The following is a 138,852-nucleotide window of genomic DNA, read 5'->3' on the forward strand; positions in this document are numbered from 1 at the left end:
TTGAGAGGAAGGAAGGAAGGAAAGAAAGGAAAGGAAATACATTAAGTGCTTACAAAGCGTGGGGCATAGTATTAAACATTGTTGATACAAACATAAGCAAGCAAAACAGTCCTGGCCCTCAGGGAGCTTACATTCTAATTAGGGAAGGCAATACACATAGTGAAGTAGTGACTAAAGAGGAGTGTTTGGGGCTGGGAGGGAATAGTGATTAGAGTCCTAGGGTAATGAATTCACATGTCCTCCTAGCTTTTCTTTCTTGGAGCTGACTTTAGACAAAAAATATGAATTAGGTTATATTTTAAAATCCCACTGTACCTCAGAGTTAAACCTTATGAAGTGCTTTCCTAATTACTTCTCAAAAGAAGGGCTAGTGGGCCTTCCAAAGAGCCCTGGGATTAAAGCTCCCAAACCTGAGCTCTAGCCCTGGCCCCCTCACTTATCCGTTGTATGACTGAGCAAGTTCTTCAGTCTCTCTGGGTCGACTGTAAGATGGGGCTGATAGCATTTGCATCTTATTCTCTCTCCTCTAAGGACAGAGCTAGAGGAAGCAGGGGGTTGCACAGGGTGATGATATAGTAATATATTTAGGAAGCTTTGTACCCATACTTCTCCAAGAGGACTATGGTCTCATCAGTGGAGGTCGTACTCCACCAATACAGATGTCATCCCCTCTTCACTTTTTGGTAGACGGTCTTCAGGAATTCTTACAGCTCCCAAAATTCAGCCACTGGTGGCTAACCTGTAGAATCACCTGGTGATGAGTCTTCCTAACCATAAGACACTATATAAATATAATTTTCCTCAACCTTACTTGGTTTTCATAACAACCCTGGGTAGTTGGGTAGTGTGAGGAAAGCTTTGTCACTCTTCAAAAGCTGTCAAACCATTGATTGGGGGAATAACTGAATGAACCATGGGAATTTAGTGGAACACAATTATGTTACTCTAAGGATTGATGAATATGAAAAATTCAAAGAAATATAGGAATATCTGTATAGGATTATAGATTTTGAAGTAGAAGAGGCTTTAGAGGTCATCTGGTCCACCAACCTCCTTTCCCAGATAAGTAAGATAAGGCCTAGAAAGGTTTATTTACTTGTCCAACATGACACAGATAGTAAGTGGCAGAGATGGGATTTTAAGCCAGATCCAGCATTTTTTCCACTAGACCACAGTCCAAAGACATCTCTAGTGAAGGATGCTGGGGCTCTGTCCTTGCCCATCCCTGCTGCCTCCTTCTCTTCTCTCCCTCCTCTCACATTTCTGTCAGGTCACCCTCTGCTCAAAAAACTTCAATGGTTCCCTGCTGCCCTTGAGATACTACAAACTCCTTAATCTGGAATTTGGCTCCCACCACGATCTGGTTCCAACCTACTTTCCCAACTTTATTCTATATCATTTTCTTTCATGCATTCTGCATTCCAGACCCACTAACCAGACTACTAGCTGTTCCCCATCTCCTTCCTGCCTCTGTGCTTTCGGACAAGCCCTCCCCCATGCCTGGAATGCCATGAAAAACAAAGCGGAGCTAAGAGAACAATATGCACGATTACTACAACTATGTACATGAAGACAACTTTAAAGGGCAACCAAACTCAGGCTGAAAACATCAGACGACGTTGGTGCTGACTTAAATAGCACGAATTTGTCATTGCTTTTAACAAAGGGACAGCTACTGGAGTATAATTTGTGTGTAGATGTTTCATTTAACTATTTTGAAAGACTGCATATTTTGGGGAATTCAGTTTGAAGTACTAAGGAGAGAGGAGGGTCATAGGATATGCTGAGATAAAATTGATCGTAACCAAGAAAAATCCTTAAAATTCTATATGCATATAAACTATTATTACCCTTGTTCCACAGAGGAGAAAACTGAGCCACAGAGAGGTTAAGTGACTTGCACATGGGTCACATAGGTAGGCAAAGGCAGAATTTGATTCTCGCTCCAACCCTCTCACCACTGTCCCACATCACTCCAGATCCCATTTCTTCCAGGCAAACTTCCTCGGCTCATCTTAAGAGTCAATGGGAACTCCCAATGCCTCTCACCCAACTCTGAAGGTACTTTGCACTCCCTGTAAACATTACCCTTATTTGGCAGCAAACGGTGCTCTCAAGCCAGGCTCCTTGAGGGCAGGAACTGTTTTTCCTTCTTTCTTTTTTTTCTTTCTCTCCTGGGTACCCAGTATACTACCATGCACAGGAGAAGATGCTTAAGAAATGTTTGCTGCATAGTTAAATGAAACATCTTGAATGAAGGTGCTTCTGTATACTCCATCCTTAGTGCTGGAGAAACAACGCAGAATCTACATTTTAGATGGGGAGAAGTGGCCACCAGATTCTTTATACATAAGGGAAAACCTATGGTTGTGTTATTTAACTGATAAGCGATTGTCTGTCTTAGATTGGAAATCCCTTGAGCAGGGATTCTTAATCTTTTTTGTGCCATGGACCCCTTTGGTCCATTTGATGAAGCCTATGGACCTCCTCTGAGAAGAATGTTTTCAAATACACAAAATAGACAGGATTACAAAGGGAACCAATCATATTAAAAAGCAGTTATCCTAATATTAAAAAAAATGTTTATGGACACCAAGTTGAGAACCCTTGCCCTAGAAGATAGGGTCCATGGTTTGGTTCTCTCTGTTCATTTGTCACTTGGCATACTCAGACTTGTTTTCTTAATGTGACTTTTCTTTGTGTTTGTCTTATCTCTTCAACTAGACAGTGAGACCTTTAGGACAAGGTCTCTGTCTTAGACACAGAATCCAAGATTTCTTGGGGGTAAGTACCTGAGACATCATCTAACCTTTTTCCCTCTCTATTCTACGTGCTGAAGGATGACTGTCATCAAGCTTATGACCTTTTGATGATAGGGAACCCAAGGCAGCCCATTCCTTTGTTGGACAGCTGGAAAGCTCATATTGAACCTTCCTCATATTGAACCAAAAGCTGCCCCCTCATACCTTTCACTCATTGGTCCCAGTTCTTCTCTTCTCTGGGGCCAACTAGAACTTTTCTGGGTAACAATCCATAAGCTATTTGAAGACAAGAATCTTGTCATCTCCCCCCCCCCAAATCTTCCTTCTCCAGGCTCAGCATCCCTAGTTAAGATCTCTCAGTTAAGATCTTCCTATAGTATGGGTTCCAGTCCATTCACAGTCTTGCTCACTCTCCTCTAAACATGGTCTAGTGGGTCAATTCCTTCCATAATTGACCACAATACTGGGTCTTTTGGGCTGCTCCAGCATATCAGACTTGCTGTCTATTAAAACCCCCAGGCATTCTTCATGGGAACTTACAGTCAAGCCAGATTGCCTTTACCATTTACTTGTGTAATTGATTTTGGTTTTCAGACCTAAATAGAGGACTTAGCATTGATCTCTGTTAAATTTTAGTGCGTTGGTGTCAGCCTCTTGTCCCAGTCTGCCTGTATCTGGACTCTGCTACCCAACATATTTAGAGAGCCCTCCCAGCTTCTTGCTATCTGAAAATTGAATAATCATGTCATTTATGTCTCACCCTAGATTTTCAGGGATCTGTGTTTTTTTGTGTGTATGTGGGGTGCGGGGGAGATAGAGACTTTTCCTCCACTGACACAGACTCCAACCTTTGCAGATGGTTTTTGAGATTCACTGTGGCTGACTTGGCGACTCATCTGCTGGTGATGGGCTGGCTGCATTTGACTGGGCTGGCCCCTAGCCTGCAATCACAGATCATCACTGGGCCCACACTTGAAGTCTTTCTGGCTTGGGAGAACCTGCCAGGGCTGTGTGCTTCATTAGCACAATCTCTGAGAACTCAAGGCCATGTCCATCATTTGATGAAGAAAAGGGCTTTAATGGAAGTGAAAATATTCCTTGTGAAAATATTAAATAGCAAGGGGTCAAGGACAGACCTCCCTCTAGGTTGATACTTATCCATTCATTAATCAATACCTTCGAGGTATAGTTATTCAATCACCTACACATCCACTTAATTGTACTATACTTAGAGGTAGCTGGATGCCACAATGGATAGACCCCTAGGCCAGAAGTCAGGGAAGACCTGAGTTCAAATTCAAGGTCAGATACTTGTTAGTTGTGTAACTCTGGGCAAATCTCTTAATCTGTCTGCCTCAGTTTCCTCAACTGTGAAAGAGGAATAAAAATGACACCTACCTCCCAGGGTTGTTGTGAGGATCAAATGAGATAATATTTGTAAAACATACATAACATAGTATGCACTTAATAAATGCTTGTTCCCTTATTTATCCATCTCTTCAAAAAAATCACTTTTAACTGCTCTGTGCCTCGGTTTCCTCATCTGTAAAATTAGGCTGTTGGACCAAATGACCTCTAAGCTCTTCTCTGGCTCTGATTCTATGAGTCTATGATTTTATGACCTCTTTCCATCAAATACCTTGCTGAAATCAAGAAATGCTGTATCTGCCTTATTTTCCTAATATGGTCTGTAATTCTCTCCAAAGAAAGTAAGTAAGGTTGGCTTGGCATGATTCATTCTGGATTCAGGAAGATCTGAGTTCAAATCTGGCTTCAAATGCTTACTAGCTGTGTGAACCTGGACTAATCACTTAACCTCTGTCTGCCTCAGTTTCCTCAGCTGTAAAATGGGGATAATAAGAGTACCTCCCTCCCAGGATTGTTGTGAGGATCAAAGGTTGTTGCAAGAATCACTATATTTAGCATAGTGCCTGGCACATAGTAGGGGCTATATATATATATGTGTTAGCTATTATTATTATGAATGAACCCATGCTAGTTCCTAGTGATTGCTCAATGATCACCAACCACATGGTGACTAACATGTTATGGACTTCGGCAGGTATCAATACGATTTCTGCCAGTTTGTTGTTTCCTGAATCCACTTTTTTTTTCTCTCAGAATTTTGAAGGTTTGGAACATGTGCCTGTTTATAGTTTTTTGGCACACCTAAAATGAAGTTGGTTGACACACAGTCTAACAAGACAGACGTCAGCCAATTCCATTATAATCTTTTGCTGACATGGAAATTTACTGGTCATATAACAGATATGTAAAGTACTTGCCATTGGGCTTCAGGCAGGTTTCATTATAACAAATGACTCTCAGTACAGCAACCCCCTTGTACTAGAGTGTGTTGGCGATGTACCTGCCCCCATGTTATTGGAAGAGAAGCCGGGGCATGGATATTCCAAAATATTAGGTGATCAAAAATTCCATCACAATGTAGTTACTTTTTGAAGGCAGTTTGTGATTATTATTTTGATTGGACATAGATTGAACTCCCTAAGTGTATTTGCCTCTGTTTCCTATTCAAAATGCTCCACATTCTCTGAGCTGGAAAGGAAATTCAGACGGGGAGAGGAGGAGTGGCTTGCAGAGGCAGGGTCAAGTTGGCCTGAGAGTTCATTTTTTGGCCATAGACAATGGTTAATTGACTGTTTCAAAACCCCCTCATTCTCCCATGATGATGCTGATGATTACCCAGCCCAATTTATCTCTCTCGTATTTTAAAGAAACATTTCCTTCCTGCCCCCAGCCTCTCATGTTTTTTGGTTCATTCTCTCCCTGCCACCTTGAAGCCAGGTGAATAGTGTTACAGAAGGGCAAACTGAGGCCCTAAATGGGACTTGCCTGAAAGAGGCATAGCCAAAATTGGTGCTTCCTAGAGTAGACATATAGACCATCTGCCAAAGATAGTTTTGGTTATTGTCTGCATAAAGGGATTGCAAGCTCTCCATTAGATTGTCAGCTCCTTGAGGACAAGAACTATTTTTTGCCTCTTTTTGTATCCCCAGTACTTAGCACAGTGCCTAACACATAGCAGGTGCTTAATAAATGTTTATTGACTGATTAGAGGAACAATTCACTCATTTTTCTCTTTCTATTCGTGAGGCTTTTTTTTTTTAAAGGAATAAGACCTTCTGTCCTGATCAGCACAGTTCCTAGAGGAAAATACGTTTTTATTTCCACCAAAATTTGGATTTTCACAGCAGAGAGTGAGTTCAGTCAATACTCTGGCATGGCTCTCCACAGCAGAGGTGGAGCTGGACAAGTTTGGAATAATCCATAGTCACATAACACTCACTAGCCGTGTGACCCTGGGCAAGTCACTTAACCCCATTGCCTAGCCCCCCCCAAAAAAAGAATAATCCATAGTCTTGGTAGAAGACAAGGAACGCTGAAATGGCAGTGGCCCCTGGGGGTGCCACTGAGCACAGTGGAGAGAGCCTTTGCTGGACTCTGCTCCTCAGCTTTCTAAGTATAGCTCAGAATAAGAGCCTGAGCCTAGGGATTATAGCACTGGGGATGCTGACTTCTCCCCAGCTCTGGCCATCTCAGGGTGTACCTCTTAGGAGTAAGTTACATCCCCTCCTCTGGACCTGTGGTTTGTTTTTTGTTTTGTTTTTTCCCCTATCCAAAAAAAAAAAAAAAGGAAGTCATGGTTTCTTTTCCTTACCCGGTCTTGTGTGGGCAATAAATGGGTCAAGAGACCATCACACTTTGGTTAGCTGGAAGGATGCCCTATTCATTCAATCTATTAAACCCTACCTCAAGTATTTACTGTGTGACTGCAGACACAGTTGTTCCACCACTCTCAGCCTCAGTTTTCTCATCTGTAAAATGAGGATAATAACATTTTCCTCACATGGTTATCGTGAAGATTAAATGAGATGCTATCAGTAAAGCTCTTTGAGAACCTTAAGGAGCTCTATAAATGCTAGCTGTTATTATTATATTTTTCTAGGAAGAGAATGGGGTCCAGAGATCTGTGTTCAAGCCTACTTATTAGCTGTATTACTGAAGGCAAGTCACTTTACCCCGATCCTCATTTTCCCCATTTGTAAAAGAGAGATGACAATACTTGCACAGGGCTGGGCTGAAGAAAGTACTTTGTAAACTCTAAAACACTGTAGAAATTATTATTATTATTATTATTATTATTATTATTATTATTATTATTATTATTATATTATAAACAGAGTCAGGAGCTGGATTTGTGATTTCTTTCACATAGGGAACTCCTGGTCGAGAAAACTCTGGCTCCCAATGCAGGTCTGCAATTTCTTTGTCTATTGTTTCTAATCCTAAGAGAATTGCCTACATAGATCCCTGAGAGCTGAGGTGACTGGCCCAGAGTCACCCAGCAACCATGTGTCAGAAGTGACCCAAGTCTTCTTGGCCCCAAGGATGGCTATCTTTCTATTACTTCATGTTGCTTTGCATGTTAGACTCAAATTTAAGGCTGAACAGTGCTTTACAGAGAGCATTTAGTCCAATCTCTTCATTTTACAGATGAGGAAACTGAGGCCCAGCCAGGGGAAGGGACTCGGTAGTACTAGCAAAGATCTTCCCTTTTCTTAGCTTCTCATTCTTACCCTATTACCTTATGTCTTCTTCAAGGGTGCTCATTTCTCATGCCCTTATTTCTAAGAATCTAAAAGTACCTATTGCCTTTCCCCTAAGATCCTTTACACCTGAGAAATTCTATTAATCTTAAGGTTCCCTGTGCTTTCTGGCAGAAAGTAGTTTACAGTGAGGGTTTTTTTTTTTTAAGAGGCAGGATGTCGAGGGGGAAGGAAATCTCAATTGTGAGGTGAGAGCCTCTGCCTCTACTTCAACCTCCCTGACCACTGAAGGAAGCAGGTGAAATCACCTGTAATAAAGGTACCAGATGTCACTGACAGCCAGGGTCATACTATTTGGAGCCGGGAGGTGCCTTACAGATCATCTCCTCCACCCCCTTCATTACACAGTTAAGACAATTTGGGACCAGAGCTGGAGAAGTGACTTGCCCAAGGTCACATATGTAGCCGAAACAAAGCTTGAATTCAATTCTTAGGCTCTTTAAGGAAGTTTGCTGACCATCTATCTATTCTAGGACTTCTTACAACAAATCCAGTGCCTGTCCACCACATCACATATGAGGTCTGGTTTCGAGTCCTGTCTCTGCCTTTGACTCACTGTGACCTTCAATAAGTGAACGTCCTCCCTTTGCTCCTCAGTTTCCCGATCTGTAAAGTTAGGGGTCGGATAGGATAGTCCCTAACTAAGGGCTCTTCCAACTCTGACATATTGTAGAGTCGATAAACTGCTGAGTCTTTGGGTGAGCAGAAACACTGAGGTTCTTGGTTTCTGTCCCAGGGCACCAGGGGCCTCGAAAGGTCCTCCCCTTCTCCCCCACCCCACCCACCAGTGGTTCAGTTGGATGGGGGAAACTTTGAAAAGGGAAAGCCACGAGGCCCGCTCGCCGCATCCCCCTCCCCTGCCCTCTCCACTCCAGACTAAGCAAAGGTGGGAAATAATTTATATAATCGCTGGAGACCAGTTTGGGGGGTAGGGTGGCGGGTGAAGGTCTCTGCTGCACCCCCCTCTCCTTAGATGTCAAGGTTGAGATGGGGACTGGAAGGGGCCCCGAGCCGAGACGCGCTAACTCCGTGTCTTTTCTGCACAGCCTGTTTTATCGGCAGGGCCCGGAGCGCCCCCACCTCCTCCTTCCCCTCCCCTGAAGCCAGATCTGTCCCCCCTCCCCTCCCCCCCGCGCGCTCTGGGGGCAGATAAGATGGCAACATGGAACCGAGCCATGGAGGGAAGCCGGAGGTCAGGGAGGAGGAGGCGGCCGGGGAGGGGAGGAGGAGGGGTGCAAGAGGGAGTGGGGAGAGGGGAGAGCCCAGACTCCCCCCCCCCGCTTTTTTTCCCCTTCCCTTCCCGGTTCTCGCTGCACCAGGAGCCCCACCGGGCGCCAAGCGGGAGGGCTAAGACGTGGCAGGAGGGGGGTGTCCTGCCCTTGGCGAGGGACCTGCAGAGCCAGTTCCAGCCTCCCCGCCGGGGGGGGGGCACGGAGAAGGGGGGGAGGCGCGGGGGCCGGGAGCGGAGCTGCGGCACCTTTAAGAGAAGGGAGGACCCCTCTGCCCTCGGAGAAACCAGGAAGGGAGCGGAGAGCATCATACGGGGCTCCGCACACCCCGTACAGTTACAGTAGGGGCCGCGGCGCCGCCGGAGCGCGAGAGGGAAAGCGGGAGGGCGCGGGCGCAGCGAGGGACGGCACGGCCCGGCCCGGCACCCACTGACCGGGGGGAGGCAGCCAGGGCCGCCCCCTCCCCCTCTCCGGCCCCCTCCCCCGCCGGACCCCCGCTCTCATCCTGCTTCTCCTGTCCTCCTCCTTTTCCCAGGACCGGCGAGGTAAGAGCAGGGGGGTGCGCCGCGGCCGGGGGGGGTGCATCGCCCCTACTTCTCCAAGCCCTCCCCCTCCTCCCCTCCCTCCGTGAGCTGGGGGAAGGGGAGCAGCAAAGTCTTTGCCCGGAGATGGGGGGGAGGGAGACTCGTAAGTTTGATCCCAAGGTTTTATTGGAGGGAAGGAAGCGGGGTGGGGGGGTGGGGGATAAGCAGCTGCGCGGCTGGGGGGGGTGCTGCTCTAAAGTCTAGGCGCAAGGAGAGTTGAAGGCTTGGGGGGGAGGGTGTCGCCAGGACCCCGGCTCCTTCCTCGGCTCCTTCCTCTGCCCCTTTCTCGGGAGAGGGGCGCTCGCTGCATTTTGGAGGCTGCTGTCTGCGAGAGACAGGGGTGTTTGCATCGAGGTGGTAGTGTTAGTAGGGGGACGCAGGTTAAGTTTGCGACTGGTATGTTTTTTAGGGGGGAGTGGGGGGGGCCTGCAGTAGCCCCTCAAATGCTTATTCTGTGCTGCGTGCATACGTTGTAGTTGGCTGGACTGAAGCTTCATGGGGGCCGAGGGGGGAAGAGGGGGGGTAGAAAAACAGGGAGGGGGGCTTTGCAAAGAAGGGAGGGAGGAGGTGGAGTGTTGGGGGTGGGTGATTGGAGCCGGGGGGGTCTCTGGGTGTTGTAGTTCTTCCGCCGCCTCCCACCAGCAGGTGGAAGGGGTTATTCAGACTACCAGTCCCAGGGTACCCCGCAGGGGCGGCCGAAGGCCTGGCCAACCGGGGCTCGGGGAAAGGGGCGGTGCGGAGGAGGGGCGGTGAGCGGCGGGCAAACAGGCCAATGGGCGTATAGGGCTGGACTCGCCAGGCGGCCAATGACAAGCCGAAGAGGGCGGGGAAAGCGGCGGGTCACAAGTCCCAGGGAGAGAGGAAGGAGGAGAAGGGGAAGGGGAAGGGAAAGGGAGGGGGCGGAGCTCACAGGCCGAGTTCCTCTCACCAGAGGCCGGTGGCGGTCCCTGACTTCCGGCTGTGCGGCCGCGGGCCGGCCCCCTCCCCCTTGCCCCCTCCCCCGGGGCCCCTCCCAGCCCCCCCTCCTGCCTGGTTGTGTAACCGTCCTCAGCCGCCCCCCCCACCTCCTCCCCAGCCTCGGGGGGAGGGGGCCAGTCCCCCGGCACTCCCCGGGGAGGGCCTCGGGCCCCCCGGGTCACGCTTGTCACGCGAGGCCGGGGCTTCGCGGCCTGGCGCGGGGCGCGGGGTGGGGGTGGGGGGGCGGACCCAGATCCGGGCTCATTTGCATCGCCCTCCCCTCAGCTTGGGCGGGGATTGGCCGCCGGCGGCGGCGGCAGCGGGGGGCGGGGGGTCGGGGCCAGCCCCAGCCCGGCCCCGGCCCCGGCCCCGTCCTCAGCCGCTGCCACCCCGAGCGGGCCCGAGCAGAGCTGCCGCCGCCGCCGCCACCACCACCGCCAGGGAAGGAGGTAGGAGCCCCTCGCGCCTCCCCTCTTCGGGCGCCCCCCCCTGCGCGGGGAAGGGGCGGGAGGGGACGCCAGGGGTGGGGTCCCCAGGGCGGAGGCCCCGGCCTCCCAGGCCAGCTGACGAGGAGGCCACTCCCTGCTAGGCAGCCCCTGGGCCCGGGCACCCGATGGAAGGGGGACCATCCGCGCAGCCCCAGAGGCTTGGGCCCAGGCCTGCCGCGTGGGGGTGGGGCCGGGGCCGGGGCCTGGGGCCAGACTGCTCTGGGCCGGGACGCCCGGGCCTTGCCCCCAGCCTTGTCGGGGCACGTAGGCCCTTTGGGATTGCCAGGCTCCCACTTGTTTGGGGCTTGTAACCTTCACATCAGTCCTGGTAGCCCATCCGTTGCCTCCTGGACACCGTTTCTTGAACCTCAGTTTTCTTCTCTGTCATATGAGGGAGTTGGACTAGGTGAACTCCAAGTTCTCTTCCAGCTCCTGCAGTCAGTGTTTATAGCTTGTTCTGTGTTCCGAGGGCCCTTCCTCTCTCCTGGGTTCTGTGTTCTGTGGGCCCTTCCAGCTCCAGCCCTTGCTTCTGTGTTCTGTGTTGTTTGGTTCCTTACATCTCTGACATCTGGCATTCTATACTCTGACCGTATTGGAGGTACTTAATACCACCTTTCCTAACCTCTCTTCCTCCCTCCTTTCCCTTCCGGGGGCCCCCCCCTTCCCCCGTCATTATGCCTTGTTTTTTAACTCCTCTCAAGTCAAGGCTCCGACCCTGGTGGTGGTGACCCCTTCCTTTTCTATTCTTGACCTCTTAGATCCTGACCCTGGTGGGGGGACTTAGCCCTCCCCAGTTTCCCTTGGCCTCCTAAACTGTGGCCCTGATTCTGTCCTGTTGACTCTATGCTTTGACATTACCGTGTGGGAGGAACCTTGAGCCCCTAGTGACTCAAGAGTGAGGGGACTGGAGCCTGGCAGTCTCCCTTTGCCTCAATCATGGGCAGCTACTGCAGAACCCATTAGATGTTTTTGAAGGATGTCAGACAGACCCTTGGCTTCTTCTCATAGAGCCAGCATTCATTCTTCCATCCCTCCCTCTGACCCAGTGCTAGCAGGTTATAAAGTCAGTAGAGAAAGGACAGGAGCAGCTTAGCTCAATTTTCAGAGACTTGGGAATATCCTCTTCCTCAGCCGAAGTGGGTTTGAGGTACTCCAGTTAGGATTTCTGGATCTTCTGCTTCATTAGTGCCCAAACATTTTATTCCACCAATCAGGTTACTGGAATTCACCAGGTAGGATAATGAAGTATGAATGTTGTGCTTTTTTATGACCTTTCCCATGAAGATCTAGGTTGTCAGACTTGAAGCTGTAAGTCTTAGAGATCATTTTGGCTTAGTCCCCTACCCCCATTTTTCAGATGAAGAAACTGAGGCCCAAAGAAGTTACTTAGTCGATGTCAGTTACATAGGTTGTAAGTGGCAGAAAGCCACTCCTCACTTCACCATGATGTCTTTGTGGTTGTGAAATTTTGATGTTAAACCAGAGGTTTGCAACTTCTTAGGCCTAAGCATGGAGCTGAGGCTCCAGGTAGGACTAAGGAGAGGGGAGTGGCAGGAAGAGAGCTGGGGGTGAAAGGGTGGGGAGTGGTAGAGAGGTTGCCCCTTGCTGACATCCATAATGGAGTTTGACCTCCCCCTCTACTGAACAGGGAGTTGTTTTGTTTATTTGTCTATTTTTTTCAACTGTTTCTCTGTTGACAGCTTGCAGGGTGCACGGTATCCACAGCAGTAGAAAACAGGAAAGTCTTAAAGTGCTTGTCAGGCCTCCTCTGATCTCTCTCCCCTCCCTGTACCCCCTCCCCCAGCAGGGCCTGGGTGGAGCCCACCTAAGGAACCACACCCACTCCAGGGGGCCCTCCCTCTGGGACCCGTCCATTCACTTCCTCTTGGCAAGCAGGTTGATTGGAAGAGGTTGGCCTGGAACAGTTTACCCCCAGTTACTGCTCTGGGCCTAGATTAGGGACTAGAGGGAAGTCCTGCTCCCTGCTCTTGTCACTGTTAAGATTTCTTCAGAGGAGAGAGACCTCAAGGGACCCCAACCCAAAATTGGAAAAGATAATAGAATTTACCACCCATAGGGCAGAGCTAGGACCAGTGATTAGAAGTTGTGGAGAGGTAAATTTCACCTTTATATGGGGAAAGGCTTCCCTACAAAGTTGTGAATTTCTGGTTTAACATTAAAAGTGGAATAGACTAATATAAATGGTAATGAGTTCCCCACAGAGGGGAGCTAGATGACTGCTTCTTTGGGATGTTGTCATTTTAGAGATGGGTGGATTCTTGTTCAGGTTGGTGATAGACAGCATAACCCCCGAGGTTCCTTCCAACTTTGAAATTTTGTGATTCTGTGAGTACAGTGGAGTAGAACTGGGGTCAAGGATAGGATGAAACTGGAGGTCTGACGCTTCTGAAACCAGCTTAGGGTATTGCTTAATTGGAACTGGGGGCTTGGTTTTGTGTTTACTAAAAGCTATCTCTGTGGTAACAGGAGCCTAGGGGAAGAAATACCTGTGAATTAGATGATGGATAAATGAGGCCTGTAGCTCCGAATGCTTAATGAAAGGAAGAAGAGCCAACAGGGACAGTGGAAATTTAATTCGTGGGTTGTTTTGGGGGGTATTCATTATTCAGTTCTGATTGGCCAGCATGTTGGTGACTTAGCACTAAGGTAGGCTATTCATTGCCTGTGCCTGAAGCATTGAGTTAAAGCTGGATAGAGTCCAGTAGCCATGCTTCTGTGGAAGCAGATGCTGGTTGTTTGCAGCAAACTTTTTGTGGCAGTACTTCAGATGGGGGAAACTGAGACCTTGGGGAAAGTCATTGGCTTCCCTTGGAATATTAAGAAGATGAAGAATAAAAGCTCTTGTTTCTGTAGTGTTTTATTTTATACTTTAGTTTATTCTTTAGGCACTGTTTTTCTGTGTTGATCTTCATGTTGGACCCTGAGGTGGTCAGGGCAGGGAGATTATTGTCCCCATTTTTCAGATGAGGTAATGGAGGCTCCTCTAGTGATCTAGAGAGTGAGAGTAACTTGCTCAAGGTCACAAAACTAGTAAGTAGCATAATTGGGACTCGAACCCAAGTCCTTGTCCATTCAATTCAATGAGCATGTTAGTGCTTTCCTGTTAAGTTCAAGTTGGTCTCTGATTCCACTGTGGGATGCCCACAGGGCCCTGGGCCTTGACAGAAAGTCTGTAGGTAATAATAATGCCATGTACTTAGAGGATGCTGCTTGTGTTTCAGAGTACTTTCCCCTTTTATTTAATCCTTACAAATATCCCTGAGAAAGACAGAAGAGACTTTCCCCCCATTTCTTATATGAAGAAACTGAGGCTTAGAGGAAATCCAACTGGCAAAAGAGGAGCCAATCCCATACTCACAGTGCTCCTTGCTACCTTTCAAGCTGCTTTCATGCTGAGGAGATGAGGATAGTGGTGGGAGTCTGGGTGAACATTAGCCCTTAGTTAGATCACCTCGTTACCCAAGGAAAGACAAGTCAGGCTGTTTTCTTGGCCCAGAATCTTTGCTCGGCTAAAGATCCCAAAGTCAAGCATGATGGCTGAAATAAAGATGATGATAATCCTGAACTTTGTATTTGATACTCACAACTCAATGAGTTTGGCATCGAAGGAGTTGCTGACCCCATCTTACAGATGAGGAAATAGAGCCTTACAAAGCTAGAATGGTGACACAGTGCTCTTTTCCACTAGGTTTTGTTGTTTTGTTTTTTTTAAATGAGAACTTCTGTGTTGCTTCCTCTCCCCCCCCCAAGTTGAAATAACAAAAAGCTTTGGCTCAGTGGAAGGCCCAACTACAGACAGGCTAAAGGCATTCCCACCCCTTGCCTCCCCTCACTCAGCCAACAAGCATCAGCAGCTTCCTTGGCTGTGTAGCCAGGTTGGTTCCAGGCATGATCAAGGGTATTTTATTTGAGTGTCAGGTGCAGGTCATAGCCAGAGAGAGACAGGACAGTGAATTTAGTAGTTAGAGAGCTTGAGGTGGTGTATGATTTAATACTCCCCAAGTATGTGTTAAGTAATGAACAGCACCAAAGGCGGAACATTCCCCAAACTCAAATATCACCAGTGATAGTCTGTACCTTTCTGCCTCCCTGTCTCTCTTTTTGATTGGCTACTGTCACTCCCATGACATCTCTGGGGCAACAGTCATACACCGGTTATGCTGGTTATGTGTCTTCTCCCTGTTCCCTGATAGTATGTTTAATTCTCCAGCCTTGCCATCTGAGGTCCCTGAAAAATACCAGTCAGTGAAAGCTATGATGGGGGGTGAGTCTGGGTTAGTTCTTCCCAAGTGGCCTGATGTGGCTTTACTATTCCACTGAAGCAAGGAGAGATAACAGTCTGCAATTTAGAATGATGCTGATCTGAGCCCAGTGATGGGTCATGCTTCTTCATCAGAGAATAGAAATGTCAGCGCTGTTAAAGCCCCTTAGAATATAGAATATTGGAGGAACATGGAGACAGAATCTTAGAACTGACAGTACTCCATGTAGAGAATATTCATTAGAACTAAGGTGGATCATCTAGAAGTTCCTGATGTCAGCCAGTATTTATAACTATCTTAGGTGCACTATGTTTGGCACTTCAGGAGTTTCGAAGAAGTATGATTTAACAAAACATTTATCTAACCCTTATTGTGTATGAGGCCACTTGCATTGCTCTTATAACTCATCCTTTCGTAGGAGTAGTGAAATAAGCATACAAATAAGTATTATAAAAGGTAGGTCATGATAAGGGCCACAAGACAGGTGCAGAGTTTTGTGGGGTTTCAGAGAAGGTCAAGTAACTTCTTGGGCTCTTTAGGTTGGAGTGAGGGGAAAGATCAAAGAAGGCTAAGAAAAAGCCCCTGCCTTCAGTGTGATCAAACTCCTAGGTCCCAGGACTCATAAGACTCAAGGTGAGCTTGGTGCCAAGTAAGTGATCTGAGTGGTAAATACTGGAGGAGGGAGAGGCCTCTGTGGGCTGACCTAGGAAGGTAAGGAAGATTCAGGATTGTAGACTTCGAAGTCTAAACAATCCTAGTTGCCATCTAGTCCAATGCCCTCGTTTTACAGATGAGGTGGCAGAGAGAAGTGACTCGCCTAGAGTTACACAGCTGGTAGGTCCAGACTCAAACCCAGTCCCTCTAACTCCAGACCCACAGAGCTTTCCACTCTGTTAAGCTCTTGGAAACAGTGTAGTCGAATAGGAGGAAGGGGGTCCACAGTCATCTCCGGACAAATGTGAGGCTTCTTGAAGGCAAGGGCTGTGTCTTTCAGTTTCTCTTCTGAATGGTCCCTAGCACAGCACTAGGCCCACTGGGGGCTCAGGCAAAAGTGGGCCTGACATTGGAGGGGGAGGGAAAGGGAGTTTGGTTAGGGAGTTGGGGGTGGGAGGTGGTAGTGAGCCAGAATCAACCTATGCCAGAAAAGGGAGGGGCAGGGGTCCTTGAGCTCTGAGCAGAGTCCTTGGTGGGGGAGGTACTTCAAGGGTATTTTGGTAAGGACTCTCCCATTGGTTGGTTGGAGTTCTCTTGTGCAGATAGATGCCAGTTGAAACAGTCTCCTCCCTCCTCATAGCTCTCTTCTCTCCCTTCCCCCCTGTCTTTTCTCCCCATTCCCATCCCCCAGCTGTCTGTCTAATTCTGCTCTCCTGGTTCAGCTTGGAAACCCGTTGATCATTTCCACCTTTGACTTTCTCTGCCTTGGGAGCTTTGAAATGGGCTGTAATGCAGGCTTGTAGCTACAGGTACCATCTGCCTCCCTTCTAAAGCCTCTTGCCCCAACAGGCCAAGAGAGCTGGGGAGCTGATCTGCCCTCCCCTCCTCATCTGAGCTTCTGGGCTTGGAGACTCCTGGGGGGCAGGAGGAGGGGCAGGTGCAGGCTTGTGAACCTGTTTCTCTCCAATTTGCTTCTCTCTAGACATGTTAACATTTAAGGAAAGGAAAGTAAGAAGTAATTTCTTGTTATCTCCTTGTCCTTGAGTGAGGTTCTCAGTTCACCCAGGTGCTAGGCATGCAGGGCTTTATCCAGAAACCCTAATCTTTCTGTCTTCCCCTTCACCTCCCCCTCGATTTCCCAAAGTGGAAAAGATCTCTGCCCTGAGAGGTGCTATTCACAGCAAATAGAGTAAAATCTAACTCGAAATATTGTCAGTTTCACTGCCAGGATGAAAGAAAAGGGAGTTGTGGGGGGGACTGTGAGTAGAGGAAGAGAAGGTCCCTCAAATTGGCGATTAGTTTGGGTCACCCCAGGGAGGACTAGTGGTTATCTCTGAGGAAAACAGACCTGTTCCAGCCTGCTGTGTTCATTTGTGCACCTGTGTTCAAAGCATTGTGTGTGTGTGTGTGTGTGTGTGTGTGTGTGTGTGTTGTGATATTTTTCCCAGGATCAGTATTTCCCCTAGTCCTAAGGGATGGGGCTGGTATGGCAAGGTACACCTGGACCCTGAAGGAGTAAAAGAATTGAAAGGGGAGGGGATAATAGTAGAGGCTCTTAGAGGGTGGGGCCCCAGACTCACTGAGGTGAGTGGAGGGTGGGCCCCAATCTATTACTTTGGTGCCCTTACATGCACTAGCAGAGTGGCAGCATTCACCATTGCCCACTTAGAGAGGGCTTAGAGTCCCAGAACCATAGAGCTGGAAGAGACCTTTAAGGGTCTCTCCTGTGGAGAACAGGAATCCCCCCTGCAGCTGATCAGGCAGGTCATTGTCCAAGCACACCCTGAGAAGACTTGGGTGGGGGGACATGAGTGGTTGGCAAGTGTCTGAAGGCCTGTCATGCAGAAGAGGAATTCGCTTGGTTCTGCTTGGCCCCGGCAAGGCAGGGAAGTCACAGGGAGGCAGGTTTCAGGTTGATGTAAGTAAAAACTTCCTAACAATTAGAGCTGTCCAACAGTGGAATGAACTGCCCTAGGAAATAGTGAGCTCCCTGTCCCCGGAGGCCTTTGAACAGAGTCTGGGTAATCATTGGTTTGGATGCTGTTGCAGGGGTTGTAGATCAGTTATGGGTTACATTGGATGATCTCCAGGAGTCTTTCCAATTCTTGATTTTGTGATTAACTCTAAGGATGAGGAGGTCATGACCTCTGGAGATGCCCGTTTATTGTTGGATAGCTCTTGTTATAAAGTTCTTTTTAATCAACTGAAATCTGCCTTCTTCTGATTTCCCTCTATTAGCCCTTGGTTTCAACTTCTGGGGCCACAAAGAACAAGTGTGCCAGCCCTTCAGATATTTGCTGTGCTCTTCCTAAAGCTTCTCTAGGGCAAACATGCCTAGACCCTCCTGGTTATTTAGTTTCTAGACCCTTTCTGACCCTGGCTGTTCTGGGTTTGACACTGAGGGAACCCACCCGCATTTGGCCAACTTCAAGGATCATCAGTGGAAACCTGCTCTCATTGCCTTGGGGACTTTTGGCTTTTTTACATTGTGACCTTAAGCCTTATTGAATTGGAGGCTCTGAGGACTCAGGGCTTTCTTGCTGTGGGGCCATTCTGGAAACCATAGTAAGCAGGGCTAATAAGGGCCCTTTGCCAGTTCTTCCTGGATTCGTTCAGAGATTCCCTCCCATCCCTGAGGTTGAGACCAACCTAGGTGAGCTGAACAGGTGGAATTAAACCCAAGGGCCTCACCCCACCCCTCTGTCCCCACCCATCTCCTGCCTTCCATTCCAGGTGGGTTCTACTAGTTCCCAGATACTCCTTCCTTTTTCTTCCACTCCTCCCCTCCCTTCACCAGTACAGGATCTGCCTCTTTAAGGCCTGGGGCAGGAAGCCCCTCCCCATTTGGTTGCAATAAATCTGCAGATAAAATGTCTCCCTGGTCTGTTTGTTCTGGGCCTTGCCCGAGGCCTTCTTAGAAGGCCAGGCCAGGCTGGCAGGGGCAGGGTAAGGAATTGCTGCCCTCGACCTCCCACCTTCCACGACCCCCCCCACCCCCCACTTATCAAGAGGCATTCCTTCATGATTAAATGTAGTCCTGATGACACAGTTGGGAATTGGCTCGGAGGTCAGGGTGGAGTAACCAGTTAGGAGGAACCTTGCAACATAGGAGAGCTTAATTATGAAGGGGGGGGGTGTGGAGAGGGGAACAGGATGGAAGGGCTGAACCTGGAACTGTGGGGGTGGAGTGGATCCTTCAGCCTTCTCTCCCTCCCCACCAAGCTCTCTATATCCCAGGATTGGTGAGGTGATGCAGCCTGCTGATTAGAGATCTGGACCAAGAAGCCCCATGCTAGGAGAGTAATAACTGCTGTTTCTATTGTGTGTTAAGGTTTATGAAGCATTCCATGAAAAGTATAGGCATTGTGATCCCTGTTTTGTAGAACTCAGTGCCTAGCACATAGTAGGTGCTTAATAAGTGTTTATTAGGGGCAGCTAGGTGGCAAAGTGGATAAAGCACCGGCCCTGAGGTCAGGAGGACCTCAGTTCAAATCTGACCTCAGACCAAACACTTGACACTTACTAGCTGTGTGGCCCTGGGCAAGTCTCTTAACCCCAATTGCCTAATTAAAAAAGAAAAAGAAGAAGAAGAAGTGTTCATTGACTGATTAACAGTATTTGTGTAATAAATGCTTGTTGACTAGCTGTAAATCCATTTTCCCAAGCTCTAGGTCCTCTAAGTCCAAATCCAGGGCTCTTCCCCTTGCCTGGTGCTCTGCCCCTCACTTATTGGCTTACCTTGATCCTGGTCCCTAAGTTCTGGGTCTTGATTTGCCCCACTCCTAAATTGTTTGTGGGAGGAATCCCTGTCTCCAGTTTTGCTGGGAGGGATTGTGTGCGTTCTGAGCTCTGGGGTCAGAGGCCAAAGAGCAGAGCCAAGGCTGTTTTGTCCTAGTTCCCTTTCTTCTCAGGCCTGGGCTTCTTAGGAAGATGTAGGTGGGCAGGCAGAGAGCAAGGGGAACAAGGGGCCAGAGCAAGCTCTGTGACCTTTTCTGCCCTGAAGTTGTAGGTCACTCAAGACTTCTGTCCCCAGCTGCCCTTGGTTCCAGAGGTACCACTGGCTTTTGCTGCCAAGTGCTTTGGGATCCATCTGTTGGAGGATACCTGGAAGGGGGTGGGGGGGATGGGCTTCCTCAGCTTCTTGAAGCCCATTTACCCACTTTGCTGGAGCTACTAACCTTATCCCTGGGAGGTGGTCTTCACAGGATGGTGGAAGTCCAGTGACACATTCATTGGAAAGATCTGTGAACTAGAAGTCGGAAGATCTTGCTCTTCCTCCCCCACGTTGATAATTACTAGGACCTTGAACAGATTCCTCACTTTGGGGCTTTATTTTCCATATAGAAGATCGGCACTACTTACCTCAAATGGTTGTTGTGAGTAAGATGTTATTTGGAAGCGCTGGCCCGTCCCAGTTTCTCATTTAACCCTCGAAGCACCCCTAGAAGGGAGGCAGGGCAGGAGTTATTACCCTCATTTGACAAATGGAAAAACTGAGTCCCCCAGAAGGGAAAGGACTGGGCCAAGGTCAAACATGTGTCAGTGGCAGAACCAGGACTCTTGACTTTCAGGGTACATTCTACCAGGGCAGGACTTTATTCACCACCCCTACTCTGTTTTCTCCCTCTGTTTTAGGGGAAGTTGTCCCCCCACCCTGGTCACCCATTTTGCCTCCCCCTCTTTTTGCCTTTCTGTGTCCCACTTGTTCTTCAGACCTAGGGGTTGAGGGATGGAACTTAGTGTTTAAATTCTTCACAGTTGTACATCAGGAGATGTAGCTGGGTGACAGCCCTGGGCCCCCTCAACCTTTCATTAAGCCGAGGCAGAGTGCCTGAAAGACCAGCTTTCATCAGGGAGGTTTGGGGAGGATAGGGAATGCAATTATCAGCTGTCATCTCTAGGAAGAGGAGGGTAGAGGATAGCTGAGTGGGTCAGAGCCAGGGGCTGCTGCTGGCTTTAATTAGCCTTGTTTTTCTAGAGTTCTGAAAGCCCCTCCTGGACCCCCTCTTTCCCTTGTGCCAAGAGAAGCCCCCACCCCCCCCCTGCACATTCCAGCTGTCTTTCCTCTGTGAGCAGAGCAGACCACTCTGCTACCAGGGAAATGAAACCAGGAGCCTGAGTTCCAGGCCCCAAGGTTTAGGTCCTTGAAGCTTCCTGGGGGTGGGGCACTTTGGGTAGATATTGATTTTGGGATGATGAGGGAGGTTGGAAGGTAAGGAGTTTCGACTGGGGGTCATGAGGCTGTCTTGTTCCACCCCCTACCAGTGATTTGCTTTGTGGGCATTGTCAAAGGATTGCTCGGGTAAGGCCTTCTCACTTTGGGGGCCTTTGTTTCCCCATCTGACAAATGATCTGCTTGGGCTCTATGGTCTCCAAAGTCCCTTTCAGACATTGTATGTGCTGTGTTCCGAGGGCTGTTTCAGATAAGTTAGGATTGTGGCCCTGGAGAGTATAATAATAATAGCATATAGCTCTCATAGAGTGCTTTCAGGTTTGCAGAGTGTTTTACAAATGTTATCTCATTGGATCCTCACAAGATCCCTGTAAAGTAGGCACTGCTATTATCTCCATTTTACATTTGGGGAAGCAGAGGCCAACAGAGGTCACACAGCCACTGTCTGAGGTGGGATTTGAACTGAAGTCTTTCTGACCCCCAGCCCAGCGTTTTTCTCCACTGCGCTGCCTGGAGGGCCCCAGAAAGGCACAGGGTAGGTGGGAGGGGGCTGGTGAGGAGCTTGGAAGAACAGGGTTAAAAAGAAGTCTTCAGAGAAAAGTTGAAAAGGCAAAGTAGACAGGCTGGCCGTGTGGCAGTGGTTAGGGGATGACAGGTGGCCAGCAAGCCTGAGTGTGGGTCCACAGCTCAGGACCAGGTGAGAAAGGGACCACTGGTGGTAAAATTGTGGGAGCAGATGAACAAGACTCCTACAGCCATGGCGGATTTGCCAGTTGCATTGTTGGATGGAACATGCGAATCAGTGAGTTCACAGATCCATTGGAGACCTTAGAGATGCGTTTTTGTCCAGTGGGTAGAATTGGGCACAGTCCTGCTAAGAGTCAGGGCGCTGAATGAGGCCACTTCTGCGCTCTTCCTGCCCCCTGGAGGTTGGAGGCTGCGGGTCATTCCCATATCCCAGATTGGTCGAGAGAAAGTTGAGGTTTTTCTCTGTTCCCCCTTTCCCTGTTTGCATTTCCTCTCCTCTACCGTTTTGTTCTGTTCCTCAGAGCTGTGTCAGCACCTTGGGTCTCCCTCCAGAGATGGCTGAGTAGCTGGCCCTTTAATGAGAGATGAGCAGCACACACATCCACAGCTTTAACCACTCTGTACCTAATCTGGTGGTCTTGGTTGGGCACAGCTTCCATAATCAGAGAATGACTTGACTTCTTCATCTGTTTTGGACGTGAGCCCATGCTTCAGGGAAGACAGGCGAAAGAGGAGGCCTGGGCTCTGACTTAGGAAGACGCGTCAAAGAGTCGGGATGAATTAAGTGCTGATCTAATAAGAACTCACGGATCTGAGTTGCTTTATAATTTGCACAGCACTTTCCTCAAAGCCTTCCTTGCTATGTAGTATTATAAGATTGTTCCCTTCTTACAAATGAAGAACTGAGGCTGAGGTAAAGATTGCCCAGAGCCTGCAGCTGGTAAAGTGGCAGAGGTCAGGGCTTTGGGCCCCAAATCCAGTGCTCTTTCCACTTTATTGTATGCTCTTGCATCTAGTAGATTACTTTGTAGCTAAGAAAAATGTGGTCCAGATGATGCAGTAGTTAGAATGCAGAAGAGGGAGTGAGCCCTATGGCTGGGACTGAACTGCCAGAGACCAGGCTACAGTTAGGCTTGAAAATATGGAGGGGATTTAGGGAGGATGGGGACAGGGGGCAGCACCGTTGCAGGCACTGAGTCAAGGTCACAAAGTATTTAAAACATTTTTTTTTTACTTTCTGCATTTAGCAAACCCCAAATAGAATGGGCGTTTGCATATGCACACTGGAACAGAGCAGGAGAATCGTACTGCAGTGCAAACAGCAGGACTGTTGTGTAGGCCCCAGAGCTTCCAGAGCCGGCCTGCTTCACACAGTACTCTGCCGTCTTTGTAGACAGGGGCACAGGGCAGTGGGTGGGTGGCCTGAAAGTAGAGAGCCTGCTTGGAGGGAGAGGTGGCCTGAGAGCTCCTCCCTGGCTGGACACTTACTGAAGGGAGAGGAAAAGAAAAGAAAAAGCCCTAGATGTAGAGTCAGAGGACCCAGCTTCAAATATCAGTGTGACTGCGGGCAGGCGACTTCCCTTCTCTGGGCCTCAGTTTCCTCCTTTGTAAAAAGAGAGAGTCGGACATCTCGTAAGTTTCCTTCTGCCTCTATCATTCTATGATCCTCTCGTGATAATCCTTCACATTCTGTGGATCTGTAAAACCCTTTAGAGTTGAGAGACAAAGACAGAGAGACAGACAGAGATAGAGAGATGTCCTGTCTGGTCTCTCATGATAATGACTATTTTGCAGATGGGGAAATAATCAGGGAGGGCCGGTACCTTGTCCAGTGTTGCGTGGCTTCTCAGAGGCAGAGCCAGAAGTCCAGTCTGGTCTCCTGGGCTGCTCTGGGCAGTGGGATTGGGGGTTAGGGGTTTGAAGTTGGGGTGGGTAGCATTTGACAAACTGAGGTCATCTAGAGCAAGGTTGTCAGGCAGTTGAGCTTCACTGGGGAAGCCCAAGCCAATGATCAGGCATTTGCTGGATAACCAACAGTTGACTGGAGGTGACCCCTTGGGGTGAGTGTCCGCAGGGTACTCTGGTACCCTGGTCCGGAATGGTGGACCAGGGAGGGGAGGACTACACGCTTCTGCCTTTTTTCTTTTCTGAATACTAGACAGTCCCCCATTTCTCATCAATCAGAAAGTCTTTACTGTGCCCTGCTGAGTGTCTAGTCTAATCGAGGTACCCGTGAGGGTGACAGAATCAAGACAGTGGCCTGAAGCAAGGGAAGGAGTCCCAAACTGATAGCTGTGTTCCCTTGGGCGAAGATCCCTTTTCCTTCTCTAAGCCTCACTTCCCTCATCTGTAAAATGGGAATAATAGCCATCACCTTCTTCTCATCCCAAGGACTGATGGGAGGAAGACCTAGTGGGGTAATGGATAGGACAATGCTTCATCCGCATGAACATCATCAGCATGTGAGGCGGAGTCTGAGGCCTTAGAACAGCTCCAGACGGCTGTGCTCGGCTGCTCGTTGCTTCCTGCGCCCTGGGCTAGTGCAGCACTGAGGAGGGGGAGGGAAGGGAGAGGCAGAAAGAAGAGGCTGGAGGGTCAGGGCAGAGTAGCAAGAAGCGACTGGAGCAAGGCCGGCAAGTATGGGTAATCCAGGGACGGAGCCACGTTCGTCTTGTGCATTTAGACCTGCAGATCCCTTTGCTCCCGACTCTGGTGGGGCAGGTGAGTCGTTCGGGTTGTAATGGCCCTGTTTTACAGAGAAGCACAATGAGATGCATCATCATCTCAGCAGCAGTGGGAGCTGAGGTCTCCTGATTCCAGGTCCAGCATTTGTCCCACTGCCCCACAGTTGAGGAGATTAGCAGGGAGCTTAGCTTGAGAAGGAGGGTTTGTGGAGCTCTCAGCCTTTCATGACTTTTGGGCAGGCCTGCCAAACTGCTGGGCCTATCTTCCCCCACTCTGACCTAAAGGTATAGCCTGGGGTGGAGGGGAGACTCAGCGTTGTTAGGATCACTGAAAGTGGTGCCAGCTGCAGATCCCCCTCCCCTGCCCTCTGCTAGTGTGCTATATGATCTTGCAAAGCTCTTCCCTTCTCTCTGTCTCAGTTTCCCCATCTGTAGAATGAAGGAATTGCTGGCTTCTGAGGTCCTTTCCAACAACTAGATCCTGTGATTCTCTCTGGCCTGGAATCTGGGGTTGAGCTAGCACACACACACCCTGCCCGCCACTGTCCTCTACCCTCTCAGATTCTCTCACCCCTGCCCCCAAGCAGCCTTGCAGCAAATTGCCATCTCCCCTCCTCCCCCCTTCCGATTATATATGTGGGGAGAGGGGGAAGCTGGAACTGAATGGGAGGGGAGTAGAAAGGACCAGGCAGCCTTCATAAATATCCAGGATGAGACAGCAGGGACAGAGGGGGGGAGACAGTAGAGGAAAGGACTCCTGGGAAGTGTAGTCTCCCATCTTGACTATTCTGAGGCTCACAGGAGGCCAGCCGGCACAAAGGCACTCTGTGCATCTGCCTGAGCTGCTGGGCAGGGCCAGGCAGGGCAGAGCCCTCGTGACCTGCTGACTAGCTGGCCGTCCCCTCTCTGCGGGCCCCCACTGCCCCTACTTCCCCTCCTTAGCTGAGCTGTAGCTACTGCAAATAACAGTAACCGACATTTATGTACTGCTTTAAGGTTTGCAAATCAGTTTACATACATTAACTTGTGAGCTGCAGAATACTTTTTGTGGAGGGGGGGACTCACCTGCCCAGCCTCTCCCTCCTCTGGTCTTGTATTCCTTCTGGGAGCTCCTAGTACCAGGCTTCTTACCTCTGGGGGATTTGAAAGCCGTTGCTTGAGGGCTCCAAGTTGGATCCTAGGATGAACTTCCTGGTGCCAAGTTGGGCAGTGCTAGGCCTGGGGGCCCAGGAGCCATCCTGGACCCCATCGGCTCTTGACAGTGTTAGGGAGGAGAATAACCAACTCCAGGCCTTGGGTCCTGACACAAGAGACAAAACTGCTCAGGGCCTGTGCCTTCTCTTTGGAAGGGAAGATTGGGGGTCCTTGCAGCCTGAAAGTAGAAATGGCTCCGCCCTTTCCTGCTGGTTAAGGGGAGGAGAGTTGGCAGGGCCCTTGGGGAGGCGGGAGGGGACAGGGCCTTCTCACTCTCCCCCAGCTCTGGGTGAGATTCCTGAGGGAAGGGAGCTGGGTGGGTGGGTGGATGAGTCATGACCATACTGGAAAAAGTAGAGAGGAAAGAAAGAAAGAGGGAGGGGGAGAGAAAAAGACCAAATTCTAGGGAACCCAGGGAACCAAATGGGAGAGACTAAAACTGAGAACCTGAAAGCTGGCAGGAACCTTAGGGATCATCTAGTTCCATCACTTCATGTTAAAGAGAAGGAAACAGGCGCACAGGGGGGCAGGGCCGTACCTGAGGTTACACAGCAAGTCAGTGCCAGAGCCAGGACTTTAGCACCCACATCAAACTTCTTGGCTGGGTCACTTTCTACCCTACTGCCCTACAGCCCATGCAATTCTAGCCCTTCAAGAACTGACCTTTCCTGAGGCCCTAGCCAAGTGGAGTTTGAGATGGGGGGCAGGGTCAGAACCTGCTTCTCTTTAGGGGAGACTTTCGTGGTGGGAAGGGCCCTATCGGGGAGTTCCACATGGCAAATAGCCTGATTTCCCCATGATTACTCACAGGGAGGGCCCAGCACCGTGTCCTCAGGGGCTCTTTGCATCCAGAAAGCAGCAAGTTTATCCTGTATGGTTACTGAGGCAGTGTCACCTGTGACACTCTGTGTGTGTGTGTTGACAGGTCCTAGGAAGCCCCAGTTTTAAGGGAAAATTGTATAGTAGACATTGGGATCCAGGCAATAGGCTGCCTCCTGGGCGGCAGAGAAGGAACCATTACTCCGGTATCATGACGACTTTGTGCCCACCACTTCCTTCCTATCCTGGCTTCTCACCCCAGACCCCAGCAGGCTCAGAGAAGCTCCACTGTATTCAGCAGCTGCTCAGTCCCTAGATATCGTAGGGCCCATATTGGTAGTAGCAAGGTTTTTCCAGAATGGGTACTGAGCTCCAGGGTCCAGCTTGTGGCTATCTCCTGGATGAGCTACCTCAATGTCTTCTAACTTGGATTCTGGGGCCCAGTTGTCCTGTCTCTTACCCCCACCCCGGCCCCCCATTGGGCTTGGCTTATTCTTTCATTTCCTCTGCTGGAAGCTGGGGCTCTGAACCCTGCACTCCCACTGTGGGATGGGGATGGAGAGAGGAAGGTTACCTTCATTAACGCTTCCCCACTTGACTTTCTCTCTTAGAGATAATGGAAAGAGAGCTCTGCAATGAAGTCAGAAGTCCTGAGTGCAAGTCTTGACTCCTTCCTTTTCTAGCTTTATGACTCTGGGTGAGTCAGTGAACTCACTGATATTCACCTTGTTCAAAGTTCACCTGTAAAATGAGGAAAATAACTTTGTACTATGTACTCCAGGGCTTTTTTGAGGAAAGCATTTGTAGGCCTAAAAGCCCCCTAACTTATTATTTTAGTCTCAGCTCCATGTCTGACTTGCTTTGTGCCCCTGCTCGGGTCACTTCCTCTCCCTAAGTCTCTGGTTGGTCTCATGTGGTCTTTAATGTTTCTTCCGTTGCTCCTCCTTGTTATCTTGCCTCTGGCTGGGCCCTGACGTGACTGGAAGTCTGGGTTTGGGTCTCAGTGGGTCTGCCATAACTCAGCCCCTCCCTGTCCCTCTGACTCATCTCTAAAGGGGTGTGGCCCTACAGTTCCCTCCATTTTCCCTAGGCCAGACCCTTTGCTCTTAAATGGAGGGGACCCTCTACAGCTTTGCTTCGTTCTTACTGAAGGAGACATTTAGTTGAGTAACCAGTAGCTCTCATGTCCTCAGCCTAGTGCTAGGGACTTGAGGGGTAGGAATAGATAAGAGTATTTTTATTGGTCTAGTTGGCGCAAGAGACTTAACAGAGAAGAGCTTGTCAGGGGCCATGAGGGTTCTGAGGAGGGAACTGGGGGGGTCTGAGCACCAGAAGAAGCTTCCTGGATAAGCTGGGCCCTGAAGGAGCTCATTTGCTGAGGAGGGTAATAGAAGCCTGAGAGGGCAGAGCAGGCAGGCAGAGGGAGTGGCCATGGACCTATTGGATATGGGGGTCATTGAGGAACCGGGCTTGGCTCAAGTAAAACTGGCCGCCCTGTTCTGCTCTTCCTGAAGGGTGGAAGCGGGGAAGCTGGTGGTTGGGGGTGGTGGGTGGCGGCCGACCTTGCTCCATGGGCACGGCTTCATTCTCCCCCTTTCCCCCGCCCTGTCCAGATCTTGGCGTGGAAGATGGCTGGTGGTGTGGACGGCCCCATTGGGATCCCCTTCCCTGACCACAGCAGCGACATTCTGAGCAGCCTGAATGAACAGAGGACCCACGGCCTACTGTGTGACGTGGTCATCCTGGTGGAGGGCCGAGAGTTCCCCACACACCGCTCTGTACTGGCTGCCTGCAGCCAATACTTCAAGAAGCTTTTCACATCGGTGCTGTGGTGGACCAGCAGAATGTCTATGAGATCGACTTTGTGAGCGCAGAAGCCCTCACCGCCCTGGTGGACTTTGCCTACACAGCAACCCTCACCGTCAGCACATCCAATGTCAGTGACATCCTCAACGCTGCTCGCCTGCTGGAGATCCCGGCCGTCAGTGACGTTTGTGCCGACCTCCTGGACCGCCAAATTCTGGCCAAGAATGACCAGATGGATTTAGTAGATCAAATTGATCAGCGGAACCACCTCAGAGCCAAGGAGTACCTTGAATTCTTCCAGAGCAACCCCATCAACAGCCTCCCCAACAACTTCCCGTGGACCAACCCCAACTTTGCCGGCCCGGAGGACGAGGAGGATGAGGAGGCGGCGGCGGCGGCAGTGGCGGCGGCGGCAGCTGCAGCAGCCACGGCAGCCGCTGGTGGTGAATGCAATGGTCTGGACTTCTATGCCCAGGGTGAGCGACCAAAGGCCAATGATGGTGACCCAGACAGCAGTCAGGGCCTGTGGCCTGACCGTGATGAGGAGGCAGCCTCAGGGGCCAGCCTCTTTCCCTCCTCACAGAATGGGCACTATGGAGGCCGTGGTGGTGGTGCTGGGGGTGAGGAGGAAGCTGCCTCCCTTTCAGAGGCGCCAGAGCCAGGGGACTCCCCTGGCCTCGTGTCGGGGACGGCTGATGGGGAGGACGGCGATGGGGCAGAGGTGGATGGGCTGGCTGCCAGTGCCCTGCTGCAACAGATGATCACCTCGGTGGGGCGGCAGGCTGGTGGTGGGGGCAGTGAGGAAGATCAGCGCAAGGAGGACGAGGGTGTCATGGATTATTACTTGAAGTATTTCAGTGGCTCCCATGAGGGCGATGTCTACCCGTCATGGTCCCAGAAGGTGGAGAAGAAGATCAGGGCCAAAGCATTCCAGAAGTGCCCCATCTGTGAGAAGGTGATCCAGGGGGCAGGCAAGCTGCCCCGTCACATTCGTACCCACACTGGTGAAAAGCCCTATGAGTGTAACATCTGCAAAGTCCGATTTACCAGGTGAGGTGCCAGGGCCTGCTCCCTGGGGTAGGGGTCTGAGCTCCAGGGACGAAGAAGGGGATCTGATAGGGAATGGGGGAGTTGGAAAAGGAACAGGACTGTCTGGGTGGGGCTCTTCCTTGCAGGGGTTCATGATGACCAGTCAGGGCTGCTCTAGGAGAGGGAGGGAGGCTGTACATTGAGCAGAGCAAAGCAAAGATCTCTAGACTGGCAGCCAAGCTAATGGGGTTCAGATCCTGTCTCTACTACCTCCCAGCTCTGTGGGTCTGTTTTCTCCTGTGGGAGGTGATCTCACAGCCCCCTTCCGGCTCGGACATTCTGTATGTGATTTTTTGGATTTCTGCATGGAACCGGAGCTTAGATGCTGAGGCCTCTGGGGAAGAGCGCCTGAGAAGAGCTGGGGTCACTGGGCCTCAGAAAGGAGATAGAGGTCTGGAGTCCAGGGTATTCTGCCCTGATCAGGAAGAGCCAGAAAGGGAGGAAGAGAAGAGGGGAAGAGATAGGCCAGGCCAGCAAGAGGATCTGTCTCCTGGGCCAAAGGAAAGCTTACTCCCTCCTGCTTTCCCTCAGCAAGGCCCAGCTGGGTTTTGCCACCACCCCTTCCTGGCCTTTCTGTTTCCCTAAGAGTTCCTCCTCCCACCAACCTCCCCCCTACCCCCCACTTTGGGGCCAGTGACTCAGCTCTCCCTTGGGCCCAGCCTGGGGTTCCCCCAGCCCCACCCAGTGTGAAAATTTTGAAGAAAAATGCTATTGTCCCAGGTTTTCTGTGGGTCCTCCCTGCGCCCGTGGCCGGCCCCCTCCCCAGCTGTAGGAGGAACCTTCATTCCCCACACAGAAAGCCTGGAAAGGATAGGAGGTGAGCAAGGTTGTTTGCCATCTCTGCCAGAGAACCCCCTCACCATACGCTAGTAGACAAGTAGGGGTGTGTCCCGCTCAAGAGGCCTGGAATGTCAGTTCTGCCCCGAGAGCCAGCTCAGGGTGGTGGAGAGAGTCCAAACAGAGAGAGGCAGGAAGCCCAGGTTCTAGTCTGGCCCCTGCTGGTCTAGGCCCAGGGTGACCTCAAGTGGAGTGCTCCCTTTCCTTGGCTCTCATTTCCCTCTTCTGTCCAATGAGGGGGTTGACCTAGGTTACATCTGAGGTCCTTTCACCCCTAAAATCAGAGAGAAGAATGGTCTGGTAGGTGCTGCTCTTGTCAGAGTCATACAAGGAGAAGCAAAAGCCAACATCCCGAGGGCCGGGGAGGGTAGTCCAAGCCTGACCAGCGTGTAGTTCGTTCCTGAGCCCTCCTGGGGTGTTCGGATTTGGGCTTGCCTTCATGTGGTGAGAGATCGTCCAGCCAGGGAAGGAACGGATCCACCCAGAGGCCACAGAGAAAGTCAAGGTCCAGATGACTCTGGCAGGCAGGACTGGAAATGCTGAGAGAAGGGAGTGATCCCTGAGGGCTGAGAGCTAGGGATGGGGAGCCACCTCAGAGGGCCGGGAGGCAGGGGAAGCCTGCTGAGGCACCAGTAGTAATCCATAAGGTCTAGAAGCACTTTCTTTACCACAGTTCTGTCAGTGGGACAGTGTAGCTACAGGTATAGTATGTATGTGTGTGTTATTCTCCCCATTTTATACATGAAGAAACTGAGGTCCAGGGAGGGAAAGGGATACACACACACACACACACACACACACACGCACGCATACATATACACATACATGCATATATATACGTATGTGTGTATATATCTATATATCTGTATCTATCTATCTATCTATCTATCTATCTATCTATCTATCTATGTTCAGGGCTATACAGCTAATAAGAGTCAGGCTTTGAACCTAGATCCTTTGACTCCCAACCAAGCAAAATCCAAAGGGAGATTTTACAGGTGATGCAACCTCAGGCCAGCATTCTGCTCTGAAGCCTCAAGATGCCAGTGAAAAGTAGACATGCCAACTTCCCCCCACTGTAGATGGCCCTGGGCTGTGGGTCCTGAGTGCCCCCTGCCCTGGTCTTTGTTGGCCCCTGTGTCCCTGGGGGCCCACTGGGGACTTCCCCTAGCCCACAGCTCAGTTTCACTTTGAATCAAAGGCAGCTCTGCTGCAGGTGGGAGTGGGTGAGGGGTGACTCTCCTAGGAGGGTCCCTGGTGCCTTCACTTACCTGTGTCTGGGGATCTTTCTTATCCCGTGTGAAGGAAAGGAGGGGTGAAGACTGTGGGCCCAGAGCCAGGGGCCAGGCCTGTCACCTGGAGCAGCTCACGTCCCCTTTTGGCCTCATTTCCTCATCAGTAGAATGGGGACAATATATGTACTGCTTGCTGTGAAGAAAGCTTTGCAAGACGTCAAAAGAAAGACTAGGAAAACATGAATTATTATTAGCCCCATGTCAGTTATGGGGAAACTGAAGCCCATGAGGGGAAGTCGTTTGTCCCTGGTCACCTTGGGGAGCAGCATTGTCTGGGTTCAAGCCCAGGGCCTCTGACTGTGGAGCATTGCAGAGCACCTTTTTCTTTGCCTGGAATTCTGGTCTCCCACTCCTGGGCCCCATCCCCGGGCAGAGCAGGAACCTGGTCTTTAGTGAGCCCCACATTGGCCCCTCGGGCTGTGGCTCCCAGGCAGCCCCTGGTGCTCTGCGACCTTTTTAAGCATTTGGAGCTGGGACTGCCCTGGGTTTCCCACCTCCCCAACCCTGGGCAGCCTTTTTCTTCTTCTGGCCAGGGGCTTGAGGCCTCCTCACCTGCCCCAGCCCCAGGCAACCCCCTTAACTAGTCCCCTCCTTCCCACCCTCTCATAGGACCAGGAGTCAGCAGGGGCCCCCAGTGAGTCACCAGGCACATTGAGTAAGACAGGGGCCTGTGGCAGAGACTGGGCCATAATTATACCATCATCACCAAAGGGTTAGGAAACCCACTGCCTCCCACCTCCAGTCCCAGCTTACCAAGGGCAGCTGTGAGAAGGCCAGGCAGGGACCCTGCCCCTCCCAAGCAAGGTTCCTGGGAGCTTCTGGCTGAGGGGAGCCGTGGGGAGGACCTAGGGCTCTGCCTGCCAGCTGACTTGGGAGAGGCAGGAGCTTCCTCATGCAGACCTTGGTTCTAGTGGGGTCACCTTGAGCAAGTTATTTTCTCTTTCTCAGCCTCAGTTTCCCCATTGTATTAGCCCTTCTCAGCCTCCCTCTCAGAGGTATTGTGAGGATCAGATGAGTCAGTAAATAGGAAAGTGGACTAAATCCACTTAGATTGTGCAGAAGCAATGTTGATGCTACTGCTGCTGCTGCTTGTCTCTGGATTGTACAACAGCACACAGAACTGGAGAAGGGGTGGGATCCCTGAGAGTCAGTCAATCAGTCAACCAGTAGGCGTTGAGCACTTTCAGGGTGCCAGGCACTGGAGAAAGACAGCAGTGAACCAGACGCTGCCCTTCTGGGAAGGAGGGCCCTGGATGGAGCAATGTAGGGGAGATCCCAGGTCCCCCTGGTGCTGTTGGCTTCTAGGTATCGTGCTTGGGAACAGGAAGGCCCTTCACTGAAGGGCTTTGTTCACACCTTGGTCTCCCTGTGGAATGGGGCCTGATACTCCCATCCCCTATCTCTGCCTAGAGGCCTCAGTGAGCTCTGAACAGGAAAGAGGCAGCTGTCCAAGCATGGTTTGGGGTCAGAGGGTATACTTCATTATTTTTTCCTTGGTAAATTAAGGATTGGACTAGGGGGACTCTGTGGCCCCTTTCAGCTTTAGATCTGAGAACCTGGGTGCCATCCTCCCAAAATACAGTAACCTTTTGTCTCATACCTATGTAAAGTTTGGAGAAAGGTGGGCAGGAAGTTTCTAAGCAGCTCTGGAAAGGGAAAGGGCACCTGCAGAACCTCCTTTTCCTTATGAGGGTGGGCAAAGCCCCTTTGGAGAGCCTTCTTTTTAATCTCCTTTCTGCTTGGAGGTTTTCCCCTGGAAGGCGGCTGGGTCCTAGGCAGCTCCAGGTGTGGCAAGAACCCCCCAAAAGCCGCCCAAACTTTCCTTATTCAGTGTGAAGGAAAGAGGAGATTATTTGGTCCTGGTGAATGGGCCTGGCTATATTCCGGCCCTCTGGCCCATTCTGGAGCTGCAGACCCCATCCTGTGCCTTTGCTCAGAGGCCTTGGGTGGGTGGGGGCAGGAAGGGGGCTCCCTTAGAGCCTCTTTCTCTGTAGAGTGAGTCACTCGCCATGGCTTAGTTCAGAGAGCGGTAGGCTCATGTCTGCCTCAGTCACTTACTCTGTCACCATCTGTGACCTGGGGCAAGGCTCTGCCCTGTTCAAAGACTCCATTTCCTTATCTCTAAAATGACTTCGTTTTAGAAGCTCAGCTCGGTGGTCTCCTCAGCTCTAAATCTGTGCTCCTAGAATTGGTCCCTGCTTGGAATTTGGGGAGCAGAGTCTGGGCAGAAGAGGAGCCATAGTGGGGCAGCCCGCTCCCCTCCTGAGCCTCTTTGTTGCTGGGTGTTGGAGGGGCCGGTGGTGCCTGGGTTGTAGTCAGAGCCTTCGAGGGGACTTCTGTGCGCCCGCTGAGCCCTTGTCTTTGCCCCCTGCAGGCAGGACAAGCTGAAGGTGCACATGAGGAAGCACACAGGTGAGAAGCCCTATCTGTGCCAGCAGTGTGGGGCTGCCTTTGCCCACAACTACGACTTGAAGAACCACATGCGGGTGCACACGGGCCTGCGGCCCTACCAGTGTGAGAGCTGCTTCAAGACTTTCGTCCGCTCCGACCACTTGCACAGGCACCTCAAGAAGGACGGCTGCAACGGAATCCCCTCCCGCCGAGGCCGGAAGCCCCGGGTGCGCGACTCGGGGGCGGGGGCTGCTCCAGCCCCTGCACCAGTGGCCCAGGACGGCCGGCGCCACCGGCCCGAGAAGCACTTTAAGGAGGAAGAGGAAGAGGATGAGGAAGAAGAGCAGCCCCAGCCTGAGGCCCCGGGCAGGTTGAATGTAGCGGGAGGGTCAGCTGACGGTAACTTAACGGCCGGACTCTCCTAAAACCAAAAACACACAGAAAAATTCTATCTATATACAGATCTCTCTATATACATATATATATATAGACATATATATATATGAAGCGTCACAAAATCTAGTTAGTTCTGTCCTCCGATTTTCTCTTTAATGATGTTTTCTCCCTCCCCCTTCCAATCCCCTTCCCTTCCAGGACCCCATGATTTTTTAGAAGAAGACTTTCTAGGCCTGCCATCCCCCCTCTCCACTGGGAGGGGACCCAGGGATCTGGATTTTGGCCCATCCAAGGCCATTTTCATGGTGGCATTGGTGGCAGGCTCCAGGCCCCAACTCTAGGACTTGATTTGGGCCTGGTTGGGCTCTGGAGGGTTCAAGGTGGGGTGGGGGTGATTGACAGTTGGGTTTTTATTTTTCACTGGTTGGTTGGTTCCCTCCCACACCCCTTCCCCACAAGTAATGTCATGAGGGGTGGTGGGGAATGGTGGGGGGTCCTTCTTCCTGAGTCTTTCAGACAAGACCTTAAAAGATGTCCGTCCACTACTAGTGGACGTTAAAATAGCCCCTTCCTCCCCTTGCTCCTTGACCTTGCTCTGCACACCGCTGACCCCTCCCCTTTCCTCAGGGCACTTATTGGGGGTTGTCCCCACCCCCTCCCTCGCACAACTTTCCTATTCCCCAAAACCACCCTTCCTCCCTCCCCCCAACTCCTGCTTTTACTCTCCTGGGGTGTGGGGGAGGCTGAGAATGGGGGTCATGGCTCCTAGATGCCTACTTGGGCCCCCTCTCTCCTGGCCTTTGAAACCCAAATATATTTATTTTCTTGGGCTAATAAAGGAGAAGAGGAGGTCTAGGGATGGGGGGGACTGGGGAAACAGAGTGGGGTACACTGAGGGGACCCTCCCTCCCTCCTGCCTCTGCACTTAATTACTTAGTGTGAGTCCCTGCTCTGTGGGCTTCCTCTCCATCTCTGCAGACATCCCCTCCCCCTCCCGCCCGGCCAGGGTGAGCCGTATCAGGGACCCCGTCATCTCACCCTGCCCGGGGAGGTGGGGGGGCCACTTAACAGCCTGTGTGGCCTTGCCAGCCCCCCTTGGGGAAAGAGATGTTTGGAGATTAAAAGCCCTTTCCCTCAAAAAGCACTTTTTAGATTATTTTTAAAACACCTTTCCAGAGAGGCAGCACAGGGTGAATGTCGGCAGAGAGAGGATGGAGGGGGGAGGCAGGGTAGTCAGGGCAGCTGGTGCCAGGACCAGGGCCAGGCAGGTGGGGGGAGGGGGAGGAGAGAGAGTGGAGATGTTTGATGCAGTGAAAGCAATAAGTAAAAAAAAAATTTATAAAATGGAAGAAAAAAAGTAGAAAAAGACAAAAAAACCAACCACGTTTGAAGTCTTAGCACTTTGTGATGGAACGGGTACTACACTTTATCTGAATTCTTAATTTAAAAACATGTTTACAAGTTGCAACCAACTTCTATGGAAAATTAAAAAGACAAAAAAGTGATTATTACAAAAAAAAGAAAAAAAGCAGAGAAATTCCTTTAAAAATCAATTTATTTTTGTAAAAAATAATAAAAAGAAAAACCCACTGATGCAGAATCCACTTCTGTTTCCCGCAGTAGAACCAGGAACTGGGCTTAGGGGGTTCTGTGATAGGACTAGAACCTTCTAGAACATTTGCCCATTGCAACAAAGCTTGAATCTCAGGCAGGAATATGGGGTTTTGTGTTGGGATGATTTTTTTTTCTCCTTCCCTCCATTTTGTCCTTTCTTCTTTGGTTCTCTCATGGTTTTTCTCCATGTCTTACCATTGTTGGCCAGAGATGTGGCTCCCGGCCCTAGCGGGTCTCCTGAGAGAAAGGAGTTCTGAGAAAGGGCTTTGTCTAGATCGCTTACATTACAACCAGCCAGACCAGTCAGAATGGTCTTTCTGAAATGCCTGCCTCCCATTGCCCTCAGCCCCTTCTGTCCCCTCCACCCCATTTCCCATTCCTTGCCCATACTCCCTCAGGACCTGCCTCTTGGCTTCCTTCCAACATGGCGGACTAAAAACATGGCTAACACAGTCTGCCTGGAGTGGCCATCTTGAAAGGCCTGTTCCCATTCAGTGGGGCCCCTGGGATGGGGGAGGTCCCCAATTTCAGGGCTTCTTCTGCCCCTGACACCCTTGTTTTTATTCTAAGGCACTGACTGTCAAATGAGGGCCTCTCCCTGGGATGCCCATCCTGTTTAGGCCATGAATGGGGAAATGGTGTTGGGGGCAACATCTTCCAGAGACCAGACCTCACCAGGCTCCATGGACAGGTCTATCTGAGTTCTCACCTGTCAGCATAGCCCTGGTCCCCATTTCCCCCCTCCCAGGGGTTTCTGCAGTTCCCTGGGAGGAGAGGCTTTTGGGGTACCCCCAAGGCTTCTGGCTCTGCCCCACCCCCGATCCCTGGCCAGCAGGGAGAGGGCCCTGTGCCCTGGCCACTCTAACTCCTGTACTCCTAGAGGGTACCTCTGCTTAGCACTGGCCCCCCTCACACATATGCAAAAACCCGGTGCGGACTTGTAAATAGACGCAACTTTGGAATTCTTTCTGGTAAAGCCCCCAAGTGGTGGTATCTGTTTCCTTAGCTTCAGCTGCCAGCATCCCATCTCTGGATTCCCTCCTTCCCTTTCTCTGCATACCTTTGAGAAGTTTAAAAAAAAAAAAAGGGAAGTTTTCATAGAAGGTGGCTTTAAAAAGTCCTGCCCTCGCCCTATGTCTCAGGGGCCCTGAGACAGGGCAGGCAGGGCAGGGACCCTCACTTCATCCTTCCACCCCCAAAGCGGGAGCTGGAGCCCAGCATCGGCTGACGACTCTTGCCCCTCCCAGCCTCAGCCTGGCCGATTTCACACCTGAAAAATCACAGGGTGAGCTATTTTGGAATCACCATCTGCTCCAGGGAGGGAGGAGAGACAGGCTCCCCAGCAAGGGGGAGGGGAGCAGAGAGGGGCATTTCTGGGGAACATTTCCCCAGGTGCGACCTCAGGACCTCCCCCTCCTCCCTTCCTGGGGCCCCTCAGCAATAAAATCAGTCAAAGCTACTTCCCAGCTGAAGCGTCTCTGTAGGCCCAGAGCCTGCCTCATCCTGGCAGTGCCTGGTGGGCAGCTGCATTTGGGGAACACAGATACCACCCCTTCATCTGCTGACGACATTCAGTTAGGAGGGGGGAGGGGGATAGGACATGTAGGCAACACTTTAACACAAGCCTCAAAAAGGTTTGCACCAAAACCCAGCTCCTCTTCTCCCGCTGCCTGCCTGCGCGCCCGCCGTCCGCCGCCTCCTGTGAACCTCCTGTCCCTAGGCCCGTTCTGCCTTAACCTCCTTCCCTGTGCATGGGACCTCAGACAGGCTGCCCGGCTCTCCCTGCTCATTCACATAGTGTATATAAACCTGGATTGATTTTATTTTTATTTTTAAATTAAGGTTGTGATAAAGTGTTGCCAAAGAATTATTGCATTTCAGGAAAAAAAAACCACAGAAAAGCAAAGTGTGTGTGTGGTGGTGGTGGTGGTGGTGGTGGTGGTGGCGGTGGTGGGGAACATGCTGATGCGTCAACAGAAACAGCGAAATTGATTTGTTCCATGGTTTTGTTTTTAAATGACAGCAACAAGACAGAATTGTTCCTTCCTTCCATCGTGGTGAAGCCGTGTTTGTGCGTCCGCTACTGGGCCAGGGCTCGCTGTGGGCCAGGGCCCCAGGGGACCGGACATTCTTCCCAGGAGCCAGGGCTCTCGGGACCAAGCCCAGCGGGATGCGGGGGAGGCCCTGTCCAAAGGAACTCCCCCCTCCCCTGCTGCTGGTGTCTCCAGACAGGGTCAGCCAGAGGGGCGCTCACGGCTGGGGGAGGGGCACGAAGGGGCTTGGCCATGTTCCTGATGCTGCTTCTCCCCTCCTCTCTCCTTCTGAGATTAAAAAGATAGACTCACCAAGACCATGCAGAAATACTATTTGAAACAGGAACCAGTGAATGTAATGTGACGGACAAGGGGCAGGAGCAGGACGAAGAGAGGGGTTCTGCACTGGCTGACCTGGCGGTCCGCGGGCTCTGTCAGGCACTAGTACCAAAGTATGCTGTCCCCTCATCAGGCCAGAGTGCCTGAGGATGGGCAGGGACGGGGGACAGCCAAGGGCCAGGCCCAGGAGGCCTACAGGCTTCCTGACACCTGGTCCCGTCAGGGATACCCGGCCCTGCCTCCATGTTTAGGGTCCCCACAGCCATTCCACAAACTTAACCCCCCCCAACCCTCTCAATTACCTTTGTAACCAAGCTTCTTGCATCTGTCCCTTTAACTCCCCTCCTTGCTGGGGGTGGGGGGCCCCTACCGTTCCACCCCCCAGAGGCCAGAGTGGGACTAGAGCTGGGCAAAGACCCTGCTTCTGGGACAGAGGTACCTTGGGGGGGGGGGTTGAGGATTGGGGTATTGTTCTTTGCACTAATTAGACCCACTGACCACGAAGGGAGTGTGGTTCTGTTGCACATGGCCAAGGCTTGGAGGTCAGCATGGAGGAAAGGTTCAACCCAGGGACTTGAGGGCAAGAGAGAGGAGGACGGAAGCACTCAGAGGTGACAGGGAGAAGGGAGGTGAGGAGCAGGGGAGGAGTCTTTGTACTCTGGGGAAGCCATTCCTCCCCGGCTCCCAGTCCCAGACGCTTCCTTGCCCAGCCGTGAGCTCCCCAGCTCCGGAGTTCAGACTGTTCAGGCAGCCGGATTGGAGAATAGAAAACTATTTTTTAAGAAAGAAAGATATTTATATTTGCAGTTTATTTTAAAGAGTTATTTAAGCAGAGGAAGCGTGCGGCTGAGCCCGGCTTGAGCCTGGGGGAGCATAGCGTCTGCCTGACGACTGAGTCCCCAGAGCCGAGCCGAGCTCTCTCTATATCTATATATACAGATTTAAACTTTATTGGGGCGTGTGGGGGAGTGGCTGTGTGGAGGGGGGAGAGGCACAGAAGAGCTTCCAGCCGATCCCTTCCTCTTGACAGTGGAGGAAGGGGGGTTGGCAAGGTGGTCAGTGGGGTTCAGAGCCCTGGGGTCTGGTGGGGTTCCCAGCCAGCAGATTCAAGCACAGAGAAGACATTCCATGGACTGTATCTGAGTGTTTATAACGTGTGGGAGAAAAAAGAAATGGATTAAAATGCACTTTTGGGGGAGGGGGGGCTTTAAAAATAATTTTAAAAACCCAAAAAAAGGACAAAAATGAAACGCAAAACATTCATTTTTCTTGTATATAAAGACCACTAAAAACAGCTGTAAACACCCCTGTTGGTTGCGTCCTTTGTCTCATTCTGCTTTCTCCTGTGGGTGTGGGGGGAGGGGGTGGTTTTGGGGTGCTGGGGAACTTTTCTGCTTCGTAATATTATGGGGGGAGGATCGTGCACAAAACTCCCAGGAAGGAGATGAAGTCAGAAGGCCCTCGTCTTCCCTTGCGTTCTCTTCCCTGGACCATTCACGTTCCAGGCTGGAGAATCAGTCAAGGTTTTGGGGACCAGGATTGGATCTGCCGGAATAGATCCTTTATCGGATGGGAGGGCAACTTCTCTGGGCCTTTTTGTGTCTCTGAATCGATCCCACTTTAGTGGCCTGCCTCCTCCCAGTTTTGATAAGAATCCTTCCAGGATCAGGGAAGGGTTCATGGTAGGGTGGAATGGAGGGCAATGCCACAACATGGAACAGAGGCCTGCCATGGCATTGATCTTCCTTCCCGCCCCAGGAAAGCCACATCTTCCCCAGGAGGTGACACTGGGGGGCGTAGGGCGGAAGGAGGGAGGTGCCTCACTCTTGGCAGCTCCTGTCTATCCGCAGCTGTCCTGAGCCCCTGGGGACTGGCAATATGGGGGTGGGGAGGATTGGGGAGCCCCACATGGTACTTGACTCTGCTTTGGTGCGGGATGGGTTGGTGACTCAGAACAAACAGGATCAATTGTACTTTCCACAGTCTATATATCATGTTGTCCTTTTGGACTGATGGGTGGGAAGGTGGGCATCTCCCACGATGGCTCCACTTCCTCATGCCCAGCTGCTTCACTCGTTTAGTTTGACCTTAGTTCAGTAAACATGCCCGTGCCAGAGAATGGGAACTGGACCCCTCCAACCAAGGGCAGAGGTGCAAAAAGATGGCCTGTGGCTCCTCCACCCCCTGCACAGTTTATCAGAGCGCTTTGTAATTTCTAAAATGGCGTCCTAGCAAACAAGCCTGCAGATATTCATATCGTGCCCATTTTATAGATGAGGAAACGGCCTAAGAAGTGATTTTTTTCAGTCACATGACTAGCATTGAGTCTTTGTACCTCTAGGGCCTACCATGCTGTCTGGCACACAGTAGGCACTTAATACATGCTTATTGAGTTAAGCCAGGAAGCAAACCTTTGATCTCCTTACTCCTTGGCCTATTATTGACCTTAGGGTTGGTGATAAATGACTGAAGACAGAAGGCTGGACAAGGTGGCCTCTTAGAGTCCTTTGGGCTCAGTTTTCCCTCCTGACCCTTCCCCAGACCCTGGGGGATGAGGTATTCAAAATGACAGGTGGCACTGACTGGCGCCAGAGGGAGTCCAGCTCAGTCTGACCTCTCACCATCTCTTGAGGTGCCGCCATCATTGGCCTGAGAGAGAAATGATAGGACCAGAGTGGGAGGAGATATGGGGGGTGGGGGACAGAAGACCACTGAGGGGCTCTCAGGCCCAGTCACAGTCTCTTTGTGACCTGGCTGCTCACCACCCCCTGGGCCTATTCGTGGCCTTGGCCAGTAGACGTAGGAATAGAGAACATTCCTCCCTACCCCAGAGCTGAACTGAGTTCGAGCTTACAATGGGGGCTGTGGTGCCCAGGCTCCTCTTCGCTTCCTCTCTCTCCAGATCCCAGAGAGCCAAACCGGGTAGGTCTCGAGAGGATGCAACTGGCGCCGCTAGGCTCTGACTCTCCACGCTTTAAGTTTGCTTTCCAAAAAGGCAGAAGCTAGGGAGCTCTGTGAAGGGAAAAGGAACAAGCCTTTATTAGGCATCCACTGTGTTCCGGGAACTTTGTAAATATCTCGTTTGATCCTCACAACCACCCTGGGAGGAAGGGGCTGTTATTATCTCCACTTTACAATTGAGGAAACTGAGGCAGTCAGCGGTGATGTGACTTGCCTAGGGTCATACAGCTAGGAAATATCTGAGGCTGGATTTGAATTCATCTTCCTGACTCCAGGCCCCAGAACTCCAGCCACTGTGCCAACTAGCTGTCCTCAAATGGTAGACGCTGTGGGCACCTCAGATCAAGGGATAAAAATAGTCTTGGGGTTGGGGCAGATAGGGAGCAGGATAAAAGCAGTACCTCTGTAGAGTCACCGAACTAAAACATAGAACGTCAGGGCCAGAGGAACTCTGGAAGCTGTCCAGTCTAAATGCTTCGTTTTATAGAGGAGGGAATGGTAAGTGTAGAGAGTGAAGGCTAGAAATGCTATGATAAAAGGAGGATGGCCGAAGGATGTTAAGAGGTGGAAGCTCTCTTAGCGTTCAGTCTGGGGACTGGCCCAACAATACAGCGAATTGAGGTTGGGGATGGCGATGGAGCGTGTGGTAGCGCCTGAACTTTGTAACCAGCATCCTAAAGCCCAGCTGCCATCAGGTCCTCTCTTCCAGGCTCACCCACAGGCTCCTCTGCAGAGGCGGGGAAGCAAGGTCAGGCCCTCGGAGACCAGCGTCTGGATTGGCAACACTGTCTCCTGGCCCTCCCTAAACTAATGCTAATTGCCGCCACCTCACTGGTTGACCTGCCCTGACCCCCAAGGACAGGGACCACACTGAAGGATTAGCTTGTGTCATAAGCCTCCTAGTTTTTAAGGCTGAAAGGAGATTTGGGGGCTCATCTCTGGGTGGGAGCGGGGGTGGGGGAGAGAGAGGACCCTAATGCATCCTTCTGAGTCCTGAGCTGTCTCATCACAGGCTGTTGGGAGTACTTAGCAGAGAAGGAAAGTAGGCCACGGGCTTTTGGGAAACTCCCAGGGGAGAACTGGCCAGGTGATTAAAATGAATTGGCAGCCACCCATAGGGCCTTGCAGAAGTCAGAGGACTTCATCTCACCTCTTCCTTCCCAACTATCTACTGACTTCATTGCTGCATGGCTGCCATCTGTGCTCTTTGGAAAGGACCAAGCTCACCACTAGGATTGGTGCTGGGCATGTCATGGAGATTGGAGTGAGATTGGAGGGGAGAGAGGGGGAGAGAGAGTGAGTGAGTGAGTGAGTGAGTGAGTGTGTGTGTGTGTGTGTGTGTGTGTGTGTGTGTGTGTGTGCCCATGCTCTAAATGCACCTTCCACCTTCCAGCCCTAACATTCCCAGACTTCTGGCTACATCAGAGCCATCTCTTACCTAAGGCAAGGAGGCAAAATTCTGTTGGGGCCTCTGCCAGTCATTGCTTAGCTAAGACTAGCTTGGAGATTGACAGGATTTAGAGTTTAAAGGTACTTTTGTGGACCATTTAGTTCAGCCATATTTTACACATATGGAAACTGAGGAATCCAGAAGAGAAGAGTGACACCTAGCTAGAAAGCAGCAGGGCCATGCATCCAACCCAAGTCTTCTGATTTGAACAGTGCAAGGCTTCACCTTTACAAGCCAGCCTGCTGCCTACCTGGACACCTTAGGAGTGAGGCTGTATAATTGTTTGCAAGGATTGGTAGTATTTGGGGCAGGATATTCTGCCCAAACCTCTAGGCCAGACAGGAAGGAAGGATGAGATGAAACCATAGTACTTTTAATTGGACCAATCGTTTTCTCGCCCAAGAGTAAGGCCCTGCATGCTGAGGGCAGCGGTCTACACTGAGCCTGTGCCTCAATTATGGGAGTTCTGACACTGGTCTCCATCCCTACACCCTTAAAAAAAAGAGACAAGCTGAGATCATCATGGATGGAAGGAGGGCAAGTCAGATCTCTCATCACATTGAGTTCCAGGCATTCAGGACCACCTTCAGAATCAGAGGTGGGGGCAGGGGTTCCCCTTTGAGCTATAGAAGATAAAGATGGTGTCAGAAAGAAAGGGGTTGAGGTGATGCAGCTAATTGCAACCCTAGAGGGGAATTAGAGGGGCCAGTGGCCTCAGCAGCCCAGGCAGGAGATGGGGAAGCAGTGATAATGCAGGGCCACCCTGAAGGAAGAGAAGAAGACATAGGGATGCTGACTTTATGCCATTTTCACAGCGGGTATTGACATGCTAGAGTGTATTCAGCAGGAGATGAGGATGAAAAGAGATCATGAGCCCTTGTTTCCACACTTTTATTGAGTGACCTAGGGCAGATAATCCCTCGTTCCCCATCATAGCCCTTCTTTCAGAGTCACAGAGGTTGCATTGAAAAGGGTCCCAAGCAATCCAGGCCAATCTGGGTCTGAACGACAACCCCTTGTGCAGCATCACTGACAAATGGTGACCCAGCCTCTTTGAGCACTTGCAGTGAGGACACATCAAGACCAAACCTGCCTCTCTGCCGCTGCCACCTGCTGTTCCTATAGTTGTTATCTCTAGGACCCTCTTCCAATCCTATCCACACTTGAAGGTCAGCTCATAGCAATACCTTCTCCTAGCAGCCTAGCTAAGGATTCCTGGTGCTTTTAACAGCTCTGCGTATAGCAGGATTTACAGGGGGATGCACTAAAGGGTGTGTTGGGGCCCTTCTAAACTCATAGGATTTAGAACCAGAAGAGACTTTTAAGGCCATATAGTTCAACCTCCCAATCTACAGAGGAAACCAGCCCAGAGCGGTTGTCATGTATCCAAGGCCACACGGTTGTCAAGCAGCTCTGGTACTGCAGCAGTTTTCGATGTTTTAGATCCTTGTGATTCACATCAGGAAATGTTCCTTCTGGGTGGGTTGTGTAGAGCTAAGCCATGAATAAACCCAAGGGCAAGAGCTAGGTGTTCTGGCTTGTTGGACCCCTTCCTCTGTGTGGACACGCTGAACCCACTGGATACAGACTTGTTAACAGCGGTCTCGTGTGGTGGAAAGCACGCTGCATTTGGTATGGTTTTAAGCTCCGATAGCTTAAAACTGAACTTAGACTTTTTTTGGACACCCTGTATTTGGAGTTGTAAGACGGGTTCAGATTCAATCTCTGCTACCCATGCCTTTTGACAAGCTCTATGTTTGGGCCTCATCTGTAAAATGGAGGTGCTTCTCTGCCCCACTGCATTGTTGTTAAAGAAAGTGTTTTTTTTTAAACCATTAATGAAGTGCTAAGGAAATGTCAGCAATTTCTCTGGCCGTGGAGGGGCTGAGGGATCATCTCTGCAGGAACCACTGAGGGAGGAGATTGGTCTCTCATCTCTGCACCCAGCCCAGTTTCCACCCACTTACATTATCCTTTAAGGTAGCATTTATAGGGCAGCTAGGTGATGAAGTGGATGGAGTGTCGGGCCTGAAGTCAGGATGACTCATGTTCCCAAGTTCAAATCTGGCCTCAGGCACTTATAAGCTGTGTGACCCTGGGCAAATCACTTCACTGTCTCAGTTCCTCACCTGAACAATGAGCTGGAGGACAACTCCAGTACCTTTGCAAAGAAAACCTGAAATGGGGTCGTGAAGAATCAGACTGAAAACGACTGAGCAGCAAAGGATTATTATTTGACGCAGGAGAAAACAAGTTTAGAAAAAGTGATATAACCAAGGGCACAAGCAACAGGAGTGAAGTTCTTAGACCTAGTACTCCAATTATGAAAGACCGTTGAGACACATCTTTTCCAGTCTCCTCATTTCTCCAAACAGAGGTTGAAATTGCCATTACAGTGAGTCGTCGAAGAGCTTCTAACTACTTTGGCAGACCCAGCCCCGAAACTCGCATGGGCCCCACCTGGGAAGAGCTTTGGGCTCCAGCAGGGCGGATGGATGGTGTGCACGTGGCCTCTCCACTGCCACTTCCCCCAGCCTTGACAACACCCTTCTTCAGGGACATGTTGGGTGACACGCTCTTCGACCAGCTCTTCTTCCAGGGGATGTGAAGGGTGGGGAGTGGGAGCCAAGGAAGTTCTGTTTATATTTACAAAATACTTTCCTCACAACCATCCTGTGAGGGAGGTAGTGCAAGCATCAATCAGTTAAGCAACAAGCATTTATTAAGCATTTATTACTATGTGCCCAGCACTGCTTCAGGTACTTGGAAATACAAAGAAAAAAAAAAGTCCCTGCCCTCAAGGAGCTTACATTTTGTCCAGGAGACAAGTACTATCTCCATTTTGCAAATGGGGAAACTGAGGCCCAGAGGTTAGAAGTGACTTGTCAGGAGTCGCGTAACTGTTAAGAGCTTAGACTCTGATTGCCTCTCAGATCCCAGTTCTTTCCACTCTGCCACACTGGACCTGGAGGGAGAGAAGTCCAAGCTGCTTTTGGACCCTGGTTCTTTTCATCCGAAGACTAACAAGTCAGGATAGTGGCAGAGGGGTGGGTTACAGGACATGTTTAGGCAGCCCTTTGTCGTTCTACCTCTTCTGTTGGCTGGTGCATGGGCTTTGGTGCTAGATTAAAGCCCGAGAAATGCTTTCCTCCCTCCTCTGAGGCAGTCTTCTTCCCCAAGTTGAACTGGGGTGTTGGTGACATACACAACTCGTCAGCTTTTTGAGGAAAGATACATTGTCCTTGATCCACTGATAAAGGTCTTTGGGTTGGAGTTTCTTGTCTGGGGAAGCCAAGATGGGAGCAGAGATGAGGTTACTTAAGACTGTGGCTTGTCTAGGAGGTCTGGAGGTGCCCCAACTCCAGCTGAAGGGCCTTCTGTCTCCAAAATGAGAGGATAGGCCTGTGATGGCTTCCCCTTGTCAGACAGCAGGTCGTCAATGACGAAGCAAACTCCAAGTTGCCTCCTCACCACTCTGAGCTCTATGTCCGTGGGCTGAATGGCAAGGACAGCAGATGCCCAGAGCTAGTTCTACCAGGGCAGAGAAAGGTGAGGGCTCTTGTGGAGACAGGGATTGGGGAAAAAACCCAACAAACCCATGGTGATGAGTGCACAATTAAAGGGCTTGCTAATTGTGTGGACAAACTAGCTTGTCTTTGCCAAGTAGTGTTCATCTGGGCTTCAGGCTGGGGCTCTGACCCTTAAGCTTAATATATAAAATGACTAAATAAGCTCAAGGTTCAGAAATTTAATCAAGGAGCTATCTTGCATCTGAAGAGAAAATGGGAAGGACAAGAGGCTGGGGGCAAAAGGAGCTAAATGCAGTCTGCTCTAGGAACAATCTGGTTTTTCCAAATCTCCCCTAAGACTGGTACCATTTTCCTCTAGTTTACCCAGATAGATCTGACCCACAAAGATTAGAGATAGAAAGGGCCTTAAAACATAAAAGAACATTAGAACTAAAAGTACATCTAGTTCAACCAGGAAACAAGTCTACCAAGAAACCAGAAATTAGACTTGTTCCAGAACACACAACTAGTTAGGGCTGGAACCGAGGCCTCCAGAATCCAAGGACATGGAGACCCTCCGGCCTGGTGCCAAGCAGCTGTGCCAAGCACAGGTGGAGAGGCTGTGCTAAGCACCCGGAGGCCTTTAGGCAGGGCTGGTTACCTTTCAGCTACTCCATCCTCCTACCTGAGAAAAAGGGTGAAACAGCAGAAGCCTGGAGCATCAAAAGCTGGTCTTTGATGCCTAAGGTGGCCCACTGGAGTGTATGAGTGTAAGAGTGCATGTGTGTGTCTCTGTGCAGAGACCGCTGTGGGTGCTGGAGACCCAACCCTGGTTTGCTCCACCACCCTCCCAACCTCCCAGCTTCCAGTTCACTGCAGCCACTGGACTAGGACTGCCGGCAGAGTGGCCCAGCGCTTTCTGGGCAAGGTCCAGAAGTCCCCTCCCTGCCCTGCTGTGGAAGAGACACACCCCACACCTCTGAGCCGGAAACAGTGGGCACAGGCCTCGAAATGTAAATCTTTTTATTTAACAAAACACTATACTTTTGAATTCTGAAGAATGTGTACGGAAGGGAAAGAAAAATATTTTGGTTTTTTTTTCCTTTTTTTTTCTCTTTACAAAAACAAAATGAGAATATAAGAAAACATATGTACAGAACAGCTGGCCAAAAAAATCAACCCAAACCAGGAACTGAATCATGATGTTTCTAAGTGGCTTGGCCTAGACCTTTTTTATTTTCATTTTTAAAAAACAATTAAATTAGGATACAAATATTAGAAAAAATTGGACATGAGCTGCCCGTGCTCCCGAGGAGTCAAGCTGAGCAACCTGTTTTATACAGTAAAACTTAATTGGAGCTCTACCACATTTCCCATTGTTACCTGAAATGATATTGCTTCCTTGCTAGGAGAGTTGTTTATATAAAGGAAAATTATTCTGGGTATGGAAAAAAGGCAGGGAGGACTGGAGGGAAAAGGAAATGAAGAAAACCGTGAAAATAGGTGGAAATCAGGTCCAAGGCTCTCCCTTCCCACCTTGGGGAAACCCTGGACATTTCAGTGCCACTCCAAAGGTCCCCAGTGTGCCCTTTGTGACAGTTCAGCGGCTGGGTGGGGATCTCTGCCCAGCTTTGGGGGTGGGTGAGTAAAATCCCAACAGGAACCAGCATATCCCCTCTACCCTCCCCATCTGTATTTCCGGGGTGAGTCATCAGAGGATTGGGAGGAAAGGCCCCTCCTATTGGCAGCACCCAGCCTGTGGGTGGGGGTGGGTCACATCCAGTCCTATTCCCCTCACCCCCAATCACATGAGATTAGATCAGGACAGAGGATGGCCCTGGCAGCACTGGGTCTCCTGAAAGCCTTCACCAGGACTCTCAATGTCTTGGTCTCCCATATGCTTCCTCCCCAGCCCCATTGTATCCATTTAGATGAGGATTCCAGTAAGAGAAAAGGGAAAAGGGGAGGCAGATGGATGGCTTTAGGTTGCTGGAGTTATTTTAGATGCATCACTTCCCTTCCTCCACTTCTCCCCACCCCCCAAACTTCCTAACACAGGCATCTGAAAGTGCTACTTAAGCATTGGGCTTTTAGAGGAGTAGGGAGTAGCATCTGGAGACCTGCTCCTCACCTCCCAGTGAGAAAGAGGAGAGAGGAGGAAGACATACAAGGAAGACCCTAGACCAGTGTCTGACTTGGTTACTCCAGCTCAGGAAACATGCCAGGTGTTGGAGAGCAGAACGCCTGCCTTGGAACAGAGGAGTTCAGCTGCTGGGCGCCCAGAGAAAGCCAGCCTGGAACAAGAACCTTCCACACCTGATCGCATTTGGTTTCCAGGCAACCTGAGTGGTAAGAAGCAGGGAAGAATTGGGCAGCCCCAGATCTCCCTCCTCTCTGACCCCCCCACCCCCACCCTCAAAGTCCCACCTCCAGGACAGGCTCTGGAAAGCAAAGTCAGCCAGATTTCAGCAAGAAGAGTTTCCAACAATATTCCTACTGTGAGGGAAACCTGTAACTGCCTGTAGACTCAAAACCCCACCCTCCCTCCCCCCCAAACACCAAAAAAACTAAAAAAACAAAACAAAACAAAACAAAACCCTCTTCTGCCCCCCCTTTCTCCTCCCTCTACCCTCAACAGTAAGTCGCTGGCTTCTGTTTTAGGACAAGAGTACTGAGCAGGAGAGAGAGAGAGAGAGAGAGAGAGAGAGAGACAGAGAGAGACAGAGAGAGAGAGAGAGAGAGAGAGAGAGAGAGAGAGAGAGAGAGAGAGAGAGAGAGAGAGAGAGAGAGAGAGAGAGAAAGAGAGAGATGCACAGAGAAGTCCAAAAACTTGTGGCTACTTCCCTCCCCGACAACCCCACCCCTCTGTCCTGTCCCCGCAGCACAGGGACAGAGTTGGTGGTGGGTGTCTGCACTGTTTTAGTACTGAAATAAACCTGAATTGGAGTTACCGAGGTAGCTGGCTAGAAACTGAGAATTTCCACACCTGGCATTCTTGAAGGGCCTCATTTCCCCACCTTGCCCCCCACCTGACCCCTCCCCCTCTGCTCTCCTCCATCCCAGTGGGTTGGTCCAAAGAGGCAGGGTCACCTTGGAGCCTCCCACTGACCATGGAAGCTTCCTTCCAAAGGGAAACTTGTCTACGTGCTTCTGTCTTCAAAATGCCAAGTTATTGCACTTTCAGAAATACAACAGCTCTGTGGCTTAAACCCTTCCCCCTCCCCCACCCTTCACAACCTCCCTCCCCGACCCCTCACCATGGCTTCTTCTCAACTAAAATGATTCACTACGAAGAAATTCTACATCATCTTCAGATTTGATTAAAAGGTTTCAAAAATGGGTGTTTGTTTCCATGAGGTGCAGAGCCGTGGGTGTTCCCCAGAAGGAACAGCTTGTCTCAGGAATTCTATATCTTCCCTGCCCCCATCCCCGTTCCATTCCCCCCCAAGCCCTCCCCAAACTCCCCACAAAGTGCCCCTCCCCAAACCTTGCTAGGTTCCATCAGCCGCCATAGTCCCATCCCCGCCCCTATCCCTCCCCAATCATCCAAAGACCCAGCAAGGCATGTAGACAGTCAGGAATGGTTAATTCAACAAGAGAGAAATGCATGGAACTTTGGAGATGGCCTGGAATGGAGACATGGTCAATTGGGATGGGGGGAGGGAGGGCTCAGAGGCAGGGAGGGATGGCTCGCCAGGGCTGGGAGTCTCTTCCTGGGCAACTGCCTCCCATGCTGACTGCAAGGTGGACTCAATGGGACCCAATAAACCAACCTGGGTGCCCCACTCCTTCCTCCAGGCTCAAATTTTTTTCTTTCCAACTGGGAAGCAGCTCAATTTTGTTGCTGTGTGTGTGTGTGTGTGTGGTGTGTGTTTTGTTTGCTTGTTTTTTAATTGTTAGCTTTGTATAGTAAAGTCCAAAGAAACTGAAGAGGAAGAATGGGGTAAGGGGTTGGGGAAAAAAATCCCTCCTCCCTCCACACCCCTCGCCCCCAACCAACCTGCCTCCCTCCCAGTTTTGTAAGCACCAGAGTATTCAAGTCTGTCCCCAGAGGACAATGCTCGCTCCAGGCCCCAGTCAGCAGGCGGAGACTAGACCTTTTTCATACGTGCAGCGGCGTTTGGGTTGGGGGCCATCTTCCTCCTCCTCATCTTCTTCTTCTTCCTCTTCCTCCTCCTCCTCCTCTTCTGAGGATGAGCTGTCCAGTGTGAGGTCCACCACATCGGCACTTGGCTTCCCGTTTTCACTGTTCCCATTGGGGGTGGGTAAAAGCCCATTCACATCCGAGGATCCTGAAAAGAAAGGGCCAGGGTGTTTTACATGTCAAAGAAAGCCCACAGGCCTGCACCAAGAAGTTGAGTTCCTTGATATTTCCTTTGCTTCACATACCAGCTAACCTTCAAATGCCTTCAAACCCCAATTAAGACACAGCTAATGATTACTATAAAATCTCAAATTAAGCAGAATATTCAACTGAGGTTTTTTTTCCTGTAATAAAAGTTTTGGGTGGAAAAAAAAAAGAAAGTATGCTAATAGGAAGGATTTATTAATATTTTTAAAGGTCCTAGTGTGTCTCCCAAACCTGAGTCAGAGATTCAGAGTTGGAAAAGGTCTTCGGAATTATTTAATCTAATCCACCCATTTTACAGATAGGGATACTGAGGCACCGTCTCAGGATTAGAAGGTGATTGCAGATGTTCAGAATGACAACCCCTTAAAGATAACAATCAGGGACATTCTTGGGAAACATAACCCTACAGGTTTGAGCAGAGTTTTCACACAAAGCGTTGAAACAGATACAAGTTTTCTAATTACTTCTCAGTTAACTAAAACCTGCCCTTTCTGGAGGAAACATTCCAGTTACTACGGAATTGGTAAACATACAGATTTGAATAGAGAGCAAGACAAATCAGACCTTCTGAAATACGCAGCAAAGATCTGCTGGGGTTAGCTGACTTTTCCCCTTTCCCTTGCTCTCCCTTCTCTTACTTGCTAATAATCCTCTTCCCAGCCCCTCAGTCATTTCAAGGCGTACTCTAAGGCCTCCTCGGCTCATTCACCCTGGTGCTAGGGAGACAAGGCCATTTGGGCCTCCCCTCCACAGCTCTGCCTCTGACCAGCCGAGCAGAGAAGGCAGTTTCTGAGGGGGGGGGAGGCTTCTGGGGAGGTCCAAGGGCCCCGGGCGCTGCTCTCCGGGGAGAAGCAGCTTGTATCACAGATGCCCTAGAAACATGCCGTGCGAATGGACAGACCGCTTCTCCTCAACAGCACAAGGCCACAGAACCAAAGGCTTCCACACGTGGCCAGGTGGCTGGCCTGCTGCCGACTTCACCCACCAAGGACGAGGATCGGGCACTGGGGGCTGCAGCTCCGCTCCTTCTCGGCTCGGATAGGACACCAGGAACCATCCACCAGATACTCAATCTCGTCCGCATCCTTGCACTCACTCAGAATCTTGGACAGGAGGCTGCAGATCAGAAAAGCAGGAGAGGGGAGTGAGACCCACACAAAGGCACAAGAGACACAAGTCTATCTGCACTGATGCCTGAACATAGGAATTTAAGCACTGCAGTTTCTGGCTACAGACTCTTTGGAAAAGTGTTTTCACATCCGTATTTCAAATTTTTTCATGTAGCAGAAAAAGTCTTGGATTTGGAAACAGGCAGTCTGTGCTCCAGCTCTGGCTCTGGTACTTATAAAGCTTGGTGACTGTAGGAAAGTCACTTCCCCTCTCTCAGGTCCACAACTTCCTCATCTGGCAAAATGGTGACTTCATCTATGCTATCTATCTCCTAGGGTTGTTGTGAGGATCCAACAAGATAATGTGGGCTTGGATGAGAAAATATGGGGGTAGCTAGGTGGAGCAGTTGATAGAGCTCCGGCCCTGGAGTCAGGAGGACCTGAGTTCAAATCTGGCCTCAGACACATAACACTTACTAGTTGTGTGACCTTGGGCACATCACTTAACCCCACTGCCTAGCAAAATTAAAAAAAAAATGAAGCATTTTGTAAACCACAAGGCACAGCAAGTGACTGTGGGCACGTCCTAGAGCCCTAGGTAACAATTCAGAACTGTCACCTTCAAAGCAACAGCGGATCTGTATTTTCCTCACCAGGAGATCCCCTATATCAGGATAGCCACAGGTTTGGATTCTCAAATAGCACTATATAAAATATCATTTAATAAAATTATTTTTAATCTGGGAGGTAATAATAGCTGACATTTACACAGCGCTTTACAATAATTATCTCATTTTATCCTCACAACAACCCTGGGAGGTAGGTGCTATTACTATCCTCATTTTACAGGTGAGCAAAATGAGGTAAGACAGGTGTTGCTAGGATGATGTAGCTATTAAATACGAGGCTGCATTTGAACTCAGGTTTTCCTGACCTCCAGGGCCGGGTGCTCTTTCCACTGCGCCACCTAGCTGTCTGGGAAGGTAGGGCAGGATAGAACTCCGGGGCTTACCTACAAGCCGGCTGCCTCTCCTGCATACACATGCTTTCTTTCTGCATGGCCTGTGATGCTTTCCCTGACTGAACCAGGGCTCCTAAGCCAGTCTCTAGCATCTCCCTGCCTGTGACGGGGATGGGGAACCTACCACTAAATCAGCTCTCCATAGTCTCAGGGGTGTCTGCAGTCAGATGTTGCACACACAGATCAGGAGTGACAGAGCATGATGGGAATGAGTATGCTAAGTCCAAGGATGGCCTCTCCGAATGGTCATCACAAAACAGCCCTTTTCCTCTTCCTGCCATGGCCTAAGAACCACTGCATTTAAGGTTCTGAAGCTCAACTCCCTCATTGCCCCCTTCATTCCCTTCATTACCCTGCCCTCCAGGATTCTGTTTAGTTCTCAGGCCTTCCCTGAATAAAGTCCTATTGCTTTGCACATAACTGGCCTAATCATTTTGTGAAGTCTCCTTTAAGTCCTATAACTTTTGATGAAGACTAAAACAATAGGCCACATCAGCCTGAGTTGTTTTGCTAAAAGTTCCTTGCAGGACAGTTTCAACTTGGAGAAGCTTAGCCCAGAAGTGCACGGGCCTTAAAATTGGTGGTGGCAGCATCATCAAATTTCAGTCTTAGATTTAATCATTGTGACCTTGGACAATTCTGTTGTATTCGATGATCCAACTTCCTCAACCCATAAAATGAGAATAAATACTTACATTACCTATCTCACAGGACTGCTGTGAGCAAAGCATCAATGAAAAAAATCTATTCTTTCAAAATAAATTCTGGAGAAGTTAGTTACTGAAACAGGGCATGTGACTTTGAAAATCTGTTTAGTTCTCATTTTTGGCGCTGTCTGTGCATCAAGTTATTTTAGACATTATAATTAAATCAACACGGAGATTACTTTTAGGAAATTACCTTGAAAGTGTCACATTTTAATGTTCAGAAACTCTTAATACTGTAACGTACTTCAAAGACTACAAGGGTTCCAATGCCTCCTCACCTCTGCCTTTCCTGATCACATCTCCTAAGGAGAGCCCCTCCTGCCCTTTCTGTTAATGCTCTAGCCTCCTCAAAGCATCTTGTATCCCTTTAGTGGAATCTGTGTGTCTCCAGGGCAGGAAGTGTTTGGGTTTTTTTCCCCCCACTTAATAGTATTTTATTTTTTTCCAATTACATGTAAAGATAGTTTTCAACATTCATTTCTGTAAGATTCATTTTCTCCCTCCCTCCCCATATCCCCTCCCCAAGAGGGCAAGCAATCTGATATAGGTTGTACATATACAATCATGTTAAACATATTGGCAGGAAGCATTTTCAATTCTGGTTTTGTATCTGCATCCTATGTACTTCATATGTCAGGTTATTCATTGTGTGCCTTGTTCATTCTTGTTAAGTCTAGCAATGGCTTTTAGCCAAAAGCAAAAACCTGTGACCTAGATACTATTATTCCCAGTTTACACACGAATAAACTGAGGCCCATATATGACCAATGATTTGTGCAAAGTTACACAAGAAATAGACGGGATTTTCAGTTCTCTGCTCTCTTTCACTAGATTACAGCTGCCTCACCATTAGCCAAAAGCTCCACTGCTCTTTTGTGACCATGGATTCAGTTTTCACATGTCATGAGCAATAGCTGTTAATAACTACCAGCCCGAACCAGTTCTAAACATGGAGAGATTCTGCCTCCCTGGAGGGCAGTTCTATCTCCCAAAGATCAGGTTACTATGGGAACAGCTAAGCCAGTTTACCATATATTGGCCATGCCAAGAAGGGAATGGTCAAGGTACAGCTCTCCTGTTGATTCTACCTTGGCAACATCTCTTGTATCGCCCCTTTCTGCCACCATTTGAGTTCAGGCTCTTACCAGCTTTTGTCTGGGATCATATGCCTCCAAGGTTCTCATTTCCCTGTCTCCAGCATCTCCCTTTTTCAACCTATTCTCTTCAACCTGCCAAAATACTCTTCCAAACACACAATCCATATCATTTCCCAGTTCAAAACACCTTCATGGCCTCCCACTATCTTGAGGATAAAATACAAACTCCTTAGCCTGGATACAAGCCCTCCCGTCATCTGGCTCAAATCTCTTTTTCTGGTCTTATTTCATTCTATTCCTTCAGAACCTTGATGGTACAGCCAAACAGATGGCCAGCTGCCTTCATCGCCTGTTCTTCCACACGTCAGCTCGAGAAGCCTGTCCCTCCACGCTTAGGGAATGCCCACATCTCTTCCACCTTGTGTTTCACACAGTACATTGATCAGATCCTGCCCCCTTGTCTTTAGCAGTGTATTTTGTACTACGATTATCTGTGAACATATCTTAACATTCTTATTGGAAAGGTAAACTCCTTGAGAGCAGGAATAATTTCTTCCCCTCCCCCCTTTTATATCCTTACAGCATGTTTCTCCAATACTTCTGTGTACAAAGCCTTTGGGGATGGGGGAAGAGTATTCAGTAAATCTTAAAGCAATAGAAAAGCAAGTTAGTAGTTGTTGAATAAGTCTGTGTTAACAAGTTACTTTCTTGATTTTAATTACATCTCTCTTGCCCCCCTACTCCCCAAGGCTGTCGTAAGGAAAAGCATTTCGTAAACTTTAAAGGAGGATAGGAATGAAATTTATCCTCCTCCTCCTCATCGTCATAGTGTCTCCTCTGGGCTGTCCCCAGCCCTCCTCTCAGACCCCAGGAGTCCATGTGTACCAACTGCTTTCTGCCCAGGCAGTGACATTCACTGGCTAGGCATCACAGATTCCTTGCCCCAGGGCTGCCACTCAGGCATCCCTCACAGGGCTGGCATTCAGGGCATGTCACATGCCCGGCAGTGCTAGCCCCCATAGCTCAGAGGCCTCCTCCACAGAGATTGGTTATGGTTCTAAAGGGACAGGCCCAGAGTACTGCGAAGCAGTGGCAGGAGCAAGGAGCCAGAAACATTGGGGGGGCTGTGGGGATTGCAGCAGAGTGCTCCTAGTGCAAAAGCCTCCAGGTGGAGAGTGGCCCTGACTTGAGCACATACTGGCTGCATGGTTCTGGGCAAGTGCCACTTGACCTCTGTTTGCCCAGACCTCCTCATTTGTAGAACAGAGAAAATCACCTCCCTTAGAAGACCACTGTAAGTGCGGAAGAAATGGGAGTTTTTGTTGGGATCCCCCAAGGCATGGCCCAGGAATCCCATGTGGGCCTCACATCTTGTCATTTCAGCCAGACAAAACAAACGCGGAGCTAGCTGCTAGACACATCGTTCTTGTTACTCAAGGATTTTGGCCTATAAGCAGAAATGGCTAGGTTCCGTACAGCCTCTGGGCATAAAGCAAGGAGGAAGTTTTCAAAGGGAAAGTCAAAAGGACTCTTTCAAAGCTCTCCCTGTTCCGCACCACACCAAACTGGGCTTGGTCACTGTTCTCTTCATGATCTGCTCCCCCGGCCAGCCGTCCTAGCTCCCACTGCTCCCCAACACAGGATCTCACTGCCTCCTGAATAATGCTAGCCCACATAGGGACACCACATCGCTGGGTAGTGTTTCCTTACACTGAGGCGTCATCCGCCTCCCTGGAATTTCTCCTCTTCCCTGCCTTATTCTGCCCTCTGGGGCCAGGCAGAACCAGTCTAATTTCTTCTCTACATGGTACCCTTTCAGATATATCAAAGGCTTACGTTTCCCAAGGTCTTCTCACCTCTCTGGGCTAAAGATTTCTAATTCCCCAACCGGGCATTAAATGGCTTGGGTCTTGGTCCTCTCACAGCTAGAAGTATCTCATTCCAGCTCCTGATCTTTGCAGGAGCTCTATGGCAAACCTGACAAGTGACCAAGCAGCTTCTGCCTGAACAATTTCAGGGACAGGGAGCCAACCACCTCAGGAAGATCCTTATTATTAGAAAGCTCTGGTTGCTAGAAAAGGTTATTACTTGAAGACTGTCTGCTTTGGAATGAAGCAATCAAGTCCTGCAGCTAGACCATGCATCTAGAAGTCAGGAGACCTGTATTCTAAATGCTGCTCCTCCCTTTTCTTGTTGGGTGGCTCGGAAAACAATGCTTTCCCAATCTCTCTCCCACAAATGGCACTGGGGGAGATGCAGTATACAAATCACTGAACTCCTAGTGCCAGGTGACTAAATGAATCACAAATTCGTATCATTTCAGAACTGAAGGGGACCTTAAGAGATCATTTAGGGGCAGCTAGGCGGCACAGTGAATACAGCACTGGCCCTGGATTCAGGAGGACCCGAGTTCAAATCCAGCCTCAGACACATAACACTTACTAGCTGTGTGATCCTGGGCAAGTCATTCCACTGCCTAGCCAAAAGACAGAGAGACAGAGAGAGACAGAGAGAGAGAGAGAGAGAGAGAGAGAGAGAGAGAGAGAGAGAGAGAGAGAGAGAGAAGAGAGAGAGAGAGAGAGAGAGATCATTTTACATGAAAAAACTGAGGCCCCAATATGGAAAGTGATTTCATAAATAAGAATTTCAAAATAGCAAAGGCCCTCATCGGTGATCTGTCTGGTCTAACCTAACCTGTTTAGTGTTAAGACAAGAAAGATTCCCTCCTTCCTCACTTGTAACTCTTGGAATTGCTCAGGTGTCCTCTGGGGCTAGTGCTTCCCTCCCCAGAACCACAAGACTGCCTTTTATTTCGTATATTCTTGGATTTGTACTTGTCTCCTCAAAAGAAACGTGAGCTCTTCCAGGGCAGGGACTACTTCACTTTCATCTCTGTTAACTTCAGTGCTTAATAAATGGTCAATTGATTAAAGTCACTTACTTAGCCAAACTCAAGTGTATCTGGTGGAGCCCTTGACCATCAAGTCTCTGTTTTTGGCAAACGCTCGCTAGCTGAGGCAGCTTTCAGTCTAACCCAACAGAACGTTTTAAACTGAAGTATTTGAAGCATATTGTCAACATATCACAACAGATTTGTGACCTCAGTGATGCGAGTACTTTCATCTCATGACGTGGACTGTAATCCATCCATTCCTCAATCTGAACAACTCTTGTCCATGTCTTGTCATTATGCTCTCTATAAGAGCTCTACCCACCAGACTCTACTTGGGTCTCAAGGAGAGGAGATGTTCACTATGTGGGCCGCCTGACTGATCCTGCAATAAGGTGGAACAGAATCCTTTTCTAGTCCTCTATCTCTGATAGCTCTTGTGTTACTTTGGCTTCATTAAGAAGAGTCTCTAGGAATAAAGAAGCAATAATTCCATTGTATTCTGTTTGAGCTAATAATAATACATCTGGGAATGATGTGTTGACTTCTGGGCACATTTTTGAAAAGACTTCAAGCTGAAAGTCATCCAGAGGAAGCCAACTAGGATGGTGAAGAACCTCAAGTTCCTGCTCTATGAGGATCATCTGGAAGAACTACTGATATTTAGTCTGGAGAGGAGAAGACTGGGGGGCTGGGAGCGAGGAGGGGGGTTTGAGAAGGGAATGACAACTACCATCAAATATTTCAAGGGCTGTCGTGTGAAGAGGGAACAGATTTGTTCTGCTTGATTCCAGATGTATGAGGAGCAATGCGTAAAAACTGGCAAGAAATACATTAGGCTTATGGGCTTGAAGTCAGGAAGACCTGAGTTCAAATCTGACCCCAGACATTTACTAGCCATGGGAAGTTACTGACCTGGGCAAGTCACTTAACCTCTGTTTGCCTTAATCAACTGGAGAAGGAAATGGCAAACCACTCCAGTATCTTTGCCAAGAAAACCCCATGGACAGTACTGACATGCTATGGACCATGGGGTCATGAAGAAGACACAACTGAACAACAACAAAGTGAAAACATCTTTCGTTACTTAATTATCTAAAAGTGAAGTGGTCTGGCTCTCGAGGCTGTGGGTTCCCTCCAAGTAGAATCCTTCAAGAAAAAGGGTAGATGACCCTTTCAGGTATGTTGGAAAGGGGACTCTTTTGGGTATGAACTGGATAATACAGACGGATAGGTTTTTTCCCACTGAAATCCTGTGATTCTGTAATATGTCACAGGCTGTTTTATTCCCTCTATCATGTCTCTCCACTGCCCTATACAATGACCCACAGTTCTGAATCTGAAAGAAACTGTGGTAGTCCATGACTTAAAGGCATGTAGCATTATAGGACGAGTTAACTGTTAAAGATGGGATGATTCAGGAAGAAATTTGGGGTCATGGAAAGCACTACAGAATTACAGAAATGCAATTCAATATGCTCTCTTCTTACTCAATTTTTAGTCCAGCTTAATGTCCACGTACAGATTCTGTCCAAAATATACATTCTAGGACAAGATACAACTAACACACTGTCATTTATGAAGGAGTATTTGAAGAATCTATAGGGATCCAATCTGTGGCTCTGTACTAGGAGAAAGCCTCTATATTATGATGACAAATATGTCTTCCTGTTCTTTCTCTCCCTTGATATTAGTAATAAGATGATTAAAATTAAACTTATTGAAAATTTTGCTCTGATTTGAAAGCATTGAAAAAATAACCACTAGCAACTTGTATTCTTTGTACTTCTAAATCCAGTTTTTGATGACTGAAGACATCTACTTTACGATATCATTCATGCAAGCTTACTTGTTCCCTTGGTATGTGTTAATTATTATCAAAAATTTTTGTGGAGAAAGTAAATGAGAAACAGTAAGGTACAGTGGATAGAGCGCCAGCCTCAGAGTCAAGCCCTGTGTCTAAGGCTCCCCTTGGACACGTACTGGCTATGTGACTAGGCAAATCACTGCAGGCAATTCTTTAAAAATTTAAGTTACAGAGCAAGTGCTAAGCCACTGGTAGAGACAGGAACTCCCTATACCAATACAATATGAATCTGTACATTTCTTCCTTCCCACAAAAAAAAAATTTAGGCATATGGATTGGTAGTTACTTATGTCCTTTCAGTTTTGCCAATAAAATCCTAAGATTTAAATTAAAAGAAAACCTTCAGTATCTTTCTTTTAAACATTTGCAGGGGCAGCTAGGTGGCGCAGTGGATGGAGCACCAGCCCTGGAGTCAGGAACACCTGAGTTCAAATCTGGCTTCAGACACTTGATACTTACTAGCTGTCTGACCCTGGGCAAGTCACTTAACCCCAATTGCCTATCCAAAAAAATAAAATAAAATAAAATAAACATTTGCAGAAGTCAATCCTTCAGTGCCTCTCCAGAATGGACCTACTCAGTATTATCATTGGTATGACCCAGCTACTCTTTCTCAGCTTAATCCTCTTTGGGGCAATTTCTACTTCCTCAAGCAGCACAACTGAGGTTGGGTTATAAGAGTCCAAATGTTATATCTCCAATATTGTTGATGAAGAAAATGACTAGAAATCTTGACAAATGATTTTCATTTTTCTGTTCTCCTAGTTTCAACTTTAAGTGCTCTTCAGATAGCTTTCTACAAACTTCTTCCCCCTTTTTTTATGACATCATGCTACTCAAAAATCTACTGTGCTCTTCTGTAAGACTTTGAAAATGAGTTTCATTCTAAATGTGCACTGCCTGTGACCACCATGTTTCTTGGGTCTGGCTGAGGTGGTTTCTGGACTCTCTTGGTCTCCTCGTTGTGGCAGGTGCTTTATATTAGTTATACTAACCACAGAAAATGGTGATAACTCCACAATGACACCTAGTCTTTTAACCATTTCCTACTTTTTGGCATTAATAACTTATCTAAATAGAGCAGAGTGAAGCTTTTAATTGCATGCCATATTTTCTTATCTTTATTCCTTCTAATTTGGTATTGATTCTGATCTTTATTCTAACAACAGTCTGACTGCAAAGAGATACCTAATTTGAAAGGTATTTCCACATCAGTAACTAGTTTTTTCCTGTTAAAATAAAATCAATTTCATCTTTGGCATTTAGGCTAAGTGCTTACCTTTTCCAGTACCTTCTGACTGTTCTTGAATTCTATATATTCTACAGTCTATATTCACGACATACAGTCAAGAGGCTTGAACTATCTACAAATCTTTGGCCTCTTGCATTTCTCAACTCTGAGGAATAATTTCTTCAACTGATGCTTTTTGTTTTTACATCACATTCATTTCTTAATATATTCCTCCCCCTTCTACCTTGCCCTCCTTTGTGACAATGATTTAGTTCAGTAAAACCAACACAATGACCAACACATCTGACAATATCTGCATTATTTTACATCCATAGTCTCACAGCATAGCAACAAAGGAAGACAATGGCATTTTCTCAATTCTTATCTGAGTCAAAGGTTAATCATAATTACATAATACTGAATTTTGTTTTATTGTACCTTATATTTAACTTGTTATCATCATTGTATATGTTTTTTTCCTGGTTCTGCTTACTTCACTTTGGATCAGTGCAATTAAGTCTTTCCATGTTCCTCTTTAATTCTTCATATTCATTGTCTTTTCCACTGTACTAATTCCCATTACTTTTATGTGGCAGAATGTAACTATTTTCCAGTTGATGAGTACCTACTTTTTTTTCCTAGTTCTTTGCTGAGCTATACAACCTATTTTTCACCCATCTTCCCCTATGCCAATCTTTGCACTGATGTTGGAACATTAAAATATGTTAACTTTCAGAAAAGGCAGGAAGGTTTTGCAGTGTACTCTGTGCATTTTCTCAATCTCTTCATCTTTTTTTTTTGTTTTAAATTTTTAGGCAATTGGCATTAAGTGACTTGCCCAGGGTCACACAGCTAGTAAATGTCAAGTGTTTGGTCTGAGGGTGGATTTGAACTCAGGTCCTCCTGATTTCAGGGCCAGTACTCTATCCACTGCACCACCTAGCTGCCCCAATCTCTTCATCTTCTACAACAAATGCTGGCACACAAACTATTATCTGCAGACTTCCTGCTTTTCTTCATCATCAACATTGCAAAATGAGCTAAGTGTCTTATGAAATGATGTTTCTTGCTGCATGTGGACACAAGATAAAATCAACTTTAAAAAATCCTTCATTTGTCTTTCTAAGGAACATTATCTGTAGGTAGTACCTCCACTTAGCTAAAATCCCTATGTGCCTGCCTTCTGGTTTCATTAGTAGCAAGACTATTGATACCGAGTTCATTTGGTTACTCTGATAGTATGCTGACTTACTGGTAACTGCACGAGGGCACTGCATTTAAAATAGTTAAATTCATGAAAGTTTCAAATCTTAGCAACCTCTGTTTACTTTTCTGTCTCTCTACCACTGTCACAATGCCGAAGGGCCATTTCACATTTTTGGTTTGTGTCCTGGCAGAGCCCAATAATTCCTCATATGGGGGTCAATTTACTACTGATGAACCTTTTGTACTTAGCTACACTGGTTCAACAGTGAGTCATTGGAATGATAGATTTGAAGCATTTTCTAACATGAGAGAACCTGCTAGCGCTTACACACTAAAAGGTGATCTCCATATCACAATAAATAGTTGAGGTAGGCCTCAAGAATATCCCTGATAGGCGTTATCTAATTTCTACTTGGAAAACTTCCACTCAGTAGGAAATCACTGCTTCAGAGTCCTTCTCTTCTACTAAAATGAAGCTCGAATGCTATCTTCTGCATGAAGTCTTTCCTGATCCCAACTGCTATTGTTCTCCCTCCCAAACTACCCTGTATATAGCTACTTTATACAGGCACATTTGTTAACTTTCTATTTGTATTGCATGTGTTTTTACATGTATTTGTCCTAGATAGATTTTTACATATCTATTTGGATATATGCCCTTCACAAGCAGCTACCATTTCACTCTTTGTATCTGTATCTACATATGGTGCCTGACACACAGCAGGGGCTTGCTGATTGGCTGATTCTACTTTTCAACAGCTGTGGTTTCACTTAAGAATGGGAGAAAAACTGCAATCTCTGTCCACTGCTCCTATTTCTTACTTATGAGACCAGCAGAATAAGGTGATTCTTCTTTGTACTTAATAGCCCCTCAAATACTTGAAAAAAACTACTATGCCCACTCGATGTCTTCATCTCTAGACTAGGCAATCCCAGTTCCTTGCCTAATTTCAAGTCCACCTTCCCATGGATGCAGTCCAGCTGGTCAACATAGCCTTAAAATACAGCACTCAGAGATAAACGATGCTTTTTAATCATGTCTCCTTCACTTGACATTGGGCTTCTATCAATGTGGCTTAAATCACATGAGCTTTTTAGCTGCCATGTCACACCACACCGAGTCTGAATTCTACCACAAGCCCGGCTCTTTTTTTCATCTGCTTAGAAGATGAATCTGTGGAGATTCCAATTTGTGGAGAATGTCTGTTGGATGCAGATTCCATTGTCTTACATGCCTCTGGGTCATACAGAGAGTGATACAAGATCAGAACCCTGGTCTTCTAACTTCCAGCCCAAAACTCTGGCCTCAGCGAAGGCCACAGCAGAGAGGAAGCCTGGCATTCTTTAAACAGCCAACAGTCAAGGGTAATATGGCAGCTGCCCCAGAAAGAAAAAGGTGGCCTGGAAGATCAATCACCATCTCCTTGATTCTAAGAACCATCTCATCTGGTCTGCTGGCAACACTAGCCATGTCTAAGCACTGGTCCTCACACAGGTCAGGTTCATTCCGATCCTCACAGTTCTAGTTAGGGTGTTCCGTCCCCCATTCTCCACCCAAACTCTGCCTAGCCTTCAAGACTCAGATTAAGGCTCATCTCTTCTATGAAGCTTGGCCTGATCGCTCCATTCCATGCAGTTATCTCCCCCTCCCATCTTGGGCCCTTGTATCACTTACAGCCTGTATACCCTACCAGCCAGCATTTCATCATATAGTTTAGTTTTATGTACCAGGGCTCACAATTTTTGTTTCTTTGAGATGGTCTCCCTATCACACCCAAGAGAGAAATACAGAAGCTGCACCTAGGACTGAATCCAGGTACTGAGTAGCACAGGAGTTCTGACCTGCTCCAGTTTCTTCTCTCTGAGGCAGCTCAGAACTCCTGAGCACAAGCAATCTACCGACCAGTAACAGAGATGGCAAGTATGCCCTGTGATACCTGGCTCTCTTCCGCTTGACTGAGTGCCTGCCTTCCGTCCCTTCTCTCTAGTGAGTGCTTCTGTGCATCTGGCACATAGGAACAGCTGAAAGAGTCATGAGACCTGCGTTCAAGCCCCACCTCCGTTCTGGCTCCTTGAGTTAACTGGGGCAAGTCACCTTCCCTCTCCAGGCCTCAGCTTCCTCATTTCTAAAGTGAAGAGGCTGAACTCTAGGATTTCTAAAGAGCCTTCCAGCTCATAATTTTAAGATGTTTTAGTTACTTATTCTCTGAGCCTCAGTTTCCTCACCTGTAAAATGAGGATAATGATATTAGCAGAGTTACTGTGTAAAAAAGTTCAGTAGATCTTAAGTCACTGTGTAAATTCATTTAAAGGACCTTCATAATTATGACCTACACAGCAAATCTTTTCTCCCAGTATCTCCCCAATGTGGGACATACTTTGATCATTCTAGTCTTCAACACTAGCATAAGCCAGGCCCACGGTCACATTCTTCCCCAAGAATCAAAGACAGAATGTCACCACAGTTTTCCTATTTCTCTGCTTTGGCTCATGCTGGGTTCCTGCCCTGAATGCCCTCTACTTCTATGAAGACTCCCCTTTCTCTCAAAGCTTATATTCAAACTTATTATACATTCCACATTATATACAGAAGGAAGCACACGTGTCCCCAAGACAAGGAAGGGAAATCATGCCACTTTGTACATAACCTCAGTAACTATGTGACCACAGAAATATCCCATCATCTCCTTCAATCTCAGTTTCCTCATCTGCAAAAGGGATAATCCCTGACCCAGCCACCTCACAGAATCGTTCTAAGGTATTTTATAAACCTTATGGTGATATGGATATACAGATCATTACCATTTCTGCCCAGAGGCTTTGAGTGTTTACTGTCACACAATTTACCAACAAAACATCAACATATCAAGCCACGAAGAACAAAATTCTCAGGCAATAAATAAATGTGTTTTTAGAGAGTCACATGAAAAATGTCCCTCCCCCCACCGTGCCTTCCTACCACAGAAAAAGGTGTTAAACCCCATGCAGCTGCCAGCTTTGTCTATCCCTCGTTATGACTGTACAAAATCTGCCCCTTGGTTATAGACAGTTTTATATCTATCGTGGTGGGTACTGCCTATCACGCCTCTCCACAGAAGTGCAGAAGTGAGGCTGTCTCCTAACTAAGGCCAACCCCTTTATTTGTGCTCTTGGGCCTATCCCCTCTCTTCCATCTTCAATCACTCTGTAGCCATCAGCTCTTGCCCTACTACCTAAAAACGTGACCGGGTTTCCCTCAGCCTTAAAAATACCTTTGCCTACCTGTACGAACTGATACAACGTGAGGTGAGCAGGACCAGGACAGCAGTGTATACAACAACTACTACAACAACTCTGAAAGACTCAGGAACTCTGAACAACACAAGAACTAACCTCAGCTCCAGAGGACTCGGGATGGAATATGCTACCCACTCCCAATCAGAGAGGTGATGGACTCAGAATGCAGACTGAGACCTATCTGGGGGCGGACCATGGCCAACGTAGGAATGTGTTTTGTTTGACTGTAAATGCTCATAACAGGGGTTTGTTTTTCTTGTTTTCTCAAAGGGAGGGGGGGAGGAGGTGGGAGGAAGAGAATGTAGATCTGAAAATAGACAAAAGGAAAATACTTTCTCCTAACCCTATCAGTCCCTCAAATTATCAGTCTCTCCAGCTCTTCCTCCCTCTTTTCGCTGAAAGTCCGACATTTAGTGAACTACACTGGCTGCCTTCAGCTCCTTCTCCCCATTCTTTCTCAAACCCATGCAACACGACTTCTGACAACAGCTTGTGACAAAAACTAGGCTTTGTTTCCAAGGTTTTTACACTGGTAAATCTGATGGTCTTTCTTCAGGCCTCATCCCTATCTGACCTCTCTAGTTTTGGCCACTGTCAAATCAATGTCCCTTCCTGGATGCTTTCTTGCCTTTGCTCCCTACCTCCCTCTTCCCCCCTAACCCCCCCCTCCCCATGCTTGAATAACATGCTCTCCTTTGCTTCCCCTCCCATTTGCCTGACCTCTCCTCTCCTACATGTTCTGTACTAGGTCAGTAACCATCCATTCAGCCCCTGAACAAAGGAATGCCCTAGAGACAGACTCTGGGGTTTATTTCCTCCCTTTCCACTCGGTCTACCGATAATATCATCACAGCCCATGGACTCATTCATCATCCCTAGTGCAGGGGACTCCTAAATCTTATATCAAGTCCTAATTACTTTCCCAAGGTCTAGTCCCAAATTAACAAGTGACTAGTGGAAATCTCTACCTGGATGGATGCCCTGCAGGTAGTTTCAAACTCAACATATTCAAAAAAGAAATTGCTACTCCCTTGCCAAGCCTCCACCTCCTCTTAATTTCCCTATTTTGGCTGAAGGTACCACCATCCTTCTCTTTACCCAAGTTCCTCTCTTCCTCTCAACCCCACCCCCATCATACACACTTAATCAACTGCTAAGTCTTTATGACTCTATCTCAACATCTTCTACATCTATACCCTTCTCTATACTCCCATACAGTACTCTGAAGTTCAGGACTTCACCTCTTGCCTAAATTAATACAATACTATCCTCAATTTATCTGCTTCCTGTCTCCCCCATCTCTGATCAACCCTTCATAGAACTATCAAAGAATCTTCCTAAAGTGTACATCTGACCATGTCATTCCCCGCTCAAGCAGCTATAGGATCTCTCTATCTGTTGCTTTAAAAAGGGCCAAATACAAAATCCTCAGCATGACATTTAAAGCCTAACATAATCAAGCTACTGATCTCACAGTGGTCTCCTTTACATATAGCTCCAAGTCAAGCTGGCTTGCCTGATGACTTCCCATATGCAAGTTTCTATCTTCTACCACTAGGCCCTTGAATGCATGTGTGATCTTCCATGTCTGGAATGTACTTCTTCATCCTTCATATTCTAAGAGGCCTCTTACTTCTTTAGAAGTCTGGCTGTCATACTACCTTCTACACCTTCCTTTCTTGATTCCCTTTTGAAATTTACACACACACACACACACACACACACACACACACACACACTCACTCACTCACTCTCTCTCCTCTCTCTCTCTCTGTTCACTTGTCTGCGTACATGTCATTCCCCCCTTTGAGGACAGGGAATACTTCACTTTTCTCTTTGTATCTTTATGACCTTGCACATATTAGGTGCTTAACAAATGTTTCTAAAACTGAACTGAACTATAGCTTATGTTTGTAAACCATAGACCATGTCTTCCCTTATAATGCCATAGTGAAAGCTAGTCACAGAATTTAGCAGAAACCTTAGTGATCAATCATCTAATTTAGCTTTTACTTAATGCAGTAGGAAGCTGGGACCTACAGATGGGAAACAACTTGTCTAACATCAGTTAAGGTTGGTATCAAACAAAGGATTCAAACCTATGTCCTTAGACTCCTGAATAATGTATTCCCACCACAATAATTATAAGGCTGGGGTAAGGTCAGCTCTATTAAAATATTAATGACATAGGTAAGAAGAAAGAAGAAATAACTGGTCCTGACACATCCTTTCACATTTAGAACCAACAAGGATAGTTAAAGTGTAAAATTGAAGGTACTTTACCAAGGGTAGTAGTATGAATACAAAAAATCCCAAAGTGATGATGCCATCAGCACCCCACTAAGCAAACTCACCCATCTATTATCAGCTGGTCATAGGGGGCTGGTTTGTCACACACAGGACACATCCAGGTAGGTTTCTTCTCATTCATCTGGAGGTAGAATACTGCATCGAAGCACTGCAGGTGGGCACAGGTCTCAGCCCGGCAAGGCATGGAGAGTCGCATCTTTACTAGCTATAGGCCCGACATGGGGACACCCAAAATGAGTGAGCAGTTAGGAGAGAGATAACTAGGCTAGCAGCCCAGTCCTTTCCTGCCACAGTGGAGCTCTAAAGCATACACACGTCCAGCGCAATATTCAAGGGAAGGCAAATCTAACTTCAGTCCTGCCTCTTCCCCAATGCTTCCAATCCTCTGAACACTAAACCTAACTCTCCTAACTAGTCTTACTCACACTGGACTGCACAGTCTTGAATTATTACTAGTTGTTTCTTTCATATGTTGTCTCCAACCCCCCCCTCCCCATCTCCCCCCCAGCTACACTGTAAGTTCTTTGAGGGCAGGGTCCAGGTCTTCTCTTGTAATCCCTAGAGTGTCTCACACTTGATCAATTCCGATGGGTCAGTCAAATAACTGAGAATGAGGAGAGCAGCACTGAGGCTATGAGACAAATCCAGGAATGGCTGCTAGAAATTTACCTGCCTCTCCCAAAAGAGACAGGTATATCCTGAGAGAAGGCCTAAAGGCTAGGAGACTCTCCTCCTTTACTCTAGGGTGGGAAAACTGGACTCCCCAGCCAAGAGCAGCACAAGGGTTTGCTCTGACTTACCGGACAGATGAGAGACACTCGGACACCTGTGGTGGCAATTTCACTGTCAGGATCAAGACGCAACTTCTCTTTGACTGAAGAGACAAAAGAAGGCCAACAAAGGTTGAAACGGTAGGCACTAACCCCTTTTGCCCACTCTAGGAAATGAAATGAGCTGAGCAGAATGTGATGCCCCTAGCTTATGATCTCCATATGCCCCCTCATTAGAAGTCTTAAAATAGGGAAGACGCAAATTAAGGAGAATTGTGGGTAGCCAGCTTCTCTAGCCCCTTTGGGGGGAAGTAGGGGAAGGAGAGGGGAGAACTTCCTAACCTCTCCCCACCAGTCTGCTCTCCAACAGGCCCACTCCCCCACTTCAACCCCTGCCTACTACCTCCAGATAAGACACAGCACCCAAGAAAGAATACTGTCAAAGAGGTTCACATTTCTGTCTCAAAGTTCAGGACTAGGCTACTGGCCAGCTGTGTACATGGCCTGACTGGAAACTGCAAAAACAGGGGGGTGGGGAAGGAGGGAGAAAAGGGCTGCTGATAAACAGATCTTCACAGAGTCCATGGCGCCATCACACCTGGTAGGTCAGGTGAGACTCAGGCAAGTCTCAGAATGGCTTCTGTTGGTCTCTCGAGTTGTATTGGACCTTAAGAGATACCCAGGCACAAGTGTGCCCAGTGGGTAGCTCAGATCTCACAAGTGGTGATCTCTAAGAAGAATTAAGTAGAAATGAGAATTTTAAAAACTCTATTATTAGTAGAACACACAACAGGCCTGGAGTATATGACAACACCTAAGGAGAGGAAGTGAATGTAAGCTTTCTTTTAGCCTCTGATGTCCCACCTTTGTGGAAGGTAGGAAGAAAAGAAGGGATATATGGAAAGGAAAATACCTCAGTCATTTGGAAGCTGGGGTACTGTCAAAATCTAACACGCCTACAAAGCCTGGAAACTTAGACTGAAAAGAAAATCATTTTCTAGGGGCAGCTAGGTAGTGCTGTGTATACAGTACTGGCCCTGGATTCAGGAGGACCTGAGTTCAAATCCAGCCTCAGACATATAACACTTACTAGCCGTGTGACCCTGGGCAAGTCACTTAACCCCACTGCCTAGCCAAAAAAAAAATAATCATTTTCTAGAAGCACTCTTTTAAAACATTTTTATTATTTGTGTGGCAACAAGACCTTCAATGTGCATACACAAAAAAAGTGAAGAGAATTAAGGCAATTACTGAAGTTAGGCAAAAAAAAAAAAGATTTAAAATCATGAAGAATACAGATAGTTTGGATAACTGGTCTGAATTATATACCTAAGAAAAACCACACGCATGAAAAATTTTCCTGAAAAATAAAGACTTCAATAGAAAAAAAACTCCCCAAACAACCAACCACCCTTTACTCGGTATTCCCTCCTAATGTTGTTTTTAATAGTAGTAAATGTGTTTATTTCTTCTAATTCTGCTCTTTTAACTTTGTGACACAATGCAAGTCTTTTCATATTTCATTTCTTACATGGTCATTTTTAACACTGCAATTACATGCCTTTCACATTAACAATTTGTTCACTGTTGGACACATGGGAAGTTTATAGTATTTTACCATTATACAGAAAAGCAGTTATGAATATTTTTATGGATAGTTCCCCCCTCCCTCCTCTCAATAATATCTTTAGGATATAATAACAAGATTGCTGGGTCAAAGGTTATGATTAATATTGTAATTCATTGTATAATTCCAGATTGATATGCCATACTTTCAAGGATATTTCATTTTGCATTTCTCTGAGTTTCAACAATTTTTCAATTGATTATCTATAATTTTTGTTTTCTCTTTCAAAACCTTTATCTGTTGGAGAACAAGCTAACACCTACTTATGAATTTACCGATTCTATGTAAATTCTGTATATTTCTGGAGGCATTCTAAAAGCTGGGTTACAATTCATTCATTATTAAGCCTCTACCATGTGCAACCCACTGTACTTCATGTTAAGGGAGACATACAAGCAAACAAGACACTAAGTTTCTTAAAGGCAGAGACAATAAGGAAGGTATCCAATCATGCTTCGGACACTTTTACCTCAGAAAAGTCTATTCACTGAGCTTTGGGAACTGATAACTCAGTTTTCCCTTCGAGCTGAATGAATGACTGCCAGCTTTGCCACTGTTTTCTGACACCCCTTAAGGAAGAGGATGGTAGAGGGAGAGATGACCTGGGGAAAATTCCAGCAGAAGGTTTGATGAAGGAGAAGAGAGTGGGGTCTTGAAGTGTTTGCTCACCAATGCTAGATGATAAAAGAAAGCTAAAGCTCCTATCAGAGCACACTGCTATTTAAATTCCTCTCTCTGACTGTCACAAGACAACCAGACAAAAGCATCAATGTTTAAAAATCATCATTAGTATTACTTGCATAAGACGCTAACAGTAAGATAACCAATTACCTTTATTTTACAGTTTTAGACTTATGTACTAAGTATATTTTAATAATAAACACACCTCAATTTATACAGCCTGACACTTCAGTACCATGCAGCGAGAGTCAGAATCCTGAGTTCAAAACCCTGTTCCCTCACTTATCAGCTGTGTGGTATCTGGCAGGTCACAATCTCACCTTCCTCAGCTGTACAGTGAAAACACTATTACTTGAGCTATCTGGGCCACAGAGCTGTTATGGGAATCATATAAGAGTATATACAAATGTAAACTACTGTTGACATATACAGTAACTACAGTTATTTTGAAAAACAAAACAAAATAAAAACCCCAGGGTTGCTGAGAGTCTGTCCACTGGATGGCAGCTTGGGGTCATGACTCCTCCCACTTCCAACATTCCAGTGCTCAGTGAGGCCTCTATTTGCATAATTTGCAGAAACCCTAGCAAGGTCAAGGGGACCTTGTAAGCCACCGGGCTGGAATGTACCTCTGAGCCTGGGTGAACTGTGGCTCTATTATCTAGGATTCTCCCTACATCATCCTGTTGGATCCTTTCAAACACCAGGGTGAGGTGGGTGGTACAAGTGTTATTATCCCCAATTTAAAGATTTGGCTGAGAGTGCTGAGCCTGGAGACAGAAATACCAGAGTTCAAATCTGGGGGCATTTACCAGCTGTATAACCTAGGACAAATAACTGAACCTCTCAGTATCAATTTTCTCATCTGTAACACACGTAAGGATGTTATAGAAATGCTTTTGAGTTGTTACTATTGTTGTTTCACAGAATCAAGGTATGAACCCTAGGTCTTCTGATTCCAAGGTCAATGCTCCTTCCATTATACCACCTTGGTAGAAGGCGTATTAAATTTAGCTAACAGAGGAATGCCATACCATCTTATGCTGCCCCAAAAACTAAGAAGTTGATTACACAAAGATTAATTATAGTGGATTAAGCACTGGCCCTGCAGTCAGGAGGACCTGAGTTCAAATTTAGCCTTAGACACTTACTAGCTAGTTGTGTGACCCTGGGCAAGTCACTTAACCCCCATTGCCTAAAAAAAAAAAAACCCCAACAAACCCCCCCCCACAATTATAGAGGGAAAGCTAATTCTGAGACTCCTGAATGAGAGAAAATTCAATATAAGAAAGACTGACAAAAAGAGATGAATCTGAAGAAGAAATGATCACTGTCTAAAGGGTTGCAATATGAAAGAAAGAACTGAGTTAAAGGGTACCATCTCAGAGGATGGAGGGAGGGAAGTGACTCCAAATGTGCTTCTGTGGTTGTGAATAGAACAGATTAGGTATAGAGAAGCAAACAAGTACAGTAGCTTTAGTGTTTGATAAATCCAAAGATCTCAGCTACTGAGGCAAGGGCTCACTAAATGACAAAAACTTTTAGGAAAACTGGAAAGCTGTCTGGCAGAAACTAGGTATAGACCCAATCTCACATGGTATGCCAAGATGTGCTCAAAATGGGTATATAACTTAGACATAGAGACATCATAAATCACTTAGAGGAGTAAGGAGATGAGCAAGGAAGTAAGGAAGAAATTACCTGTCAGATCTCTGGATAGGGGAGGAGTTCATAACAAAACAAAAGATAAAAAATGTATTACAGAAGGTAAAATGGTAATTTACATAAAATTTAAAAGTTTTTGCAAAAACAAAACCAATGCAGCTAAAATTAGAAAAGAGATGAATGGGGGGAAAATCTTTGCAGCAAGTTTCTCTGATAGAGGTCTAATTTCTAAACTATATAGGGAACGGATTCAAATATAAGAATAAGAACTATTCCCCAGTTGGCCAAAGGAAACGAATAGGCAGAAGAAGAAATCCAAGCTATCAACAGATACACAAAAAAATACTCTACATCACTAATTAGTGAAATCCAAGTTTGAACAACTCTGAGTTTCCACCTCACACCCTTCAGATGATCAAAGCCGACAAAAAAGGGAAATGACAAATGCTAGAGGGACTGTGGACAAACAGGTATATTAATGCACTACTGGTGAAGCTGTAAACTGGTTCAACCATTCTGAAAAGCAATTTGGAACCATGACCCCCCCAAACTATTAAACTATGTAGGTCTATACCTCAAAGAGATCAAAGAAAGAGGAAGGGAACCCATATCTACGAAAATATTTATAGTAGCTATTTTTGCAGGGACAAAGAACTAGAAATTGAAGGGGTGCCCATCAATTGGGGAATGACTGAATGAGTCATGGTGAATGAATATGATGGAATGCCACTGTGTTTTAAGAAATAATAAAAGGGATAGTTTCAGAGAAATCTGGAAAGACTTGTATGAACTGATGGCACGGTGAAGTAGACAGAACATGGAAGACAACCTATACGATAATAACAACATTGTAAACACCTTTGAAAGACTTAGGAACTATGATCAACCCAATGACCAATAATTCCAGTGAGCTTATGACGAGACATGCTACCTACCTCCAGATAGAGAGATGATGGACTGAGTGCAGACTGAGACAGATATTTCTGGACATGGCCAATGTAGGGTTTCCCATGACTATACATATTTGTAACTGTGGCTTTCTTTTTCTTGCTTTCTCAATACAGAGGGAAGGAGGAAAGAACAGGGGAAATGGAGACAAAGTGGATTGTTGTGAAAAAAAAATTTAGCTTGGAAAAAAAAAGTGTCTCTGTATAAAGAACTTTCTAACAAGCAAAACTGTCCAACAACAGGACTGTGTTTGATGAGTAATGAGCTACCTGTCTTTGTAACTGTTTACCTGCTAGGGATACTACAGAAGAGATTTCTGTACTGGGTGAAGTGTGCTCTATAACATTCCTCCTAGTTCAGATTTTTCTCTAAATACTTGCTAGGCTTCAGCCAGGAGTCCACTATACCGTGGCCAGATCCAGGCTGGGTCTCTGGGAAAACTATTGCCTTCTCCTTTTCTCCCTCTGCCTTCCTCAGACACTTAGTGTCCTTACCTATTTTAACAGTGTCTTCTATTCCCCTGGCAAAACCAGTTCTTAGGAAGGGCTTTGATGTAAATTTACACTGAGATTTAAGTCAAGTCTTGTGATGTAACCCTGGAATATTTGCATTTTCAGGATGATATTTCACTGTGGAATGAAAAGCTCTCTGGAAATTGAAAGAATGGTAAATAATGAGGATATAGATGGGATAAGTATTTTAGAAGGCATACCCTTTTCTAGGAAACTCTGAGCTCACCCAATGTAAGACTGTGGCTGAAGACAAAAGACAGATAAAGAAGTACATGTCATAGGTTTTAGAGTTGGAAATGATGCTAGGGATCACCTAGTCCAATTCCCTCATTTTTACAGATAAGAAAATTGCAGCCACTCTAACTGTGAGCAGAGAATTCCTGTTTTACCAAAGGGAAAAAAAAATACTGATTGCTAGTGTGGAACAACACTAGAATTCGATTAGATCTGTGGAAGGAAATTAATCAGACTGGCCAGGCTACATGGTTTAGGAAAAACTGTAATGGTCCAGAGCCCTAAACTTCTTCAGTCTAGTAAGTAACATAGCATATGCTGTAAGCTGTTACACCTTTATAAACCTTAAATCACTAGATAACAGTTACTACAACTTAAGACGCAGTACTGGTCCCAAGAAGGACCTTCCTCATTCGTATACCCACAGATTTAGAGCTAGAAGGGCCCTCAAAGGTCACTAAAGCCCAACACAGTTAAGGAAACAGAGGCTCTAAGAGGTGAGGTGAATTGTCCCAGACCATACAGGTAGTAACAGAAGAAGTGGGGTTCAGACCCACACCCCCTTACTCTAAAGTCAGTCTTCTTTCTAGGGTATGGCAAGCTAACTCGTCAGTTCATTTGTCACTACAGAGTCAATGAACCCAACCCACCCTACCTTCTGTCCCACAGGACAGGTTAAGTGGCATCTCCTAACTCTCCTGGCCAATGCTAATTGGCCAGAAACAAGCCTGATCTGGGTGGCAGCCACTTCCTTTCTTTGCTGTCAACAAGGTGGATTGGAGAGGTGGGCTTTTGTCCCACAAAAGGAAGATCAGGAAGAGCTTATGGAGATAACACGTTAAAGCTGGAAAGGATCTTGAAGATTATCCTGTCCAAACTCTTCATGTTGAAGATGAAGAAATTGAGGCTCACAGAGATGGAATAACTTGTGCAAGGTCCCACAATTAGCTGGTAGAGCTAGAACTCCAGGGCTATCACTATCAAGCAGCAATCCTCCCCCTACATATCATGCTGCCTCCTGTTCTTCAAGGAGCCATGGGTTTCATCTTTCCTCAAGCCCTACAACTGCTACAGCAGATTTCACAGAGCAAGCAATCTGTGCCACCTGCTTGTCACACAATGCTCAAGGCCAGGGAAATTATTTCCCCCTTTAGGCCTTTTTAAATGTGAAACCAACTGCAAAGGCCCCACCAAACCTGCGTCTAGTACACAGATTAATCTCCCTCATGTTGAGGAACTCACACCAGTGCCTGAGTCACCACAACATGGGCTTGTGGGAGCAGGTCTTGAGACAGAAACGGTCAATGCTTCGAGGAGGAAAGGGAGGGAGCAAACAAGCAGGCGAGAGACAAATATGGAGTGTCACTGCCCCCTCTGAGATCTAGATCATTAGGAGGTTGGGCTGACAACTTAGTTTTAGGTATAATGTTCTAAATGAGTATAGTTTAGCTTAGGAGACATCCTGTGGGCTGATGGAAACTTTTTAGAGGAGGCTATAGAATTTCCACCCTATGAAGTCTTCAATGACAGTACTGACCCTTAATGACATGAGAGGGTTTGGTACTTGCCTGCCTTCGAATCTGTTCAAAGGCCTGCTAACTTGAATTTATCGCTGCAACTCTCAGCCTTGTTTGGAAACTGAAAGAATACTTTACTAGGAGCCAAGAGATGTGGGTTCTAGTCTTAGGTCCATCACTACTTGTGTGCTCCTTGGTGACTCAACTTCTTTCTCTTCATTCAAAAAATAAACATTAAGCACCTATATGCAAGACCCTAGGCCACGTACTTGGCTTGCACAGAAAGGAGACATAGACCCTGCTTTCAGGGAGGTCTTTCAATTTCTGCATCTGTTAAAAAAACCAAAAGGAGCGGCAGCTTTGTGGCACAGTGGATAGACCACCAGCCCTGAAGTCAGAAGGACCTGAGTTCAAATCCGGGCTCAGACCAAACACTTGACACTTACTAGCTGTGTGACCCTGGGCAAGTCACTTAACCCCAACTGCCTAAAAATAAAACAAACCAAAAAAAAAAAAACCAAAAAGGCAGCAAGGTATCCTAAAGAAGTGCCAGTCCTGGTATTAAGAGACCCTGGTTTTAAACCTGGCTCTGACACTTGCTACTTGTGTGACCTCTGGCAATTCACTTCACCTCAGTTTCTTCCGTCATAAAAGGACAGGATTAATTAAATGACCTCTAACATCCCTTCCGGCTTTAAAATTCTCTGATCCATGATTTTGTCTCAACTGGGTGAACTGAGCGGCTGAGGCCAAGTTCTAAGTTTCTATTTCAAGTTCTAAATTTACTCTTCTGGTAAGTTTCCAGAAAGTTCTGAAAAACTGCAGCATCCTTGGAAACAACTCTCATTTGGACATACAGGTTCTGGCATGTTTGTTTACCATAAGCCATACTATTTTGTAGGCACAATTTTAGGAAAAATATTGCCAAGCTTTAGACATTATGGTTTAGTCCAAACCCTTTACTTCAATGAGGAAACTGAGGTGGAGCAGAAGTGACTTGTCTAAAGTCACACAGCTGGTTAGCATCATAGTGATTGAGACTACTATTTGTGGAGTACCTTCTCCCTAAGGAGCTTGGGCTGTTATCACAAATTGAGTCAATCTTCAATAACTGGAAAGTAATGTGGAGGGGATGGGGAGGGCTGCTCTGAGTTATGTAAAATGTTAGCAAAGAGATAAGAGATTTTATTACTTTGTGGTACATATATTAAATTATATGGGTGCTAAGAGAGGCCCTTAGGGTTGGCTCTAATGAAAAATGATGTGTAACTGGCATACTCTTTACAAATGGATGCTGCTGATGTGCCTTTAATTGGTTTATTTTTCTCTTTAGGAAAGATTCATTGTTCAGTAGTTTTCCAGCCATGTGTGACTCTTCATGACCCCATTTGTGGCTGTCCTGGCAAAGATACTGGAGTGGTCACTTAACCCTGTTTGCCTCAGTTTCCTTCTCCAGCTCATTTTATAGATGAGGAAACTGAAGTGAACAGGGTTAATCGACTTGCTCAGGGTCACACAGCTAGTTAAGTATCTGAGACCAGATTTGAACTCAGGAGGATGAGTCTTCCTGACTCTCAGGTCTACCACTACATCCACTGCGCCACCTACCTGCCCCTTAGGCCCTACAAAATTTCATTTACACTATTCCCTCAAAAAATTTGCTTCCCCCACACACATTTGCACAAAGGTAAACTTCAATTCCACCCTGTCCAAATGATCACAACCTTATAATAGCCTCAGAGGTCACCTAAGCTTCCCACAATTCTAAAGTAACAAAGTTTCATCTTCCTTATAACATTCCTCCCACTTGGTTAGTTAAAGGAATTTTCAAAGAAATCCCATGAGAAGTGAAGGTGGGAATTCTGACTTTAATTTTAAAATCACCAGATCAGGAACCATATTTGCAGGGCTCTTCCATTTTGTTCACACACTTAAACTCCAAAAGGAATTCCAATCAGATGGTTAGCAAGAAGTGTTATACGCTACTACTTGGTTCACTCCAATTAGTAAAAGCTTCAAAAGAAGAAAGGCTTGCTTGTTTCTGATGGTCTCAGTAAACTAACAGGAAAAGGGAACAGCCTCCTAGACTCACAGAGGACAGTGGAGGAGGAGCTGAGAACCACAGAGATTATAGTCCAATCCCCTCATTTTACAAATCAGAAAACTGAGGTGCAAAGAGGAGAAAGACTGACCCAAGATCACAAGAGCCAGGCCTAGAATTGAGGTCTCCTGGGGGCAGCTAGGTGGCACAGTGGAAAGAGCACTGGCCCTGGAGTCAGGAAGACCTGAGTTCAAATCCAGCCTCAGACACATAACACTTACTAGCTGTGTGACCCTAGGTAAGTCGCTTAACCCCAACTGCCTCACCCCCCCCAAAAAAGAATCGAGGTCTCCTGACTCTAAGTCCAAAGTTTCTCCACTTTATTTACCTGGTGTCACAGGCACAATACTACCAGCAACAAGACTGACTCTGGAGGTACGAATGTCCCAGACCTCCCCGGGGAGGAGACCAAACGCAAACACAGGGAGCCGCACTCGTTTCCCAGTCATCTGTCAGCAATGAGCTCAACTGCTTACCCAGTGCTTTGCAGAGCTCCGGATGTTTGATCCCGATAGTTTTCAACCTCTGCAGCAGTTCTGATGAGGTCAGCTGCCGTACTAAGTACAAACCCACTGAGTAACTCTGGAAAGAGAGACAAGGAGTCAGCGAGTAGAACGAGGAGTCCTCGGCAGTCCAACCTTGCCACTGGCCATATCACTCACCTTTCCGTAATTCCCCCAGGTGACAGTGATTCGGTTTGTTGCTGAAGATAGGTACATGAGGTGTGTGAGATTAATGGGACGACAGGGTCGTTTTGGCTCCACTCCGGGCTTATTTGATGGATAATAGCCCTGAAATCAGAAAATTTTCTTTATTTTGCTCAGGAGGAAAGAAAATGTAGTTAATTTTTTAAAAAATCCAAACCATCACCCAGTTGAGAATGTTTTATGATGAATTTTAAACATTATATCTACTACACTCCTTCCCCTCCCTTCAAGCCCATCTGTATTAACAGTTCTTTCCAGCAGTAGACCTGGCTCCTTAACAAATACCCAACTAACCAAGTGATACTGTGAAGCTGGGATGACTTACCGGGACTGAGCAGTAGCTGTGGTTGACTTTTACTGCAATGTTAGGAGGGTATTGATCCTCCTGGGGGCAGCTAGTGTCTGTGTAACAGATTCTGCAACAGAAGGAAGGACTGTGTGATGCTTCACTCCCCCACGGATACCCTCCCACCCTTACTGAGACTCCAGTTCTGTTCTGAGATCAGAATCCAGCACACACTACCCGCTCCCCACTTCCCAAGGCCTTCATCTACCCCTGAAATACAGGCTCAGGCAAACCTAGCTATTCTGAGCCGAGTCAGTAATATGTTGTTAGTAGGCTAGATGCAGACACACTGCAGATAGCAAACAGCTTTCTCTCCTGCACTGCATTAGCATGAGAGCTGCTTATCAAAAGAACTTTCTGGGGTCACTGCAAAGTTCCTTCCCAATTTCCCTAAGAGTCACTTGTCCTTGTATGTCTTCTGGACTCCAACAGATCCACAGAACTCACCTTAGTACCACTTGAACTGATTTCACTCCAGGCTGCAACTCCCTGGCAAAGTAAATCCAATAAAAAAGAAAGAAGCTAATAAGGTAAAGAACATTCCAGGACGTCAATACTATATCCAACACTGACAATATTATTCTTCTTTTCATCTTCTCTTGTAATCTAGGTAACACCCTTCTTCCAAATGGCTCAAGGTGATTATATAAACTGTTTAGCCAAAATACCAAAAAACTCATGCTACAACATCACAAGGCCAGAATCCATCCAGAAGGCAGGTGTAAACAGCTTGAATAAACCCACAATGTGTGGAGTCCTTACTGAGGGGCACTCTTCTCTGGCCTAGCTGGGTCTGAAAGCACCAATGGAACCACAGAGTAACATCACGGTGCCTCTTCCCAACCAGCCTGTCATAGCCATTTTAAAGATAAAGAAACTAAAGCAGAAAGTGGTAAAGCAGTTTGCCAGCCAGATAATGGCACAATGCATTGTTCTAGACTCTAAGCTCTCTCCTGCTTAGCTCCCCCTCTAGGGCAGGTGCTCCAATCTTTTCAGTAACAGTATCTACTTTTCCCTTCCCCCAAATGGGATAGGGCATTGCCTGACAAGGAAGGAGCTCAGGGGCAGCACTCATTCTTTACTCAATGCTCAAATGTGTAGAGCTCTTTCAGTGAGTGGCTTTCACAGAAACCCTCCTTTGTGCTATAACCAGATCAAGTCTGTCCAATCCCCAAGTATTTAAGTAACATCTGCTGAATGCCTGCCATTGGGCTACAAATACAAAATAAAACAGTTGCTGCCTTCAAGGAGCTTATAATCTATAGGGGAGAAAAAGTAAACATATAAGTAAAGAGAAAACTTGTACAAATATTTTTTGGGAGGGTGGGGTAGGGGAGAACAGGTCTAACAGAAAGGACAGTTTATTAACATGAAAAGTTCCAAGGGGACCCAAAGAGCAGGGCAGGGACACTGGTGGGATGGAGGTGACACTGATGGGTATGAAGGGAGAGTGGCAGTCACAGAAGCAAGCTTCAGCCTAGACTGCCCACGGCTTTGAATTACAGGGATTCTGAGTAAAGCCACAGGGGCAACAGATTATCATGCCTTTCATAGCAGCAAAAGAAACTTGGATTTGATTATCAATCCTAGAAAGAAATAAAAAGGAGGTGAGAAGTCAACCTCAAAGATGAGGAGTTGGGGAACCTTGGTCTGGAGAAATCTCAATTCCATATTTTCCTTTCCTTGATTTTGCAGTCCCTGATTAGTGGGTACATTCCACGTAGTTACTGGGTGTCCCTTAACTCAAAATGCACTAAGCGTCAGGCCAATTTGTTTTTCTGCTTCTTTTCTGGTGGTATTTCCAACTACATGAGAAAAATTCTCAAAAATACTCAAGGTACAGCATCCTGGCAGACATTGGCCAAACTCTAAGCAAGAGCTAGAAGAATCTTTAAGTGATATGGTCCATGAGGCTATTTGGTCAGGTACAGATCAGTCTCTAAGGGGCCTTCCTACTCTAAGATGCTGTGAGCCTCCCCCAATAGCTTGAGCATATGACTAAGGCAGAGCTACATGGTATGGCAAACAACTGGACAACCAAGGAAAATAGTATATCTGGTATATAAGGGTTATTCCCCCCTTTAAAATGGTGTTAGATTAAGGTGCTTCTAAAGCTTGTTCCAGTTCTAACATTCTATGACTAACCTGGGTCTTCCAGCAGCCATTTGTGGCCACTTGGCTGTATTTTTTTTTTAAAGTAGCACCAGTGGTAGGAGTAGAGAAAAAATTAAACTAAGCCCATTGCAGCATGAGTAGCTTTTAGGATGGAGAAATAAGGAAAGAATCTGGATTCAGTGAAGGAATCATCTAAATCTGTACTCAAAAGCTCTCTTGGCAAACCCAAGGCAAACACTGCAAGCAGGATGATCTTCTGAGTCTGACTCCTGTTCCTACCACACAGGGCCCAACAGCCACAGCACTGATCTGAGACCAAAAAGCATCATGTCTCAGAGGGAAGCTGGCCAGGAGAAAAAGCCATAGACCTACAATGCAGACATGAGCCTACAAAACTTAACCTGGCATCCCAAAAGAGTACATGAAAGCAGTCGTTCAGCTTTACTTCTGAAATAGCACTGTTCTGAATAGAAGAGTCTAGAGTCCAGGCCATGTTTTGGTGAAGACAATGCATGCAGAAGGGTGATAGTTATTAGAATGTACTGCAAGGAGAGTGATCCTTTGGGTGTTGGGGGAAATTGTTTGTACTTCTATTTTTGGTGTATCTTCACAGCAAATATACCTTTGTTTAAAAAAAAAAACTGCACTGAGAGATGTTACAGTGAGGCCTAGGACTCAGTTCAAAAGTATTAGGGCTATAGCACACTGTATTCAGATACCAACTCTTCCTGGGAACGGGCCTAAAGAGTTCATCGTTCTGGGCTTTTTATTCCCAGCGGCTCTCTGGTCCCTCAGGTAGAGCCAATCCCTTTTGTAACTGGATCACAAGGGTCACAAGTTGTAGTGGAAAAATTGTTGGATTTCTAATCAGAAAACCTGGATTAATATCCCAGCTCTGCTATAGCACCAACATGATTTCCCCATCTGTGGACCTCAGTTTCCTTTTATAGGTTAAAGGTATTGAACTAGGTATCCTTTGAGCTTAAATCCCACGATTCCACTAACAACAATGAGCTCTAATCTGAAGACCACCCTTTAATTAGCTCTTATGGTCTAAAGGGAAGAGTGCTGGATTTGGAGGCAAAAGCTAGGCTTCTGTCCTGGCTCTGAAGCTTACTCATTTTGAAACTCTGGGCAAGAAACTTTGCCACTATGAGTTTTAATTTCCTCACCTGTAATTGAGGATAGTAATATCTGTATCACTGACCTCATAGTTGTAAGGTAAGTGCTTCATAAGGCTAAAGCCAAAAAAAATACCAGTTGTTTTTCTTATCAATGCTTTTGTAAGAGGGACCAGCAGGCTAACAGTAGACAGGGCAAAGAGCACTAGACTTTATTTGAATCCCTGGCCCTGCTACTTACCATCATGTCAAAAACTGATCACCTCCTCTGGACCATAGTCTTCTTCTCTATAACATCATGTGTGTGACAGTGCGGTAAGGTGAGTGGGGAGGGATTCCTGCCAGTTTCAGAAACCTGTGACTTTCCCTTTTCCAACATCAACTTCTGAGCTTTATTAATGGGTATAAAATGGGACAGAGGTATTCTAGGAAGTTCCTCTAGAACTATGGGTCATGTTTAGTAACATCTAGAGATCACTATCTTATGAGATAGGACAGAAGCCTGAAACAACATAAAATAGTCCAGTTTTCTCTTACTTCTCATGGTGCTATGGAGTTAAATGACTCAGGGAGGAGAACCCTAAATGTAGGCAGGAAGGTGATGAGTGAGGTAAATGTACCTGGAGTTTCTGATCAGTTCCACTTGTCTCGGCGTCAACGCAAAAATGCATGGGCTCTCCTGCAGCTTCTCACTATTCTGTGGGACTGAAGGCAGAGAAGAGGTTTTATTTTTCAACACCAAGCAGGCTGATAATTAAGTTTCTGTGCACTAAAACTTGTAGATCCTGAAAGAGGAAACAGACTAGGCTAGGTACTAGAGAATTAGATGGAGAAGAATCTCAGGACAAACAGGAAAGAAATTAAGGGGAAAAAATCCCAACACTTTCTTACGGCAAACCAGATAACACAGTTACTGGTACTCGTTACATTAACAGAAATCTGGTGTGCTAGAAGGAGAGCTTGCTCGTCCTGCTAATTTCCACCCTGGTCAGACCAAAGCCACAATGTCATCTTCGTTCTACAAGTCACATTTTAAGGACCCTGACAAACTGCAGTGTATGCAGAGAAAGGCGATCAGGATTTTGAGGAGGCCTTGGGATTATACTGTATGAGGATCAGTCAAAGGAGTTGGAGAGGCTTCCTTTGCAGAACAGCTGCTGTGAAGGAGGCTCTGAGCGCTGTCACGTGAAGGAACAACTCCCACCTACCAGCGCACTGCACACATCTGCTGGCTGTTGTCCTGCCTGCCCACAAAAGGCTGAACTTGAACCCCAGAGTGGAAGACCCAGAAATTTCAGGTCAACATAAAGGGAAAACCCTCCTAACACTCAGAGCTAACAATGGAATGGACTGCCTCGGGAGACAGGGAGAGGTTAAGCAGAGGTTAGATGACTAAACTCTCAGGACTATGATACAGGGGCCCCTTGCTTCAGGGGTTAGATAGTATGACTATGGACATTCTCTCAATCTCCTCATTTTGCCACTGGACCCGAACACATGGCTAGGGGGTTTTCTGCCCTCCAAAACAAGGTTTGGCCTTCTGTCAACTGCAAACTCCTGAACCAGGAGAAGGAAGAAAAAAAAAACTTTCTCTGCAGCAACTGAAACCTTTCCCTCAAATACACGGGATTTTAAGGACAATTTAGTCCAATCCCCTAATTTTATAGATGAGGAAACTGAAGTCAAGAGAAGCTGTGACTTGTTCAAGGTCACACAACCAGTAAGTAGATGGAAAACTCAGGCAGGGCTTTTGACTCTAAATTAAGCTCTTTTTTCATTATCCCGTGATACAGGCAATAAAAAAAACAACGGTCTAGAGCTGAAAAGGAGCAAGAGGGATCCTCAGAGGGCCAGGTATTTTCTGTCTAGTAGGATATCAGTCAGTCATCTACAAAATGACAGTGAGGGTTTTGATTCTTCCAGTCTTCTTTCAGCACTATACGATTCAAGCAATTTTCTGGCCAAAACCAGTTCAGTTTCTTCTGCAGATGTTGATTATCAGGAAAACGTGGGGAAAAGGAAGAAAAGAGGTGGCACACATGGGGTCAGGAGAAATGGCAGGGTAGAAGCCAGAGCCAGGTACTGAAAATGGTGAAGGGCAAGGAACTTCATTTCCTCCCCTGAAAGTTTCTTGTTTCTTGGTAACAGCTGAGAATAGAAGGGGAGATATCTGACATTCACCCATAAGCCCACTCAGCTAGCAACTGTTTATGAATTTCAGATTTCTAATTTCTACAAGGTCATGAATGCAAGGAAGCAACAAGATGGCTGGCTATTCACACTCAGAAATCTGAATCACTAAGAATCCCCTAAGTTTACTCCTCTGAAGCACATCTGAGGAGTCAAAGTTTGGTCCTAAAGTCTCTTACTCTTCCCAAAACAAGGTGTCATCAACCTATGGAGTTACAACTAACTAACTTAAATTTCCTGTAAAATAAGATGTCATAAAATCTACTCATAGGGTTATCTCAGGATCAAAGAAACATGAAAGTCAGAAAAATCCTCAGACATCACCTAGACCAGAGTTTCTTCAACTCTGCATTATGGACCCTTCTGGCAGTCCCATGAAGTCTTATTGATCCCTCTTCAAAACAACATTTTTAAATGCATGAAACAAAATCCACAGAATTACAAAGAAAACTAATTATATTGAAATACAGTCATCAATTTGTTTTTTCAATTCATGGACCCCAGGAGTGGCGAACTTGTAGCCTCTGAGACCACCCCTGAGACCAATCTGATTTTTATAACAGATGACATTAAGGCCAATAGAGGCGGAGAGACGTTGCTAGCAGTCACACAGCAAGTCTGGGGCAGATCTCTGAATCTAAGAAAGAGCCAGAAGTCAGGTCTTGCATGTAAACCAGTGACCCTTCTACAATATGATGTTGGTGAGAAGTTCCAGAAAGCCAGGTTATTTGTTTTTATCTCCTGACAGTCCCCAACCTCATATAGATACTATTCTAGACTGGAGTCCCAAACACCTTTGAGGAAAGAAGCTATTTAAGAGTTAAGATCTTCCAAGGGTGTTGATAAAGAAATCAAGTATGGGGCTTGTAAGTAGCTGTCGTTACCTTTAGCAACATCCCTACAGTGCACAGGCCATACAGCTGCCATTTAGTGATCAAATCAATGGAGACTTCTGCTTTCTGGATCTAGCTTTCAATAAATTTGCTACCAGAGTGAATTTATATACCAATATATACAAGGCATGCAAGAGATAAGAAGCTTAGGACGGATTCTCAATGTTGCAAAGATGTTAACATTTTTTAATATGTTTGTTTCCTAAAATGTCTTTCTGCTACTCAAGATCACCTCCTAGGATTTTTTTCTTTTGTTACTGTCTCTTAAATTCTGCCTGCCCTTCCATTGCCAAGATCCTTAGCCAGGCCCTAGTCACCATTTGTGATGGTGATTTTCTTCTCGATTTCTCTACTAGCTTCTCTCCCTATAAATCATTTTTATATGATTTAAATAGGCCTTTGTTTGCATACTTCCTCAGTCTCTTCAATCCCCTCTTCAAACTACATGTGGCTTCTCTACCACTGGTCAAGTTCCCTGGACTCCTGAAATCAAGTTCTGAGATGCTCACTCATTTGGTTCTATTTGACCTCCTCTTTCCCCCAAATTCAAAACTTATTACTCTAATGAGGTAAAACTTTTACTTGGCTACAAACATCAATGGCTAGTTTCCCATCTTGGAACTCATATTCAGGTTCTGACCCTTTAATAAAATGTTGGTTAAAAATTCCAGGAATTTTTTTATGAACTACAGTAGTTTGGAGAGAATGTACTAACTGAAACATTTTAAAGTACCTACTGTGTTAACTATATAAAGAACACATGGTTTTTTACCTCAAGAACTGAATAGAGGATAAGATAAACACACACACACACACACAAAACTATATTACAAAAGTAGAATTTCAAAACGTGTTAGAAAGACAAAAATAAAGGGCTCTTCAATGTCAAAAAAAGTGAGAAGATACTCGCAACTTGAGGGGAAAGGACGTTAAGGTGGTGATAAAACACACTGGAAGCAGCTTCATGGAACTGATAACCGGGCCTTAAAGGATGAGGCTTTAACTTCCTTTTCCTGCTAAAAGGTGTCCTAATCTTCATTTACCTAAACCTGATGAATTCTCAAAGTCCAACAAGTTTCATTGCCTCTGTGAAGTCTTCTCTGACCACACTCCTCTCCAACTTGCTCTACAGCTTCTGGTATTACTCTTTGGGGCTAGCATATAAAAGGCAGCATGGTAAAGTGGAATGGACACTTCATTTGGAGTTGGAGGACTAGGGGGTTCAAATTCTACTTGTGCTCTGAATCAGCTGTGTGACCTGGTTAAGTGTACATGGCCTCTCTGAGCATCAGGTTTATTTGTTTTCTTTCGTAAAATAAGAAAGTAGGACCCAAGGGTCCTATGGTATTTTTCAGCTTTAAATTACTATCCTATCTTAAAGTATGGGCAGCTGGGTGGTGCAGTGGATAGAGCACTGGGCCTGAGGTTGGGAAGACTCATCTTCCGGAATTCAAATCTGGCCCTGAGCAAGTAAGTTAACCCTGTTTGCCGCAGTTTCCTCATCTGTAAAATGAGCTGGAGAACAAAATGGCAAACCACTCCAATATCTCTACCAAGGAAACCCTGGTGGGGTCAGGAACAGTCAGACATGACTGCAAAACAACTGAACAGATATCTTAACGTATATATCTTCTCTTTAAACTAGAGTTCTTCCTGAGGGCAGGCTTCTCACCTCTGATTTCTTTATCTTCACAGACCTAGGATCCCACCTCATAATGAACTTTTTACTGAACTAAATATTCTTCCTATTACTCTACTGATAAGGGCTAACGGGACATAACAGACTAGGAGATATGGGCTCAAATCCCTCTGTGAGTGCTGTGTGTTAACCTCTCTCAGTCTTAGGTTACTCAAAGATTATTTAATTAATAAGTGGATTACAATGTGTATTGGGAGAGGTAGTTCCCAGCCCAAACAAAACAAAGGATCTTTAAGGGAAGGCCTAACCTCCCTCATAGATCCTCCATTCTCTTAGCATCTCTTTCTCAAGTCAGGCCCCACAGGGGTGCTGAACACTAGGAATGTAAACTATGATGTGGGACTGGAACACTAAGGAGAAGAGAGACTGGCTCGATATGTTCAAATCTTAAAGCCAGAAGCTGAAAACTCCAAAGACGGAGCTATAAAGTGGGAATGATGATACCTATCATATTCCATGCTCCCTGAGTACATGCTGAGCTCAAGAAGAAAATACCCTTTGCTCTGCAGCCCCACCCAGCTGGCCAAAACTATTTTGGGTGGGAATGAGGGAAATGCACAAGCTTCTCCAGGGCATCTGATGAGGGCTGAAGACAGGAGCACTAATTTAGAGGAACCAACTGGGATCAACTAGCAGGCCAAATGCTTATTTTGTGGCAGTAAGGGCCATGAATCAAAATAAATTATCTTCAATCATGTCATTGTGTTATCACAATCAGGTGATTCTTATCACATATTTGAGAGTAAACTGTACAGTCTGGTTAGCAATTTAAGAAGTTGGGGGATGGGAGAGAAGAGAAGGAAGCCAATGAAAAATGCAAACAACGAGCAACTAGGTATTTAGAAGCAGTATGGTATCGCTAAAAACCCGTTGAATTGTGTAACCCAGGTTCTAGTCAGAGCTCTTGTCACTGACAGCTTAGAACACCTTGGTTAAGTTTCTCTATTTCTTTAAGCCTCCGTTTTTTAATGTGTTAAAGGAGGATGATGGACTAGATGAGCCAGTTTCCTTTCAGCTCTGATGTTTTTCTCTTCTCTCTTGTGGCCTCCTCATCCCCCCCAGCATCAAGCACTGCATTCTATTTGATTTATGTTTCCTCTCTGCCAGGACATTCTCCATCAGGGATCCATCTATGGCGGCCTGCCCTTCAGAAGAACACGACCACTCAGGAGTACTGGATGTTTCACCAGATTGCTAGCAGCAGGCAAGTGCAGAGGAGACAAATGGAAGGCAAAGCCTCTTCTCTCCTCTGTTATTACAAAAGAACTAATACAAGGTGCCAACAATGCAGGATGGTGGATCCAACACCTGATGGCAAAGGATGGTGTTGGGAGACACTCAGGAAAACTGCTTCTTAGTCAGAGCTGTGATAAAAATGGCTTTTTAGTTTTAGAAAAAACAGGTAACCGAGTGTCACATCACCCTATGATTTAAAGCTGGAAAGGACCTTAGAGACCTAGTTCAATCTCCTTCCACCCTTTTAAAAGTTTTGATGTCTTTATAAAAATCTCAGTCATTTCCATATATAATCCCCCAGGCATCACTTAGTGAGCCTTTCCTTGTAACAAAGAAAAAGCAAAATCAACCTCAGCAACCATAGCTGAGAGCACATCTAACATTCCACAGTGATAGTCCTCATCAGGGAAAGAGAGAAGGTACATTTCTTCTCCTCTCCATTGGTAATCATAACATTTAGCCTTCCTGTGTAAACATAATGACCAAGCTGAGCCCCACAGAAGAAATGAGGTATAGGCACCTTCCTCCGCCCCCCTTTTTTTGGCAGGGCTGAGGGTAAAGGACTATGGATATGGAACACTACATTCAGGTGATGTGCTTTCTTAGTTCTACTAAACTGCTTCTCCCCCCTCCCTCCTTTAGAGATACAACTCTGTAGAGAATGGAACGAGGAAGGATATATTTGACATGAAGATGATATAAAAATAAAAGATAGCAATAAAATTTAAAACACAACAATGCACAGGATTCAGATTCATTTTATCCAACCCCCTCATTCTTCAGATGAAGATTACACAGACAGTAACATGGCAGAAAAAGGATTCAAACCCCGATTCCAAACCAAGCTCTCCCCCTCTACAATACCATGCTGTATTCCTTGCCCATTTCACTGACTGTCTCCTTAGGAGATTTCTATTGGTTTAACTCTTCAAGACCCATCTCAAATCCAATTCTATGGGGCAAAATTCTCAGCATACTTCAACCTTCTCTGATACCTCAGCTGGAAGGGCAGATTCATTTCACTCATCTTTGAGAATAGCAGCTAACTGCTACTCTAAACTGGTTTGGTCCAAGGTTTTTGGGACAAAATCCTTTCCTTCAGTTTCTAACAAGAGATGGCCTTTCTCCACGCCAGTTCCTCTACATCTACACTTGATCCCATCACTCCTCCCATATTCTCTGGCAGAATATATCCTCAGTAATCACCCCCTATGGAATCTTCAAGCCTCACTTGATCCTTCCATCCTGCTACCTGTATCTCTTCAGCAGGTGCCTTCATTCACTTAACTTCTTACAATCTGGCTTCCAACCTTACCATTCCAACAAAACTCCTCTTTCAAAAGTTACTAATGATCTCTTGACTGCCAAATCCAAAGGCCTTTTCTCAGTAGCATTCTCCTTGGCTTCTCTGCAGCCTCTGACACTGCTGATCACACTCTCCTCTTCAACACTCTTCTCTTTGGGTTTTCAGGACACCATTCTCTCCTGGTTCTCTCCTTTGCTAGATTCTCTTCCAGAGCATGCCCACTAATAGTGGGTGTCCCACAGAGTTCTATCCTATCTCTTTTCTATACTACTTCACTTGGTAATCTTATTAGCTCCCATGGACTGACTTACTATCTCTATGATGATGATTCTCAAAATCTATCTATTCTGCCCCAAATTCCAATCTCTGAATCTCCAAACTGTTTTTCAAATTATCTTAAACTGGATATCTAGTAGACATTTTAAACTCAATTAAGTCCAAAACGGAATTCACTAGCTTTTCCCTTAAATCCTCCCTCTTCCCTATTACTATAGAGCGCTATGCCATCCTTCCAATCCCTTAGGCTTGTAACCTAGGAGTCAATCTGGAATCCTCACTACAGCTCACCCCTCATACCTAATCTGTTACCAAGGCCTGTCCATTTTACCTTTGCAACACCTCGCAAATATTCCCCGCCCCCCTCCTCTGACACTGCTATCACTAGCGCAGGCCTTCATCACCTCATGCATGGATTATTGCAATAAATAGTCTGATGGTGGGTCTTCCTGCCTCAACTCTTGTCCTCACTCCAATCTATCCTCTATTCAGCCACTAAAGTGCAGGTCTGACTATGTCACCCCTACTACTCAATAAACTCCACTGGCTCCCTATTGACTTCAGGATCAAATACAAAATGCTGTTTGGCATTCTAAGCCCTTTATAACCCAGCTCCCTACCTTTATATCCTAGCCCAAACCTCTTTTCCAGCCTCATCAGATACGACTCCCCCTCCTGCATGCTGTGATCTGGCCTTCTCTGCTCTCATCACCTGTCACTCTATCTCCACTGCACTGACCATCCACCACCATGCCCGGAATTCACTCCTCCCTAACGTGCGACTCAACATTCTTCTCTTCCTTTAAGATGCAGCTCAATTACCACCTTCTGTATGCCTTTCCTGATCCCCCAAAGTGCTCATTAGAGCCCTCCCTCCTGAACTACCTTGTATTTAATTATTTTATTTATTTGCTTTTATTCATTCTACATTTATGCTTCATATACTTCTATACATACTTGTCTTTGCCATTAAAATTTAAGCTCTTTCATTTTTTGTACTTGTATCCCCAGCACCCAGCACAATGCCTGGCACATATAAGGTAATTAAAAATGCTTGCTGCTGACCAACGTTAAAACAAAGTTGTGTGGGTTTTAGGAAGAAAAGAAGAATTTTTTAGAACCAGAAGTATAATTCTTAGTACAGACCAAAGGCTCTATCTTCCCAGAGATGATGGGGTAGGGACACCTTCAGAGGTAGCAAAAAAGGATGCACTGTGGAAGGATAACTCCACAAGTTTGAAAAACTCTGGTGCTAGGGAGCTGAACATTTTCCCAAGTACTATATAGATAGCCTTGCCTGTACCAAATTCAAATTTACCACCAACATAATTTAATCTAGTAGTTTCTCATTAATGTAAGCCCACCTTCAAAGTTATCTTGCTCTTTCATCAACTCAAGCCTTTTTAAAAAATATGTTCTACTTTCAAATTCTGCCAGCCTAAGACTAAGAGAAATAGGGATGATAAAATCCCTCTTCCCTATAATTTCAAAGTGCTCAAATCCTGAATCAAATCATCCTCAAAGTAGTGAACTAAAAAAAATTTTGTCCCTTGCATAAGGTGGGGAGACAGGAAAAGCCTAATGAGGAAAAGCTTTCTATAATACAACAACTATGTGTTTGAAAATTGGGAAAGTATAGGAGAAATTATGGAAAGCAGAAGAAAAACTTAAGAAAAAGAAGGTTGAGTCCTTTCAGTTTAAATTATGATAACATACTAGCATTTTGAACCAATCTGTTTTAGGCCAGCTGGGACATTGCATACCAAAATTTATGAGAGCAAACACCATGTTCAAAGACTGATTCTACTCTCCTTCCACTGTCAATCAATTACCTCCTTCTTCCATGTTCACTCAAAATCAACACCCCATCTTAAAAATTATTTCACTGGTACATTCAGTTAAGAGAATGGGGGGGGCAGACAGACACAGACACACATGCACACATTTTTCTTACCATCCAATAATATGAAGTCTTAGACTCTAATTATTATTATCCATTCTTCACTTAAGTTTGTGAGAAAAAAGTGTTCATGATTTATCCTTTTATTTCTAACACACTAGTTGGTCTCTGAAGAACAGACAGTCAACTGGTAGTTGAGAAACTAAGAGTTGGAAACCTAGCAACTTTATTCAAGGGCAACTCTTAGAGGTTTTTTCTTTACCTCTAGATTTCTGGTTGCCTAACAGGATATGATGTATGGTATAGACAGCGTGAAAAATTAACAGATATAAACAGTATCTAAAAGGAGTAGAACAAGAAAACAAATGAACAACAAAAAGAAAGGTTCTTCACTTTGAAGAGACTATAGTAGGTGATCAGTTTTGACAACTTCTTTAAAAAGTGATGTGGCAAAATTCTGGACCCCCCCCCCCGTTTTTTCTCAAGGGCTGGCAAGGAAGAACAACTGCTACTGTGCCCACTCTGGAGGCAGGTGGCAGTTCTCATGTAGTGTAGGCAACCAACCCACATACTACTGAAAATAGGTTTGTAGGGCCAAAGGTTGCCAACCCCTGGACCAAAGTTGGAAAAGGAAGATCTGAGGTCTACATATAAACATTTGCAGAAGGCCATTACTCTAATTTCACCTCACTGTAGGGCAAAGATGCCTTCATGAGTGCAGAGAGGATCTGGACAAGGTTAAGCCCATAGGGAATTTGAACATAAAGGGCCTTAAAGTTTAATTCTTAAAATATTTGTTTTTAAACACACACACATACATACACACACACACACACACACACACACAATCTCCATACACATCACAGGCTCAAAGCCTGCCTCACTCAAAAGACTCACCTAACTCTGTGGGCTTCAGCAATTCATCCAAGATATTAAAGAAGGGCAGTTTCACCAGGCGGACTTCTGGCTTGACAACTTTAGAGGGTAATCGTCCAAGTCCATTTAGGTATTTCCCATATAGCACAGGATAGTCAATGTTGGGAGTAGAAATAGAAGTCCTGGGGACAGTACTTCCCCGGTCATAGGAAGAATGTATGGAGAGCGGGTCCAAAGGCCGGTGGGGTTGTACAGGGTCAGAGCTCTTCTTGGCATATCGAGTCTCATAGAGTTCCTTAATTTTCTTGAAGACTTCAGGGCTGCAGTCAAACTGAACAAGCTGTAGTGCCCTGGTGACAAGTTCATGTTTAAGTCCACTCTTACTTCGGCCAACAAAACCAAGAAGCATCTGGAGATCGGAGACTCTAAAACTCATCACCATGTTCTAAAGAAGAGCAACCATGGGGGGGAGAAAAGTCTTAAAATTAGGAACAACCAGTGAAATCTAAAAGCATTCCTATAATCTGGCAGGCCAGGTTTCAAAGTGCTGAAATGAAAAACGCTCTCAATGCAACACCTACTCTTCTGAACTCATCAGACACCCTCATCTAGTCCTGTCTTCACCCTCCACTTGGGACAGGAAGTTGCTTAGAAGGCAGATATCTTTCCATCCTTTGTCCTATTCCCTTACTCCAGTCACTAAACCACATCCTTACCTTTGCCCAGGCCATCCTCTCTACCCTGAGTACATCTCCCATTTCTTCTCCTATCTATCTTCTATGTTCCATCTCAAGAACCCTATCTTCCACTAAATTGTCCCTGACTCCCTTCCCACCCAGTGATCTCCTCTCCTCACTCCTCTCTCTCTCCCTCCCCCCCCACTCTGAACTTATAGCACTTATTCTCTATGCCTCTGAACAATAGTTCTTTGTGTTTAACCGTCTTGTATTCCCAGACACATCTTACATTTATGTAAGATCATAGTAGATACTTAATGAATATTGTTCATTAGACCACAGTAGTTGCCTTCTGAAAAGAACTGCAGCCATGAACAACTCATACACAACTCTGTGATAGTCCAATGTATTTATCTGGCATCATTAAAGAGGAAAAAGCATACAAAATCAGATCAGTAGATTGTAACAGTTTACGTTATCAGAGAAGTATCTTCCAGTTTTTAGTAAAATGGAGTTAATAAGAGTTATTAAATACTAATAGTCAAAGACTATACACATTCTCTGTAATATTCAAAGTTAGCCATGGGGAATGAAATATGATGGAAATTTGGAGAATTGAAAACACATGGTAGAGGGGTCAAGGAAGTGAGAATTCAACTAGATGACCACAAGAACTCAAGAGAAATATACCACTTTACTAGTACTTTACCATTCTGACTCAGTTTTGGTTTGCTAGGAACATAGGCAATGATGCTTATACAAAGTCAACTCCATCAGAAAATATATTTCCAATTTCTGATTATTTAAATAAACAAGCTCAAGCCTGAATTAATATATTTCTACATCTAGTTTAATAAATAGCTTTGTATTATAATAGGAAGAAGATGGACCAGGAGTCAAGAGACTAGAATTACAGTCTAGGCCAGGGGTGGGGAACCTGTGGCCTCAAGGCCACATGTGGTCCTTTAGGTCCTCACGGGTGGCTCTTTGACTGAATCCAAACTTCACAGAACAAATCCCTTTAAGAAAAGGATTTGTTCTGTAAAACTTGGACTCAAAGGGCCATACGTGAAGACCTAAAGGGCCACATGTGGCCTCGAGGCCACCTGGTAGATGGTGCTATAGTATCAATACAAATGCAAAAAGATTTGTTCAAGATAATGCCTAGAGCTCTTCAGTTTTAAAGAGTTATGAGGAGGAAAATACTTTGTAAATCTTAAAAGCACCAGGTAAATGAAATTTTGGGGTGTGTGAAACAAAAAGAACAATTTAAAATATGTTTTGTGTTCTAGTTCTCTGTGAGGAGTTTTAATCTGTGGTCTGCTAACTCTTTATTTTACATTTTGATATACCTGACTTCTTTTGTAATTCTATGTGTTTTACTTTACACATTTACAAACACTGTTCTAACAATGATTCTAAACATTATTCTAAGGGCTCACAGGTTTCAACACACTGCCAAAGGAGCTCACGACACAATAAAGGTTAAAAGCCTCTGCTCTAAATAGTCAACTCTGGTCCAGTTACCTGAAATCCTGTATCCCTCAAATGGGTAGGACACTTATGGACAAGCAGAACTGCACTAGCAATAACCACTCTGTGGTTATCTGTGGAGGTAGCTACAAAGAAAAGGCCCATTCAGATATGTGGCTAACTCACATCTGAATATGGAGAACACCACATTGATAATACTGGGCAGATGGATAATGTAACAGAAAGGTTTCCCAAACTGCTTGTAGGCAAGAACAGGCCTCTTGGAATAGACCCAGGCTCTTAGAGGGAAAGGGCTATGTCATTGTTGAAGATAGAGTAGTAACAAATGGAGACTAGCCCTTTGCTCACTGAGTATGAAAAAAGATTACAAAGGAAATTATATAAGCCTTAAAGAATAATTTAAGTATAACTTATTATTGATATCGTCCAGACGCTCTCAAAAGAGCCTGCCTATCAACCCAGACCAAGATAAAAGAGCTCTCAATGATGATCTTGGGACATCTTAAATCTCCCTTGCTCAAGAAGCTTCAGCGGCTCTCCACTGCATCTAGGATAAAATATCAACCGTTTGGCCTGTGCCATCCAGCTCCAATCTACCTCTTCAGTCATTTCATATTATTCCCCTTTATACATTCCAGACAAACTGGCCTTTCTGCTATTTCCTAAACAACATTTTATCCCATTAGTGACTCTTCTCCATACCTAGAATATTCCCCTCCTCATCTCCTTCTGAAATTCCTAGTTTCACTAAAGGCCCATGGGAGGAATTTCCCCATTTCTCCAAATAATTTGGTATCTACTCATTTATCTTTGTCTTACTTATTTCTCTCAGTAGAACCGAAGCTCCTTAGGAGCAGATTTTTGGATCCACATTGCCTAACAGTGACAGCTGATCAATCAACAAGGATTTTTCAACCACCTGCAATGTACCAGGCAATGAACTAGCCACCAGGGATACAAAAAGTAAATCATTCACTGCCCACAGAGAGCTTAAATTCTATTGGGGAAACTACTTGTGCACATCTAAGTACATACCAAGTATCTTAAAGAAAGCAGTAGTTGAGGAAGGAGCATGTATATTCCAGACATGGAGACAGCTCCAGGCACACGGTAGAAGATGCTTAATAAATACTTCTCGAATTGAACTGTTGATTATTAGGCGCTCTTTACTCAGTAGCTATTACTACAACCCAGTCTTCCTCCAGACATAAGGAAGATGGGGGAAGAAAGTGAGGAGAGAAAAGTGACCAAAAAACCAAACAAATCAAAACCCCAAAACACCAGCAAAGGTAAAAGACCCACCTCCATCCCCATTATAAATCATTTCTGGCTCTGGTTAGTCCACATCAAAAGCATCAGAAAACTCTGCACAGTGTCACTGCACTACAGGTAAGTAGCCTAATCTTAAAATTCAATTCCCTATCTTGTTAGAAGTTTATCTTCCTTGATACACAATACTCCCCCCACAGACTGAATTTCAGCCTTGATTGGTGGAGTAGCAAGCCAAGTCTCACAATGGCCAAGAGAACTTAAAAAGCATTCTCTCCTAGGCTTTTTAATCTTTTTTTTTTGGGGGGGGAAGTAGGGAGAAAGGTGTTTAATGTAGCCCTAAATCTTCTTCGGAGATTATGACAACACTTTTTTGTGCTTCATAAAGGAAAAATTTAGAAGTCTGATCCTGATCTGTAAAAATATTTAATACAATAAATATTAAATAATTATGAGCTAGAAAAGTAACAGTGTAGTGGATAGGGAGCTAATTTTGAAATAGGAAGAGCCTCGGTCCAACTAAGTGACCCAGGCAAACTCTCTTAAATATTTAAGATAGGTTGGTTAAATTCAAATAGAAATGTATTCCAGGAGGCCACAAAATGATTTGGAAAACCATTAATTAACATCATCTATGTTGTACTGTATTTTTATTAATTTTGTTAAACATTTCCCAATTTACATTTTAATCTGGTAAGCACACTTTTTAGTTTTGTGCTTTTCTGACACCTCTGCTAAGTTATAGATATGGCAGTTCTGCTTTGGTTTTCGCAAACCTATAAAACTGAAGGTACCCAGGGAGACAAAAAAAGAAATACAATGATAGCTAGGTAGTAGACTATTGCTCAAAAACTAAAGGAAACAAAAACAAATTAAAAAGTTCCTGCCACCCCCTCAAGAGTTTATAATCTAGTAGAAAACGAGAGAAGCCCTGTACACAATTTCTCGATGGGATGGGAAGAAGAAATGGGGTGGGAGGGAGTGGAGTCAGAAACATAAACTCCCAAACTTCACACTTAACATCAAAAATCAAACAGCCCCAGTCTTCCCCATCAACTCTCTACCAAAGTAGCTGAAGACAGTTACAGGTGACACCAGCAGGGATGATGCCCTAGGGACAGAAGGAAGGAGAGGTAACCTCTCCCCCCCCAACCTTGGGAGCAACTGGTTCCAAGAAATATTCCAAGAAATAGTAAGCATCCTGTCCAAGAAAAGAAGGACTAAGAGAAAAAAGTCAGCCCAGGAAATCGGGGAACCTGTCGAGGAGAGAAGAGCAAGCCTCCCAATGGGATGCAACCTGTTCTAGGAAAAGACCAGAACTGAAGGGAGAAGACTTGGGAATGGGATGCAACCAGTCCCAGGAGAGTGGGGGGGGCGGGGACTAAAGGCTGTATGACCCCCCAAGTGGAAGACAATATTCTAGGAAAAAAGAAAGGGGGGGTCCAAAAATAGTGGGGGGGTGTCAAATCCTGGACATAGGAAACACCTGTCCCAAGGGGGCAGTTGGGGGTGTCAGGGTAACTACGGAAGGAAGGAGCAGGCGTCGGGTCGGAGGTTGAGAGGGGTGGGGGGAGCAGTTCGGGGGGCGAGTGGGGGAGGGGCGGGAGCTGCCAGCCCCGGAGGGGGAGGGGTTCTTGCTGGGGGCGGGGGAGGGGTGAACCGGGGTCAGGGTGGGGGTAGGGGCCGGCGACTGCGGGGGGAGAGGTGGTGGCTCCAGCTTCCAGGAGGCGAGGAAGCCAGGCCGGGGAAGCGGGGAACCGGCCGCAGCGGGGGAGGGGGCGTCAGCGGTAGCGGCGTCCCGGGCTCCAGGACGGCAGGACGGCCTAGGCAGGCCACCGCCCCGGCGCCCAGAGTCGGGGGGCGGAGGAGGCCCAATAAGAGTCTAAGACCGAGGCCCAGCCGCCCCCGCTCCCCCCCACCAGCCTCCCTTTTGAGCCTGCCTCCGGGTAGCCCCGCGTCCCGCCCCCGCCCCCCCTCGAGCCTCTCGCTCACTTACTTTGGCCTCCACCAGCTCCGCCGCCATCTTGGCCACCAGCGTCCCCCGCGCCGGGAGCCCCAGCCGTCGCGTCACGTGACTACCCGCCGCTCGCGGTCGCGGTAACCAATCAGCACCCGCTGCCTCAGCCCCCCCCTACGCCATCCTTAGCCCTTTCTTCCTTGGGCCGCGCTGGCGTCTGGAACTCCGCCTCTCCCTCCAGCCAATCACCTCAGCCGGAGTCCTCTCCGGGCCCCGCCCACTCGCCCTCCTCCGGCCCCGGCTGGGTTTCTTAAAGGAGCACCAGAGCCAGCGACGTGGGGTACTGAGCCGGACCCCGATGAGACAGGGGGCGGGTGACCGGGGTACGGCAAGGGAACAATGCATGTGGGGCCATCCTGGGCCAGCGAGGCCGAGAAGGTGCCAGGGCTCGGCTAGGTGCGTGCAGCATCGCACTGCAGCCAAGCCCCGGCCGGCCACATTCGGGGTGGGCGGGGGAGCGCTGCTCGGGGGGGAGAGCAGCTCCTGAGGCGGGGCGGCGCGGTATCCATAACGCCGGGCGGCCGCCCGACGCTGCCGCTCCGAGCTCCCAACCCTGCGGATGCTAATACTGCCTGGCAAGAAGCCAGGGAACGCGGGGAAGATGCCCCGGAGACTGCGGCCCGGGGCATCTGGGCCGTTCGTGGCCTTTGTTGTCACTTAGTGGGACATGCCGCTTAGTGCCCCGAGGTTGTTTGGCTCGGCGTAAACCCACGAGGGAACGGGGTAGGAGGGAGGGAGCAGAGGAAGGGGCGGGGGAAGGCCGGGGAGACGGCCGACGGGAGAGAGCGCTTCCTTGGAGACTCACCCTTTAACTCAGTCCTAGGAAACTGGAGGAGGAGCTGGAGGGGGAGGAGGAGGAGGAGGAAACCCGGCGGTGAAGGGGCGGGGCGGCGGGGAGGGAGAGCCTTTTGTTCCGCCGGCCCCGCCGGGGACGGCGAGCTAGGGGCGCCTAAGCCTGCTCTGCTCGGGCCACGCTCCGATCTAGTCCCACTTTCCCCGGGCCCCCTCCAGCCTGCGGGGAGCTTGCGGAGAGCCGGGTGCATCCGTTCCCGACGAGCCTCTGCTGTCCTTGTTAACCAAGGGGCGGCAGTCCTTCCACAATCTACCCCCAAAGTGCTTTTGCAAAGAAAAGGCGTTTTAAAAAGTATAACTAATAAGTGGTTGGCTCTGGATGAGAACCTTCCCTTCTAGTCCACTGTCCTCATCTTGTAGATGGGGAAGCTAACGCTAGGCACCAAGCATTTATTAAGCGACTACTGTGTGCCCGGAACTGTGCTAAACGCTAGAGATACAAAGAAAGACAAAACAACAATTTATTTTTTAAAGTCCTTGCCCGTAAAAGAGCTTACTTATCCATCGAGGGAGGCTACTTGGAATTGCCTCTGTACAAACAAATATAGACAGTATAAATTGAGGGAAATCCCAGAGAGAAGGCACTAACATTAAGGGGCATCAGGAAAGGCTTCTTACAGAAGGTGAAATTTTAGCTGAAGGAAGCCAGGGAAACTAGACGGCAGCGATGAGGAAGGAGAGATTTCCAGGGATGAGGGAAAGCTAGTAAAAATGCAAAGCTAACTTCTAGAATAAGTCAGCTAGTATTAAGTACCCTACTATGTAAGATACAAATAGAAAAGAGTCCTTCTCCCAAGAAGCTTCCTGTATAATGGGGAGAGACAACATGTGAACAACTATGTACAAACAAGCTATATACAGGATAAATTGGGAGGTAATTTAATGGGGGTCAGTCAGTGAAAACTGTTAAGTGTTGTGAGAGGAAGAGCAATGAGGCAAGAGAGGGGAAGGTACAAGCCCAAGGTCACACAGTGTCAGATTTCAGAGGATCCCCTTATAATGCTATCATTTAACACACACACACACACACACACACACACACACACACACATACATACCCTATAATAACAGCTAGAATTTAGATAGCATCTTAAGGTTCTGCTTTATAAATATTGCCTCATTTGCTCCTCATTATAACCCCGGGAGGTAAATGCTTTTATTACCCTCATTTTACAGATGAGAAAACTGAGGCAAATAGGTTAAGTGACATGCCCAGGGTCATGAAGCTAGTGTCTAAAAGTAGAATTTTAATTCAGCTCTTCCTGTCTCCAGGTGCATCGCTCTATCCACTGCCACCTAGCTGCCTGTTTTTTTGTTTTGTTTTGTTTTGTTCTTAATTTATCTCCCCATCTAAATAAGTTTCTTGATAGGGACCATGTCTTACAATCTGTAACCGCCACAACCTAGCATAACCAAGCATAGATCTGAGCACAATGCCAGAAAAAGTTTATAGTTATAGCAGCCAGAAAGGACATATGATATCAAATCCAACTCCCTTGTTTTACAGCTGGAGAAACTGAGGCACAGAGAGGGAAAATTATTTATTCCAGGTCACCCAGTTATAGCAGATTTTGAACTAAAACTTAGTTCTCCTGAATCCCAGGCCAGGTCTTTTCCCAATACATCATAATTCTAGGGCTGCTGTCCTTGGTACATGCCAACAGATCATTAGAATGGTACCATATGGGGCTGACAAATTATATTGTATTTGTTATATGTATCTGTTAGTTGAATGTGACCAGGAATGGGCATGATGAAATGACCTGCTTATCAAATCTGCAGATCTACAAAGGACAATATTTTAGATTACTATATATTAAATAATACATATAATAATGTATGTCATAATGTTTCAGATAAAATACAATATATATTACAATATAAAAAAATACATATAATGTATGTTACAATGTTTCAGATAAAATACAATGTATTACAATGTATTAGATAAAAATACAATGTCTGTTACAATGTATTAGATAAAATTCCATGTATGTTATATTACAATATATCAGAACATATCACAATATATTGCACAATGTATTATATTACAATATATGTTACAATATGTGATATGTTACAATGTGTTACATATGTTACAAAGTATTATAATCATATGTTACATGTATTATGTACTGCATATATTACAATGTATTATGTAATATGTTAGAGTGTGTGTTAGAATGTATTATATAATACATTGGATAACAAAATTGAAATGAAGAAAGAACTGACTAGAAGAATAATGGATTAAATCAAACAAGATGAAATCTCATAGGGATAAATATAAGTTCTGCACTTGAGTTCAACAGGTCAATGACACATTATAAATGATAGCTGTAAAGAATATAAGAGAAAAAAAGAAATTATCTTTTTGAAATAATGCAAAGCAATTAGTAGAACCAGGGCCATATACAGAGATGTAATGAGGGTGGAGGATATTGACTGCACAAAGGGCAGGTAAATCAGCCAAACTGTGAGAACAAGGCCACCTGAGGGAGAAAGAGGAGGCAGCACCTTAACCAACATCTCTTCTCCTATCCTGTCGAAAAGGCCCAGGGCCCTGAACCCAAGAACCTGGGGAATAGGGCCAGCCCTACTCCAACTATTTGATGCCTTGGGGTACCAATAAACTTCTTTTGTCTTTAAAAAAAAAAAGAACAACCTAGGGTATAGCAATGCTTCCAGCCCTGTACCCTCAGCCATCATCCTTGGAATCAACTCCTATGGGGATGCAGCCTAGCAACCACTCCTTCAGGTACTAGCTACAGCCCAAGTTACTGAAGATTCAGAAAAGAAAGTTTTCACCATCAAAGTCCTTGACCCTGTCACATGTTTCTGCATCAGAAACTTATATGATTTTCATCAGTGGAAAAGACATTAAAGAAGAAGCATTACAATCTGCTTTGCACCCTAAGGACCACAAGATTTTACCATCTGATATGGCTAAAACCTATATGTATTGTCTCCTCCCATTAGAACATGTGCTGTTTGAGAGCAAGGACTTGTCTTGCTTCATTCATCCATTCATTCACTTATATATTTTCATTCATCTGTACTGGGTCAGTGGCTAGAAACAATTAAGCTTAGTAACAAGTTAGCAAGAATAACACAAAATAGGAAGCTTTTCAGGTTAATAGTTACCAGCTTCCTTTGCCCCATCACCACAGCCATATTGCAGGTGAAGGTTTAGGCTTTGCTGCTCCTCCTATAGACAATAGCCTTACCAGCTATAGCCTCGAATTGTTCTGGGTCTTACTCTCCTTCCTCCTTATTCCAGATAAATTTATTTCAACATATTAATGTTCTTTAGTGGAATGAGGACCCCTGTGTTCAAATCTTGACTCTCACATTGAAAATGATAATAGCTAAAAATTTATATAGCACTGCTTTACAAATATTCCATTTGTCATACCTTCCTTTGGGGGGAGGTAGGTGCTCTTTTTACTCCCATTTTACAGATGGGGAAACTGAGGCATATAGTTAAGTGACTTGCCCAGATTCACATTGCTAATAGATGTCTAAAGTCACATTTGAACTCAGGTCTTGCTGACTCCAGGCCCAGTGCTCTATCTACTGTACCAACTAACTGCATGCTATGAATAAGTCACTTAGCCTGTGTCCTCATCTATAATATAAAGTTAATAATATCTATAATGTTCACACGATTGTTGTCGAAATTCAAAAGTGATAGTGTAAAGTGCATTGTGAAATTTAAAGTATTATATACATGTCAGTTATTTTTATTTTTGTCATTTGAGGGGACTTTTTTATGCCACTTGCCCTGGGTGCCAAAATTGGCCAATTGTCACTCTGACGATATACACATTGATTAAAACTAATTTCTAAAAATACAATAAAGCCAAAGGTAGTAGAACTTCCAGTGGACTTGGAAGAGGGCACAGAATGAATGATTGTGTATTAGTTTGTTTTGGTCTACTTTGTTAAAACTAACAGTTTTATGTAGATTTGATTCCTTATTTTGTTTATTTTTCTATCAATGGTCAATATGTATATAATAGAAATGTTTAAAAAATTCAACAGCATAGCAGTTAAAGAATAAAAGCAAACAGTTCTCAAAAGAAGAATTATAAATGATTAACAACCATGTGAAAGATTACTCCAAATCACTAATAATAAGAGAATTGAGAATCAAAATGAGACATATTCAAAATTGACAAAAATGACAAAAGATGGAAATAGTGTACGCTGGAAGAACTGTGGGAAGAAAAGCATACTAATATACTATTGATGAAACTGTGAGTTGCTCTGACCAATTTGGAAAGCAGTTTGGAATAATACTAAAAAGAAGTGGCCATACTCTTTGAGGTCCAATTACTAGTCATATATGCCAAAGAGACTAGAGACAGGCAGAGAGGTCCCATTCATAACAGCACTTTAGTAATAACAAAGAATTTGAAATAAAGTTGATGCTTATTAATTGGGAAATGGTTAAGCAAATTGTGGTACATGAATGTAATAGGATATTATTTCACCAAAAGAAACAACAAATACGAAGGATTCAGAGAAGTATAAGAAGACTCATATAAACTGATACAGTGAAAAAAAATTATGCTTAATGACTGCAAAAGCATAAGTGGAAAGAACAAATAAAAAAGGAAACCAAACACTGCATACTTATAATGACTAAGAATTTTGGCCCTTGACAAGTTAAAAAAAAACCAACTCAACATATATCTTCCTTTCCCTTTGGAAGAGGTGGAGGCCTGGGGATATAGACTATTATTTATACCAGGGGTGGGGAACCTGCAGCCTTAAGGCCACATGTGGCCTTCTGGGTCCTAAAATGTGGCCTTTTGACTGAATCCAAATTTTACAGAACAAATCCTCTTATTTTTGTTAATACATTTTTGTTCATTTTTTATATTTTTATTTTATTTTTAAAATAAGCCTATGTAAGATACCAAAGAATAAAATAAGTTTCAACAAAATAATCCTCCAGATTGACCAGCACAATTAGAATATTGGTAGGCTATAAGGGCTAAATTGATGGCTGCTACGTTCATTATTTAGTTCTAACTTTCCCCACATGATTGGCATCACTACCACCCAAGGCTAGTTGGCAAGAGTTTATGGGGGTCAAGTATGCCAGTCTGTTGTCAGCTTTTGACAACAGTGTACTGTGTTTCTGTTTCAAGTGGAATTTGTGGATAGTTGCATAGCTCAACAGTAGTTTTTAATTCTGTCTGCTTAACAGCCCATCATGTCAAAGAAGACCAAATGAATGTGGAAGGAAGAAAACAGATTTTTTTAATGAGGATTAGAAATTGCAATATTATCTTGTTTCTGCTAAAGATGAGATAATTTCCTTGCTTTGCAATAGTGCAAATCAACATTAAAGAAATTCAATGCTCATCAGCATTATAACACTCATAAGGGCCACAAATACTTTAAATTAGAGGGAGAATGAAAAGTTGTATTGCAGAAATTAAAAGATACAAAGCAAAAGCAAAGATAATTCTTTAAAGCATCAATAAGACCTGGAAATAAAGCCACTGAAGCAACTTATAAAGTAGCTTATATACTCAGGAACAAAAAGGAAGCCATTCAGTGATATAGAAATTGTGAAAGAATGCATTATCAAAGTTGTAGGATGCTTAGATCCCGATAATGTTTCAAAGTACAAACAACTGCCTCTTTCAAGGAGAACCATAACTGATCAGCAGCATGAATTAGCCTTCAACTTAATAGAACAATTTCACGCAATACTTCAAAAGGAAAATGTATATTATTCAATTTTTTGGGTGAATCAACTCATACCACTGACTAGGTGCAGGTTTTATACTTCATTAGGTCATAACAAGATTTTCTTTGCTACAAAGAATTATTTGCTTTGGGCACTCTTGCAAACAGAACATGGGGAATAAATATCTTCAACAACTTTCAAGATAAATGTCATGAAGTTGGGCTGAATTTGGTAAATTTAGTGAGTGTATATACAGACAGTGTACCTTACATGACAGGAAAACATGAAGGGTTTATTGCACAGATAAATAAGTATTAACAGATCCAGATGCTCTCATTTCTTTTCATTGTATCTTGCATCAGAAAAATCTCTGCGCTAAAGCTACTATTTTAAGTGACACTTTCCAACAAGTTATAAGTATTGTTAACTATATTCATGCAAATGCAACACAGCATCATCACTTTCATAACATGCTAAAGTTGAACGATGAGGTATTCAGTGTGGATTTGCTGTATCATTCTAAAGTGCATGGGTTATCCCAGGGACCGGTGTTAGCCAAAATTTCATCTTTGCGAGAACAGATCGTTAAATTTTGTGAAGAACAGAATCAGCAATGTGAATTATTGAAAGAAGATTTCTATAGAAATGCTGCATTTCTATGTGATATTATGTCAAATCAAAACAACGCGAATATTTCTTTGCAAGGTAAACTAAGTCTATATATGATAGGTGGCAAAAAAAATTCAAGCATTCAAAAAAAGCTCTCTTTTTTCAAAACACTTCTTCTTCAAAAGGAAATTTCGGATTAACATTTTCCCTGGTTAGCAAAGGTTATTGATGAGCAGGATGACATATGCAAATCATTTGAAGAATACACAGCCGTTATAGACTAATTAATTAGAGAATACAGTGAAAGGTTCACCGACTTTGAGAATCATGACGTCACACTCAAATTAGCATTTCAGCCTCGTCTAGTTGATATCACCAAGACATCTAAAGAACTACAGATGGAAAAAATTTTTTTTAAGTTTAAAAAAAAGAACTACAGATGGAATTGATTAAGCTCTCAGTAGACGACATCTTGAAGTCACTGTTTGATGCTAAGAAAGATCCAATTGAAAAATGGAAAAATACAGTAGAATACCCAGGCCTTTGGCAACATGCCCAAAAAATGCTTTCTTGCTTTTCAGCCACTTATTGCTGCAAATCTACATTCTCCTACCTAAGCCAAATCAAGATGCCCTTAAGGTCACAAATGTCTGATACCCATCTAGAGGATCAACTGAAACTGCAGACCTCCATGCTGCAATCAAATATTCAAATGATTTTCAATAAAAAGCAGACACAACAATGTCATTAAAAGTTTAATTAACTTTAAAATAAACAAATAGTTTTCATTTTTTGAAATAGTAATAATTGAAATTATTAATCTAGTAGTCAGATTTTTATAAAATAGTGTATATTTTAAATATATCTAATTGGAAGTTTCTTGAATGAGGCCTTATTTTATTACAGCTAAATATTAATGTGGCCTTCCAACACGAAAATGTTTCCCACCCTGATTTATATAATACACACAATACACACAGTACTGATGTGTTCTTGGCTTTTGCTGGACTGCTTCCCCCCACCCCCCTTTCTTTTTAAATCTTTATTACAAGGGATGGCTTACTGAGTAAGGAATATATTTGGAAATTAAAGTGATATAAAAACAAAAGTTAATAAAAATAAAATCAAACAATTTAAGTTAAAAAATAATGACCCACTGTATCCCAAAGACATCATAAAGGGAGGGGCAGCTAGATGGCACAGTGGATAGAGCACCAGCCCTGAAGTCAGGAGGACCTGACTTCAAATCCAGCCTCAGACACATAACACTTACTAGCTGTGTGACCCTGCGCAAGTCACTTAACCCCGATTGCCTCACCAAAAAAAAAAAAAGAGAGATTATAAAGGGAAAACAACCCACATGTATAAAAATATTTATAAATATTTATAGCAGCTCTTTTTGTGGTGTCAAAGAATTGGAAACTGAGGGGATGTCCATCAATTGAAGAATGGCTGAACAAGTTGTGATATATAAATGTAATAGAATACTATTGTTCTATAAGAAATGATGAGCAGTGGCAAAGAATTGGAAATTGAGAGTATGCCCATCAATTGGGGAATGGCTGAACAAGTTGTGGTATACGAATGTAATGGAATTCCATTGTGCTATAAGAAATGATGAGCAGGCAGACTTCAGAAAAACCTGGAAAGACTTATATGAACTGATGCTGACTGAAATGAGCAGAACCAGGAGAATGTTGTACATAGTAACAACCACATTATGGGATGACTGACTTTGATAGACTTAGCTCTTCTTAACAATGCAAGGATCTAAGACAACTCCAAAAGACTCGTGATAGAAAATGCTATCCATATCCAGAGAAAGAACTTTGGAATCTGAATGCAAATGGAAACATAGTAATTGCTCTCCTTTTCTTTTATTGTTTTGTTTCTTCTTTCTCCTGGTTCCTCCCATTAGTTCTAATTCTTCTTTACAACATGACTAATGTGAAAATATGCTTAATATGAATGTATAAGTAAAGACTATATCAGATTGCACACCATTTTGGGGAGGAGGGAGGAGATGGAGCAGGAGAAAATTTAAAACTCAAAATCTTATGGAAGTGAATGTTAAAAACTAAAATAAATTAATCATAAAAATAAATAAAAAGGCAAAAAAAAAAAGAAATGATGAGCAGGCAGATTTCAGAAAAATATGGAAAGACTTACATGAACTGATACAGAGTGAAGTAAGCAGAAACAGGAGAACATTGTCCATAGTATAGCAACATTGTGCGATGATCAACTATGAAAGACTTAGCTCTTTTCAGCAATACAATGATCCAAAAGATGGAAAAGATTGTGATGGAAAATGCTATGCACATCCAGAGAAAGAACTATAGAGCCTGAATGCAGATTGAAGCATACTATTTTCACTTTTTTTTCTTTCTTGTGATTTTTCTTTTTCATTCTGATTCTTTTTTCAAAACATGACTAATGTGAAAATATGTTTAACATGATTGTACATGTACAACCTATATCAGATTGTTTGCTGTCTTGGGGAGAGGGGAGGGGAGGGTGGGAGAAAAATTTGGAATTCAAAATCTTACCAAAATAAATGTTGGAAACTATTTTTACATGTAACTGGGAAAGAAAAAATAAAACACTATTGTTGAAATCTGAGAGATACAGACCTCTCAAGGACCAGAGTATAGGACGGGGTCATCTGGATTGAATTCACAGACTCAAGCGTTCTTTGAGTCAAGGTGGCAAAGATTTATTGTTATACTATACAGTAGGCAGAGGTCCTTAAGGAATTCTGCCATGGTGGGCAGAGCTCCTTAGGGAACTTTCAACCTAACAGGAATGATGCTAAAGCCTATATAGGAAAAGTAGTGAATTATGTGGCAAGTATGCTAATTAGATGATAATATACAAACTTGTTCACAGGCGTCATTCACTGCTGGAAATGGGGAGCAGGAAGGTTTCTAAAGGGTATATTTTTTAATCTGTCGTGTTTGTAACAAGATAGTTTTAGGAGTTGATGTCTATAGCTTGACGTCTGGATTATATATGGTAACTGTGGGCATCGGTACTTGATAGTTTTGTTGATATGAGATAGTACAAGGGAAATTCTACAGAGGTCAGCTTGTTCTTGTAACAGGGAGAGATAGTTTGCCTCACTGGGCCCACTCATGAGTTATTGCCAGAGATAGGGTCTTGGGCTGGAGGGAAACTGTCAGGGATAGTGTTTCTGAGGCTAGGGGGAAATTGGGGTCCAAGCACAGGCACCCAAACACCCCATCAAATTCACCCTTTTCATTTTTGATGCTGGTAATTTGGTTTTCTTCTTTCCTTTTTTAAATCAAATTAACCAAAGGCTTATCTATTTTATTGGTTTTTTCATAAAACCAGCACTTAGTTTTATTTATTAGTTCAATAGTTTTCTTAATTTCAATTTTATTAATCCCTCCTTTGGTTTTCAGAATTTCTAATTTGGTATTTAATTGGGGATTTTCAATTTGTTCTTTTTCTAGCTTTTTTTAGTTTCATGCCCAATTCATTGATTCTTCTTTCTCTATTTTATTCATATAAGCATTTAGAGATATAAAACTTACCTTAAGGACCACTTTTGATGCATCCCATAAGTTTTGGTATGTTGTCTCATTATTGTCATTTTCTTAGATGATGTTATTGATTGTTTTTATGATTTGTTCTTCAACCCACTCATTCTTTAGGACTAGATTATTTAGTTTCCAATTACTTTTTAGTCTATCTTTTCATGGCCCTTTATTACATGTAATTTTTATTGCATCTTGATCTGAAAAGGATGCATTTAATATTTCTGCCTTTCTGTACTGGATGTGAGGTTTTTATGCCTTAGTACATGGTCATTTTTTGTGTAGGTGCCATGTACTGCTGAGAAAAAGGTATATTCCTTTCTGTCCCCATTCAGTTTTCTCCAGAGAACAACCATATTTAACTTTTCTAAGATTCTATTGATCTCCTTAACTTCTGTCTTGTTTATTTTGTGGTTAGACTTATCCAGTTCAGAGTGGGGGAGGCTGAGGTCTCCCACCAATATAGTTTTGCTGCCTATTTCTTCCTATATCTCCCTTAGCTTCTCCTTTAAGAATTTGGCTGCTATACCACTTGATGTGTATATGTTTAGTAATGATATTACTTTATTATCTATGGTACTTTTAGGAGGATGTAGTTTCCTTCCTTATCTCCTTTAATTAGATCTGTTTTTGTTTTTGCTTTGTCTGAGATCGGGATTGTTACCCCTGCTTTTTTACTTCAGCTGAAGCATAATATATTTTGCTCCAGCCTTTTGCCTTTACTCTGTATGTATCCCTCTGCATCAAATGTGTTTCCTGTAGACAACATATTGTAGGTTTGTGGTTCTTAATCCACTCTATTATCCTTTTCTGTTTTATGGGAGAGTTCATCCCATTCACATTCACAGTTATGATGACTATCTGTATCTTCCTCTCCATCCTATTCCCTCCCCCTCATTTATTTTTTCTCTCCTTTTTCCCTCTCCCTCCTCAGTAGAGTTTTGCTTTTGCCCACTGCCTCCCTCAGTCTGCCCTCCCTTCTATTAGCCCCCTCCCTTTTCTTTTCCCTTTATCCTTTCTACTTCCTATAGGGTAAGTTAGATTTCTACGCCTAACTGATTATGTTATTCCCTCTTTGAGTAAGGTTCAAACAATACTCATCTCCCTCACTTCTTTCCCTCTATGTATTTGGTGTTTGTGCCTTTTCATGTGATGTAATTAATCCTTGTCTGCCTCCTCCTTTCTTCTTCTCCCAGTACAATACCTTTTCACTACTTAGATTTTTTTACCATCACATCAAAGTCAACTTAAACTCACATCCTCTGTCTAAGTATATCCCCTTTTAAATGTCAGAATGACATTACAGTTCTTAGTAGTTAAAAGTGTCATCTTCCATTGTAGGGATGTAAATACTTTGCCCTTATTAATAATATATTGTTTTGGGGGCAGCTAGGTGGCTCAGTGGATAGGATACTGGCCCTGAAGTCAGGAGGACCTGAGTTCAAATTCATTCTTAGACACTTACTAGCCACATGACCCTGGATAAGTAATTTAATTTCTATTTGCCTCAGTTTCCTCATCTGTAAAATGTAGATATTAATAGCACTTACCTTCTAGGGTTGTTGTGAGGATCACATGAAATGATAATTATAAAGCACTTAATACAGTGCCTGGACTATACTACATAAATATTAGCTATTATTATTATTATTAATTACATATATGTGTGATTTAACCTCTCCAATTCCGACTCACAAGTTGGTTCTTCTAAAAGATGACTATCCAAGGTTCTAGGTATTCTGTGGCTCCATACTATGTATCCAGACTATAACTCATGATTCCCCATCAATATGTTAACCTTTACTCAGGTCAGGCAGAGAGCAAGACTCACAGCAAAAGCATTCACTGAAATAGCAGACTTTTGGATGGATCATCAGGTTTGCTTGCTAGTGACCCTCCCCCCTGGTGCCTCATAAAATAGTTGTACCACAATACCTCAGTGACTTTATCAAGCACTCCATCTAGGCATTCCCTCCATCAGGGTAGATAGAAACCCATTCATGCTGTTTCATCTTTTGGGATTCTTGTCCATGTCTTTCCATAGACCCTTCACAAAGGATCTACCCAGAAGTCTAGAGGCTTTGCCCTAGACTTTCAACATTTCATGGGTACTAATTCTCGTGAGCGAATAATCTTTGGTGGTAAAATGCAGCTGCTTATCACCACTTATGTTAAAAAGATGAGCTTTCTTGTCAGGGAACAGCATGGGATTTTTGAAAAGTATCATGAGATTTCCCAAATGCAATCTAGTCCACTATCTTCTTCCTATTCAATCTCAGCTCATCATCAATCTTCTGTGCCTCTCCCAAATAAATGGACTAGTGGACTAACTCTGAGAATTACCACTAACTGCTAAAGAGAAAACCAGGTGATATTATCATGCCAAAAAAAAAAAGTAAACAAGAAATCAGTAACTATAAAGCATGCCTACTTTTTTATCTTTATGAAAACATCCTGAGAATGACCTTTCCTATATATCCAGGCCCCAATCTACACCTGCAATGCTTTCTGATACTCCTCTCACCTGATGAGGCAACCGAGGCTTAGAAAACTTAAGGTAGGTCTGACCTCATAGGTATCATTGAGACTCCTTGGGACAAGGCACATGGCTGAAAAGGGAGATATCTGTCTATCTATCTACCTCTAAAGTACATCCCCACCTATATTTCCCCTAGCCATTTCAAATCCAACATATCCAAAACAGAAACCATCATTATTTCCTCTTCAAAATGTCTCCATTTCTGTTGATTCATTCATTACTATGATTCTGGTCCCACAAGTTTACCACCTTGAAGTTACCCTCCACTGTTCCCTCCAAATCAAATCAGTTGCCGAGGTGTCTCTGAGTTTCTCATATCTGTATTCTCCTCTCTTTAAACGAACAACTTCTGCCCTGATTCCGAAGCACAGGGAGAAAAGGGGCAGGTGGAGACTAAAGGTCTTCATGAGGATAAAGAATAGGGTTAGGAGTGGAGAGGCAAAAGGAGAAACTGAAGGGTAGGAGGTTGTCATCAGAGAAAGGAATATCAGAGTTTTGAGTAGTGGTAGTTGTTAACTTATGGATAATATTAAGGGGATGACCATCTGTGTGTGTCTGAAGAAGAGTGAAAATGGAGGTCAAAAGAGTTTTTGAAGTGGAGAAATATCAGTATCTTCTTAATATATCTGTGGGTAAATCACTCCTTCTGAGACTCAGTTTCCTCATCTGTAAAATGTAGATGATAATACCTTCTGCCTTACAGGATTGTTGTGAGGATCAACTAAGGTAATGTATATGTAGCTTGTATGCTCTGGTACTCTCTTAATATATCTTCTTTTTGGCACTACTATGACCACCTCCATGGCTTATCTTGGTCCTTTTGAATAAGATGTGTGTATACATACACATGTATATATATTTATACATATACATACACACACACATATATATCTTAAAGAACATGTGTATATATATTTATATGTATTTATATATATTTATGCACACACACACACATATATATATATATATACCTTAAAATGTGTGTGTAAATATTATGACTAAAAGGGGAGGTCTATCTATCCATCCACCTAGTAGATAGATAAATAGATAGATCTTCCATTTGGTCATGTATCTCATCCATCACATGTACACACATACATATATACATATTTTTATGGGTGTGTGTGTGTGTGTGTGTGTGTGTGTGTGTGTGTGTGTGTGTGTGTACTTTAGAGGTAGATAGATAGACAGATATCTCCCTTTTCAGCCATGTGCCTTGTCCCAAGGAGTCTCAATGATACCTATGAGGTCAGACCTACCTTAAATTTTCTAAGCCTCGGTTGCCTCATCAGGTGAGAGGAGTATCAGAAAGCATTGCAGGTGTAGGGAACAGCTTGAGCAAAGGCACAGGGTTGGGAAAGTGCACAACAGATCTAGGAATTGGCATTTAGTCTGGCTTAGCCTGGGGATGAAGCCCCTAGAGAGGGGGAGAGCAATAGTCCAGGCAGGTCATGAGAAGGGGCATGTACTAGGGAACTGGCAAGAGAGGGGAAAGGATACAGAAAACATTTTGGAGGCAAAATCAACAGCAGTTGGTTCTCGATTAGAGAGTCACAGAGGTAGTAAGTCATAGAGTCCCAAAGAGATCTGAGAAGCCATGGAGATGATGGGTTCATATATAGGCAGTCAGTTGATATGCCCTTTCCAGAAGCAATGGAAGTATTGATTTGGTTCCTATTCCCAGAGCAAGAGGTGGAAGTATTTAGCTGCCTGACAGGCAGATAGCAAGATGGCCTGGGTCGGGGTGGGGGATACTGCTGGGATGGCTGGACGGGATGGGATGGGAAGGACCATTTCTCCAAGATGGCATCCATTTATTGGTCACTGGATAAAGATCTTCTCTTTAAAGTGTAAAGTATAGGGGCAGCTAGGTGGTGCAGTGGATAGAGTACCAGCCCTGAAGTCAGGTAGGACCTGAGTTCAAATCTGGCCTCAGACCAAACATTTGACACTTACTAGCAGATCCTGGGCAAGTCACTTAACTCCAACTGCCTAAAAAAAAATAAGTAAAGTAAAAGTGAGATTGCATTTTTGATAGTCTGTCCCCTTCTGCCAATCCTTCGGTGTCCACTGCAGAAGTAGAAGGCAGCTGTACAGACCTGAGGCAGCTTGGAGCAGAGGACAAGTACTTTGGAGTCTGAAAACCTGCAGCTGTACAGACCTGAGGCAGCTTGGAGCAGAGGACAAGTACTTTGGAGTCTGAAAACCCGAGGTAAAATCCCAGTCCTGCCATTTCCTACCTTTAAGGTCTTGAGCACCCCTGTATGTAAGCAAGCCCCTTAGCTTCTCTGGGCCTCATCTATCAAATGAACGGATTGGACTAGACACTGTCTAATGCCCCTTCCAGCTCTAAATCGACGGCCATTTTGTATTTTTAGCTAATCCATAAACAAGTGGTTTCCATGGTGATATCTACCTAGAATGCTGGGCCTCAAAGCCTGGGACTCTTCCCCTTCCCCTGCCCCCCCCTCCCAAAAAAGTTCTCATCCAAGGTCTCAAAGAGCTTTCACAACTTTTCTAAATGATAGAGGACATGTTTACACCTCAATTACATTTTGCATGGGTTGGCTGATTCAACCTAGTTCTCTGGGGCTTTCTGTTTTACAACTCCACCCCTTCCCCTAAGAGTACCTCCTCCCCACCCTATCCTACCCTTTTCTTTTTCCTTTTTGTTTTATCTTCCCCAGATAGAATGAGGATAAGAACTGTCTTTTTTGCAGCTGTATTTGTATTTCCAGTCTTAGCAGGAATGCCTGGTATTAGCAAGCACTTCATAGACGAATGAATGAATAAACCATTTATTAAGGCTGACAATTGGCAAAGCACTGCCTCTTCTTTCATGTCAATTCCACCAATAAAATTCTAACGGCTTCTGATGTTGAACCATCCTACTGTGCTGAGGCCTTCGGTGGCGAGAATTTTTTGGGTCTCCTCTAGCAATGGCTGCAGCACCTTCGGGAGCAGTTGCCGGGCTACATATCCATAGGAGTTGGGTCCCAGGACACTGTGCTGGAAGCAATGTTATTCCCGAGGCTCTTGGGCTCAGGATGCTGGGCTTATTCCACGAGGATCTGAGAGGAGATGGTGGTCAAGTTGGATGCCTGGCACATGCTGCGCCTTGTTGTCATCTCAAATGAGAACATCTGTAAAGTGCACAATATCTGGCACATAGTAGGTATTTAATAAATGCTTGCCCCCTCCCCCCTTCCCTTTTCCCTCAGGGTGCCCTATTACTTCAGCTCAGTTGGCATGCCTTCCCTTTGTGCGGCAGATGGTTGGCAGTTGGTGAGGATGCCTGGCCCCTCCTCCACAATAGTTGCTTCCCTGCATAATGGCTGTGAGGGGCTGAGCTCAAAGCAGGAATGGTGGTCTGCGGTGCTGCCATTCTCAGGGCCCTTGTATTTACCTGCCCATTGCTGGCATTTGGTCAGCAGTCATCACTGGTAGTGATAAAGAAGTCATAACTGAGGGGAGAAATCATTGTGGGATGGGCCTCTTCTCCACAATGATTTCTTCCCTCAGTTATGACTGTGAGGGCCAGGCTGGGCTGAGAGCAGGTCTGGTGGGATAGAGGCACTGTTATTCCCAAGTCTGAGGCCAAATTTAAACTCATGTCTTCCTAACTCCAGACCCAGTGCTCACTCTATCCACTGTGCCACCTAGCTGCCCCTAAATTCACAAGGTTATAGGTTCCACTCTCTTCAGCAGTCACAGAGCTCCACCAAGAATACTTAGGCAAAGACAGGAGCTGAACCTGGTTGGACAGGTCTTTTTGAATGCCTCTGCAGCCAGTCAAATGCCTCCTCTTCCCCATATGGCGGGCTGATTGGAACCAGTTGCTGAGTCAGACTCTATACATACTCCACCATCTGTCTCTCCAAGGTACTTCCTCTATGTGGCATCAGTATTCTCCTACAAGCAGGTTTCCAGGTTCTCCCTGTGAAGATACCACCTCAGCCACCCTGCACAGGGGCCAGATACCAACTACATATGCAAAATACTTTGTAAATCTTAAAGCTAGGGATGTACCAGAGGCAGCTCATGAGAGTTTCTTGTTAAATTTTCATTGTGATAAGTTAAACCTTACAAATCACAGCTTGATTTATTGTTTTGCTGACTGTCTAGATTTAAGAAATTGATGGAGAAAATGCTAATGATGTAGATCGTTTAAAAGTGTGTTATACGTACTTTTTTTTTGAGGGCTGATTGTTAAACATTTAGCAGCACACTACTGCTTAAAGCCCTATATAAATATGAACTAGCTATACACACAAGGTCAAGACTACGAAAGAAAGGAAGGAAGACCAGAGTAGGGGTGATGAACCGAGAGAACAGGGAACAGTAGAAGGCCTAGAAGTCATAGTAGGAACAAGCATTTAGGAGGTATAAGGCAGCTTGGGAAAATGGTGGAAAGAAGGCTGTGATCAGAGAGAAATTTCAGAGTTCTGGACGACAAAGTTGGAACAATTATGAGCGATGTCAGATCAAGGGTATGACTATCCCTTGTGTGTGTCTGAGGTAAGGTAAAGATGGAGATCATGGGAGTGTTGAACTGGGAGGTCAGGGGTTCATCAACAGGAGTATAGAAATATGCCCCCAGATGACTTAGATGTTGAGACCTTGGATAACTCAGAGTCTTCTTTGGAGTATGTGGAAAAGAAGGGGATTGGGGGGCAGCTAGGTGGCCCAGTGGAGAGGGCACTGGCCCTGAAGTCATGAGGACCCGAGTTCAAATCTGGCCTCAGACCAAACACTTGACACTTACTAGCTGTGTAACCCTGGGCAAGTCATTTAACCCAAATTACATAAAAGTTTTAAAAAAATTTTTTTAAATTAAAAAAGTTAGAAGGGGATCAAAGAAGAGAGAGGACCATTGCTGGGGGTGGGGTGGGGGAAGTAGGGAAAGTAATTACAAGAGACAAGAAAAAGAAGAAATACAGTCCCTGCTTACAGTCTAATGGGGAAAAACAACACAGAAAAGTAACTGAAAACCGTGGAGGGGGCACCAGGGAGTACCCAGCATGGCAGCATGACATTCTGTGGAGTTCACACCAAGCAAAGCTGCTGGTTATAAGCGAAGTTACCTAGCTTCATGGAGGAGGTAATATTGGAGTTCAACTTTAAAGAATGTGTATTCAACAGGGAGTGCCTTCCAGGGTGGCAAGGATGTGACATGTGCACAGATCAATAAATACAAAGTGATTTGGGGGTATGGGTGCAGAGGACTGACAACTAGGGGCATCAGGAGAGGCTTTCGTGAGGAAGGCAGCGCTTGAGCTAAGTCTACGAGGAACCTAAAGAGTCCAGGAAGCAGAAATGAGGAGGGAGAACATTCCAAGCTGGGGGTGGGGGTGGGGGGGTGGCTATGACAAGCCTGTGCAAATGTGTGAAGACAAGAGAGAGAATAGCATGGACTGTGAGTGACAAAGGATTCTGACTGGAATGCGTCGTGAAGGAAAGTACTGGGAAATAAGGATGTTGGGGCTGGAGCTAAGTACTAAGGGTTTTAAATGCCGGGCCGAAGAATTTTTATTTTGTCCTGAAGCTTTTAGAGCACTAGGATGACATGGTCATAGCTGGTCTTCAGGGAGATTATTTTGTCGTTTGGACTGAGGATGGGGGCATAGGTGATAGAGTGTGGAGCCTAAAGTCAGGAAGATTCATCTTCCTGAGTTCAAATCTGGCCTCAGACATTTACTAGCTGGGTGACCCTGGGCAAGTCACTTAATCCTGTTTGCCTCAGTTTTCTTATCTGTAAAATGAGCTGAAGAAGGAAACAGCAAAACACTCCAGTTTCTCTGACAAGAAAACCCCAAATGGGGCCATGAGGAGTAGGACACAACTGAACAAGAACGATAATAACAAATTGAGGGTGCATCGGAGAGTGAAGAGATTGAAAGCTGGGAGACCAGTGACAAAGCTACTAAATCATCCAGAGGCGATAAGGGGCTGAATTCAGGTAGTGCCTTGCGAACTGAGAGAAGAGAAATCATGTGTAAAATGCCACAGAAGTGAAATTAATGTGACTTGGCAACTGATCGGACGTGAGGGAGCAGGAGTGAAGGAGAGAGCATCAAGGACCGTTCTGAAACTAGGACCCTGCAGGGCTTGAAGAGCGGTGGTGCCTCCACCGAGATACAGAAGTGAGAAGGGGCTGGATTAAAGGGAAAGACGATGATTTCCATGTTGGAAATGCTGACATTGAGACACCTGTGGGACATTCAAGAGGACAGGCCCAGTAGGCGATTGGTGACACAAGCCTGGAGCTTAGGAGTAAGGAAGACTAGATATGTACATTTGAGAGTATCTGCCTAGAGGTGCTAATTGTGCCCAAAAGAACTGATGAGATCGTGGAGAGAGAAGAGGGTTCAGAACAAAGTCCTGGGGTATACTCCAGGTTTAGGGCATTGGTCATGGATGCCAGTGATGGAGACTAAAACGGAGCACTGGTGAACCAGGAAAGGAACTGTATCATCAAAGCTGAGGGCAAAGAGTGGTTGAGAATGAAAAGCTGCTCAAAGGTCATGAAGAATGAAGACTGAATGAATAAATGAAAATGCATTGACCGAGTGCTAATGACTATGTACAAAGCATAGAGAAAGAGCCTTGGCTTTGGTCTCTTTCTTTTGAGTAAAGCGGACCCCTTCCTTGCCATATTTTACTTCTACCAAGTTCTACTGGATACTACTCATCCTTCTTGCTTACATTAAGATCTGTAATTTACTTTTTTTTTCCCCTTTAATCTCTTATATTTCCGTGGGTCTGTATAGAAATCTGAGGCCATGGGTATCATTATTACCTCTCTTCCTGAATATTCAGTTCATTTCTCCTTGAGGGCAGGAACTATTTTTGTTTTTTAGGTTAGTGCAGAAAACACTTCTCTGGTTTTTTGCTCCTAGACTTTCTTTTATCTGGTTTTCTCTGCCCTAGACATAGTCCCTGCTCCTGTTCAGTAATTTGTCCTAAACCTTGCCCTGGAATCTCCCATTCTAGAACTTTCCAAGCTAACCTCACTACTTGGTACTGCAACATCTGGGAGTAGAGGTGGGAAATCAATCAGATACACCTGAGGGAGACCTTGCTACTCTCCATAAAACACTCTATCCTATTAATTATCCCTAAGAAACCCTATTTTGTGGGACAAGAGCCTAGCATTACTTGGAAGCAGAGCAGGTCACCTCTTGCTAGAGCCCTTCCCTCCTCCTATTACATCCTGAAGATCATGGTTTCCATGGTCCAGAGCAGGGGTAGCCTCTGTGGCCTCAAGGCCACATGTGGCCCTCTAGGTCCTCAAGTGCAGCCCTTTGACTGAATCCAAACCACAGAACAAAACCCTTTAACACAAGGATTTGTTCTGTAAAACTTGGACTCGGTCAAAAGACCGCACCTGAAGACCTAGAAAGCCACAGGTTCCCCACCCCTGGTCCAGATTCCCACTCTTCCCTCCCCCTCCCCCCACCCCTGCAGACATCCTGTCCCTTCCAGAGGCAAGGTTGTTTCTCTGTTTCTCTGGAGACTATAAATCAGGTATATGATTTGCCTCTACTTCTTCACGCTCCTGGGTATCTCAAGTTTAACCACGCCCCTTTCTTTATGAGTTAAAATGCCACAAATAAAGTTCTTTTGTTTCTAATCTAGTTTGCATCTTCTGTGAGGCACCTGTTAGACTGAAGAGGCAGCTGCAAAATATGGTCACATTTTCTATTTCCCAACGTCTAGCATGGTGCCTCACAGTGTAGTGTATGTTTAATAAAAGTTGGCAGAATGGTATTGAAGTGACTAATATGTTCAGAGGCCTGTGGTGAGAACTGGAGGAGATACAAAGTCTAGATAAAATAAGGTTTTTGCCTTCCTGGAGCTTAGCAGGGGAAATGACACATCCACCAATAACTACAAATAGAAAATAATTCATTCAAGTGCTATGTGAGCTTCTGTTCTCCAATACTATTGCTTTTGTTTAATTCTCTAATTCCCCTTTGCTATCTTTCAAAAAAATTGCTTTATTGGTATTTTTTTTTTTTGCATTATTGTCATTTCCCAGCTCCCACCCCACTCCCAATACTCCTTTCTTAGAAAGTATAGTTGGGCAAAACAAGCCAACATGGTAACCATGTCTGACACGGTGTAGCTCACTTAATACATGTAATTCATTGTTCAGTTGTTTCAGTCATTTCCAACCCTTCATGACCACAATTGTCTTTTTTTTTTTTTGTAAAGATACTGAAGTGCTTTGCTATTTCCTTCTCCAGCTCATTTTACAGATGAGGAAACTGAGGCAGGTAGCGTTAAGTGATTTAGCCAGGGTCACCCACCTAGTAAGTGTCTGAGGCCAGATTTGAACTTAGGAAGACTGGTCTTCCTGCCACTTAGCTGTCCTACCTGTAGTTTAACACCTTTCTCTTTTTTTTTTTTGTGAGTCAACTGGGGTTAAGTGACTTGCCCAGGGTCACACAGTTAGTAAGTGTCAAGTGTCTGAGGCTGGATTTTAACTCAGGTCCTCCTGACTCCAGGACCATTATCCCCTTCACCACCTAGCTGCCTCAATATCTCTCTGTTGAGTGGAGGGAGATACATTTTATTATCAATCCTCTACAAGCAAGATTGCTCATTGCATTTGTCCAAGTTGGAATATTTTTAGTGTTTTTTTTCTTTACATTACTAAAGTCACTGTCTACATTTTTTTGTCTTGGCTCTGATGGTTTCTTATTATTTCTCATACAAATCTCAAATTTCTGTGGAGTCTTCATATTCATTGTTTCTTATGGTGAAATGATATTCCATTGCATTCATTTACAATTTGTTAAGCCATGTCCTAGTCAATAGTTACCATTTCTGTTGTCTTTGATCTCACTGGCATATTGGCCCAGTGGTGATATTGCTGGGTCAAAGGATATAAACTGTTTAGTCACTCATCCAAATTGCTTGAAACATTGTTTCATATTGTTTTCCAGAGCAATTGGATCAATTCATAGCTCCAGTACTCAAGTATTAACATGACTCTTCCCACAGCCCCTCCAGCATTGTAGCTAGCATAGAGTTAGCAATATAATAAATGCTTATTCCCTAGCCTCCACTGTGTCTCTCCCACCTTGAATTTTTGCCATCATCATTTTTTGCACTTAATAGTGATGGGGTGCTTGGGTGCCTGTGCTTGGACCCCAATTTCTCCCTAGCTTCAGAAACACCATCCCTGACAGTTTCCCTCCAGCCCAAGGACCCTATCTCTGGCAATAACTCATGAGTGGGCAAACTATCTCTCCCTGTTATGGGAACAAGCTGACCTCTGTAGAATTTCCATTGTATGAACAGGACTATCTTATACCAGCAGAACTATCAAATACTGATGCCCACAGTTACCTTATATAATCCAGAGGGCAAGCTATAGATGTCAACTCCTGAAAGTATCTTGTTACAGATATAACAGATCAAAAATATAACTTTTAGGAACCCTCCCCCCCCATTTCCAGTAGTGAATGATGCCTGTGAACAACGTTGTATGTTATCATCTAATTAGCATACTTGCCACATAATTCACTACTTTTCCTATATACGCTTTAGCGTCATTCCTGTTAGGTTGCAAGTTCCCTAAGGCGCTCTGCACACCATGGCAGAATTCTTTAAGGACCTCTGCCTGCTATATAACATAACAATAAATCTTTGCTACCTTGACTTAAAGAATGCTTGAGTCTGTGAATTCATTCCAGATGACCCTGTCCTGTGAGGGGTCTCAACCTCTCAGACCTCAACAAATTCACCACCAATGAAGAGGAAATCAAAAAAATAATTAGGAGCTTTTTTTTGCCCAACTGTATGTCAATAAATTTGACAATCTTAATTAAATCAATGAATATTTACAAGAATATAAATTGCCCAGATTAATGGAAGAAGAAATGAAATATTTAAACAACCCCATTTCAGAAAAAGAAATTGAACAAGCCATCAATGAACTTCCTAAGAAAAAATATCCAGGGCCTGATAGATTTACAAGTGAATTCTATCAAATATTTAAAGAACAACCTATTCCAATATTACATAAACTATTTGGGAAAATAGGTGAAGAAGGAGTCCTACCAAATTCTTTTTGTGATACAAATATGGTGCTGATACCTAAACCAGGAAGAGTCAATACAGAGAAAGAAAATTATAGACCAATTTCCCTAATGAATATAGATGCAAAAATTTGAAATAAAATATTAGCAAAGAGATTACAACAACTTATCTTGAGGATAATATATTATGACAAGGTAAGATTTATATCAAGAATGCAGGGCTGGTTCAATATTAGGAAAACTATCAGCATAGTTGACCATATCAACAACAAAACTAACAGAAATCATATGATTATCTTAATAGATGCAGAAAAGGCATTTGACAAAATACAACAACCATTCCTATTAAAAAACACTAGAGAGCATAGGAAAAAATGGAGTCTTCCTTAAAATGATAGATAGCATCCATCAAAAACCATCAGTAAGCATTATATGCAATGGGGATAAATTAGAAGCATTTCCAATAAGATCAGGGGTGAAACAAGGATGTCAATTATCACCACTGTTACTCAATATTGTGCTAGAAATATTAGCTGTCACAATTAGAGAAGAAAAAGAAATTGAAGGAATTAGAATAGGCAAAGAAGAAACAAAGCTATCACTCTTTGTAGATGATATGATGGCATATCTAGAGAATACTAGCGAATCGAGTAAAAATTACTTGAAATAAATAAATTTAGCAAAGTTGCAGGATATAAAATAAACCCACACAAATCGTAGTCATTTCTACATACTACTAACAAAGCCCAGGGGCAGCTAGATGGTGCAGTGGATAGAGCACTGGCCCTGGAGTCAGGAGGACCTGAGTTTAAATCCGACTTTAGACACTTGACACTTACTAGCTGTGTGACCCTGGACAAGTCACTTAACTTCATCGCCTAGCAAACCCCGCCCCAAAACAAAAACAAAATAGAACAGAAAAAAAACCAAAGCCTAGCAACAAGAAATAGAAAGAGAAATTCCATTTAAAATTACTGTAGACACTATAAAATATTTGGGAGTCTACCTGCCAAAACAAAACCAGGAACTATACGAACACAACTGCAAAACACTTTTCACACAAATGAAGTCAGATCTATATAACTGAAAAAATATCAGTTGCTCATGGGTAGGCTGAGCTAATAGAATAAAAATGACAATTCTACCTAAATTAATTTACTTATTCAATGCCATATCATTCATACTACCAAAAGATTATTTTATAGAGCTAGAAAAAACAATAACAAAATTCATCTGGAAGAACAAAAAGTCCAGAATATCAAAGGAACTAAAAGAAATGCAAGTGAAGGTAGCCTAGCTGTACCTGATCTTAAATTGTATTGTAAAGCAGCAATCATCAAAACTACTTGGTACTGACTTAAAAATAGAGTGGTAGATCAGTAGAATAGGTTAGGTATGCAAGACACAACAGTCAATGACTACCCTAATCTACTATTTGATAAATCCAAAGACTCCAGCTTCTGGGATAAGAAATCACTATTTAGCAAAAACTTATGGGAAAACTGGAAAAACGGATGGCAGAAACTGGACATAGACCAACATCTTATATCCTATACCAAGACAAAGTTAAAATGGATGCACGATTTAGATATAAAGACTGATACTATAAGCAAACTAGAAGAGCAAGGAATAGTTTACCTTTTAGACTTATGTAGAAGGGAAGAATTTATAACCAAACAAGAGATAGAGAACATTATGAAATGCAAAATGGACAATTTTGATTACATTAAATTGAAAAGTTTTTGCACAAATAAAGCCAATGCATCCAAGATTAGGAGGGAAGCAGAAAACTGGGAAACAATTTTTACAACCAGTGTCTCTGATAAAGGCCTCATTTCTAAAACATATAGAGAACTGAGTCAAATTTATAAGAATACAAGTCATTCCCCAATTGATAAATGGTCAAAGGATATGAACAGGCAGCTCTCAGAGGAAGAAACTAAAGCTATCTATAGTCATATGAAAAAATGTTCTAAATCACTATTGATTAGAGAAATGCAAATCAAAACAACTCTGAGGTACCACATCACACCTATCAGATTGGCTAACATGACAAAACAGGACAATGATAAATGTTGGAGAAGATGTGGGAAAATTGGAACACTAATACATTCTTGGTGGAGTTGTGAACTGATCCAACCATTTAAGAGAACAATTTGGAACTATGCCCAAAGGGCTATAAAATTGTGCATACCCTTTGACCCAGCAATAGCACTTCTAGGTCTGTATCCCAAAGAGATCATAAAAATGGGAAAAGGACCCACATGTACAAAAATATTTATAGCAGCTCTTTTGTGGTGGCAAAGAATTGGAAATTGAGGGGATGCCCATCAATTGGGGAAAGGCTGAACAAGTTGTGGTATATGAATGTAATGGAATACTATTGTACTATAAGAAATGATGAGCAAGCAGACTTCAAAAAAACTTGGAAAGACTTCCACGAATTGAGGCAGAGTGAAAGAAGCAGAACCAGGAGAACATTGTACATAGTAACAGCCACATTACGAGATGACTGACTTTGATAGACTTGGCTCTTCACAGCAATGCAAGAATCTAAGACAACTCCAAAAGATTCATGATGGAAATTGCTATCCATACCCAGAGAAAGAACAATGGAGTCTGAAAGTGGATGGAAGCATACTATTTGCTCTCCTTTTCCTCTGTTGTTTTGTTTTATTGCTTCATTCTCGTGGTTCCTCCCATTAGTTCTAATTGTTCATTATATCATGACTAATGGGAAAATATGCTTAACATGAATGTATATGTAGAGCCTATATTGGATTATATGCTGTCTAGGACAGGGGGTGCAGCAGGGGGAGAAGTGAGCGGGGGAGAAAATTTAAAACTCAAAATCTTATGTAAGTGAATGTTGAAAACTAAAAATATGAATAAATTCAATTTTTAAAAAAATTGAATCAAAGAGAAAGGCAATGTGAAGTAGCTTAGAGCACTGGCCTTGAAGTCCAGATGACCTGGGTTCAAGTCCCATCTTTTTTTTCCTCTTTTTTTTTTGGCAAGGCAGTTGGGTTTAAGTGACTTGCCCAGAGTCACACAACTAGTAAGTATCAAGTGATCAGGTGTGTGAGGCCGGATTTGAACTCAGGTCCTTCTGACTCCAGAGCCGGTGCCCTATCCACTGTACCACCTAGCTGCCCCTCGAGTCCTGCCTTTGACGTATATTGGCTATGTCTCCCTGGGCCATTCATTCAACCTCTCAATGCCCTGGGTAACTCTTTGAGTTACAGAGATGATAGTGATGATGAAAATGGGTAGGAGAAGATTCTCCCTGGGAAATCACCAGCCTAGTCTCTATTCCTTACAATTACGACATGCTTTACTGCAGGACTGTCTTTTGCTTTTCTTTGTATCCCCAGCCCAAAGAAATATAAGTTTTGATCACAGAAACCTCACGGTCCTCTTCACGAACAAAGCCCAAACATCAGTCCCTGGCTCTTAGTAGGTGCTTAGTAAATGCTAATGGGCTGTTAGCTGACTGACTGATTTGACAGACCTGAGTTTTCAAAACCCAACTCCTTGGGAAAATCTTGTTGTCTCCACCTAACTCTCCAAGTTTGCAGATGATCTCTCAGGCGTTCAAGTGGATGATCTTTCCCCACCGCTTATCCTTCTAGACCTTACGGAAGCATTGGCCTTAGTTGGTGATCTCACTCCTTCTTGGTTTTTATAACTCAGCTCTCTTGGTTCTTCTCCTATGTGTCTGTTCCTTTCAAGAAGCAGCTAGAGGCACCAGCCCTGAAGTCAGGAGGAACTGAATTCAAATTCAGCCTCAGACACTTACTAGCTATGTGTCCCTGGGCAAGTCACTTAACCCCGATTGTCTCAAAAAAAAAAAAAAAGGAGGCAGCTAGATGATGGAAAGTGGATGATGGCACAGTGGATAGAGAGCTGGGCCCAGGTTCAGGATAAACCTTAGTCTAAATCTAAACTCAGACATTTACCGGTTGTGCGGCTCTGAGCAAGTCACTTGACTTCAGTTTCCTGAACTGTAAAATGGAGATGATTGCACCTACCCCTCCCAGGGTTGTTGTGAGGATTAAACGACACAATATTCATAAAGTCCTTAGCACAGTACATGGCCCATAATAGGAACCTGACAAATGCTTGTTTCCCTCTCTTCCTTCTGCCTCCTTTAGCTCTCAAGGTCGTCCTGGGCTCTCTTGTTTTCTCTTCCTATGCGCTTTCTCTCGGTGATCTCATCAGCTCCCATCGGTTCCATGACCATTTCTAAGGAGATGACCTTGTTATTTCTACCTTCACAGAATATCTGGTATATGCCCCCTTCTCTCCACTTACACAGCCAAAACCCTAGTTTGAGTCCTCATTGCCTTTCATGTGGATTATTTTAACAGCCACTAACTGGTTTTCCTCCCTCAAATCTCTCCCCACACCAATCCATCTTCCACTTAGCTACAAAGGTGACTTTTCTAAAGCACAGCTATGATCATGTCGCTCCCTTGTGCTCCATGAGCCCCAAAGGTTCCCTATAACTTCCAGGATCCAGCGTAAATGCCTTTGTTTGGGAAAGCTCTTTGCAACTGCTCCTTCCTACCTGTGCAGTCTTCTTATGTTCTCCTCTCATTTATACATTCTACAATTCAGCCCCACTGGCTTACTCCCAGTTCCTCCGACATAGCATTCCATCTCTCATCTTCAGCTTTTGCACCAGCTGCCCCCATGCACGCCCGGAATGCTATGCCCCCTCACCTCCACCTCTTGGTTTCCTGGGCTTTCTTCAAGACTCAGCTCATCTTACCTTCTGAAAGAAGACTGGTGCCTTCCCCCCTCAGATGACCTTATATCTTCTTACTCTATAGCTTGCACATACTTAACTATTTACCTGTTGCCCTCTCCATTAGAATGGATGTTTCTGGAGAGCAGAGACTGGTTTTTGCCCTTCTCTGTATGCTCATTGATTAGCATTGCATCTGATATCTGTTCAGTTGTTTTAGTCAAGTCCAACCCTCCATGGCCCCATTTGGGGTTTTCTTGGCAAAGATACTGGAGTGATTTGCCATTTCCTTCTCCAGCTCATTTTATAGATGAGGAAATGGAGGCAAATAGGGTTAAGTGACTTGTCCAGGGTCACAAAGTAAGCGTCTGAGGCCAGATTTGAACGCAGGAAGATGTCTTTCTTTCTCTAGGCCTGGAACCACTGCGCCACCTAGCTGCCCATCCTGGCACATAGTAAGCACTTTATAAATGTTTGTTGATAGACTGAGTGGCTGACTGATTGTATATGGCTCTCTTCTGAGCTTAGTCCTACTTCACCATCTACCCGTTAGACATATGCAGCTAGATTTCCCATAGGCATCTTAGACTGAGTGGCTGACTGATTGTATATGGCTCTCTTCTGAGCTCAGTCCTACTTCACCATCTACCTGTTAGACATATGCAGCTAGATTTCCCATAGGCATCTTAAACTCAGCATGTCCAAAATGGAACTTCTTATTTTTGCTAATAAATCTACCTTTCTTTCAAATTTCTTTATTTTTGTTAAGGGTACCATCATCCTCCTAGTCACCCAGGTTCTCAGTCCTCAACTCTTCCCTGCTCCTCACCTCACACTCCGTTTGTTATCAAATCTTGTTGATTCTACTTCCACAATATCCTGTTCTCTCTGCTCACGTTGCTACCACACAACAGCCTCCTAATTGGTCCCCCTGCTCCTGTTTCCTCTCTTCAATCTATTGACCACACAGATCCAAAATAATCTTTCTAAAGCACAAGTCAGACCACGGCCCCTATTCGAGAACTTTCAATGGTTCTCTTTTATCTCTCAGATAAAACACAAAATCCTTAGAGTGGCCCTTCACAGTGTGACTCCAACCTACCTTTCTAGACTTATATAACTCTCTTTCATGTATTCCACATTCTGTGGTAGACCTGCTGTTTCTGTTTCCCTGGCTTCTTGCCTTTACATAGGCTACCTCCCATCCCTGGAGTGTACTCCCCCCTTACCTCGACCTTTTAGAATTTCTAGCTGCCTTCAATGCTCAGTTTGTGTACCATTTCCTATAAGAGACCTTTTCTGATCTCTCTAGCTAGTAGCAATGGTCTCTACTTCTTCAAGAGAATATATCTATCTATATCTATATCCATAGCCATATCTATATATCTATATCTCTATATCGATATCTATATCCATAGCCATATCTATATATCTATATCTCTATATCGATATCTATATCCATAGCCATATCTATATATCTATATCTATCCCTGTTTACATGTCATATCTCCCCGGGAGAATGTAAGATATGATCATCAAATTATTAACCCATGGGAGCTATACATGTGATCATGAAGTCACCCAAAGTGGGTATAGAGCAAAGGGAAGGCCCAGAACAGAGCCTTGTGGATACTCACAGTTAGGGAGTGGGATATGGATGATGACGTAGAGAAAAAGACTAGTAGAAGGAATGATCAGAGAGGTAAGAGGAGAATCAAGGGAGAGCAATGTCATGAAAATCCAAGGAAGAAAGAGTACATAGGAGGGGGGAGGTTGGTGTCAAATGCTGCAGAGAGGACAAGAAGAATGAGGACAGAGAATAACAATTAGAAACTTGTTTGTAACTTGGAGAAAGCAGTTTTGTTCAATGAAAGTGTCAGAAAACAAATTGTAAGGGGTCGGGTGAGGTGGAGAAGTGAGTAGGAGGAGAGGAAATGGAAGTAAGGAGTATAAATGTTATTTTCTAGGCCTTGGGTTGTTGAAAGAGATGAGTGTTATAGTAGGAGAGCCTGTGGGGATAGCAGAGTCCAGCAACAGTTTGCAAAGATTGGGCATATTTGTAAGTCATAGGAGAGGAGAGAGACTAAAAGAACTTAGAAAAAGGTTATGATGAGGGTAGGAAAATTGGGTGGAGGAGGTTGGAGGGGATATAATCAAGAGCACAAGTACAGGGATTGGCCTTGGCAAAGAGAAGGAAGGAAATAAACATTTGTTAAGCACTTACTGTGTGCCAGGTGCTGTATTAATAGCTTTACAAATAATACTTCACTAATGCCCCACAACAACCTTGAGAGGTAGGTTCTATTATTATCTGCATATTATAATTGAGAAAACTGAGTCAGATAGAGTTTAAGTGACTTGTCTAAGATCACAGTTTCTCTCCTTTCTAAAAATTCTTCCATGATGCTTCCCCCCCAAAATTTAAAGGCACCAGTCTGAACACGTCACCCCTTTTCTCAAAAAAAGTATGGACTTTAGGATAACATACATACTGCTTAGCCTAGGGTTTAAGGATCATTCCAGTCTGGCCCCCCAACTGACCTTATTCCAGACTTTTTCCTTTTATAATAATAGCTAGCATTAAGTTAAAAATAACTCTAATATTCCATCTCGCCCTCCTAAGATTGGCAAAACTGACAAAAAAGGAAAATGACAAATGCAGCAAGGGCTCTAGGGAAAGAGGTACATTTATGCGCTGTTGGTGGAGTTGTGAACTGCTCCAGCCATTTTGGAAAGTAATTTGGAACTCTGCCCCCAAAACTTTTAAACTGTACATATCTTTTGACCTAGTGATACTGCTACTAGGTCTATACCCCAAAGAGATCAAACAAAGAGGAAGGGAACCTATGTGCACAAAAATATTTGTAGCAGCTTTAAAAAAAGCTACAAATATTTTTGTGCACGTAGGTTCAAAGAATCAGAAACTGAGGAGTACCATTAATTGGGGGAACAGCTGAACAAGTCATGGTATATGAATTGATGGAATACTATTGTGCTGTAAGAAATGAGGAAAGGGATGGTTTTGAAGCAACATGGACAGACCTGTATGAATTGATGCAGAGTAAAGTGAGCAGAACCAGGAGAATGATTTATATAATAACCATAATGTTGTAAAGATAATCAACTCTTGAGCTCTGATTAACCCAGTGACGAACCACAATTCCAGAAACTCAAGATGAAACATGCTACCCACCTCCTGATAGAGAGGTAATGGACTCAGAGTACAGACTGAGATTTTTTTTTTAAGGAAGTGGCCAATATGGGAATTTGTTTTGTTTGACTATATATATATATTTGTAACAGGGGTCTTTTTTTTTTTTCATTTACTCAGGCAGAGTAGAGGGTAGGAACTGGAGGGAGAGAATGTAGATTAAATAAAAATTAATTAAAAAGTAAAAGCTAATATTTATATATTACTTCAAGATTTGAAAAGTGCTTTACATATGTCATCTCATTTGGTCTTTACCACAACCCTGTGAAAGAGGTGCTTTATTATTATATTATAATAATATATCCATGCTATATTGTTATGTCCATTTTACAGATGAGGAAACTGAGACTAAGAGAGGTTAAATAATTTGACCGAGGTCAAATGGCTATGTAAATGTCTGAGGCAGGATTCAAACTCAGGTCTTCCTGACTCCATGTCCAGCACTCCCAGCTACGGTCTCCCCAGCTGCCTGGTCCCTTCATGTACTCTAAGTTTCAGACACATCTACCTATTAGATGCTCCATGAACTCAACATGCTATCTCATCTTTTATTGTTCTTCATTCTTAGAATAAGACTGTCAGAACCTTATTTTTCTTCAAGATTGAGTTCAGCTCAGGTTCTGCTTCCTATAGAAGTCTTCCCTTTTCCCCTATAGTTGTTAACACTCAATCTCTCCTAAATTTTCCTTGTGTTATACTTATTTGTACCCCTGTTCATAAGACCAACAGTTTTTTTTTTTTAGCTAGAAAGAATCTTAAAGGCCTTAGAGCCATATACCCTCAGGAAACTATAAGCTCTTTGAAGGTAGGTACTGTTTTGTGTATATCTTTGAATCCCCAGTGCCCAGCACCTGTGCCTTACATATAGTTGGTGCTTAATAAATGTGGGTTGAATTGAATCTCCCACACTCCCATGGGGTCAATTATTACCTCTATGCAGATTACTATCAAATAAACAGATAGAGCCCTAAATGCTTTCCTGAATTTCATTGTCAATTGCTTGCTGGGCCACTCCTCCTAGAATTCTCGGTAGGCATCTCAAAGTCAACATATTCAGAACAGAACTCAAATCATCTCAAAATTGGAAGGCGCGTTAGACTCCATTCCAGTCTAACCCATATCTGAAGAAGCATATGCTTTCCAACACACCTGACAAGAGTCATCGAACCCTACTCAAAGAATTCCTGGAAGGGGGCCACCAACCAAGTAGCCCAATTTCATTATCTTCCTAAATCCCCCAAATTCACATGGTAGGTACTTAATAAAGGTTTGTTAAATTGAATAAGTTGGATCCAAAGAGTGGTAATTAATAGATCAATACCAATCTTAATTATGGGATTATAGATTTGCTCCCTATTACTTCTAGAATTCACTATAAAATACAAAACCCTTTATAACCTTCTCCCTCCATCTTCCCAGTCGTCTTATATCTCAGGAACTCTCTGACACATACTCTTCAATCCAGTGACTCCAGACCATTCCTCAAACAAGATACTCCATATCTTCACTCTGGGCATTTTCTCAAACCGTCCCCCACTCCTGGCATGCTCTCTCCTCACCTCCACCTTCTGGCTTTTCTGGCTTCCTTCAAGTCTCAGCCTCTATAACAAACTTTTCCCAATCCCTCTTAATTCTAATGCCTTCTCTCTGAGATTATCTACAGTTTGTCTGGTCTATAGATCATTCGTACATATTTGATTGCTTGTTTTCTGCCTAGTAGAAGGTGCGCTTCTTGAAGGGAGAGACTGGTTTTTGTCTTTTTTTGTATCTTCAATGCTTAGTAGAGTGCCTGGCACATAGTAGGCACTTAATAAATGCTTATTGACTAACTGACTGAAAGGGATCTTGGAAACGATCTAGTTCAACCTCCCCTGAGGCCTAGGGAGGCCAAGGTCAACACCTTGCCAAGTTTCCACAAGCAGGAATAGATGGAGCCAGGATTTGAATCCAGATTTTCTGGAAAGTACTATTTCCTTTGCACCAAGGTCCCAAGATATCATTCCAGGTAGAGTGCCCTTGGCTCTGGCCTTTCCTGTTGCCTCCTTTCTTCTCTCACATTTCTAGCAGGTCACTCCTTTGCTCAAAAACCTTCACTGGCTCCCATTGCTACCAGGATAAAATGCAAAAATGTTAAGACTTTCCACAATCAGGCTCCAACTTACTTTTCCACGGGAATTTCATACTGCTTTCCTTCAAACACTACATAGGCTACTCCAGTGACCGAACTAGACTGCTTCACTATTGATCCTCATGCCTTAAGTGTCCATCTTTCTCATCTACTCTCAGAATCTTTAACTTCCTTCAAGGCTTAGCTCCAAGTGCTGCCTTCTATAGGAAAGCTTTCCTAATTCTTCCAGATCATGTCAGCGCTCTCTCCCTCTTCAGATTACTTTGTATTTACTTGAACACATGTACTTACTTCTTGAGGATTGGGGCTGTGCCAAAAAAGCTTGTCCCTGACACCTAGGAAGACCCCCTATGACAGCAGACAACTCTTCCACGCCTTTGAAACACTCTAAAGAGTTGCTCCAGGAACAGAGATGAAGTGACCTGTCCAAGGTCACATAGCCAGTCATTGTTAGACTGAAGTCCAGCTTTTCATGATTCCAAGTCCAGGAGTCACTACAGACTGCTGCTTCCATGTAGCAGACTCTTAAGAAATGTTTATTGTATTGAATTAAATTAATTCTACCGCCTTATTTGTTTTTTAAATGACAAGTTTTAAGGTATTCTACATTCAGGTGGAGGATTGGTGGTGAATCAGTAAACCATAACAAATTATTAATTAATTATAAATGTGGTGTTAATGAAGCAACAAATAGCCAAGACAAAGTGAGAAGACATCAGCAGTGCTAGGAGCAACACTTCATCATAGGGGCAGAGAGGCCTTTATCTTCTTAACGTGGTAATCATATCGAAGCCAAAAGAAAGGACTGCTGGAGGAAAACATTTTATACAGGACTACAATAATGTAAAGGAAAACAGCTGTGAAAGAATTAAGAACTTTGATCAATATCTTGACCAATCTTGTGACTCCAGAAGATTCTTCTCATCTCTCATCAGAGAAATGATGAATGTCAGAGAGGCACAGAATTAGAAGTACATTTTCAGACACGGCCAATGGGTGAATTTGTTTCATCTGATTAGACAGACTTATTTGTTACACAGGAGCATTTCACTTAAGAGTCAAGACAGTTGTGGGGAAGAATTGGTGGGTAGTGGTAGGAATGCAAAAAGAAAAAGAAAAGAGTGCTAATAAAATAATGGAAAAAAAATACACAGAAAAAACCAGAAGGAAGTTCAGAAAGAGATACAGACAAGGAAGGTAGTTTTGTTATTATGTTAAATCTAATGCACACTAAAAAAAAAAGTTTAGTTTCATATACAATCCTCTTTACTGTTCTTTGTATATTGAAATGGTCATATTTGTTGATATTTATTCATTTAATAATAATAACAATAATAATAAACCCCCAAAAGGTTGGTCAGTGGGGCACCTAGGACCCAAGTCCCAATCTACCTCTTCAGTCTCCTTTGCTGGATCTTCATCTGTGTCACCCCCATTAATCCTAAAGCTCTCTCTTGGGCCCTCTTCTCTTTTCTCTTTATAATATCTTGCTCGATGACTCCATCAGCTCCCACCAGTTCAATTATTATCTCTATGCCAAAAAAGACTCACAGCTTTATATATCCAGCCATAGTCTCTCTCTCCTCAGCTCTAGTCCCATATCACAAACTGCTCATTAGACATTTTGAACCACACGTCTTCCAGACATCTCAAACTTAACTATCCAAAATAGAGCTCATTATCTTTTGGCCAAAATTCTCCCTTCTTCCAAACTTCCCCATTGCCATAGACAGCAACACCATCCTTTCATTCATTCAGCCAGATTCACGACCTTGGTGCCATCTTTGACTACTTACTCTCATCCCATATATATTCAAGCAATTGCCATATCTTCTAATCTGTGTCCATAACATCTCTTGTTCTCTCTCCTTGCACACAACCACAACCCTGGCAAAGGACTTTATCAAGTCACACCTGGATTATTGCAATGGTCTCCTGTTTGGTCTTCCGACCTCAAGTCTCTCCCTACCCCAATCCATCCCTCACCCAGATGAGTACATGATTTTCCTAAACTGTAGGTCTGACCATGTCACGCCCTTACTCAATAAACTCCAGTAGTTCCCATGATATCTAGAATAAATATGAACACTTCTCTTGGGCAGGTAGCGCTCTTCCTAGCCTGGGCTTTTCCTTCCTTCCAATTGTCTTCCTCATTATTTCCCTCCACACACTGGATGGTCCAACTATATTGGCCTGCTTGCTGGTTCTCTCACACAATGCTCTATCTCCTGTCTCCAATCCTTTCCACTGGCTGTTCCCCACGCCTGGAGTGCTTTCTCTTTTCACCTTGGCCTGAAAGAATTCTTGGCTTTCTTCAAGATTCAGCTCAAGCGCCATCTTCTGGAGGAGGACTTTCCCGGTTCCCCAGCAACCAGTGCTTTCCCCTCCTATCTATTTTTGCATGTCTTATGGTCACATATACCTATATATGTATATATTGCCTCCTGAATCAGAATGTCAGCTTCTTAGGGGCAGGGACTGTTTTTTGAGTTTTCTTTGAATCCCCTTAGCACAGTGTCTGACATAAAATAAGTGCTTAATAAATGCTTATTTGTTGATGAATATAATTTGTTTAGCTAGCAATGTTAAATTGAAATATACACAGGCCACTCAGTTTCTTGACCTAGTTAGAGCTTATCAAATGCATTCTGAGAAACCTAGGAAGACGTAGAAATTGACGTTAAATAAACAGAATGAAGAATACAATATTCACAACGACTATCACACTGTAAATGGTAAGAACAATAACAAAAGAAACAGAAATGTTGTATAATTAGAATAATCAAACTTGACCCCCAAAGAGGAGAGAGAAAACACCCCTCCTTCCTTTCTTTGAGGAGGTGGGGGACTATGGGTGAAAAATATTGCATATTGGTTGATGTGTTTTGTGAAACTGCCCCCACACCGTTTCTTTTTTATTCTATGCTATAATAGGTGGCTTAGTGGGAAGGATGTACATGTTTATGTATATGCATTATATATGTATATATAATATACACATATATAAATGAAGTTGATATAAAAACAAAGATATCAATAATATTTTTGAAAAATAACCATTTATTCAATTCAAGAAACATATTAAGCACCTACTGTGTGCAAAGCACTGAGCTACGATTTGTTCACTACAAAGACAAAAAAAAAAAAGAAACAGTTTTTGCCCTCAAGGAGCTTAAGTTCCAGGAGGGAGATACACCATAGCCAAACTTCTCAAAGTTTTTAAAGAGTAAAATTACAGGATGGTTTTTTAAAAATAAAATATTTCTAAATTAAGTAATTTCTACAATGCCCCAGGCTATGAGTGACTTCCTGGGGATTTTGCTTGGGGAGATTCTTGTTCAGGTATGGGTTGTACTAGGCGACTTCAAAGGTCCCTTCCAACTTTGAGATTCCACAATTCTACAAATCATTCCTAGGTCACACCACCATATTATTCTCTGCATTCCACTTTTTTTTTTAAAGGCAATTGAGTTAAGTGACTTGGCCAGGGTCACATAGCTGGTAAGTGTCTGAGGCCACATTTGAACTCAGGTCCTTCTGAGTCCAGGCCTGGTGCTCTATCCACTGTGCCACATAGTTGTTTTTTTCTTTCTTTTTTTAAATAAGGTCAGTATGGTCAAGTAGCCAGCTACTTGGAGCAGGAAGTCCCAGTTTGAACTATCCTTCTAACATTTTCTAGGTGTGTGACTATGGACAAGTCCACTGTATCTTAGTTGCCTCACCTGTGAAATGAGACTAATGATGCTTATGGTACCAAGGTTTCAACAGTTCAAAGTGCACTGACTCCAAAGTCAGAGGTTCTGAGTTCAACCCTGCCTCTTTCCTCCCTACGCCCCTTGTCTTCCCCGGATCTCAGTTTACGGCTCTGTATAATAAGCAGGTTGGACCAGAGAGACTCTGAAATAACTTCTGCTCTAAGATCCTCCCTTTGGGGGGGGGGGACGAGTCTCAAAAGATAACAGATTTACTTTGCAAACCAGGATACCCTAGAGAAGTGTCAGCTGTTTTTATTAGTAGCTGAAGCAGCAGTACTGGGCTCCCAACGACCTCCGCCCGCGGCCTGGGAGAGCCCAGGCAGCGGAGGGCAGAGAGCCCGTGCGAGTGTCAGGGCCGGAGGGCGCAGTGCACGATGCTCGCCGACAGGGGTCGCCCCGGAGCGTCCTCCCGCTCCGCAGCATTGGGCGCACGCGCACCTGAGGCTCCCTGCAGAGGCTTTGCGCCTCTCCTCCCGGGCCGCCCCCCTCCCCCCACCCTCTCCAGGTCAGGGTTGCTTAATGCACTGACCTCTGGTCCCTTCTCTGAATGAATGCGGAAAAGCTCCATAAAGGCTAAAGTCCAGTGGCCTAGGAGGTGAGGGGTGACCTGGAGCCTAGATTATTTCAGGGTTGATAGACATCAGGCAGCAACTGGGTTTGCTGCTAGAACCCAGGCTCCTGGTTCTAAGAATCTCTGGGAGAAGCTGACCTTGGCACAGCCCCTGCTGCACTTGGCCTTTTTTTTTTTTTAGGCAGTTGGGGTTAAGTGACTTGCCCAGGGTCACACAGCTAGTAAGGGTCAAAGCATTTGGTCTGAGGCTGGATCTGAACTGAGGTGCTCCTGACTTCAGGGCCAGTACTCTATCCACTGGGCCACCTAGCTGCCCCATGCACTTGGCCTTTCCACCCTAGAATTTCAGAGAGGGAGCAACTTTAGAAGGCCCTGCGCTGTGAGCTCTTCGACAGCAGGTTGTTGTGATTTATTTAGTAGTGCAAGTGACCCCATTTGGGGTTTTCTTGGAAAAGGTGGTTTGCCATGTCCTTCTCTAGCTCGTTTTACAAATGAGGAAACTGAGGCAAACAGGGTTAAGTGACTTGCCCAGGTCTCAAAGATAGTAAGTGTCTGAGGCTAGATTTGAACACAGGAAGATGAGTCTTCCTGATTCCAAGCCCAGCACTCTGCCCACTCCACCTAACAGGAACTGTGCCTTAATCTAAACTTTTCAGCGCTCAATTAACTAGCTCGCTTATGGCCACACAATATTGGTGGTGGAATTTGAATCCACATTTCTCCTGAATCCAAGCCCAGCTTTCCTTCCACTGGGATGCCTGACAAGTAGCCATGCTGTGTCCTTTTGCCAAGGCTTATTGATTTCACCACTACAACACCTCTCATATATTTCCCTTCTCTCCTCTGACATGGTCACGGTCATTGCAGGCCCTCATCACTGCACACTTGGACTAGCTGCTGATGGGTCTGCTTGCCTCAAGCCTCTCTTCCCTCCAGTCCATCCGCCATTTAGCCACTAAAGTGCTTTTCCTAAATCGAAAGACTGACCACAATACTCCCCTTCCCTCCCTTTCCCCTCTGCCCCCCCCAACTGCAGGGGCTCCAAATCATCCCCATTACCAGTTACAAAATCCTCCATTTGGCATTCAAAGCCCTTAATAACCTAGCCCCTTCTATCTTTCCAGTTTTTTTTTTCCTGGACAATGGGGTTAAGCGACTTGCCGAGGGTCACATAGCTAATAAGTATCAAGTGATGGAGTCAAAATTTGGACTCAGGTCCTCCTGACTCCAGGGCCGGTGCTCTATCCACTGTACCACCTAGCTGCCCCTCCAGTCTTTCTTACACCTTACTCCCTTAACACATATGTTGTTCTTTGGTCGTCCCCCATGCCTGGAATTTTCTCTCTCCTCCTGTCCATCTCTAGGCTTCTTTGACTTCCTTCAAGTCCCAGCTACAATACCACCTTTTATAAAAATCCTTTCCCAGCCTCTCTTAATTCTAGTGCCTTCCTTCTTTTGTTTCCTGTTTATTCTGTATGTAGTTTGTTTTTACATATTTGTTATCTCTCCAATTAGATTATGAGCTCCTTGAGGGCAGAGACTGTCTTTTGCCTCTCTTTGTATCCCTAGTGCTTAACACAGTGCCTGGCACATAGTAGGAACTTAATAAATACTTTTTGGTTTTCTGAGGCAGCCCTTTGCATGTTTGGTTGGCTCTAATTGTTAGGAAGGAGTGGGGTTTTTTTTGTTTGTTTGTTTATTTGTTTTAATATTGAGATGAAATCTGCTTCCCTGTTCTACCTGGTTTTACCCTCTGGGGAGAGAGACAGTCATCCTGCTTCCTCTAGTAGAAATGTCAGCTCCTTTAAGGTAGAGACTTTCTCACTTTTGTGTCCTTACATCCAGATGCCTAAGAGTGCCAGGCACATAGCAGGCTCTGAATGAATGCTTAGGGATTGATTGATAGGGTCCTCAAATGTACAATTATTTAATTTCCCTTACTTTTTTTCCCCTCCAGGCTAAATATTCTCAGTCTGTGTACTATGAATGTTCCTTTCTTTAAATCCTAGGCAGGAGGTCTGGTTTCCCTCTGAGATAAAGGCATCTCCCAAAGACAGGGTGAATGAAGGGGGTATGGTGGTGTGGTTTGCTTTAAGCTTATATTGTTATTTGTTTCTGTAAGGGTCTTGAAGAGTCAGACACGACTGAAATGACCTAACAATGAAAAAGAATCAGAAGATGAGAGAGCAAGTACTGACCTTGGACCTTCCATAAAACTTTGCTGTAACACATACATCAAGTAATATGTATTATAGTCATCAGTGTTTGTGTCCAGCTATTAGCTTTTTCCTTTTTATTTGTATCTCTAGCACTTAGCTCAGTATAGTGCCTGGTACTTAATACATGTTTATTGACCTTTGAATGGAGGGGTAAGTCCAATGGGAGACTGTATTTTATCTAAGCCTAGCATTTCTCTTGGTGCCTAGTGTAATCTTGTATATCACACTAAACAATGTTTATAGATTGAATTCGACATACAGATTCATATCTCTGATGCCTGTGAGTTAGGAAAGCCACAGCTCTTCCATTGCCTGAGAGGCACCAGCTGATTTGGGGGAGCTTGGAAGTTTCTTTAATGGAAGATTTTAGTTGAGGGCTTTTCCTGTAATACTCAAGATAAGAATTGTAGAACAGATGTAGGCTAGCTATATAAGGAAGGACTTTCTTATAATGACCACTTGTCAGGGAATTTATAGAGGAGATTCCTTTTCATATAGCTCTAGGCCCTCTCTGGTCCCTTCCAACTCTGAAATCCTATAATGCTTATATGGTCTCAGCAGATAAGCGTGGTTATTAAGATAAGTTCAGGGGTCAGCACTCTCAGATGAATCGAGATGTAGAGATATATGAAGTATAAAGCTCACTGTGATTCATGATCCTATCCTGAGAAGTAACTCTTCCTACCCCATTCTCCAATTACCCCTAATATTTCACGTACATGAAAAATGTTCATGGATGAGAGTCACATGAGATGGACAGGAATGAATGATTTACAATATGCATCTGAGGGGATGTCCACAGTGATGAGGACAGAGCTCATCAGTAAAATGTTCCGCTGGATGTTAATTGTTATATTTCTCACTATTCTTTGGCATCAGAATAGAGTAGGCCCTATATAGAAATAGGATAAGGACTATACCTGTAATTTCATTGGAATAGGAAGCTACTAGGGGAGGTGCTTTCTCTACCAATGCAATTTGGCACCTTTGAAGCAACTTCTAGTCCTGCAGAGGTGCCAATCCATATAGCCGGATGAAGTGACTTGCTGAGGGTTACAAGACTTGTACGTGTGGTATTTGAATCCTTCTTTACTGGCTTTGAGGCCAGCTGTCTACCCACTGTGCCGTGTTGCCTATATGAAGAGTAAGACAGTTAAAAATTGGTTTTCTGCTTGTCAAGACATCTGTTTATTGGCTTAGCTCTTCCTCTGAGCTTGTGGCATGAACAATTCACTTCCCCTCTCTACTTCATAGAGAACAGATTAAATAATCCTTGTTTATTTTTCCACTTTGTCCTCTTAGCTAACATTTAGAAGCCTTCCATATCTTTGTATAGGTCTTTAAGAATTGGCATGACTGAAAAAAATTTATCACCTGGTGGTCAATCCCTTGGGTCTATGAACCTAGCTGAAAAGAAGAGCCTTCTTTCCATATGGGAGACGTGGTATTAAACTATGATCACCTTCCCCTCTAGTACCTTTTTGGATAACAAATTACTCTACCCTCACCCTGCCACCCAAGGGACCCTGTCATTGACATGGAGGGGAATAGAGGTTAGGTTTTAGGAAGGGGGAGGGTGGTAGAAAGTTCTGTCCTCTTTCTGATTTTTGTGCCCTGATCACAGATGCCAAAGACAGAGTCATCCCTGCTCCCTTGCTATCCTAGACATCCCTTCCCTCTCCCAACCTTTATTACTGTGGTGCTTATAGACAGACTCTACCCAGGGATGCCAGGATAGGCAACCTTGCTTCCCTACTCTTTCTACCTTTCCGAAGTCCAACTCTGAAGAACCTCTGAAATGCAAAAGGGACATATGTGATGTGACAGGGACATGATGAATCCTACTTGATGAGATAATACTTGTAAAGTGCATAGCTTACTGCTTGGCATTTTGCAGGCATTTAATAAACACTCATTTCCCTTACTCAGTTCCTCCCCTCCCTTTTGGCATAGCTCT

The 138,852-nt window shown here is 44.9% G+C and overlaps 2 protein-coding genes across 3 annotated transcripts; one reads left to right on the forward strand and one right to left on the reverse strand.

The window, feature by feature from the left end:
* The first annotated feature begins 10,498 nt into the window (after positions 1 to 10,498).
* Positions 10,499 to 39,089, forward strand: ZBTB7A (zinc finger and BTB domain containing 7A). Its single transcript, XM_020971284.2, is given in 4 exon segments — positions 10,499 to 10,609; positions 27,597 to 27,801; positions 27,804 to 28,839; positions 33,385 to 39,089. Coding segments are annotated over 3 exon segments (1,668 nt in total). The 5' UTR covers positions 10,499 to 10,609; positions 27,597 to 27,611; the 3' UTR covers positions 33,827 to 39,089.
* A 7,620-nt stretch (positions 39,090 to 46,709) lies between these two features.
* PIAS4 (protein inhibitor of activated STAT 4) lies at positions 46,710 to 97,026 on the reverse strand. Of its 2 annotated transcripts, XR_002321484.2 has the most exons (12): positions 96,925 to 97,026; positions 91,510 to 91,933; positions 81,733 to 81,817; positions 78,324 to 78,365; positions 77,856 to 77,946; positions 77,486 to 77,614; positions 77,300 to 77,405; positions 67,569 to 67,642; positions 66,813 to 66,973; positions 51,040 to 51,170; positions 49,704 to 49,995; positions 46,710 to 48,045 (listed from the first exon to the last, which is right to left on the reverse strand). XR_002321484.2 is itself a non-coding variant. In XM_020971410.2 (11 exons), exons 1-11 carry the CDS (start codon positions 96,949 to 96,951, stop codon positions 49,781 to 49,783), a joined length of 1,485 nt encoding a protein of 494 aa, XP_020827069.1. In that variant the 5' UTR covers positions 96,952 to 97,026; the 3' UTR covers positions 49,185 to 49,780. The 2 variants fall into 2 exon arrangements, 1 of the variants encoding a protein (XP_020827069.1); XM_020971410.2 differs by lacking the exon at positions 46,710 to 48,045 and having other exon boundaries at positions 49,185 to 49,995.
* Positions 97,027 to 138,852: the final 41,826 nt, after the last annotated feature.

The sequence above is a fragment of the Phascolarctos cinereus genome, unplaced genomic scaffold (assembly GCF_003287225.1).
Source record: "Phascolarctos cinereus isolate Bilbo 61053 unplaced genomic scaffold, phaCin_HiC Scaffold_4;HRSCAF=312, whole genome shotgun sequence".
NCBI lineage: Eukaryota > Metazoa > Chordata > Mammalia > Diprotodontia > Phascolarctidae > Phascolarctos > Phascolarctos cinereus.

What these genes read in the sequence shown, in the direction of transcription:
- PIAS4 (XM_020971410.2), bottom strand. Translation starts at nt 96,951, where the DNA reads ATGGCGGCGGAGCTGGTGGAGGCCAAA. An exon ending in GCTGAAGCCCACAGAGTTAG is followed by an intron (nt 81,818 to 91,509) that starts GTGAGTCTTTTG and finishes CTCTGCCTTCAG; the next exon opens with TCCCACAGAATAGTGAGAAG. An exon ending in GGAGCTCTGCAAAGCACTGG is followed by an intron (nt 67,643 to 77,299) that starts GTAAGCAGTTGA and finishes TTGTCTCTTCAG; the next exon opens with TCAAAGAGAAGTTGCGTCTT.